At 38.7% G+C, this 121,845-nt stretch overlaps 1 protein-coding gene across 1 annotated transcript; it reads left to right on the forward strand.

Moving 5' to 3' along the window:
- The first annotated feature begins 6,376 nt into the window (after positions 1-6,376).
- Positions 6,377-120,520, forward strand: MYO3A (myosin IIIA). The gene is made up of 34 exons (XM_066199217.1): positions 6,377-6,387; positions 14,388-14,570; positions 19,441-19,575; positions 37,275-37,379; positions 38,125-38,224; positions 52,431-52,507; positions 53,753-53,898; positions 55,580-55,645; positions 56,020-56,175; positions 65,276-65,375; positions 67,673-67,789; positions 68,538-68,642; positions 68,729-68,812; positions 69,557-69,759; positions 70,888-70,986; positions 71,087-71,201; positions 74,610-74,736; positions 75,472-75,682; positions 77,535-77,682; positions 84,878-85,031; positions 86,253-86,341; positions 88,070-88,199; positions 90,610-90,689; positions 91,309-91,386; positions 94,203-94,408; positions 96,543-96,654; positions 97,278-97,440; positions 101,304-101,427; positions 102,228-103,146; positions 103,808-103,946; positions 112,658-112,767; positions 115,296-115,336; positions 117,056-117,196; positions 119,094-120,520. Exons 2-34 carry the CDS (start codon positions 14,403-14,405, stop codon positions 119,206-119,208), a joined length of 4,863 nt encoding a protein of 1,620 aa, XP_066055314.1. The 5' UTR covers positions 6,377-6,387; positions 14,388-14,402; the 3' UTR covers positions 119,209-120,520.
- The last annotated feature ends 1,325 nt before the right edge of the window (positions 120,521-121,845 follow it).

The raw sequence follows: 121,845 nt of genomic DNA on the forward strand, positions 1-121,845 counted from the left end.
GTGTCACTGTTTGCTATACTCCCTAACTGGATTAAAAAGAAAAAGAAGACAAATCCAAATCCTCCAAGGGCTATCTTTGGAACATCCTCAGAGATTAATGACAGGCTCACAAATGGGAAACTGTTTATAAAACTCATTTGTGGCGTGCCTCTGGATTAGGAGGCTGAGGAATCCAAAATAATATGGGTAGAATAATGGAGAAAAACTCCAGAACAAGCCATCCAGGTTATTCTCAGATTATGTTGTCATTCTCTTTTGGTGTCTATCTCTTCTTTCGCTTGAAAGAAAAAGAATTTTCTAGGTTTTACTTAATTTTTTGCAATTGTTTTGGATTAATGAAGCGTATACTTGTGAAGTGTGTGAAGTCTGGAAATGTGATTGTTACCTCTGGCTCCAAGGGAAGGAATAGACTGACAGCAAGCTCCTAGTATGTCTGAAACAGGGGAAAAAATGTGTAAAACAAAGAATGTTGGGCACATTCTGTTTATCCGTTGGAAGTGTTCTGGACATTATGTGATATTCCAAACTTCAAACTGTCCAAGAATAGTATTTTGAGCCTCAAATTCCCAAACCTCACAAGTAAGAAAGTTATTTTAAAAAAGGTCTAGCCAAATAAAGGTCATGAAATTGCTTAGGTTACCATTCTTTTCCATCTTGTTCCTGAATACTTAAATTACAGTTTACAGTTCCTTACAGATTATGAGCATTAGTAGTAAAATTTTTCCAAATGGTAACCTCAACATCCAATTAATCCACAGATTAAGGATCTGGTGCTTTCTGACTCTTGCCAGGACTACTGCAACTGATATAGTCTTGAGAGAAGTTGGTCTTAGATAAACAATAGTGTCTTTAGTACCTGTACAGAAATGTGTGTGCTCTGGCTACTGAACAAGCAAAATTTTCTCTCCATCTCATTTATACAATATGACATCTATCATTGCTGGCTGACACTTCCATTTGTGCGCTGTGACCCCTTCAGAGGCAGAAGAAAAAATACACTTGTTCAACACTGAGTCTTCTTGTATCACCTGATATGAAAAGACTTCTATTTGCCCCATTTAAAAAATGGTTAAATAGCAGGATCTGGAAGGCAATGAATTGAAGAGACTGAATGTTAGATGCTAATTAGATGCACATATCAAAAATCAATTCAACTTCTTCAGTTATCAATATTCTGATGCTGCTTATACTTCACTAGTTCACAGTCGTATTTATGTACCGAAGTACACTTGTGTTTAGTAGTGTCAATAGTGGTATTTGTTTAATAGGTATTTTACTTAATGTCTGACTGCTGATCACCTAAACCTTCAAGGGCTGGGAAGAAGAACAACAACTGTAAAGAAATACACAAAACACCTCATAAGGCAGGCATTGCGATTTCAGGATACAAGGGAGACCCTCCGAACAACTGATTCAAAAAGATGTTGCAAAAAGCTATGGAGTACCAAACCTTAAATCTCTAAGCAGTTAGTTTGGGAACTGCTGTATTAACAAGATGACCCACGTGACCAATATTACCATGTGACTGGTGTTGTTTATTGCTTTGTTTAGATTTTTAATCCCAGAATTCTTAAGACAGCTTCATGACTGAGGGATACGTTGTGCACACTTGGAAATGGCAGTACCACAACCCCAGATCTTTACCTGCACGTTTTCAAGATTGGCATTTTCCCTTACCCCCAGGTATGCAGAAAGTAGCAATCCTCAGATGTCCCAACACCTTCTTACTGGCTGACATCACTGCACGTAAGCGAAATCCTTTAATGTTATTTTAGTGATCAGTGTGTTCCAAGAAAAGGATAAGGGTACTCTCTAAGGAAGTGCTGACACCAGGCCAGGACACATTTTGCAGCATAGTTCTCTGCAGTTATCACTTGATCCCTGAGCTTCTCCACTGCAATTTTTTCGAACTGTAGAAGGTTTTATATCCCAAATTTTCCAATGCATCTTTTCCCTAATATTTTGTTTGAAAAAATTAGGAGCACTTTTTAAAAACTGAATTTGAGACATGAGTTCAAACTGTGTCTAACTTAGGACTTTCTTAGATGGGAAACAACACCTGCAAAATCCTAAAACTTTGCTACCTCAAGCCCAGTGAAATAGAAACAGCTGTGAAATTTCAATATGATGCCTTGCACATTTTACCTGTAATATTTTTTTACCTATTAAATATGAATCAATAAGCATGAGTTAGGCTATCACCATTCAAAGGTAATACTACTGTGCTAGATGTGCAGCTCCTGAGTCTAATGACAGGGACCTACAGAGGCACATTTTAGTGAAGAACTGTCAGCTTCCTGAACCACTCTTATTTTCTGGCAATTTCTGTGCTTAGGGGCATGTTGAGACTGTGGAGACAGTTTTAGAGCGGGAAATTTCAACATTCTTTTGATTGCAGATTTAATTGGATTCATTAGTTACCACTGAGCTTTTAAATTATTTTCCCGTTTGTCAAATGTTCTGTATTACATGTGCAGTTAAAAAAAAAGTCTGAAAAGCACATTCTGTAAATTTGAACGAATTCAAACATATCTCCCTTAGGAACTAAGGTCATGGGACATGAGAAAGTTGAATAGTCTCAGCTTTTCATATCCAATGATCTGGGTTGGATGTTAAAGGTTTTGTATCCTATCAACAATCTCCTGAGCTAAGCAGCCCCTTAAATGTGATTACAAGGATCACGCATCTAAGACATTCAAAAGGGGTTACGGAGCTCTTTTGATCAACTAAAGAAAATATCTGGCAAAGCTCAGGGTTGCTTTAGAGAAAACTATGCATTCAATAAATAACTTATGCTTTTGGAACATCCTTGATAATTCATTATGATAGATGGTATTTATGATCAAAAGAATACTGAGCTAGATGTAGACAAACTCAGTGGTGGTTTTCCTAGAGGATATTTACTCAGGTGCTGCAGGAAGTACTGCTTCTCTGTAATAAACACCAAAGGGGAGGAGTTCCTTATATTTGCTACAGACTGCGCTCAGTTAAGCAGCCAGGGAGGTCAAAAAGCACTTCCCCAGAGAGGTAAGTTCTTTGACTCTTACAGTGGTGGTCTTCTGATAGTTAAGCATGCTTGTTTATTTTCTTAACTTATCATTTATATTTCACCTGATCTTTTTGTGTGTCACTTGTTATTTGCATATGTACCTCATTAGCCATCAAAACAACTCCTATTGAGTAGAATACTATTAAAAGATCTATTATAAAGATAAAAAAAAAAAAGATTAAAAGCAGGAACATATGCCTTAGGACCCACAAACTCTCTGTTGCTGAGCTCTGCCCAGGATTTGGAGCCTAGCAGCCAAGGACCTCCTTTTGCAGGGACGGTTCACTGTGTCCTGCCTATCTCCATCCTGACTTTATTTGGATGTAGTATGATCTTTCATAATATAGAAAATATTATTTTAAGTAAATTACAGCCTTAATTTGGTGCCTTAGTCACAAGGACACCTTTCCCACACTTCCTACCCACCCCCTCCTTTTTGTTATTAGAAGCCTCTAAGAATGTAGAAGTCTGAATGTATCAGTTCTGGAGTAAAAGAGGTCTATTCTACTCATGTATGTTTCAGGTCCATTACATTTTAATAATGAAGAGTAAGACATTTTAAAAGCAACTACCTGATGTGATACAATCTTGAAGATGCTTTGAAATGTTGTCTGTTGATCCTGCTTTCATATTTGTCACATAGCAATTTAAAAATAGTTTTCAGACTTGCACCCACAATGCTTCTAATGAAGGTAAAAACTGTGTTGAAAGGCAAGGAGAAAGTCTGAAACTAATCTAATCACAATCTGTTAAAAAGATAGTGCAGTACAGATGCTGTCTTGTGGCATTAAGCACAACCTCATACCAGGTACAGATGGAGATGATCACACTTAATTTATCTTTTAATATATATATCTGGATATTTTCAATACATAATATTTGTCCTTAATATTTTCAAAATTATTTTGGGGCAGAGAAAGCATATACCCACATTTACTCTAGAACTTTGAAATCTCATCTGAAAGGCTTTCTAGATAAAAGCAAAGCAGTAATTTTTTAGGAAAATGACAGACAACAGCCAAGGCAGGTTGAGATGGAAAAAGAACATAAAGGAGTGAAAATAAAGGCAAAGGACAAATGTGTCAGCTGCATGACACTGAATGTCATGTAATCATGTCATGACTAAATTTTCCAGCACAGTCAGTGTCCATTTGACACATAGATTGTCATTCTCTAAGGGCATAAATTCCCTGCTTGTTTGAACAGTGCCTAGCTCAATAGGCCTTGGACAGTGGTTATGACTTTAACCAGTTTAAATTAGGACCCTTTCTGCAGCAACAGGCTGCCACTACTTATATATAGTTCATAATTACCTAAATGAAACAGATACGAGTTTTTTGGAGTTTCACAGACCAGTTTACCTGAAAAATTAATTCATGCAGAAGTCATAAGCGTTCAATACTCCAAGTGGTTTATCTGAGCCCTATCACAGGGTTTTGCCTTTGAGGTTCCTTTGACAGAGGGAGCACTCACAGAGAATTTTAGGTCTTCAGAGCTAAGGGATGGTAACGTTGGCACGCAGTGAGAGTCAGGTGAGGTGGGCAGCAGTGGTTTTACGACAGCACTGCTAGAAGTGGAAAGGGACATATCAGCCAACCACTGATGGTTCTGTCTTTTCTGGTTCCATGATTGTGTCTAAACACTTCCAAGCGTCTTGCTCCAGGTCTCAAATGCATGCAAGCTCTTCCTGGGAGAAGAGCCATGAGTACCCATCACTCCTTTTTGCACCTGAATTTCCACTGAGAAGCTTCTAGCTGTTTTCTGATGGTGCACTCTGGCCAAGCTTCTGCATGATCAGAGGATTATACTGTCATGCTTCTGCATGTGACCTGCCATCCACCAGACACACAGCCGAAAGGCAGTGAGGTGCCAGGCATTCTCAGGGAGGGGGAAGCTTTAACTGAGTGTTGCTTCTGTAGTGATTTGAACCTAAAAGATATGGATATTTTTACAAGTGAGGCCCTATTATGCTAGTGCTTCCAACTGTAATTAGTAAAATGGGATCATAAAACTAGGAAGCTCATTTTGTATTTTTATAGGGTCTCAACCAGGGAAAGAGGGACTGTTATGAAGGGACAGAGCAGTCAGCAACAGAAGGAGTTAATAAAGTCTATATGGGATGTTAAACTATCCCTCATAAATTTCTACATGCATAATGGAGTGCAGAGTCTAAAATTGTCAACAACTTTTATACAATAAAGTAATAGCACTTGGATGAAGGAAATCAAAAAGGCCTCTTGTCCTTGTATAGATCTGGTTTATGGCTGTTTAGCTTTGAGGTTGCAGAAGTTTCTGTTGATGATTTTTCCACAGGGAGGAATTACATAAGGTTTCTTGTCTGTGTGATTATTTTGATGGCTGGGATGGGTATAAGCAGCCATACCTGTTACAGATATATTCACTCAGAGAAGCCATCCATGAACTACCTGGTGTCTACTTTGCTTTTGAGAAAGATGTAGAACATAGCTCATGCCATGAGCCATGAAAACAAAACCCAGGTTCAAATATTACCAGAAAAATGAAAGGAGACAAACTCAACACAACAGAGAAATTCTCTGATGAATTTACATGGTCCCCAGTGCTGACTGAGTTTGGCTGCTTCTTTGCAGTGAATTTGTCTGGGATCATGCAAAGAAAACGTAACCAGCATAATTAAACCCTGGTTCATGTCCACACAGCAACTGTACTTACAAAATTCATCCATTTCCAACTTTTGAGTACTTTGTCTTGCAACTTCACCCTGCTATTAGTTATTACACTTAGCTTGCGCTGCTGTGGTGTAGTCACCTCTGCAACGGGTACTAATGGGAGCTCGGGGCGTGCACCACATATGAATTATTTTTTAGAGGGCCAGGTAGGTCCATTAGGTTTCCTCCGGGCAGCGCAGCCATGGGCGGCCACGAGCCGCAGCTGCCCCGTGCAGGCCAGCAGCCCCGCCGGGCGCTCGGCGCCGTGTAATCCCCGCGGGGCGGATCAGGGTGCGGGGGCTGTGACCCGGCTCCGGAGGCGGCCGGCCCGGGATCCCCAGTGGCCGTGGCCGGCCCGGCTGCGCGCTCAGCCGCCGCCGCTGTCCCGCCGGGAGGGAGCCCGGGCCGCTCCGGCGCCCCCGCCGCGCCCAGCCCGGGGCGGGCCGAGCCCTCCCGGCTTTGCCGGCGCCTGCGGGGGATTAGCGGGGCAAAGCGCTCATCCGCCGCTGACCCCGAGGCGGGACCGCAGCCGGGCCGGGGCCGTCCGCTGGAGGAGGAGGAGGGCGAAGCCGAGGCACGGCGGCCGGAGGCGGCGCGGCCCCTGCCCCCTCGGCGGGGCTGGTACTGCGGGGACCGGAGGTTTCGCTGCGGGTAATCCCCGGCCGGGAGCGGCACGCAGGGCACCAGGGCGAGTCCCGGCACCGGTGCCCGAGCGGGGGCTCATCGGCGACCTGCGCTGCCCGGCGGCCACGCCTCGCCGAGGGGCTTCGGGGCGGCCCCGCGGGATGGTGGCCCGGCCCCCGCGGGGGTGGTGCGGGCCGGGCCGGGCCGGGCCGGGCCGGTGCCTCCCGCCGCAGCCCCGGTCCTGACGGGACGGGCGCGCCCGGCAGCGGTGGGGCGGGCTGGCGCTGCGCGGAGCCGGGAGCTCCAGGCACCGGGGCATGTGCGGGTTGCTTCTTGCGGTCTCTCCTTCAGATGAATCCTGCTTGTTTGCACTTTTGCACTTCTTCTTTTTTTTTTTTTTCTTTTTTTTTCTTTTTTTTTTTTTTTTTTTTCTTTTTTTCTTTCGTGTGAGTTTCTGGATAAGAAACGCGTGCGGAGCAGTCGGGAGAGATGCATGGCCCGCGTCGTGCCCGCGGTGAGGCAGCCGGGCGCTCCCGGAGCCGGGCAAAGCGCTGCCCGCCCGCGGGACACGCGGGGCTGTGGCGTGACCGTGACCGTGGACGGTCACGGCAGGACGCGTGTGCGATCTTACCGTGCCCACTGTACGCTCGCACCCCGTAACTTCTTGTTAATTCTTTAACCTGTTGCTTTAAAAATCCCCTCCTCCGATGGAGTTACTTTAGAACTATAAACCTCAGCATGCAGTGTGACTTTGACTGTTGTGGGGAGTGGATGGAAACCAAGGTGGAACCTAGCACTGAAGTAGATCCCTAAGTGCTAGCAAGTTTGCTTGTTGTCTGCAATGCCTTCCTTATCTTGCTATCAAGTTACTGTATCGCCTTAATTTCAAGCCCTGACAAAGCTCATTGATACAGCAGCTAAATTAATTTTCAGTTGCCACTTTTCTATTGTTAGAAGTTCTGAGAAATGTGGAGTGAGTGATGTCACACCATACCGATTTTTTATGGCTTTAGAAAGGTTTACTGTGTTAAAATAGGAAAATTGAGTGATGCTTTAGCTTTGAAAACCAAGTTATTTGCTAATATATTGATCTAGTGTTTAGTCATTGAAAAATTATTCTCATCACTTGCAGTGCCTCTCTTCTGGGAGCCACAAAATTAGCTGGATATAATTCAGTTCATGGATTGCTAATGTCAGTTCATTACTTCTGGTGGCACAAAGTCCAAATACAATTTGATAATGAACCATTCCCCTTTCCATTATTAATCTTGTTTCATGATTGTAATGCTCCTGCAAAAATATTGTCTGTTGGACGACAATTGCCACAAAAATCTTTAGCTATCATTTGTGTTCAAAACATCAGAGCTTTTAAAATTGACGACAGTAATTAAATTTAGCATTTTGTTTCTTTGCTCTTTTCATACCCTCTTTCTTTAACTAGTGATTGGCTTTTTAAAAGGTTTGGGTTCTGTATTGGTATCGTATTTAAACTCTGAAGGATTGCAATCTAATGTGTGCGCCTGTGCATGAGAATAGATTGAATGCTTAGAGCCCTCGCTGATTCTTTAACCTGTTGCTTTAAAAATCCCCTCCCCTGATGGAGTTACCTTAGAACTGTAAACCTCAGCATGCAGTGTGACTTTGTCTGTTGTGGGGCATGGCAGGGAGTGGATGGAAACCAAGGTGGAACCTAGCACTGAAGTAGATCCCTTGCATCTGTGCCCTCTGAGAACATTCAGAGAGTGAAGAGCTGGAGCCTCCCATGGGCAGGGCTGGCCCATTCAGTCTGCACCAAGTCAAAATGTCAAGATCAACTGAATAATAACCCACAGATGAAATGTCAATGTGGACACCCAATATGCATTTATCAATAGAAGGAGATCAGGTACTGATACCACACAGTACTGCTTCTCTACAGCATGTAGAAGTTTTACAGAGGTCGAGGAGTGCAAAGGCATCAGATGTCTCTGAAAGCTGTCTTGCTTTGTTGGGAAAGTTGTCACTGGATAAGTCACTAAAGAAAAGAAGTGTTTTTAGAAACAGAAGATGCAGTTACCCAGCCTCAGAGAGTAAACATTAAACAGTGGCCTCAAAATCAGATCAATTTCCTCTGTGAACAGCCCTAAGATTGATGTATGTACTCTGAATTGTGCCCAGGAGATATTTTGTCTGATACTTGCCTAAATTGATCACCACTCCTTGCCTCCAAATGCTTTACATAATCATTTATTCCTGCACTTACATTAATTTAGGGTTGGTTGCTGGGTTCAAAGTTTGCTTGGCAATGTTATTGCATGGTGCTTGTGTCCTGTGTGCACCATCAGACAATGTCCAAGTTGCCTGACAGCTTTCAGGTGATGAGATGTGGCTGGCTTGCAGTTTTCCTGGCTGTAGTATAGAGCTGATACTCATTTTGTCAGTTGTCAAGCTAGAACTATTTATTTCCAGCATTTAAGTAGATAGAAATAATTTGTCTTAGCATGTCTGCATCTGAAGCAGTGTAACTGGGCTCCTGTTGTAGGCAATGGAAACTTAGCCAGTAGAATCAACAGTGTCTGGAGACTAAACTGTTTTATGCTAAGATAAATGCTAAACAGGTGAGGTGAATCAATTTTTTACTGCTTTGACTGAAATGGAATTATAGCATCTAACTTAGGTTCCAATAGGTGTATTCTACACATCAGCTTAGGTGAAGCCTCCCTAAATTGATGTCTTGTGTCTTTCTTACTCGTGTTAGCACACAACAGTGAAAGACTTGGACTGACTGTTAAAGAAGGTTGTTGATTTTTATTCTTTATCTACCATAGCTGGGACTAAAGAGATCTTTTTTCCCTCTGGAAGGTTTCTTGCGGACGGGAAGGACAATTGAAAGCAATGGGGAGTATATAGAGTAGAAAGTAGTAAGCAAATTGATATGCAATTGAAGAGGATAATTTGTCTAGACATATGGAGCATACAAAAATTATGTAATTATGCAATTTTTTGTTGTTTTAGAGAGAAATTATAATGCTGAGCACATTCAGCTTTTCACAAGTGAAGTAAAATATAAAGAAACAACAGCCTGCAAACCTACAGCACTTGTCTTTAACTAATGGTCAAACTAGATAACCTGCTCACACCGAGTTTAGATTTACGTATAGTTCCCATTCAGATATAGGTTGCATCACCATGGAAATCAGAGGCCAGATATTCTCACAGAATTGAATGGGGGTGATATTTGAATTTCCAGAGCAAAACTTACACTTTGAATGATGGCTAGGATAATATACTGCATAAGTGAGTCATTATAGCTCCAGCTGTGTATCTGAGCTGCAGTCCATGCTCTTAGTTGAATAATCAAATTATTTGGACATTTATCCAGAAATTGCTAGGTGTTAGTCTGATGAAGGGCATATTGCAGCCTCATGCTTTTTGGCTTGTTTTGAGAATTCCATGTGGCAGCCGTTAACTTTCTTATTAAGTACTTGTCAGAGTGGCATAACTCATGAAATAAGAAGAAATGTGGTTTGGGACTTGATTGTACCATTGCATTAAGTATTTGAAGGCCCCACTGCGCCTTGTGATCAGAGCCAGACCAAAGAACTTCCAAATTAGATATTGAATAAAGCAATAAAGGGGGTGAAGAAGAGAGGTGAAATGGAGTTTTTTATTTGATATAGCAAGCTGTCTATTTTTGTTTGTTTTGTTTTTGTTAGGGTGATTACTTTTTCTGGCTTCCATTAGGCAAGAGATTTAAGTTTCACAATCTGAAGGAATGCCTTGTGTCACCTTCAGAGAGGTAACAGATATTATATGCCATGTGTGCCAGTGTTCTTGGCACTGGACATCTGCCAGGCGCGGCATACAGGAGGATGTCTGCCACATTTCAGGGTAGGATGTGTGCAGGAGTTGTCTGGTTAAACAAAAGTAATGTTTGCAATGTGAAGGAGAGAGTGATGTGGACAAACAAAACAGAAGACAACCTCAGTAGGTGTGTTTTGAACTGAACCAACGAGGTTCTGGTTCCAGTTTTCAAGGCCAGAAAGTTGTGGTAGCCAGGAGACCATATGCTGATGGGAACCTAAAGGCTGCATTCATTGTAGTTAAATGTGAATAGATGTCTGCTTTGCTAATCCCGTAGGCTCCCTTTGTGTAAGAAGATGAACGACATGAGGCAAGGGGCTCTCATTTTATTAGCTCTTTATGGAGGGAATGGGTATGTTTTCACCCAAGTGAGATGAAGGTCCATTCTGAAACTATTGGGTGGGAAGTTTTATAAGAAAGTTGCACATTTAGGTGGTATGAAACAGTGGTGAATATACTGGGTTAACATATAATATTCTATGTGAAATTCAGGCTCCTTTGTGCTTTAAACCCAGCTGGCAGAAGCAAAACCAATTGCTTATCCCTAAGTAACTGCGTTTTCCCTAATGCTCTGTGACTTTCACTAAAAGCCCTCCACAGGGCAATTGGTTTGTGTCTGAAGCTTTGGGTGTGATAAATGTACTTCACTGAGTTGCCTTGGCAGCAAGATAGTCCAGAGGAGATATACTTTGTTCTTCAGCAGGCTTCCCCTTCCCTCTCCAAAGTGACTAGATACTGAAAATGATGGAGAATGCAGTGGTCTGTCAGCACAGCTGCTGAGCAGGGCATCTCTGGGTATCTTTAATATTTGGTCTGAAGTCTGCTGTGTAGGGTGCAAATGTTTGATGTGAAGCAAAAAGCCACATAGGAATGGCTCATAAGAATTCTCACCCAGTTTGTTCTTATAACTGGCACCAAATCCCCCTCTCAGATAAAGAAAAACCACCAACCAACAAAAAAAAAAACCCCAAACCTTGTTTTCTTGGAACTCCAAATATATTTTTTTCCTTGCCTTGAATTTAATTGCTGTGTCGATCTGTTTGGCTCTCTCAAACTTACAGGATGATGTAGTCTGGGATGTAAACTTTGTTTTATGAGCTCATTAAGAACTATAGCAAACACAACAAAGAGGGTCTCAATCCCCTTTTGCCTAGGTCAGTCTATCGCGTGAATTCATTTATTCACCATTCAAGCCATACGGTTTCGTAATTTATAACCTATAACTCTTAATTTGTACACCTCCCAGCAAAACCAAAATAATAAAACCTAGCTGGGGATAAGAGACTGCTTATCCCTTCTCTTCTGTCACAGTACAAGTGTTCCCTTTATCACACCAAGCAGCAGGAAGGCCTCAGCAGTCCAGCTCCTGTTAGATTTTCTTCTAAAGCTTTTTGGGCAAGCTGATATTTCATACCTTCCAGCACGGAGATTTGGCCTATACCATTTTTGGTAAGTGAGCAGATTCTGGGGAAACTGCAGCAGGAAAGATGACAGGAGACAGAGATTTGCGGGTGATAATGGTGCATAATGCTCATAATGGCTCTTGAGCTCTTTCAGGCTACCTCTCTGCCTACTTGGTGCTCTTGCTTTGACTTGCTAGCACTGTGCCTAGCATCCATCAGGCCTCACCAGCAGGTAAGCCAAAATCTGAGCAGCAGCCGAGTGAACTGTCACACTGAACACACCAGAGTATTTTAAAAAGTTCTTTTTTTCCCGGTGGTTCAAGGGTACATTCCCACCTTAGAGGTTTGGATCAAGTTATAAATTGTGGTGGCTTTTAAATAAATTTTTAATGGTGAAGGATATGATAAATTATCCAGTTGGTTGGGGATCCAGACATATTCCAGGAGCAATGCAATTTATTGCTGAAATATGAGGTTAAATCATTATCAACTTTCACAACTTCACTGGGATGTAATAAAACATTATCCATCATCCAGATTAGAACATTTGAAATCATTCTATTTAATATATTTTTAATAATAGAAGTGGAAACTAAACAAATTTATCTGCAGGGACTTGTTCTTAAACTTGGTGAAAGTGAGGAAACATGATATTCAGTATAATTTATTCAAGTTATGATTATGAAGCTGTAAATCGAAAGAACTAGAGTGAATTTTTTTTTTTCTGGAATAGCACTCTTAAATTATTGAACTCAGTATGACAGCTACTGAATGCAGATTTTTTGATGTGGTGACTTTTCTTAAGACTAGATGATGTACAGCTGGTGTGATTTTCAAAAGAAAACAAAAGCACATGGCAATTTCTCTAGCACTTTTTCTCTGGTAGCCAAATAGCACCTGCAGGATCATGTTTCCTTAGCCCTTTAACAGTTCTCATTGTACCAGTCTCTGCAGACAAAGAAGCAATTGATACTGGGAGTCAATGAATTTCAGCTTCATTCTGTCAATGTATAGGGAGTTAGTGAAGCCTTGGAGGCTCTCTGAAGCACCAGCTTGGAATGTGACTGCTTTGAGTGTTCTGCTTCATTTAAAACATCCCTGCAGCAGAGTGGACCTTTGCTTATTTGGAGATTCAAGGTATCAGAGTTCCCTGCTTGGCTCTGGCACAGCCTAAAAATGTAGAGCTGTTCTTTGAGTTCCTGAGTCAGAAGTGCTCATCTTGGAAAGGGAGGAGTTAAACCTTCCTTTCTTCAGCGCTGCATATCTCCTACTGCCTGGGTCAGAAGCTCCTGTGTTTTCTTGTAACGTGAGACATAGCAGGCTTTCCTCTTATAAAAAAAAATCACTAGTTGCAGGTTTAGTATGCAGTAAGATCTTAAACAAATAGTTAGCCTCATTTAAAAAACTAAAGCTTAGATAGAGAAATTTTGAAATTCTATCATTATTGAAACCCTCAAAGCAAGGGTTTGAGATTATGAATCCTCATCCCTTTATCATCCCAAATTTAGTTATTGTTTCATGTAGTCCCCTAATTACAGCAAAATGCAGAAGCTAATTACAAAGCATTTATATATGAAGTGATTAAAAAACCCAAACAGAATTATTGTATTTGAGCACTACTTTAAAGGCAAAGGAAAAGACAGTTGTGACTCATTTGTGGTTTTTTGGGGGAAGAAATGGCTTTGCCTGAAAGTGGTGAAGTTCCCAAGTCATGGATAAAGACTAGGCATATGGTGATGCCTTAGGAAGATACTACAGTCAGTGTCCTGACTGAATTGAGTCTTTGTGAATCCTGTGGGACAGAAGAAAGAAGAAAATTTTAAATCTGTAATTGAAAACTGAGAATATCCTTATTACAGCTGTATGTCTCTAGATTTTGATCTTTGACCTTAACCTGGAATAGTGTTAAGGGAGGTTTCATTGTATCAAGTAAAATTGAGTCAATTCATTCCCACAGTATTTGGAATAAAGGAGCTGGGCCAGTACTGGCTGCAGTACCAAGAACACAACAGACTGCTGCAGATTTTCTGGTGAATTGTATCCATCGTGGACCAGGGTGTTGGTGTAACCTGGTCTGTTGTGGATACAATTCAATCATTGTAAAAGCTGTTTCCTTTACAGGATGTAAACCAGTTTTTAAGGGATGTACATTGGTAAGCACATTTTCCATGACTGAGAGTGCTTGACTGTCAGAACACCATAGCATTGTGAAAAGCTCTGTCACTTTGATCTACTTGGCTTTTTGAGATCTATGTCATAATTCAAATCCTAAGAGTAGGCTTGTAAAAATGATTGTTTGCTCTAAGAATACGAATGAAACTAATGCTACTATTTAAGATGTTTTGTGTGGGTTTCTTTCCACTTCTTGCCTAATTCTTGGTAATGGACCCAAATTCTTTGGGATTTTATGAACTTGACTCTCATTCCCCTGCCCTTCTAAAGATCCCAGAGTGACAGTATATATTCATTGAAGTGCATGGGAAAGGTTCCGCTGGCTTCACTCAAACTTGAATTTCGCTCAAATTATCATTCGAATTTCCCTTCATTTGATCCTGTGTTGACTGCACGTACCTTCATTTGATATCGTGTATTCAACACAATATGAAATGAAGGGAAATTCAAGTGCAGCAGTTCTTGTTCATTATACTGTCTGTGCATGCACATTATATGCAAAAACATTTCTAGTGTTTGAGGCTGGAATGGGTATTTCTCTTTCCATTTCTAGGAAGCAAATTGCCATTAACCATTTGTTGAGTGTACACTGACATCTCTTTTTCCTAGGAGCCATCATTTGAGATGCTTCCACTGACTGGGAAAACAATAATATTTGATAGCTTTCCTGATCCTTCAGATACCTGGGAAATAATTGAGACTATTGGCAAAGGAACTTATGGAAAAGTTTTCAAGGTGTTAAATAAGAAAAATGGCAGCAAAGCAGCAGTCAAAATTTTGGACCCTGTTCATGTAAGTTACTTAAATTACTTGGTTAATTGTGAGTTTATATAGTCTTTCTTTTTCTCTTAATCTTTGTCTATAATTTGTATTGAAAGTGACAGGGAAATAAACTATTTCAGTATGCTACATTATCAGGCTAGCTCTCAATGCACTTTTCTTATCATAAGTGATCTTGGAAGTGGTTGCTTATGATAAAAGTAAGAAATATACCTAAACTTTGTTACTTTTACTTTGTTACCCCTTTTCTCTCATTTTCAGAAGCAGAGCTGATTATTTTCCTTTTCAGTACTAGGAGTCCGAGCTTATTCTATTTTTTCTGTTGTTCCCTTTCCTTTTTCCAAGTTTTTCCATACTGGCCAGTATGGAAGTTATGTACCTCTAAGTACTTAAGCTGTACCTTCAAGCACCTGAGTACATGCTTGTAGCTGAGTTATGTTCTGTGAGTGATACTTCAAAACTAAAATAGCATATTTTTTGTTATTGTTCATTCTGTGTTTTCAGAATGTGCCAAAATATGTAGAGAATTCATCTTTTCAAATGGAAAATGCAAAGGGATTAGCTCTACACACAAAGCACCAGGCAACTGGGAAGTGGAATTATGAAGTTTTAGAGCATGGTTTTGTTCTCAGTAACTCACATTTGTTGGCTGGCAGATTAATGCTCAAAGAGTAAGGAAGAGCAATAGTCTGGTTTGTAAAGGCACACCCCGCTGACTTCAATGGTGCTGCACGTGGCGTGGGACTTTTCTTGAGACTAAAACACGGGAAAGCAGCTGTTCCTATTTTGGAGGCCCTTTTAAGTTCATCTTCTGCACTCCCAGTGTAGGTTTGTGAGGTATGTGCTTCCATGGCATGACTTCTGGGTAGGAATGGGCAAGCATGCCATGCTGTCTGGACCCTACAGGTCTGGTGCTGCACAGCCACACAGGGCTCTTCTACCTCTGCACATTGCAATGTCAGATTATGATCCCATAGACACAAAAGTCTATGAAATATGTTGGTAAAAGCATAGTGTCTTCTATTATCTTTGCTGTCTTTCTTGCTCATCTGCTTTTTATTTCAGCATGCTTTCAAAGCAACAAAAGGGTGCTCATCTCAATTCAATACTACAACCTCTTCCAAAGTAAACATAACGTGCCAAGTGATAAGCATCTTGATGAGTTCAAATGTATTGAAGACTATTTTTGACTCTATTGCTTTCTGTAAACAAGGTTCTTATGCTTACAATTAATAGGCATGACTTCCTTGCCATTGGTGTTCATCTAAATACCTGTTTGGCAAGAAATACTTTTGCTTTCCTATGCTTCAGAAGTGTTCAGGAGTGATTCTTAAGTGGCAGCTGGCTATGGCCAGAATTCCTGAAGAAATCAGTGAAACTTTCAATGTTCTGTATGCTTTGGAGGTTATAGAAAAAGATTAAAGGATGATAATAGGAAGAAAAAAGAAATAGCAGAGCTGTTTCTAGAGGAAAGATAAATACATTAAGTAGGAGAAAGGAATAGAATGTAAAGGAGACAGAAGAAATCAAATGGATAAAGATGCAGCATAAGAAATTGAAGTTGGGCAAATGTATAACTGATGAAAACAGATTCCTTATTTTAATGAAAAAATGGAAGTAGTGCAGTCAACATCTTTCTTCCAAGACTTGACTCTTAACTAAATGTTTCACACTTTTTATTCAAAGAACACTGTTCTTCTTGGCCCTCTTATATTTAAAGGGTGTCTGGAGTAGCTGCTGTACCTCCATGTTACTGCTAAAGTGACAATCCGGTATTGGAAATAAAGTGAAAGCAATAAATGAGTTCTTTTTATTTAAACTGAAAGTATTAATAATGGCTGCAGAGGGAGCCATTGCAATGAAGAAAAAGATACTTTATGTATTTTCTTCTTTACATTTTACAATTCTCTTTCTTTGGACATCGTTTCAGAATTGTGCCTCTTGAGAGGTAGACTGGAAACAAAGCAGAAGAAATGTGGTTTGGTTTAACTGATATTTCAAAATTGAACTGGGAACCTACATTATCATGGGTGATATAGGATTGAAATGAGCATTTAATGTTTAATCCTTTAGAGCAGAGACTCTTTGCTGGATAACAGCTCAGCTTTTTGAAACTGAAACAGGAAAGCAAAGGTGTTGAAATGAGAATATATGAAGATGGAACTGAGAAGCCTTAGTCATGTCCTCAGGATTATAAGTAAATACCATTCTACTTTAGAACTCTTAGCCAAATTATCCTATATATAGGATGAAAATTTTCTGTCTGCTATTTCTAATGCAGTTCTTCTCTGAAGGTAAACATGCTAAATTCAACCAAATACTTCAAGTTTTTTCCTTCGTAAAGTGCCAAGGAATACTTTTCTTTTTAGTAGGCACAGAATGAATATTCTATTAATTTAATCTCTCCTCATAATTGTAAAAATTTCATAAAATCTGAGTACCCCTCAGGAGACAGAAACCTCTACTAATTCACAGTAGGACAGTGGGCTAATTCTCTTCCAATTTCCCCAAGGCACTAAAACTATTGTACGCTTTGTTTTTAGTTTCTTGGCTTTTGACTGTATATTTTTTCTTTCTTTTATTTTTTGCCAGATGCGTTTTCTGTCTTCATCCCTGCTTCCACTCTTTTTCTTTCCATTCTCTGCCACCTTCAGTACTTTGGTTCTTTCTTCCTTCCTTGTATTTTTTTTCTGTATTCCATGTTATTCTTACGGGAAAATTACCTTGAGTTCCTCCTTTTTTAGAGAGAGGAAAATTCCTGCGGTTTTTCAGTTGTTCCATAACAAGATCTCTAAAAACCTTCCTTGTGAAAAGACTTATCCTGGTAATCTTAATAAGAAAGTTTAATGGCCTGATTCACGAAGATACTGGTGACAGAGGAAGTTCTTGGAGACCAGTCAAGCTGGTCTCAAGACAAAAGACTTGTGTGAGGAACTTGAATAAGATATTGGAGAGACCTGTATAAGAAACAAGTGAGAAAAGTGCTCTTGGGGCAGGTGGGTTGAACAGAATGAGAAGGTGCATCATTCGTTGGATATACAAAACATTCCCTTTCTCTGCCACGGTCACTTCTATTTGGCTTTGCTGAGACAGGTTTTTGGCACTGAGCAGATGCTTTTCACTGATATGAAATCCATTCATATGGATAATGCAGTTCATAAGAGAGCCTTTTTCTAGCATGGATTTTTCACTTCTTTTTTGTGTAGTTGTAAATAGCAAATTATATTAAAAGTGTTTTAAATCTGACATGAGTATGTTAACTTTTTTTGGGGATCTAAACAATGAGGGGAAAATGGCTGCAGATATATTCCCTGTATCTGTTGTCAGGAGGGATTGAATATTTTGTCAGCATGACTCAAATGCAGTGTAATCATCACCCTCAATGAGCAATTCCAGTGCACAGGTGGGAAAGGTTTTCCTGAGTCATCCAATGCTTGCTAAAGTCTGCCAATGCCTGTGTCCCTTTTTGGTCTGAAGGGATTTGCCCAGCTCCCAGTGCATCTGTTGGCAAAACTCGTCCTCATATCTCACCTCCAAAAGGATTTTGCTTAATGTCTAAGAAACCGAAGGTCTGTAATGAGAGTGTGACAAAAAGCCACAATTATTATAGTTCAGTAGAAAACCCAGACAGACTGCAGATGTCACCAGCTTCTATGACAGTAGAAAATGAGAAGAATTCCCAGATAATTCTAGAAAGTGAGGTGGCAAATGAATAAGATATGGCTGCAGTCATACTTGTTCATGCACAAAGAGATAGAGAGGTAGTTTTAGCTGCACCATTTCTAGCTGGGGTTACTATTAAGACTAAGGCAGTCACGTGTAATTTCCCAAGGCATCTGCATACCTACCTACTTGTGGATTGCACTAGCTTTGCCTTGACATCACAGAATAGCTAAGGTTGGAAGGGACCAGTGGTGGGGTGATATGATCTAACCTCCCTGCTCAAGCAGGGTCTTTCTAGAGCACGTGGCACAGGATTTTATCTGGAGAGTCCTTGAATCTCTCCAGAATGGGACACTCGCACAGCCTCTCTGGGCAACCTGTTCCAGTGTTCTGTCACCAGTGCACTAAAGAATTTTTTCCTCGTATTCAGGTGGGAACTTCCTGCACATCAGTTTCTGCCTGTTGCCTCTCATCTTGTTGCTTAGCACTGCTGAGAAGTGCCTAAATCCATCTTCTTGACACCCTCCCTTCAGCCACTTGTAGGTGTTGTTGAGGCCCCCTCTCGGTTTTCTCTTCTCGAAGCTGATCAGGCCCAGCTCCCTCAGCCTTTCCTCCTAAGGGAGATGTTCCAATCCCTTAATCATCTTTGCAGCTCTCCTCTGGACCCAATCCATTATTTCCATGTCTTTCTTGTACTGAGGAGCCCAGAACTGGACACAGCACTCCTGATGTGCCCTCACCAGGGCTGAGTAGAGGGGCAGGATCACCTCCCTCATCCTGTTGGCAATGCTTTTCCTAATACAGCCGAGGATCCCGTCGGCCTTCTTGGACCCCAGGGCACTCTGCTGGCTCATGGACAACTTGTTGTCCTCCAGGACCCTTGCTCCTTCCCCAGTGCCCTCCTGAGGGCTGCTCTGTCATACCCTGTGTGTTCATTAGTTGAAATTGCTAAAGACAAAATAAAATTTAAAAAAATCATTGTTTTGTATTCACTAAACAGAACCAGGCTCTGTAGTTCTCTAAATGGTATATTCGTGTTCTACTTTTTTTCTTTGTATTGTTTCAAACTGCATTTGAATTGACAGAAAATACTTTGTGGAACTTGTTTTCTTTTTTTGTTTGTTTGTTTGTTTTGTTTTTGTTTTGGTTTTTTTTGTTTTATTAATGGCTATCATTATTTATTTGTTAACTGCTATGTATTTCTCATTTTTGACACTAGGATATTGATGAAGAAATTGAAGCCGAGTACAACATTTTGAAAGCTCTCTCTGATCATCCCAATGTAGTCAAATTCTATGGCATGTACTATAAGAAAGATGTGAAAAATGGAGACCAGCTTTGGCTAGTTCTTGAGGTAAATAGTAGAGAAAAACAGGAGGTTTATTCCAGTTGGTATTCCATTGTTGGGTATAAACTCAATGAGTGAAAGTCATTTGTGTAATGTTTTTCTTTAAGAGTGGTTGTATGCAAAGTGATAAATGCTGTTGTTAAGTCTTTTTACTGTTCTGATTAAATTGTTCAGTGTTCTTATCTTGATATTACACTGACAGTTTTTTGCCTTTAAAATTAGGATATAAATTCTAATAAACTCATAGGATTTGCTACCTAAAATCTTTCTTTGGTGAAAGGCTTGCCATAGGAATCTTCTTGTAGTAGCATTTCTTTAAATAGCACTAACATATGACAGAGCCGTTAAAGAACACAGGATGGTGATAGTTTTCCAAATGAAATTATAGAAATCATTTAACGGAATTGCTTTTTTTCTGTGGGAGGTAAATGCACAAGTAGATAAATAAGCCAATAAAAGCAGCTACTGCCCAAATGCTGTTGACAGCAGCAAGATTTCCTCAAATTAAGTTCAGAACAAGGTGTGTTTGTCTTTAGTTTTGAATAATTTGTGAGCAAGGAACTTGACCATTACAGTTTCTACAGATTCACCGCCTGTTCTGTAAAAACTTCCTCTTGTATCCAGAGGAAAATGAAGAATATCTCTGACAGGAATAGTGTGCTTTTCCTAACAATCAAGAGTTTGTTGTCATTTGATCAGGATTTGATAAGGTTGAGATTGAAGAATTGGTTGTATCTTATGATTTGTCTACTAAGTAAATGCGTATCTACCACCAAATATCTCAATGATACAATGGTATCAAATTCTAGAAACAAGCTAACAGTAATGCAGAAGATCTAAAAAAATCTATTCCCCTGTTCCATTGGAAGATGTTTTTAAGAATGGTTTGCATTGCAAATCATGACAAATTATTAGGTTAGACTGACATCAAAAGGTATCAGGTCTTTGTGAAGTGAGCATCTTGGAAAATCTGGCTTCTGTTGTGTCTGCTGGGCGTTGGAAACTCCCATCTGTGAAACTTCTGGTCTGTAAAGGATGGATGCCAAACAGGCAGGCTGAAACAGACTGGGAGGAAACAGTCAAGTGTTTATATTTCAACTTTTATATTTCATATGGAATGATGTTCTTTATGTGAAAAGCACGAGCCTGCATGTGGAGTGTGTTTTATATTTTACTCTTTTTATGCCAAGCTGTGCATGTACAAGTATGGAGCGTGTGGAACAGTCTTGGATGGTTTCTGTCGCTGCACATGTAGATCTGTGAATGCAATGGATTTCAGCTGGTATATGTAGATATGCATAAGTAGGAAAATAAATTTCAGTATTGACTTTGGTGAAGTTTTCCTATTAATAATAGTGTATGTGGAAGAAAATTGTCACAAAACAGATTTCTCTGTTCAAGTGGCACCTTCTTATCAGCTTGTGTGCAGCTTTACAGGGCCGTTGCAGTTTGCTTTTCACAGCAGCTATTAAGGTGTCCTGCAGTTTATAAGAATGAATATCTTTTCATCATCTCCATTTTGTGTTCGTTGATGGGATCCATGAGCAGGAGGATTTGGAGATAAAGTTTCTCAAATTCCACTAGGAATGGGTTGTGATAGATGGTAAAACTCAACATATAGTAATGCATTTAGAATCACCACTGCAGGTTACCAATAAAGTTATTCACTGGAGTGTTTTAATCCATATATTTAGATGTTTAGGTTTGGGTTTTTTTCCTAGAGGAAAAAATCTTCAGCTTTTTAAGATGTGTCCCATGCAATGTACTTTTAAGAAATCTGTGTATGGGAATGAAAGTGAAACAAGAAAACATCTGTGCAGAATGACAGTACTCTTGACTCTCAGTTCAGAAGAGCCTTTCTCTCTGTAGGCTGCACTCAGATAAGCTGAACATCTGCTCCTCTTTGGATGTTGTTGTCATCATGTCTATGTTACAGAAGGTTGCAGGAGGGAGGATTCCTGCCAGGTGCATTAAACTTTGCCACGTGTGTCCAGAGACACAGGCACGAGAAACTGTCCTACTGAGTCTGTTTCGGAAAGAAATCCCATCCTTGGAATGAATCAGCTTAGCAGTTTGATGTCAACAGACAGCAGCATGGTGACACAGCTGAGGCAGAGTGTGCTGTAGCCCATTTCTTTCTGCTCTGGATGTAAGTTCAGAAGGGAAAATATCTGAGATAGGGAAATCATCTGATGGAAGAGGAAGCAAAGACGAATCATATCAGGCCCCTACAGGTGAGCATGTAGGTCCAGGACAGGTGGGGAGAAAAATGACACAGGCCTTGCCTGGTGCAAAGAACAACCTAGGCAAGAAAGAGTGAAGGCTGAAAAGCCACAGCAAGGTAAGTACTAGGTACTACACAGCTTTTACTTGCTGCTGTAAACCAGAATCATAATGCAACATATTTCCATAGTTCACTTCCTACAGAGATCAGGTAGAACTTTAAGAAGCATCTCAGTCCATTTTCAAAAGATGTAAAGTTATGCATACTCTATTTGAGATGAATTTTTCTCTCTGAGAGTTTCATAAGTATGCTAGTGTATTTTATAGTAATGAATATATTTTTATAGGAAATAGAGGGAACATGCATTATTTTTACAGTAAAAAAACCTCCACCTTATTTAATGATTTAAAACTTATCTTAGTAGGGGAAAAATTTTGGAAGTAATGACTTTGCACCCAAAAATACAGTTTTGTAATATCAAAGCACATTGTAAAAACCTCTCATTTCTGGAGAGATAGAGGGAATTGCCAAGAAGTGTTACAGAAATACATCCCTTTCACTCTGCTGAATGTCAAGAAGAATGACAAAATATTCTTTTTAGGTGTTTTTTGGGGTTTGTTTGTTTGTTTGTTTGCTTGTTTTTTCCCCTGAAGAGTGTATGTGAACATTTCAAGAAAATTTGCAGTGTCCTGCTGAGTTAGGCCAATGGTCCATGTAGCTCAACTTTCTGTGTACTGTGGTGGCACTAGAAGATGCTGTTCAGGAAGAGTCAGTTGTCCAGTTTTTGCAGTCTATTTCCCTCATGCTATCCAGCAACCATGATTGCTGTATTACAGATGTCTCAGACTATTCCATTTGGTATCCATTTATGGGCACACTAAACCTGGTGATGATACAGGCATGCTCTACAGTCTCCCCTTATGAGCATACAAGTTGAATTTTTGCATCACTATTAGATGCAGATTTCCATTTGTATAATATTCCACATAGTAGAATATAACGTTTTCAACATTGTGAAAGTGTTTCTAAATCTGATTCTGTTTCAGTGTGAAGAAATTTAGACTCCTACTCATTTGAGAAGGAAGAATATGTTACAGTTTCCAGTGGATTGCAGGCTCTCTTTTCTAGCCTGCTCTGTTTTTAAAAAGTACCTGCAGTGTTGTTGACGCAATTTGTACAGATGCTGGTTATGCACAGTCCAGACTGAGTGAACCTGATTCCTTTTTGTTCTCATGTAGATGACCTAGTGTAATCTTCACCAGAGAAATCATGTGGGAGTGTAGAGTAGTTTATGCTTGGAATCTGCTTCTCTGAAGCGGTGTAGTTTTAGCCTTTCCCTTTCTCTCAACCCTTTAACATGGGAAAAATCATTAAATAAATCGGTAATTTGTGTAATTCTAGATTTTGCAGGCAAGGTGGTATGCTTTGAGTTTCATCTTCTGAATGTTTTTCATGATGTTAATTGAACCTGCTAACCAGACACTGATAAGTCTAAAGAATTACAGAAATACTGTCGTGATGGATTATTGTGATTCAGTTGGCAGCTATGTTTGCTGATTTAAAATTTGCCTGAAGTGATTCAGATTTTTTACTTACCTTTGATCATTTAAAGTTAACATTAAGAGGAAAAAAAAAGGAATGTACAAATGTCTAAATTCTCTTTTTAAGTCCTTGGCATGCTTTCTTTTGTGATGGTTTTTTTTTTTTTCAGAAACAATAAAAAATCTTAAACCCAGTAATTAGAAGCTCTCAGGAGTTTGAATTAAACTAGAATACAGAAAACTAGTGCATCAGTTCACCTGCCACTCTTTCTGCGGACACAGACAAAGTGAAAACCCATGGTTAATCAGAGTACAGACCTTGTAACAATTGTAAAGGTTGCACCAAATGGGGAAAAGAAACACAATGTCAGTATATCAAACTACCAGCCTGCTATACCAGGGTTATGTCAGTCCATTACTACTGGTTTACTTCCAGTGGCTTGCCAAAATGCTTGTAACAGGGTAGGAGCTGGGAGAGCACCAGTCAACAGACTGTTGCTGTGTTATGGGTGCAGAGTACCCCACCACTGCAGTTCCTGCCCAGTTACCAATCACAAGGGCAGTTGCCTTTGGTGAGGTGTTTAAATTAAATGAGACTGTAACAAGCTGAGATTCCTGATAGAACTCCTTTCTGGTTTTATGGAGATCCTTTAGAAGATCTACCATTCTTGAGTTTGCCTAGAGATGGAGAACCCAGCACAATGTGTAGAGTATCAATTATTCACTCCTTTCCTGTCAGAAAAGTGACTCGTCATAGCAGAAAGCTTTCTTTGCAGGTTTAAGCCACTAGAAGAAATGGCTTTGGAAAAGGAGAACTGAATGGATAACAGAAGTCAGTTGTGAAGCTAATCAGCAGTAAGCATTTGTCAGCATTGTAATACAGGAGGATTTGAAGGAGGATGGTGCTATGGTTTTCTGATTTGTTTTAGCTGCTCCTTCAAAGCAGAACAGAAAACATATTATGCCTACAGATACCCAGTAATGGATGCCAGCATTGTGAGGTGATCCAGGATAGAAGTAGATCTCTTGTTGCATAATAAATAGTATTAGAACCGCTGTGGGCTTTGACAGTAAAAGCATCCAGCCCATGTTTGATATGATTGAGAAAGGGCAGTCAGTGTGAGGGTTCAAAGGGATAATGCCATGGTTGGAGATGGCTGGTTAGGGATAAGTACTCACTAAAGCCAAGAGAAGAAAGTGTTGCAACATAAAATTAAGAATGCTGAACAAGACATGTACACTGCTGCGTCTGGCCTGGAGTGAGTCTGCTGTGCTGTTGCACTGTTGTATCTGCTCTTTGGAGAGAGAAATCTTGAAAATCAGATGCTTCCAGATGTTTGCAAATTTAACTGTGGTCACAAAGACAGCCTTAGAGTTCATGGAATATTTATAAACTTTCTTCACAGATTCATAAATGAACAATGGCAGCACAATTTACATGTGTGTCAGAGAAAAATGAGTATAATTAATGCCCAAATTTTGTGTGGTTAATAGTCTTGGATCCTTCACTGACCTAGTATGTGTGGAAGAGTTTCTGTTCGTATTGCCTTTTAAACATTGCTTGTAATTCTAATAGATGGGGAAACTCAGAGAAGTGCATCCTTCTTATTTAAACAACAACAACAGTCTTCTGCTTTGTTATATAATGTCCTATCTATGGAGTATGTTCATGTAAAGGAATAACAGTCTCAGCAAGTCCAGTTGCTGAGGGGATGGAATTTTTCTTTTTTCCCACTTCGAAGATGAGATGGTATTAGTGCAATTTTAGGTTGCAGTGTGGTTTCTACAAAAGAGGAGCAACAACTGTCCAAAGACCCAGTTATTGGTATTTTTCTTGAAAAAAAAAAGGAGGCTAGAAAAAAAAAGGAGGCTAAAATATTTCACTGCTGTTGTGTACCTTAACTTGAATGAGGCTTCAGCTATTTGAGAGCTGGAAGTCTGGGTCATGTAAATATAAAGAAAGACAAGAAATTATAAAAAAACAAATACCACCCTGCTCCCCACCCTCCCCCAAAAAACCCAATGAACCAAAACAAACCCAAACCAACCATGACAAATTATTTGATTTTTACAATCATCTCAATTTTTGCAGTAGGTGACAATATATTTACTCATTTAATTTTGACACAGTAATTTTGATTTTCTAGGCTGCATAGGGAGGCTAATAACTTCTGTGTCCTAGGTAAATAGATCAATAGTTTTTTAAAATCTGTTTGTCTAGATAATCTTCCTTCACCAAGCCTGTGATGCTTTCACTTCATTTCCATATACCAGTCTAAAAGGGCAAAGAGTCCTGAAACATGTATGGAGTAGTGGCTTGTGAAGGGTCTTGTTGTGTTGGCCGTGTGGGGGTGACAGCACACTCTCCCTGCCAGAACCATATCCATCCCCTGCTCCTTTTCCAGGCACAGGCTACCTCTTCAGGGGGCTGTTTATGCCCAAGCAGGCTGGGCAAAAAAAAAAAGCAAAGCTCAGAGCAGGATGCGTAGTTCTGCCCTTCTCTCTTGATGAGATTTCCAGCACTGTGTATGAGTCCTGATGGCCGGCAGCAAAGCACTTTCTGTCCATTTGCTTTCTCTGCTAATGGTGGTGTCACTCTTCGTGGCACCTCTCTGTGCATGGAAGAGGAAGAGAGGAGTGGCTGTCAGTGCTGTAAAGCAACTAATTCTTGTTCTAGATGCGCAAAGATACTTGCCTGAAAATATCTGCAGCCTCAGGTTCTGCAGCCTGCAGGGAAACCACAGAGACTGGGAAGTCACTGATCATGCAAAAGTTCAGCAAACAAATTCATGTAATTGAAGCTGTTGGGACTTCAGTTGTTGAATTCCATTTGACTGAAGATTTTGTCTTTAAAAATCATACAATTATGATGAATCAAGAAGCATTTGGACAACACTCTCAGACACATGGTGTCAGTCTTGGGGTTGTCCTGTGCAGGGCCAGGAGCTGGTCTCAATGATCCTAGTGGGGCCCTTCCAACACAGAATATTCTGTGTTTCTATAAGGAGTTGGTAGAAGTATGGAAACTGGAGTTGTTTTTGTTGCTGTGACAGTTTTAGCAAGAGTGGGAAAATCCAAATTCAATCACATGATTCTTTTTGTGAGGCCTCTCTGAGTAATGAGCAATGGCTGGGTTGAGCCCCACTGGAATTTGTGGGAGTGCCTTGAAGCAAGACCAAATAGTCTCACTTTGGCATTTAAAAAGATGAGCCTACCTGAGATAAACTAGAGACATCACTGTATCAGTTACTTCTCTTTTGCATGAAATAGAGAACCCTGTGGTATGGACAGTTTAATAATTTATTTAGGATTTTCCTTTGGCATGTTTACAGTATGCTTTTGTTAGATACAGGAGCTACTATATGCAGATGAGTTTCCATCTACAGGAATAAAGGCAAGTTTATGGAGTTCAAAAAAAGCTTTGAATGGAAGTTGTGTTGTTTAATGGAATATTTAATAAGAGTTATAATAAGAAAGTAGATATACAGCTTTCTCTGGTACGTGATATTTGCTGTAAAACAGTAATGTTTCGGGAAATTAGTATAGTGGAAAATAACAAGTCCATTTAGGTTTCATAAAAGGCTGAGTGAGGGGCAGGAAGCTGTCATTTGCCTGAATATTATTAGCTATTTTCAAATGGCATATATAGCAGAAAAATGAAACAATTGAAAATTGCTTTTTCGTATTTCTTAACACAGGTCATTTTTCAGAAATGTCTTTGGTTATAATTGCTCCATTCAAGCCAACACTGAATGTTTTGATCCATTACATGCCTGAATTGGGCTTGATTTCTCCATTTCTAATGTGTCCCTCTTTGCTTCCCAATTATAGCAATTTTTCATTCTTGAATCATATCCTATTTTCTCAAGACCAAAGATGTGTGGCTACAACTATCATTTGATGCTTCAAACTTTCACTAAATACCCATAATTTCTCTGCATAATGAATATTTCATATTACATTGTGGTTTGCACAGTTTGTATCTTTTAAAAAACTGGTTATGGCCTACCTTGCTGGAGAATACCCAGATGCAAAAATCTGGTTCTCAGTAACCTCTAACAATTTTTGCCACCAGGCAGTAAAGCAGAAGCCCAGAAAATAGTTTTACCATACCACTATTTAATCCAGTAGCATATGACAAATATGCCTCTCACATTCTAATGTTTAACATCACTTTGCTTTCTGTGCATTTTATTTTTGATCACAATTTTACCAAAGATGTAAGGTAATGTAAAACCAAAATAAAATAAACCACCAAAACCCACATTTGTGTAGTTTTTGATTAGATCTGAGACAATCAGACCTCCTTTAGCTGTGATGGGGAATAGCATCATTCATCAAAAGAATGCTTGGACTAAGACTTGTTTGTTCTTTGCTGGAGGGTTTGCTCTCTGACACCTGAGGGTTAAGTGCTTAAATTCAAGTGTGATAGACAGTACAATTTGGCTGGTTTTGTGCTCAGTTTACCTGCTGGATCTCTTTATAAAGGGAGTGACTGAAGGCATTCCAGTGGTAGGGAGAGGGGTCTCCTCCTCATTCTTTGTCAAGCAGAGGTGGCTGAAAGCTTCTGAGTAGAGGAGAAAAGTACTGTAGCAAGGAACAAGGAGCTGGGAGGTACAGAAACAAGACGGGTATCAGTGGTGATGAAAGGTTTCCTGGGCTCCAGAAGTAATGCCAGCATTTGTTGCAATTCAGGAAGCTGCTGACTTTGCTGAAATCAAACCCTGGAAGCAGGGAACTGCCTTACACCCACACAGTGAGCAGCGGGAGATTGGTTTACAAAACACTTTCATTTCAATTCTGTCCAATCTGGTCTCTCCCAGTTAATCATTCCAGTAGTTCATTAAAATAATAATAATGATAAGAAAAATATGGCTTTTGAATTTAGCATCCTTTTGTTCTTATAAAATTAGCTTTAAGAAAGTCCTTCACAATGTTCTTGCTTAGTAAGGTCCTGAGACAGAGTCCTGTAGCTCCTTCTGTGTCCCCACACACTCCCATGAGGAGACAAATTTCCTTAGGGATGAGTGGGTTTCAGCTTCACTCCTTTTGTAAAAGTGGCCTTTAGACAAGCCCCATTGTTTGGATCTGTGCTTCCCCAGCCATGATTTCAAACTCAACAGGGAAGATTTCTATTGCAGTAATTTAAATTACAGTGAATTAGACTAAATTACTGTCTTCGTGTAGAAACACACACATAAAATGGATTATGTATAGTGTGGACATGGCAGTATTTGGAACTACTGTCTGAAGCCTGAATAATATAGAAATGATGCTACAGAAAAGGAAGGTGCTTTGAAATATTTCTTAACTGGTGAAGAGTGAACAAAAGTAACGCAGTTCTGAGAAGGAAATAAAAGCTGTGAAGTGCTTGCTGTTACCACAGGCTGCCATATTTGCTTAGGGGGTTATGTGTGTTTTCTAGAGCCTCAGCTAAGGGTTGCAACAGTCAGTAGAAATACTTCTGTCATTATGGATCCCAGAGTTAGTCCCTGTGTTTTCTCCCTAGCCAAGGGAATGGTTTTATTCTCTAAATGTGGGGGGGGGGGGGGGGGGGGGTTGGTTGGTTGGTTGGTTGGTTGGTGTGGTTTTGTTTTTACCACTGCTCCTTGTGTACGATAAAATGATGAATTGCACTAAGTTTGCTCTCTCAAAATCTTATTTCTTGGTAAGCTGCCTCTTGTATTTGCTGAGAAATTCCTGTCTCTTTACTGACCAATGCCTCTCAGTTTTCTAGTTAGGTTAGCTCTTATTTTGCAAAACAACCTTTCCATTTATTTGATTCTTTAAAAAATATAGCTGTGCTATGATGTTGCCAGGTCATGAAGCTATAGTTGAAGCTCCTTTAAAATTTCTGGTTTAAATATATTTTTGCTCCCATTTGCTTCACAGAGAATTATTTGTAATAATAACTTGGTACCATTTCAGCTGTATTATCTTTTGAGAAGAAGTGGACAGGTGATACATTAATCTCTTCATTAGCAACCTGATGGGGATGTAAATGTTTTATAACATAAAGATTGTGAAATATGGGATGATGCAATGTAAAGTTTGCGTTGGGGTGAACTAGAAGAGTAATTGAGCTGGGCTCTGTCCATTAAACCTTTGTAACAGCACTGTCACCTTCCTGCTTTTTTTTCCACAATATTACAAATGCTTTAGAACAGAAAATTCCTTCTTTTGGGGATTAGGGTTTGTTTGTTTGTTTATGTGAAGTCTACTTGGCTTCATTCAATTATGGTGAGTTTGAAAGGAGAAATTCAGGCAATAATTGCATGGTTGCGGCTTTTCCATTTTGGCCATGATATGAGGATATCTACTGTCTGACAGAAACATAAGGGTTTGTGAAGGCCAGAATTGCATAAGATGAAACAGGCAAAAAACAGCTTTTCCTCTGGCTGGCTGTCTTGTCAGTGCATGTGCATGGCAAAGAAAATGAGAAGTGAAAAACCAGACTGAAAGGAAAGAAATCAGAAGAAACGAACACCCGTGAGGCTGTGACTAACACAGCCCTAGAGGTGCTAGATGATATAAGATAGAAAAATCATAAATACCCCATAGTTTTTGATTACTGAAGCAAAATAATTCAGGAAAGATGCCTGTTTCAGTGATACATTTTGTTCTCACTAAATTGAAAGCAATCAACTTTATCTAAAAGCATAGAGAAACCATTGCTGTGGTTTCTTTTGGATATGGGTTGTCTTGTCCAGTTGTGAGGAAAAACAGGAGCTACAGTGTACATCTTCACATTTCATTTGAGATGAAAATAAAACTGTGCTGCACAGACAGAAGCTGTGTACTGAACCACTTGGCCCATTGGAGAAACTGATTTAGCACCCTGTAAGTTTTCACAAGAACTTTCAAGTACGGGTGGTAGGTGTTAAGTACTGTTAGTGGAATGTGCTCTTTGGCAGTAATAATTATGAAGACGTGTCATGCTGTAGGCAGAGAATAAGAGTTACCTGGTCCCAGCTGAACTATAAGATGGACAGGCCATGGAGTTCTTGTTTGGAGACAGAAGGCAAAGAAAGTGACTCTAGAAATGGCTGTATTGGGTAGTTTCTGTTCTGTTCGGTAGGTTCTGTTCTGTTCTAATAGAGAAAATCTCTTTTGAAAAGACATGGAAAGAAATTTGAGTGAAAAAGGCCCCAAAATAGTTGCTTTCACTCACCTAAGAAAAGAAGGGATGGTAAAGATGGCAGCAGGGTAAAGGTAATGGGCTTAGGGAGAGTATGCTTTGGCTGGCTTCAGGAACTGGTGGGTACCTGTACTTAGGAAAAATAATGTAAAAATACAGGAAAGTACCAGCGTAGCTAGCAGTTCTTCAAACACATTAAAAACACAATAACAAATTCACTGGTGCAGAGAAAAATAGAAGCACAGTAAAAGGCTAGTAAGAATAAAATTTCAGAATGCCTTCAAATAGAAGAAACAAAAATGCTCAGCTAAAGTTAAAGTTCAGAGGGTCTAACGTGGTGAGTAGTAAAGACAAGGTTGCTAGAGAAATGAGATACAGGAATACTTAATACATGACTTTACAAAGTGAGGAAAAATACTGTCCTAGGGATACACAGAGCAATCTACTTTAATTCCCACAAAGGTTGCAGAACAAATTAATAGAAACCACTGTAGAACATGCAGAATCCAGTAACTTTATAAGTGGTCAACTTGGACTGGACCAGAACAAGTTATATTAATGCAACATCATCTTTTAACAGGATAATGTGTCTTTTGTAAGGATTTTATTTGGTCCCATGTGACATACTTGTGAGGAGAATATGGAAATACAGAAACTTCACAAAAACAATAAAACAAATTATCTCTTTTTCAAAAGACTGGACTTAGTTCACTTTCAGGTTGGGAGAATCTCAAGTGGGCATCTGCTTTTGGTCTGTTTCTGTTCAGTAATAACCTGAGTGATGAAAAAAAAGTCCACATAAAATGTTGAAGTAGATACCTAGTTGAATTACAGACAGACTGGGGAATAACATCAGATTCGCGGTTGTGAATAGCAGAGAAATTTTTTTCAATCACAGAAGAGAGATTCATGCAAAGTACTGCTATCCATAAGAAGAAAATATTGGATGTATCTGACCAGGCTGTGGTTCTGCAGAAAGCCATTCTCTGGAAATGGTTATGTTCTGTTCAGCTTTTCTCAGCTAAGACAAGACTTCCAAGGGAGTTCTGTATGCAGTTTGGGGTAAAATGTGAGACAAATATCAGTGGCAAATTGAAGGCAGTCCAGGTTGAGAAAATGTGGAGAATTTCAAAAGGTTACAACAATTAATGTTGTACAGCTAAAAAAAGGAAAAAATGGTGTATCATGACAGTAGTCTGACAGAGATGGAAATAGAAAATAATGATAATTTATTATCAGATACTGCTGAAAGGAAGGGCAAAAGTAATGCAGTTTTGTTGGAAGCAAAAAGGATTCAGGTTGGATAGCAGGGAAAGTGCCCTATGAGGCTAGAGAAACACAGAAACGGACTACAGAGAAAGACTGAAATCTTCCTCAATGGGAAATTTTTAGGAGCAAGTTAGAAATGTATCTGTCATATCTGAAAGTACCAGGGCTTTACACAGTGCATATGTGGTGGACTGAGTGATTCCCTGAGATCCCTTTTACTCCTCCACTTCTGTAATTTTATGATTACAAACCAGCAACACTAGGAATCTTCTGTCTTACAGCAGTCAGTCTTCAAAGGAAGGTGCAGTTAGCTCAGAGACTGGCAGTGCTGCTTAGGAGAGCAGGTCAGATTATTGATCTATTCTAAGAACAGGGAAAAAAACCCAGAGATTAGTGCCTGTGATGCTTTTAGCATTCCTATGTGTGATAACATTAAAGCAAGCTTGGACTTTAACATAACTATAATTCATGCATGGCATAAACTGTGCATATGTGATGTACTGCCCAGTCATTTATGTCTGAGCAGCCTGTAAAGATAGGGAAAGAAGCAATTTTAGTTGTCCCATTGTTTGCATCCAAGCTACTGAAGTAAGATGAAAGCACCTTGACAACTGCAGAATGGAAGCAAACAGTACCTGACAGCTTAGATGCATAAGCCAGGAGCAGTTGGATGATTAAAGGCTCTAATGGCCCTAGCAAAGGTAAACCTGATAGTTTTCTTAAAAGGGGAGCTGATACTGAATCTTCAATGGGCATCAGAATCGAGAGGAGCTGAAGAGGAAAAAATGTCTAACTGGGTCAGGTGAAGAGTGACTAAGACCTAAAAAGAACATCTGCATGACTGTGATGTGATGGCAATTTTAAGTGAAATTTCTTGTGTTAGGATCATGCTTTTCTATTATATTTTTTTTTTCTGAAGATAGCTTAGCATGCTAATAGCTCAATTACAGTAGCACATGTTTGTGGCAGATGGGTGGGTGGAGAACTGCATGTCATCCCAGTATGAGTCTTTGCCTTTTGGAGTGCCAGAAAATCATAAGGGAGGAGCCCTTTTCTAGCACTGTAAAAGATTCCTAAGCACCTCTTTTGATAGAGCTATGCATGGCTATCACAGCTACAGCTCTTTAAGGCAGATTTTTATGTGAATAAAGCTTTCTATTAAATTTTTCTTTCCCTTGGTTTAGGTATGCAAGATTTCCTTCATTCTTTGCCACTCTTTCTGCTGTCTGAAAATCCAGACTAAGAACTGAATATGTTAAAATTCATATATTCTGAATCATATGAAAGTACAGCATGGAGGGGACCTTTGGAAGTTATTTGGTCCAGCCCCTTGCTCAAAGAGTATTAACTGAAATGTTACAGGTTTGTCCTTTCAATTGAAGTTTGAATATCTCCAAGAATGGATGTAACAGACTCCCTGTGTAATCTCTCCCAGTGCTTAACTGAGTGGAAAAATTTTTCATTTATGTCCAGTAGGAATCTCCTGTCTTGCAGTGGGGGTTTTTTGCCTTTCATCCTTTGCTATGTGACACCAGGAAGATTCTGTCTCTGTCTTCTCCACCCCATTTTAGGTACCCTTAAGGCTTCAGTTTACCCTCCTTTTAGTTGCTTGTTTTTGTAGATAATATTTGCATTCTGTCAATGCAGACACTGGAAAAACTGCCAGTAAGGAAAATACCTTTAAGTCACAAGGGGACAATAGAAGAAGTGACTAATATTAATTTGATGAAAATTGCCCATGTGCAACGTTCTGACATTTCTAAATTATTCCCCTGTGGGACGATCACTAATATCTTCCTTTCTTGTGTCTCACAGTCTGAACATTCCAAAAGTCTGTCCCTTTAGGTTGACTATACTCAAAGCTAAATGGTGGCTTCCATCTGATACAAACCAGAAAAAATGCTTCCATGTATGCAAGAGAATGTGTGTGAATATGTGGAGAAAAAATAGAGAAAAAATAGTTATGATCCTCTCCTCCCAAAAGAGGTCATGTCTCATGACAGTGTAAGGTCATTTGAGTTGCTTTGACCTTCAGGGTCGGGAGCAGCCCTGGGGCAGAGCTCGGACACACATCTCCTGCTGTACAGCTGTCCCAAGTTCTCTGTGCGCTTGTTGTTTTGTGCTTATAGTGGCCCTCATCAAGGTTTCTGAGGAGATTTTACCAAATGCTGTTGAGCAAATGACACAGACTGATCAGCTATTTTGTCGTGTGAGTTCATAATGTTTGCAATAAAGTAAGAGCTACCAGCACCTCCCTTCTCTAGATGCTTCACTGGAAATTCGGAAGATATTTTAAAAAAATTTTCTCTGTTGCCTTCATGATTTCTTGTCATCCAAGCGTTTCAGTTGGCTTAACCTGAACTGAGCATCTTTGCTAAGAGGCTACACAGGTTTTTACTGTGGACAGCATGCTACTAAGAAGCAGCAGATATCATAATTATAAGCTGCAATATTTAACAACAGCCCAGGAAACTTTCTGTCTAGCAGTACTGCTAAATAACATTTATCCCATAATCTCTCATTAAAGGATTGTATAAATCAAGGTTATGAGATTTTTTTTAAAATTATTTAGGGTTTCTAACTCCTGTAAGTTTCTATAGACTAACATCCCCAAGGATAGTTTATTTCCTTTCTACTCAAATTCTCAAGCAAGCATGGTCAGCACTGTATTGGGCAGGAGTATTGTAGCTCTCTCTAGCCTCTTGTTTTGAGATGGAAGAGAAGAGCCTGACTCGTTAGGGGAGAGTGTTTTTGAGGTGTGTATTGAGCACTCTGGATTGAGTACACGTGCAGCTCATAACCTGAGTCAGGAGAAAGAATCACCATTTCAACTTTAGTCTTGTGCAGATTTTAGGGACATGTGGCAGCTTCACCTCCAAAAAATGCTCAGTAGAGACAGGAAATTAGAGCAGATACAACATTTTACCTATGATAGTAAAAATAGAACAAGGTTAATACTAACCTGTGTCATCGTTGTCGTCATCACTCCCCCTCTCACCCACACAGCGTAGAGCACACACATGCAGTGTCTGCCATAATCTCCTTTTCTAATTGTGGTTGTATTCCAATAATCCCTTTTCCTCCTTACAGCTGCTTGCATTCTAATACCCAGCCTTTTTTCCCCCTCTTCCTCCTATGCTGGAGGTCTCAGAAAAATATTTATTGTCCGATGTAAGTAAAAGTACAGCTCTTTCACGCAGAAGTAGCGAAAAATAGTTGTCCTGTGTGTGTGCAAGAACCTGTGTTTGTAACATCCTCACCTGAACTCTGTCTACACAGCCACCCCACCTTGGAAGTTGGTGGAGGGTTTCCATGGTGGTAGGGCTGATTTCTGGATTCTTTATTTCAAGACCTCTTTAGCTGACCTTTTACATACCCAGGTTCAGTTTTTGTTTGGTCAAAAATAACTACAGTTTTAGTATCTTACATTGCCTGATATTTTAAGTAAGTTTTATCTTACAATGCAGATATTTATCTCATAATAAGGATTTATTTCTTATGAGAGTAGTAGAAAAATTAGTTAGAGCAACATGTTAAAGAAAGCGAAAATTAACATTAATGACCCAGGCAAATAAATCCAGTATTGGCTTTCCTGCCAATAAAGAGGGTGATTTCTGAGGTGCAGTTCCTCCCTTCTTCTGCCTACAAAAAGAACATATTCCTTTCTGCATTGGTTTTCTTTACATTGAACGAGTTTACAGGTCTGTAAAGAAATAAGATCCGTCTATAAGAAGCAAAATGTAACATGAGATAATGAAGAAAAATTGTTTGAAGAATATAAGAATGTCATATGTGTAATGTATTTCACAATTGGTTTGCAGCTTGTCAGACAGTTTCAGTGCCCTGAATTCAAGAGCATTAAAAACAGAATTGTAATAATCCATTTGATTCGATTAAATATGTCAGTGATGTGCCAAAGTTAAAATGATAGAAACCCTGAAATGAAAATGTCATTGTAAAAAAACTAATTAGAAAAAGTCAGTGTAGAAGGCAGACCAGCATGGCTAATGACTGTAAATGAAATCCTGCTTGGGAATCTGATCCTTATCCAGCAAAGCATTTAATCCCATCATTTAAGCATATGAGTTCTTCCCTCTCTAAGCATCCATATCGTCCCACTTAGGTAAGGGTGAGGTTAAGTGAGTTCCAAGACTGTTGTCACAGAGCTCAGCCCTGTCAGACCAGAGCCCTTGCTGACCTGATGGGGGTCACATCTTGCAACAAGAGTTACATATTGGATGGCATTCCTGTAGGCATTCATCTGGTGCAAGTTCAGTGCAGCCTAGGGGTTTCAAAGGTAGTCAGAGAATTATTGTTATGTTTGGGTACAAAGGGATAGAAAATGCTTTTTACTGTAAAGTGCAAGTCTTTTTTTTTTTTTTTTTTTTTTTTTTTTTAATTGTAGCACAGAAAAAAAGTAAGGGTATAGAAGAACAGATGAAAAATATACGTATACAAAAGAATCTGATGTCTAGAATTCTGCAGTTGAAAGGTTTTACTGGTAAATTATGCCCTTGATTTGAATATACTTCAAATGTAGTGCAAAGGAATTACTGCCTTGTGCTGCATTGTTAAAATACCTTATATGGATATTTAGTTTCATGTGAAGAGCTACTGGATGATGATACTGCATAAGAATTAAAGTATATTTTACTGTTTTGTTGGGAGCAGCTACTCCTTTACAGGGGCAAATGGCTCTTCAATCAATGAGTATTGTCAGGTGCATTATGGATAGTTTCAGGGCTTCAGTGCCAATTTCATCTTTGCAGACATGTAACTCCTACAGTAGTAGGTACTCAGTACTCACTAAAGTTACATTGTTGCTTCTTACAGCAGAAAAATTGTAGCTCTGCATCTGGAACAAGGAGCTGATGGTTGATGCAACAAGGGCTATAATTAGTCTTACACCCACAGCACACCTTGTTTCAATGGGAGACCATTCTTTCCACAGTACTTTCGTCACATTCCACAATGCCTTGTGTCTCCCTATGCTAGGAATTAGGTACTGCTCAGCAAAAAGGGCAGCTTTACCCTTAGTAGGCTTCAATTTGGGGAAATTTCTCTGCTGCCTGTCTTCTGATCCATTTCTGTCTTTAAATCCATTTTTACTGTACATAGCTTTCATACCTGAGAATTGATGCTGTAATAATCCGCATTGGTGGTGAGTTCCACATGATGAATATAGGAAGCAATTAGTATGCCCCACAAAACATGCCTTCACAGCTAATTTATTGCACTGTAAACTACTTCTGTTAAGGTGAAAAGCAGTCATGTATATAGGAAAACAAAGAGATACACAACTATACTTGTGGTTGGACAAGAAGAATTAAATGCAGAAAGTAGTGGAAAATAATTGGCAGAAATTGCTGAGTTTGTTGTTTGTATACATGGTAGACTTAAGGACAAATTTGTGGTTTGTCAGCTTAGTAGAATCTCCTTTGGCTACAGATATAAAAAAAATACTGAAAATGAAAACCAGGTGGCTACTCCAACACTCCTTAATTCCTTTTTGTATTCCCCTTATGTTTTGTAGCTGTGTAATGGTGGATCTGTGACTGATCTTGTGAAAGGATTTCTGAAGAGAGGCGAAAGGATGAATGAACTTATAATTGCTTACATTTTACGTGAAGCTCTGATGGTAAGATAAGCTTTCAATGAAAGGACAGTCAATATTCTGCTCATACTTTTTTCTTTAAATGAATGAATACCATGTCCCCACTAATACAGCTCACTATCTTGTATTATAGCAGTGTTTAATGAAATCAAGGCAATGTGTAATTAGGATGGTTTCTTTTAAGCAAGCAAGATAAATAGCAGTTAATCTGTTCATTTCACTATTAAGAGAATGAAAATTGATTTCTGACCGTTGATCAGTTTTCTTAACTACAATTCACCCTTTTCTTTTAGCAGAAATATCAAAATACTGTTCAGCTTCCTATGTCTGGATCCAAATTATTTTTATGGTAAAATAATCCACATATCTGGCAAATTCAAACCCTGCTACAAGAATTTGGTTTTGCTCATTAGGATCAAGTGTCTTTATTTTCATTCTCTTATAACTGAAATTTTACATTCTCTGGTGGAGTTTAGGTCTTAGTAGTTTCCTTTGAGTTTATGCTCTAAAGGTATTATATGTAGGTTTATAGTGATATTTTTCTGCTTTCATCTTAAAATTTCTATTTGTCATAAAGTGGGGCAATTAAAGAATATTTTTCCTTGTTAGGAGGCAAGTGGTTTTGCAGTAAGAAGGACATCCCTGTGGTTTTGGATTAAAAAAAAGCTTCAACTATTTTTCATACTTTTCCACTACTTTGTTGTTTCTGCAAATGTGATACAGATGACAGAGCTGTTATTAAAGTTCATGTTCACGTCTCACCTTCTAGGGACTTCAGCACTTACATGAAAATAAAACTATCCACCGTGATATTAAGGGAAATAATATCCTTTTGACCACTGAAGGAGGAGTCAAGCTTGTGGATTTTGGTATGCTATGTTTACTTATATATACAATGTTTTACACCTGAAGTATGGAAAATAGAATAAATAAACCAGAAAATATTATGTCAATTTTTCTTTTAAGCTTTTAGGTTCTTCATTAAAAATCACTTGGATAACCAAAGTTACTTTTTTTACCTTGATAGAAATTTTAGTGATTTTGGTAATGCTGTTTCAATAGCATGGCTAAAAACCAGAAATTATGATATGGTGGTAGTAAGTGCCAAATACTTTGAGGCACAGAGTAAGTGAAATGGCAAAGTAAGTAAATAGGATTCAAAATAAGTTTGGAGTTTAGTCCCTCCAAGAACCATACACTGGTTCAGTGAAATTTGGAGCTGATAGGAAAAAGCTTAATGTTTTATAAGAGAGCATTTAAAACTTATTAGATATTGTGAAGAATGGGAGAGCTCCACCTCAGATGCATATACTTCCTTCATTTAATTTAAAACAAAACAAGAGATACTTGAAGGCAGTAGTGGGGGAAATATTATGTAGGTATTCCCCACTTTCTAAAGTCTGGGAGGACAGATTTTGGCAAATCTAAATCTAAGAATTGGCATTAAAAGGATCAGTTGAAGCCTGTTAGGCCTAAAAGGATTCTGAATGCTCCCATCTTTGGTGTCACCACCGAAAGGGAAGAGGTGAGCCATGGGTAAGTGGATGCAACCTGTTATTTATCAGCCATACCACAGTCATTTGCCTAAAAGGTTATTGACTCTTGTTTCATATGAGGGGTATAAAAACTTGCAGTGCTTGTTGTTTTAAACTATTATCTTCAGGTAGGACACTGCCTTCTTATGTTAAAAGTAAATTTATTGGTCACTATTTCACAGCACAGCAGACAACTGTAAGTATATTTAATTCAGCAGATGGAAAATCTCTGTTTTTCCTTTGCCCTCCTATTTTGTTAATGATACTGATTCAATTGACACATAACAATGCTTTAAACTAATAATGGGATTTTAACTCTCTTTAGTATAGTATCTTCCAGCCAGTAGATTGTGTTTATGGAACTCTCATGACTTGACACACAAATTCCCCCCAGTTGTTAGGGTTAGTAATTCTTCTGAAATGTCATGTATTTCTTTCATATTCCTCAGATAAAATCTTCCATTGAAAAATCTTCATATTTTCTAAATCATTTGCAATATACTTATTAGTATTTTCTGATAGTCTGGAAGTTTATTGAGAGGCAAAACCCAGTATTTTTGCCCACAGGTTTTTATTTTTTTTGTGGAAAAAAATTTAAGGTGCTGAAGGCAATTAGAGGATCAATGCTTCTGAAAATTAAATCACTTATGCAGATATCAAAACTTGCAAGCTGTAGGGATGAAGACCTGAATTCTTTATTCCCCAGCTACTGCAATATACTGATAAGACTGTAATTGAAAAATAATCTTAAATTCTTGGGGGAAAATTGTGATGCCAAAATACAGGTTAGTACATGTGCAAGAAACAAATATACACACACATTTTTGTGGGCTCAAAAGGGCCCTGTAATAGCTGCAGTCTGTCCCCTCAATGGAATATACAAATGACACTTTAACTTAGGTATAGATTGATATTTTCCCTGGGTTCCCCCCACCTCCCCAGGAAGAAAAACTATGTGAAGCCAATTAAGAATAGTTTCAGATGAAATAAATTAATAGTCTTTGTAAAATCATCATGGAAGATGTACCATTCACCATTCAGGCTGCTGCTTAAGGTATTCAGCTGAGATTTGTGGGATTTGTGTCTTCTACTTAAGGGGATTTAATCCCACATTAATCAGATTCCAAGATCATTTTTTTAGCCAGGAATGTGAGTTGATGAAAATCTCTCATGTTGGCATTGATACAGACTGTTGTACATAAACATTTATTGGATCAGGGACTTAAACTCAGCTATCTTTTATTATACAAGCCTCTAAAACTGACAGGCTACAGAGTAAGATAGACATGGAGGTACAGTGTCCTTTTCACCCAGTAAATACTCAGGGGAAGCAAAAATTTTGGTTTAGGCTGAATCAATTGTTACATGGGGCCAAACAAACACAGAAAATCCCAACCCAAATAATCACATCACCCTTTCTAGCATGCACACAACTTTTCTGTGTGGAGAGGGGAACAGAGGCAGGGAACCAAGGACTCCTTCAACCACTGAACATACATAACTAAGGAAGTGAGCCCTTCCCAAGATAACTTTATCTTCACCATCCTCCTGCATGCTGGATGCTGATGAGATGTTCCTGAGGAAGCCTTTGCTGTCCTCCCCCAGTGCTGTTTGTGGTGGTTTTCTTCAAAACATAAACCCTGTGTCTAAAAAATGGGTTTGTGAAGTGCCTTATGGAACACAAAACTAGAAAAAGACCTCTTCTCAGTCTGCATGTATTGTGCAATCATTTATCTTGTGCTTTTTTGTCCTTTTTTTAAAGTACATTTAGGAACATTTTAAGAGTCATAAGTGAAAAAACAGTTACTTCTAGTGAATTAAATCACGTTTGAAAATGGCTTTTTTTTCCCTTCATTGCATTTTTACTCTTTGAACTTGGTGTATAGTGTTCTGTTCTGCCATGGTGAGTCCTTCCTTGCACAGTGGTACAAACATTTCAGGAGCTTCATTTTGTGACACAATTTATACACGTTGCTTTGTGGTCATTGTATCATAGGTATTTATGTATGTTGGGTCCACAGTTTATGAACACTGCACAGTCTTCACAATGCCCTGATGGAGAAGTAAATTACTTTAATTCCCAGTTAACAGCTGGGTATCTGAAACTTTGAGAGACTGAGTTGCTTGAGGTGACACAGAAAAGGTAGGGAAAAGCTCTTCCAAAATCCAGGTTAACTCTCTGGACTGTTTGCCTTTTTAGAGGTACTGACAGTTAAAGAGGTAGAATACCACTGAGAGAATACCACAGTCCCACAGCCATGCCTCAGTCAGATTGCTTTGAAGAGTGAAATTTTTACTTTCCCTTAAAATTCTGCTGGAATATCGCTTAATCATCCCAGTAATATTCTCATGTCTAAGAAACACCCAATCCCAATATAGATTTATGATTAAATCAAGTCAAATACCTAAAGGAAGCCTAGTAGAAAGTTGAAGAGAAACTATTTACAAGAGCATGTAGGGACAGGACAGGGGGGTATGGCTTCAAACTGAAAAAGAATAAGTTTAGATTAGATATTAGCCAAAAAAAAAAAAATTCTTTGCAGTGAGGGTGTTGAGGCACTAGAGCAGTTTGCCCAGAGAAGCTGTGGATGCCACATCCCTGGAAATGTTCAGGGCCAGATTGGATGGGCCTCTGTGACACCTGGTCTAGTGATCAATGTCCATGCCCATGGCAAATGAGTTTGAACTAGATGATCTTTAAGGTCCCTTGCAACCCAGCCCATTGTATGATTCTGTAACATCCCAAAACAATGCTTCTGGAGCTCAATTGCTTATCAACAAGCTGTCAGATAAAGTTTTAGTTTAAACTGTCAAAGCCACAAAAATTTTGAAATACTGTTACCAGGGATGCATCCTCTGGCCTTGCACCCATCCAGTATTATAATTTAGATCAGCAGAAATAAAATAATTTTTATTTTCTACAGACAATGAGTAGCAGCCAAAGGGATCTACTGTTAGAATGTCCAGTGTTCAAAGATTCAGTCTAAGTAGTCATTCAACTTCTAAATACATTAATAGTCCGTATTTTCTTTGTAAAAGAGGGCTGACTGAAGGCAATTTCACTACCTGAACATTTGTGGGAATTAGCTGCTAAGATGTGCTGATAGAAAAGCTTTGGGGTAGGATGTTCTGCCTGAGAATTGCAGCAATTAGGCTTCAAGCAAGGAATGTCCTCTACCACATCATATAGTTGCATTATATTCACCTGTAGCTGCTATGTTTTCCACATAAAATACAGATTTGATAGAAAAATATACATTTACATTAAATTCCCTGTAGCACTTTAAAGAGTGACTGCTATGTAATCTGTTATATAAAAAGAACTGGAGGTAAGGTGTGAATTAAATTCCTTTCTGATAAATATTCCTAATTATAGTCACAGTTTCTTATAACTGTTCTATGGAGAAAGTCTTTTACATCTGTTTCAGAACTCTGATTGCACACAGTGGATTGATGTTAAAAAGACAGATTTCAAATGAAATTTTAGCCTCTAAAGATGCAGGAAATTAATGTAATGAAATTTAAAGAAATTAATTTAATGCCAGATACCTTTTGAAAGCCTTGTGACAAATTTATCTGCAGCATTTGCTGCCTAAATATCTTCCAGTGTCTGATCTTTTTTCATCAGTTAAAAAACTTGCCTGAAGTCACTTGAACACATAGCACACCTCATCTGTAGTAAAAATTCATATATTCATCTGCATCTTATAATGTGCAACCAATTTCATGGGATACTGAGGGTGTAACATCTGCTTCTGCTGACAAATACTTGCTTCTTTGAATAGTCCCTCAATTCAGTTTCTTTTCTTGAAATCAGGATGCTGCACAGCACCTTTTATGAATTAATATCAATCTAAGTTACAGTTCTATAATGTGCTGTTTCAAAATGAGAGAAAAGAAGTTTAGCTATATTATTATTATTATTACTGTTGTTATTACTTTAACTTTGGTCTGAAGAAGTCTGAGTGACATTTCATTTTGAAAGATTTGAAATTATTTCTGAAATCCCCTGCCATTTCAATGCTTCTGGGGGCTTGAAAGCCAGAGCTTTTCATGCTTATATTTTTTTTTTTTTAACAAAGAGGATCCTAGAGGACACAACTCCCTATTAGCAAACTAGACAAGTTGCTCATGTTTCCTCTTTTCTCATGGAGGAAAGAACCATTTTTCCACTAAAAGCTTTGAAACAGCTATGGTCACGTGGCAAAGTGATTCTTTTAGCGAAAAAGTGGAGACTGTAATGCTGATGGAAAATTTCTCTTTAGCTGTACTTTTGAGGGTTGACCTTTAGGCTGATAATCTTTACCAAGAGCACAGGTAGCTCATACTTCTTCAGAACTACTGAAGCCTGCTCTCCCAGACTAGAAATATCTCAGAATGAGCAGCTGTTGCCTTGGAAATGTCCAGAAAGAAATATAAATTATACTCCCCCACTAAAAAAATGCATATTTTTCCAGCAGCACTGTTTCTTTCTGAAGGCCAAGCCTGTCTGTGCCTCAAACATACTTTCATACCACATGTATTTAGACTGTTATTACCTGGAAAGGTCATTGGGAAAAAAAAGTCAGACATCTAGATGGATATTAGAAATATTCAAGTACCCATAAGGAAAATAAAATGTGGGGAGACTCAGTAAATCTTTAGAATTCAAGCCTACCTCTAGGTACAAGAGATCCCATCATTCCTCAGAGTTTGCCTAGTAATGTAACTGTGGGGAAGGGGGTATTGAAATGGGTTGGCACTGTCCATTTTCAGTTGCTTCTTGGGCATTTTGCTGGTAGTACCTAAAACTCTCCATCAGTAGAGGCTCTGGATAAGCAATACATGGGAAAGATCTGTGTTTTTTAATACGTAAACCAGGTTCCAGTGGAAAACATAGAAAAAAGGTAATGCAATCTCACTGCTGCTGGCAGATGATGGAAAAATACAAGCTGTGTTGCTGCAGTTAATAGAATAATGTCTTCAAGTGTTTCTTTCACTCTGTGGATAAATAGGTTGCATAATTAAAACACATATTGTAATAGTAATGGAATACATAGTGAAGGTAGGGTGATTTTTTGTACTTTAAACACACTTAGTTTGCATTTTTCTGCTTTTGTGTCAGTGTTGGATGTAAAAGTTGTGTGTGAGTATTTTATTGGAATTCCAAATGCAGTTTTAGATATCCCACTTCGCATATAGCTAGCACAGTTTTATCGTGGACAGTAGCCAGGGTCAGCCAGAGAGTTAACCTGAGTATAACTCATGGGGGAAAAAATGGATTGGGGAAGGGAATATGTATTTCTCTATTTAGACATACTGATATTTCTTAGTTTAAGTATTAAACTATTGCTTCTATGTAGTTTAGAAACTGCAGGTAGACAGAGGTCAGCTTTTGTGTTTGGAATGTAATTGGGTTATTATTTTGCTATGAAGAAAATGATCATTCTTCGTTTAGAACTATTTGAAGTCTTTCAAAGTTAAGACGAAAAGAAATCTTAATACTGGCATCCCTAGATGGTCTTATTATTATTATTCAAAACTGCAATTTGGTGAAATTAGTCAATGGCAAGACACTGTTTTCACAACATATTTTAAAATTAATTCTATATTTACTTTAAGATGTATACATAATTTCATTTGAGCAATACTAAATGCAAGTATTAATTTCATAATTCAATTGAGTCATTAAAATAAATTTATTGGGGTTTTTTTGCCTAGAAAGAGTAATTCTGCCAACATTCTGTCTTGTGTCTCAGTAGTGGTGTACCACTCTTCCTTACAAATTATGCATTGTTACTAGTGCTTTACCACCACTAGTGATCAATAACAATTGATCAACATGGGTTAGAATGCACAGATGTTTCTGTCAAATATTGTTCCATGATATTTATGCCGATTCTGATACAGAAATGCAGGCCAAAATGTTTAAAATTCTGTGAATGTGCTAAACAGGTTGAGTTTTTGAAGCGTGTCTGAGCCAGCAGCTGCTATAATGACAAAGCAAGAGAAGCAAAGTCAGTTACACTGTACAGTGTCCAAAACAACGGGGACAGTCTCCATGGAATAATGACTCCATGGTACAATTGCATCTTGATAATCCCATCTCTTTAGTTGGTCACCTCTCCTGGTTTTTTGATGCATGAGGGAGCTTTCTGCTGGTCTTATGGGGAAAAAAGCATATGAAATCTCTGGTCAGAGGTTGGGCAGGGAACCACAGCGCTGGGTGTCATCCTTTTGCCATGACACTTCACCAGCTCTCGTGTTGTCTTGCTGGGACACAGTGCTTCGGCCATGCCTGACATGACCTAAATGACCACAAATAGCCTTGTTAGATGCAGTTTGTTGGCTGATCAGAGCTCAGCCTGGCAAGAGCCTGGGCCATGTGGCACTGCAGAAGCCAAGAAGGCTCCCAAGGACTGTGCTCGGATTGCACGTGGCCCAGGTCAGGCTGCAGTAGAGGGAGTCTAGAGCCACCTTGTGCTCAGAGAGCAGGTTGGGAAGTCAGTTGTGAGTGATCCAAGTTTGAATGTTGTGGCATTTCAGCCTCTGTCCCTTTTAATATATATCATCATTCCCAGCTTTACATGTCCTCCTGACATTGAGGAGGAGCTCAGCATGACCTTGAGTAGTGTTCCTAACTTTTGTAGATTACTTATTCTGGAGTAGTCAGAATTTCCTAGTGTGTCCTTTGTGCTAGCCCTGCATTAGCTATTAATGCTGTCTGAATCATTCTGCAAAAATGAAGCAATTAATTAAAATAATGTAATTTGAAAGTATTCAAAAATAAAATATTTTTCTTTCTGCCCTTAACTTACTTTAAGCAATGAGTCATAGTAAGACTTGTATTTGTCTTAGTCATTCTAGCATGCATCCATAATAAAGCTGTCTGCTTCACTGGTTCAGATCAAACCCAGGCTGTTATTGTGTTGTCATTTCTGCATACTGTCTAGCATGACATTCACATGTTGCTGCTAAAATGCATCCACCAGGAGACATGGCAGAAGCCAATAAAAGTAAAAGACTTTGAGGAAAGCTTTCTTCATGAGCAGCTTGTCAAACTGCTTTGAACCCAATCAAAGTAATAATTCCAAATTTTTTAGCCCAGAGTTAGCAGGGATAAGATGGATTGCATTGACTTGGAACTGTGGAGCTTTTTCATTGTTGAATGTTTAATTCTTTGTTGAAGGCTTAGTCCTGAAAATTTTTGCGGGGGTGCATGTCTGAATGAAAACCTTTGTGCTGTCCAGTAACAAAAAAACAGAAATCATGTGGCCAAATGCTATATCCAGGATAAGCTGTTCACTTGGTTTTTCAAATATTTTCTTCTATTAATTCACATAAGGATGTCACTGGTGGCTTAAGTATTAAAGAAGCTTGATGCTGAAAGCTGGTGTCGGATGCCAGACACATGAAGTGAGAAAATAGCTCTTTCTGACCAGCAAAGACTTCCACTTAGTTTTGTCACAAAACAGTCATCTCTTGAGGTTATTAGAAACTCTCTGGTCTCATCTGTGTATGCTAAACCCCATTCATTTTTTACCTGAAAATTGAACCTAGTGACTTATTTATACTGGAGTATTCCAGTCCTGAGGTATTTTAAATACCGTGTTCCATCAGCATAGGTGTTGCCAGCATTATCATAACAGATTATCATAACAGGAAAACCATGTCATAGAACAATGAGAAAAATCTCTAGAGTTCTGCCAGTCATACAAGGGAAAAAAAAAACCAAAGCAAACCATCCTTTTTGGGTGTCAAAGCAGCAGTCAGTTTGAAATGTAACGTATAAGGAAGGCAGCAGCTGAGGAAGAATTTCCTCACCATCATACTGCACCAGATTGTGCATAGCTGTACAAGTCCCTGAGGCTCAGGAGAAGAGTAGTTCTCTTATCCAAGAACATCTGGCCAATTGTGTAACAGGACAACAAATGTTCCTGTGCATCCCTTTCAGGAAACCAACTGAAGCCCCGAAGCATGAGATTTGATTAGAATCATTGGTGGTGTGATGCACTGAACCGGCAGGAGCATGTGGAGGGGAGTCTGTGGTCACCTGCTCTACTGGAGTCTGTAAAATGAAAGATCTTCAATTTATTAAAGAAAGAAGTTCTATTAAACCCTTTTGTTTAAAAAAAGATTTCATACCTCACAAAGTTAGTGAACATTCTGCCTTCTTTTTAGGGCACTGTTTGTCATTTTATTATCAGTATGTACCTTTTAATGATTCTAGGATTTTAATTTTTCCCTTGCATGCTTAAACATATGTTTTCTTTGTCTTGAAGCCTCATGGTGAGCTTACCATGAAAGCCACTGGACTTTCATTTCTGTAATATCTATTTATATTTATATTTATATTTATATTTATATTTATATTTATATTTATATTTATATTTATATTTATATTTATATTTATATTTATATTTATATTTATATTTATATTTATATTTAATACACCCTGTATTTGATAGTACAGATTAACTTTTTTATCCCCTTTTACTCTATGTTCTGTAGTAAATGCCATGATTTTTAATCTCCCAGGCAGTTTATATGGTCTTCTTGGATACTAAGCTTTTGATCTTTTTGAGCCTTCTGGTTATCCATTGGATATGTCTATTTCAGTTAAAAATTTACATCTCAAGTGTGTGTTTTCCTGACGGTCTAGGAAACACTAGTTTTCAACACCAAAACACTATGTACATCAAAATAATACAGAAAGATAGAGAATTTAGCTAAAGGACATGGAAAAAGTAGAGGCACTGAATCTCTTCTTTTCCACTTTGTCTTCATTTATAATCCCTGAGACCAGTGGGGAGGTCTGGAGCAAGGCAACTGTACCTTCAGTAAAGGGGAATCAGGTTAAAGAGCATTTGAAAGAATTGGATGGACACAAGTCCATGGGGCCTGTTGGGATGCACCCAATAGTGCTCAGGAAACTGGCTGATGTCATTGCAAGATCACTGCCAATAATCTTTGAAACATCTTGGAGGTTGGAGAAGATTCCTGAAGCAATGAAGAAAATTACTTGCATTCCAGTCTCGAAGAAAGGCAAGAGGGCAGTTTCAGAGAACTACAGTCCGATCAGATCCACATATGATCTCCATCACAGAAGGTGATGGAGCCAATAATCCTGAAAATAATTTCTAAACATATGACAGATAAGAAGGTGATTGGGAGGAGGTAGCATGGATTTATGAAAAGCAAGTCATGCTTCCTCATAACTTATCACCTTTCAACATAAAATGCTGCTGAAAATTCTAATATTTTTGACTCATCATTTCAACTTTGTTTCCTATTTCTTTATTTCCATCTTATGGGTCAGAACCTGATTTTTGGTTCTTGACTTAATCTGAGCCCTTATCACTGAGCAGTTCCTCAAGCAGGCTTTTCTTACAATAGCTCATGCAAGAAAGCTGTATAGCCTCTGTGCTCTTTTCATTTAAAAGTTTACTTTTGCAGTCAGTTTATAATCCATAAGGAATCTTGAATGTTGACATTGTTTCAAAAAGGTTCTGAAACATCTCTTGTAAAGTCATCCAACCATCATTTTGTGTCCTTATGGTCTGGTAGTAACATTTTCTATTAAATGTATTTATGTTTTCTATTCATGATAAGTAATTAAACTTAAATTAAAATTAAATTAAGTGCGCATGCCACTATATGGTTACATGTAGTTACACTCCTGGTGTGTTGTGATGTTTGCCATTTGGACTACCAGAATTGCCTTGGTTTAATATTGTTCTTTCCCTGTTGCCTTTTGTCATTTTGTAGTATGAAGGAATTGCATGATTGAGGTTTTTCTTGGCATTTTGTATGCATTTCAGCTGATATGTCTGCAATATTCAGAATAGATATGTATCATTACACCAATACAACCTGAAATAAGCTAACAAAGAAATCAGTATCAAGGGTATCAGCAATTACAGAGGAATTAAATTATAACTCCACCACTGTTGTGAGGGAAGTAGCTACTTCCCAGTCTGCATCCTGATAGAAATAGTGGCTTCTTAAAGTGAAGCTTAAGGTGCTAAAGGAGCACCTGGGACCATTAAGATCTGTTGTCTCCAGATCTACTAAAAAAGGTGGAATTGAGTGATTTATAGTGAAGACTGACTTCCCACCTTTGGGCAAAGAGATGAGGAGGGAGAGGCCACTCTTTGCATCATACAACATGGAACAAGAATGGTAAAAAATACCTGCCGGAGAGCTTAAGGGGTATGCACTGTGAAACACTATTGCTGTTTTACGTCTGTTTCTCTCGGAGATTAAAAAAAAGACTGGGAAATAATTCAGAGCGTTTTGGCCTTTTTAGATCTGCAGGGTTAACAGTGTGAGCTGTTTTTGGTCCAGACACTACCTTGAAGAATGATGGAGTTACATGTCCTTATTCTACAGAAGGTCACAATGAGAGTGCTTTGACAGTGAAGTATACACAGAGGGCACAAATATAGAAGGAAGAAATAGCTAAAGGAGTGTAAACCCTTGGGGGTAAGGTCAAGGTCATTATATATGAATCCAGTCTCCCTGCTGTGTGTCAAATGTGAGATTAGTACAATTTATTAGGGCTCGCCATTCCCTCACTAGCATCAACCACTAAAATGGGCATTCTTCTGCCACCGGGCATCATCATAAAAGGATCTTGTACAGCCTCCCAGTTTAGATCAGAATGTTGTCTGCTCAGATCGGGCACTATCAGACAAGTCTTTCCTAATAATAGGGAACTAATTTCTGCGCTGTTTTTCTTTTATTGAGTGCTAAGGTCAGAAGTAGATGGTTTTACTTGCAAGGTTTTTTCAATATGCTTGTTTTCACAATGAAAACCTTGAATAATACTCGTAGTGTAAGTGTCCTGATTTTTAGTTATTGCTAGTAAAATGATGCCAGAAAAAAAAAAAAAAAGGAACTGCAGCTATATGCACAATATTTTCTTTTTGGTGTGCTTTGGTACTATTAATGCATGTATTTATAAAGGTCTTAATTTTCATAAGAAAAAATAATTAATATGTAATAAAATACCATTTTATGACATATTTTAGATTGTCTCAGGATAATATTTGGCTCATTTTGCAACAAAGCGGTAGTGACTGGGGAGAGGAGGAGCAAGATGGTTTTGTTTGAAAATATGTAAGTTTAAAAAAGTGGCCAGCTATTTGCTTGACTGGTTACTGAAATGCTGGAAGAAATGTTACTAAGTGTGGAATTACATCATCTTTCCTCTATACACAGAAAAAGCCCAAGGAAATATCATTTGTCATAAGACCTACGCTGCATAATCTAAAATGCCACTTTAATGCTGAGAGCAAAAGGATTAAAACAAACAAACAAAAAGCACATAAAACCCCCAAGAGCCTAAATAAAGTGGTGAACAATTCAAATTAAATCAGTTTCTTACTAAAATAAAAGAAGGGTGAGAAGAAAAAAATCTGCAGTTCATTTAATAATTACAGTTTGAAGAGGGAAAACACCCAATAGTGCACAGACAGAGAAGATTGAACACATTAATGTACCTTTTATGTTTTGTTCCTCATCTCTACAGAAAGTTAGGATTTTTAATAAAATCTGACACTGGAATCATAAAAATATAGTCAGCGCCTTTCTTTCCCTGTGGATCTGAATCTCATTTCCTTGTCCAAGACTGCAAAAAAAGAGCTTTGCACAGGGGACTCCCACAACACAGAGGAAGGGAGAGTATCCTCAGCTCCCTCTGAAACCAAGGATCTCATAATAATGTTTGTTGGCATCCCTGCAGTGGTCTCAGAGCTGAGGTGATGTGTGCTTACTAAATGACATGTTTTTCTGAGAGCTCAGAACAGCCCCAGACTCTGTGAGCCGGAAGCTGGACCTCAGACAACTCCTTGAGATGGCAAAAACAAAGCCCTTGCTTTGCTGAGTTGAAGTAGGATTGATGGACTTCGTGCTAAGACTCACATTGTCCTGCTTTTCATGATGCATAACACTGTGTATTGGACTTTCTGCAGACAAAAAGAGAGAAAAAGACAGAGCTTTCTCAAGGCTGGTTTAGACTAGAGAGAGGCAGCCACACTGGTTGCATTTATCTCAAATGAACAGGCAGGGTATTCCTTGCAGTCTTTATTTTCCGATGTTGCATATATTTCTGTGAGAGCCAAATGCAGATATTTAATGAATCAGAGCTGAACACGTAGCTTTAGAGGGAAAAAGCAGATCAAGCTCTCTATGGTTTCTTACCTACACTGAAAAAAACCCCAAAACAATCAAACCCTACCCAGACAGGGGTTTAGTTAATATTCCCATTGGATAGTTAATGTGAACTGCTCTTGTTATGAACTGTCTACAGGCTTTTCAGGAAGAGGAAGTCAAACATTTTCAGACCAGACAGTACAGTCTTGAAACTGGACAGTGGTGCTCACTGGAGCTCATGTGTTTCAGAACAATGAAATGGAACTCACAGAGTGAAGCAGAGTTGTTTTACATTTTAAAGAAAAAGCAGATGTATGTAGGAAGGCAAAATTAGTGAGCTCCAGTGTCAGTCAGACCGAGGCTGGATCATATATATTTGGAGCACAGGACCTTTCTGGCCATCCATGGCATCAGCTCTTCAGAATATGCCTCTGGTGGACCTCAGTGTTGGCTACTACTCAAATCCGTAATAGTTTAGGACTTGCTAGCTGAAGGGCTGTTTTTCTCCATGTGTGGACTTCACTGTTATTTGTGACTCATAAATCCATTATAGTTTAGGGCATGCTGGCTGAGGGGCTGGTTTTTTCCATGTGTTGTACTGTCCCCTTTGCATGCACTAGAGCTATTTCCAACCGGTACACTCTTGTTTTTTAAGGAAGAAAATTGGTGGCAGGCTGCTCAGAAGTGTGCTGGAGCCCACTTGAATTTCTAATATTTCAGTATTTTTTAACTCAGAACTGCAAGAAATCTTTGAACTTCAGAGTTCACTTTTCAACCCTTGGCCTGAAATAGTTAATTCTGTAAACTGCAGCTCAGATTGCAAAGCTGATTTACAGGATTGTTGCTTTGAGAATGTGCTTTGAGCATGGAGAGACTTCTACTTTTGTAAGAATTTTTGAGGTTTCACTGTTTTTGTTTCTTTTTTATGGCAGAGCAGTTAACAGACGAGAATAGGTATATTTTATAGTGTTAGCATGAAATATATATATGTGTGAATACAAATATATGTGTATATATATAAAAAGACAGAGAGGGTTAGTATCAGTACTGAGCATTAGAAGCTGTGGAAGGTACAGTACTTTTCCTCCCTCCCTAAGGTGTTTTACTGCTCTCTTGAAACAGGATATCGAAAACATTTAATTAACCAGTCAAAATATATGGAGTCAGATTACTAATCAAATGCTCATTTGGGACTAAGTCCTGGTCCTGCTGAAGCCATTGGAAACAAGGATGTGGAGAACCTTTCAGGACTGGGCCTCTCTTTCCAGAGAACTGGAAAGATGTATTTGAGATTCACCTGCGCAGGAAGTTGTAGCATGACAAGACGAGGATGTCACCCTTCAGAAGGGCTGTCTTGGATGGGAACAGCCACTGCTCTGATGATAGCTTCCCCTCCTTCTTCCAGGTGTGTCTGCTCAGCTGACCAGCACTCGCCTCCGTCGGAACACCTCCGTGGGCACCCCGTTCTGGATGGCTCCTGAGGTCTGATTTTAAAACATTTTGTCACTGGTACTCGAGCTGTTCTATTCTGCATTTCTGCTCTTTGTCTTTCTTCCTGGTCCTTTCACCAAATGAAACAGTAATATCCTTTAAAAAGTGTTTTAAACCTTTCTGTCTTACGTGTTTGCAAGAATTAAGTTAAAATTAAGTTCATTTTTGAAATTACAAGATTAGAGACGGGGCAATGCACTGAATCACTTACTAAAATGTTGAAGAATGTAGAATATAGGAAATCAACTACTGATACTTTCCAGCCTTTCAAGCTCTGAAACTATAGATACCTCACCATGGATGGAAGGAGTCCAGTGTCTATTTTTTGACTTCAACACCTGGAAAGTTTTTAATACTATATTTCCATACTTGCTGCAGCAGGAAATGGAAAAGGTTATTATGAATTAGGAAGATGCACTATGATTCTGTGGAGGTTTTTTAGGCTGAAATTGAAGTATATAAAGATGCATTTTAAGCTGAGACAGGAAAATTATTTCCTTATAAATAAGCTTATCTACTTAGAGTATCTGTGTGCACAATAACACATGCGAGTACATCTGTTTGTAGCACATGAAACTACTCTGTTTATACATATTTATTTTTATCAACACATTCTCTTCATACACATAGGTCTAGCCATATAACTAATGACATACATGTTGGTTTAGATCTGCAGCTAATGGGATGACAAATTCTAGATTTATCCAGCATTATGGATGAGCTGAAATGTAATGAAGGTAAATACTTTGCTTGATCTAATGAACGTTTTCCAGATCCACATGATCTGAATTGGCTGATTTTATTGAATAAGGACGCAGTAAGAGATGGTGAATTCAGCTTCTGCTTTCCTGATTGTTTCACTTCAGAGAGAGAGAGAGCAGTATAGTTACAGTAATTACTTAGCAGGAATAATCCATATAAAGAGTTGTAGGGTTGCTGAGTTTCCTTCTACTTCCTCTGTTGTGGGGTGCAGTTTATCACCTTCAGCTGAAAAAGCCATGGATTTGTACCCTTTCTTCAAATCAGAGAACATCTGGTCAGAGACTATGGTGTTCATGGACACCTGCTTTCTCTAGTTTAAACATTGGGGGTTTTTTGGCAATTGGATGGATGCTTTATCTTTCTAAATGTGTGCATATCTGTTTATTTCACTGAATATTCTGTAAGAGATTCCTCCAACTGTGGGTGTGCTCTTAAATGTGGACATTTAACTATCCCAGTCTTCTCTTCCAACAGGTGATTGCCTGTGAGCAGCAGCTAGACAGCTCCTATGATGCTAGATGTGATGCATGGTCACTGGGTATTACTGCAATAGAGTTGGGAGATGGAGATCCACCCCTTGCTGATTTGCACCCCATGAGGGCACTCTTCAAAATACCAAGGTAATATTTTGATGTATTTGTTTGTTGACGGGTTAGAATGAATCTTTTCCTAAACTGTTGCTTTCTTCAAACTTTGACCATATAAGTTTGTGGACTTTCTTTATATTATTTATACTAGGAGGTAGATTAAAAGTTTACTTTGCCCAGCTGTATTTTCTGCAGGCTCTGCTTTAACCATGTTTGCACATTGGGAAGTTCAGACTTGACTGTAGCTGCATTTGAGAAAAAATCATAGGGCCTTCTCCTGAGTGAGCTGCTGCCACATAAACACAGGACTGACTTGAGTCTCGTATATTGTGTTACAAAGAATGACATATGATAGGAATACAGAGTCTGAATATGCCACTGTGACGAACAGGTCCCATATTTGTCTTCAGGAGTTATCTTCTATCCTTTGAAGCAAAGGTGGTTCCTTCACTCACATACATTTAGGCTTCAGCTTCTCATTAGCTTGTGCTGCTACTGGCAGTTCCAATGTTGTTGTCCTTGGGCAGTACAAATAGCAACTTCTTTTGTGTTTTTTGCTTTGAAGCTGAAAATATAGGTACCCAAAGTGCCACTTATGGCATTTCAAAGAACATCAATCTCCAAGTCTGTAGGTAATAATCATACAGTAGTAGTTTGTGGATTTTACCCTAAGAACAGGAGCAGTACCACAGCAGTTGAGCACACATAGCATACGTAAGTGCTTAGAGTCCTTTTCAGCCAAGGCACCCAAATCAGTTTAAAATTACCTATAGGTTTAAGAAATCTTGGTTGACTTGGCACTGAAGCAGAGTATGAATGTTCTTCCTACCTTCGCTTGCTATGGAAAAAGCAGTTGCAAACTATTGTGGTCAGTCGCTGCAGCCAGGACTTCAAAAAAGCTTCTGGCTTATAGTCTTACAAGTACTGGGCACCTTTCTGCCCTGGAGCAAATATAAGATCAGTACCCTTGCATTCCGTTAAGTAAAACCTGAGAGTGATAACTATAAGCAGCACCTAAATAAAAGCAGTTATGTTTGATTGAAAAAGAGACAGCAAGTCACATCCTCTATTGGCTGGTCATTCCTTTCGTCTTCATGACCATATTCAGTGAAAATGGCATCTCTGAATGGAAGAAAACTGTCAAGCCCATTTCAACTAAACACCTAGAGTAAACAGCTCTAACATTAGAAAAGAAAGCAGTTATATCCATTTAGAGTAGATCTGTATTTAGACCTTCACTTCTGATTATCTTCTGATGAATGAAGAATAATTAGTAAAGAACCAATTCCTTTGGACACTTTATTCAGCAAGTTGATTAATTCAGTCCTTCTGAGAAAACTTTAAATGGAATTTCTTTTTAAAATTTCTCCTAAGAAATTTCTCCTAAGAAAGTATATTGAAAAAAGGACTTGCCATTACAAGTGAATAGTGATTAATGGGTTGTTAATTTAATTTCCTTTTATTGATTTGAATGAAAAAATCACAGTGATTTTTAGCTAATCTTGGTAGATCATCTCAATGCTATTTCTCCTTATTAGTTATGTATAGTAGGAGAACCAATGAGGCATTGCATCATCTACCCATGCTTCTTTTACCAGTGGAAATCAATATCTTTTTTCGGTGGCCTTCTAAAACTCATTACTCAGCCTGCTTTCACGCATTGTTTTTGTCAAGTGAGGAGCTTATTAACTTATCACCACCCTGACCTTTGCAGGAATCCTCCTCCAACACTACAGCAGCCTGAACTGTGGTCACCTGAATTCAATGACTTCATTAACAAGTGAGTAACAACTGAGCCCACTCCGGTTGAATATGGAATGTGTAAATGTCATATGTAAAATATATTTTGTGGAAATCTGTTGCAATTAATGCTCTTCCTTAAAAGGCTAGTTTATAAATCCAGTTTGACTTCCAAGTGAGGCTCTGTATTTAAAACATTTCAACAGCCTTGACATTTTTTAAGTTAAAGAATATTTAGTTTTAAAATGCAATAGTTTAGCTTTTTGGACTAATCAATTCTGTGAAGTCGTATCAGGTTTTTTTATTAAGATGGATGTATTTATTATGGAGGCATGAATGAATGAACTCCAGGCAAGAATTTCAATACTTAACTGAGAACCCTCAATGATCGTATGTTTTTTTCTGCCAGCACAGGTGCTTGACTAAAGATTATGAGAAGCGTCCAACAGTATCTACTCTTTTGCAGCATGATTTTATTAAGCAAATTGAAGGAAAAGAAAACGTGCTACAAAGGCAACTCATGGAATTTATTGATGTTCATCAACAAATGGGAGTCACTGAAAAGGCAAGGTAAAAGTAGCTAAAAAGTAGACAAGCTCATCAATCTTGATATTTCCACTGTTTCAGAATGACTAGCACTCGGAGTTATAGCATGTTATAACTTTAGCTGACAAAAAAATAGAGTGCTTAATATTTGGGATCCCCTGTACAACCAATGAAAGGAGGGAGACATCATGATTCACATGTGGGATGAAGCAATTTTTAGAAGTGTCTCCCCTTTCTTCTGTGACTCAAGACATAATCTTAGACCCCGGCTTTTAGAAAGCAAATGTTAGGTGAAATTATTGTTTGGCATTTTCTTACATTTGCATGGTCAGCTAATGTTTCGTTTGAGCAAGTATGCTAAAAATAGCTAGTTAGATTCCTGCAGGAATTGGATCTTTCTGGCTGGAATAAGTGATAGTCCTAGCAGACCATGTTTTGCAAACTTCAAATCTTACGCTTTCTTGAATAGATACTTTCTTTATTCCACTAGTATCTAAGTGATGTCAATTCTGACAAAATCACTTAGCACCTGATGGCTTTTATTTAAAATACTTGAAAATGTCTGGCTCAGTTTTACAATTGAAACTAACTCCGTACAGTGCACTCATGTATCAGATGTGAAATGTTGTAGATTGGTTTTGAAGTGCTACGGGTGTGACTGCTCCTGCTTTTAGGAAAAGCATAATGCTTTTTTTTTTTTTTTAAGGAACATGAAATTTGAAAGACATTTTGGCATTAACATCTATGTGGAATAAGCTTGTTAAAATCTGCCACATTTCCTTTCACACATTTATAGTAACAATATATACAGCAGTCTTCAGTTCTAGTTCTGAAGAATTTTCTATTTACTCTATGTTTGAAGATAATAGTAAAAATATATTACTAAATAATTATGATATTGAAGTTTTTTCCACTTTAACTGGATATGTGAAGAGTAGTACTTCCTCTTTTATGACATCTAAGTATAAAACTAGGCATTTGGCTTAAATTTAAGCTTCAGTCTGGATTTATATGCTCTATATTTTGCAGACTTGACATTTGCTTAATCCAGAAAGATTCTTGAATTCAAATAAGCTTATTAGATGGCTGCGCTGAGCACTAAACCAGCAACATAATCCAGACTTTAAATAGCATTTATTTATAAAACACAGGAAAATGATATGTGGTAAAATAAGTCCAAACCACTAGGTTATATTAATTGAAATCTTGTTAATACTTGTGATGTCAGTCCTTTTAAAGTCTAAATAATTTTGGAAAAAAAAAATCAACCTTCCAGTCAATTAGATATTGTGAGTTTTTAAATCCATTTCAGAGAACTCACTTTTGTATTAATATTCTATTTTTCCCAAATCCTTTCTTTTTTTCATGTAAATGCTGCCTAAAGCAAACCACATGAACTTTTTTTTGTTTTCTGTACAATACAAACATAAAGAAAGTGGCCCAATTTGCATGTGCATAGAGCAGTCAAGTGGCACAAGAACAGGATGATCTACTGGTATTTTCTCTGTCCTGTTTAGACTGTGTTTTATAAGCTGAGGGCTCTTCATGAGAACTAGAATTTAAAGGAATATATTACTATGTGATGAAGGTACCTATGCTTTTATAGTTGATCACTTGTAACTTTTATGTCAAATTTCTCAAAGGAAAACAGAATTTTTTATTTCAAAATAATAATAATGATGATAATAATAATAATAACAGTAATAATTTCTTATCTGAATCTGTGCAAAAATTGTACTTTTTAATTCAGAGAGTAATTTAAATGGCATGGTTAAACTGAGCATAGCCCATATTTCAATTTAGCAGTTTAAAATATAAACAAGTAGTATTTCCAACCTCAATGATTTTGTGATTGTGTAAATTTGTGAAATACACTGTAAGACTGACTACAGAACAGCATTTCTGTTTTTTTCTGCTGTGAAGGATAAGAGATTATACAAATATCTTTAAATTCAGTAGTCATGCTTTTTTAAAAGCCTTTTATTACTAATCATATGTATCTTCTGACCTTTAATCTGCACAAAGCAAATGGTGTTAGAAGCAGTGTCTGTGCAGAAGTACCATGTAAATCTGATTTAGAGTCAAGACATAGGCTGTATAGTGACAAGTCCCCTGGAAGAGCTGCTCTTTTCTTGTTCATGCTGTTCTGGCACTGTTTTTTCACTGATGTGTTAGGGTCCTACTGTGAAATTTCTGAACTTGCACCAGTTGCTGGCAACTTTCCTTGTAAAACTTCTTCCTGATCTTGAGTTCACACTCTCTCAGTCCCTAATTTGAAGGCATAACTCTCCTCCTTCTTGACAATGGGAGTGACAGTGGGAGGCAGGTAGTTTAAGGGATTAAAGATCTTTTTCTTCCACTGAGAGAAGAAATCCTGCTACCTGTATTGTGTTGTATAAAGGGGCATTGGAATATAAAGTCAATAAATTTGGTAATGTTGAGTTAAAGCTGAGAGTTAGAAATCCGGTTATTTTCTCTGTATGTGTTTACTCTCCTCATCAAATTTTACTTCATTAATTACAGTTTTGTATTTCAAAAGAAAAAAAAATTAATAGCTGAGGTCCAGCCACTAGGTTTTATTTCTGTTTTCACTCAAAATCAAGTCACCTTCTTAGCCCATTAGGTTGAGGTGTAACTTGGTTTTGACTGCTTTCTTCAGCAGCAGTCTGTTGATGTACTTGTGATCTTACCTCGCTGTTTGCTGAATGTGCAGTTGATGCAGTTCAAAAGAAAAGCTCCTAACGTTATTTCACATTCTCAGGGTTTATTTGCGGAGGGCCTTACCCTCAGATCTGATCTTTGTGCACTGTGTGTGCTCTGGAAGGATGTGTAATCTCTACGCACAGAGTGGAGCCACCCTGAAGTCTCTCTCATTGGCACCATTGTTCCTGAGGTTTTCATTTTCTAACACTGAGGAGTCACTGAGTCATGAGGGCCCTCAGAACCTTCCCAGTGTTGTTATTCTAGTGAAGAGGAGCCAACGTTTAGGTTCTGCATTGTACTGCATCCTCTCAAGAGATGGAAGGAAGAGAAACAAGAGGAAGAGAGCCTACCAACCACCTGACTAACCAGAAAAATCTTAATTAACACTGATAAAACTTTAAATGGCAATATGCCACAGCCTGGCTCCAGATTTAATCGAAGTGATAGAAGATAATAAAGGTTTTTCAGTAGCCTTTGAGCTGTTCTAACACTAGAATATCTTGTGCTACTGAAGACTCAAAAAAGCATGAATACTAGCAATGAGCTTCATTAAAAATGCCACTTTTTTACTTTGAGCAAATGCAGTATATTCTTCTCTAAAATCATATTTTTTTATGCTAAGAATATCTATATGCAACTTAACCTTTCCTAGCTCAGAACTCAGGCTGAAATGACAATGGGAATAGTAGGAGATAATATCCCTTTATACATTAACATTTTCCCATAGCATCCTGACTGTAACATCTTTAAAATTGGCTGCTGGGAATGATATACGAGCTATATATCAAATATGCTATATGAGATATACTAAATGGGATAAATTCATGTTAGAGAAAAGGTGAAGCAGGCAAAGTTGCATACTAAGTGCAATTAATTTTGGTGAGTTTTTTTGTGAGAAGAGTCATTTTCAGGACAGGGGCCCTGAGCTTGACAAAGGCTTTCAGTATAGCAGTATAGCTGTTAAAATTTATAATTAGTGATGAAAATAGTTATTAAAAATGAGCACTGCAGCATATACTCCAAAACATTTCTAAAAATACACTTCTTGCTAGGCCAAAAGAGGGAAAAATCCCTGCATTGTAAAGAATTTTACTCTGCAACAGAAATAGCTGTCTTTGAAACAACCTTCAGAACTGTCGCATCTACACCTGACAGTCAGGCTTGTAAGACTTTCATCTTGAATTGTTTGGCTGTCTTCTTCTTGACTGCTTTTACAATAATCTCTGTAGAAATGTGCAATGATTAGTACATTGTGTATTTCCCGGGAATTGTGAGTCATTCCAGAATGAGCTGTACACATGAGGGATATTCAGTGCACCTAGATTTCAGCAAATTACTCTGGTCCCAGATTAAGAGTCATCTTTATATAATCTCTGACTAATTATGGGAAAGAGACTATTCTACTGCAAAATGATGTAAAGTTTTGGGTGAGATGAATTATTTTCTTAGGAGTTTGTCGTATTGGCCATATAGGGTTGGCACTGAAATCGGTAACACAACACCAAACAGTTTTTCTATTTAACTGTTTGGAAAGGCCAGGGAGATAATTTCATAGAAGTTCATGTGCCACATGCAAAAAGGTAGTTGTTAATTTATTGACCCCTATTAAAAGCAAGGAATACCATAAAGTTTCCTTTCGTGACTTTCCCTGATTGCACAGACTTGTGTCACCCATTTTCTGGGTGCTCATTCTGTCCCAGCCTCTCTGACTCACCCTGCCAGTGGAAAGCAGCTGGCAGCAATCCTTGAAGCTCAGCTCTTCAGGGCAGGCTGGAGGAGAGGATGGGAGATCACCATGCTGTCTTGAGGAAGACAGTATGAGAAGCAATACAAGATAGTACAGAGTCCAGTGCTGTCTTGACCAAGGCCTCCAGATGACATCAGGATGGAAGTTGTGGCTTAAATGGGAGGCTTTGGAGTTCCAGTTCAATCTTTGATTCCTTTAGGCCAGTTCTTCCTCTCCTGGAACTCAGTCTGGACTTTGTTATACTGAGTGTGTGTTTCTACATTGAGGATGCTCCTACATAGGCTGGCTGTGCTGCAAACTTCTCTCAGGCTGTAGAAGCAGTAGGGAGTTCTGGGAGCAAAGACAGATTAGAATAAGCAGATCTCCAGTCCCATCACTAATACACATCTCTACATCTGAATAATGTTCTTCTGTATAACACAGTGGACAGCAGCAATGCCTGAATGAAGAAAAGAGGAGAGAAATGTTCTTCCTGCATTCAGAACTCCTCAGGAGAAATGCTCTGCAAGTGGCACTTTACTGTTGTGCCAGTCCACTTGCTCAGCAGCTCATTTCTCCTGAAGGTGGGACATTTCATACTCATGGAGCTTCTCCTTTATCATCTCGATATGGCTGTGAGAACAGTGTGTGAGCCTGACTCATGAGGAGCTAATCGCAAAGAGTCCTTTTGGAGGTCTCCTTTTGCTCAGTTAAGAACACATACTTCCCCCTGAAATTTGTCCGGGATACAGCTGCTTCTTGAGGCTGTTGTGAAGGAATAATAATCTGCTTTGTTTACAGGTCATGGAAAAGCAGCACAAGTTTTGTCAAACAGATTGTGCAGAGCTGGGCAAAGGCTGCTTCTGAATCAAAAACCTCATAGCTCTGCAGGGCAACAGTGTGCTCTCAGAAACATTGCACAAGCTGCAGCACAGCTCCCTGAGACTGCAGCCTGTAGTCTCAGTGCTGTCAATCATTTAAATGCAGAGGGGAGCACAGATTTGTCTGCTAAGCATTGTGCAGATGCAGCTGGAGGCTTCTTGCTGAAGTCTTACACTTTCTAAAGTCAGGTACAGATTTTTCATAGATAGCAGACTGTAGTTTTATTTAAGCAGATTTCACAAGATGTATCTGTAAAGAAAAAAAAATGATTTTAAGTGTGAATTAATATTGCTTTGTGCATTTGCCTTCAGAGAAATGGAATCACCAGTAATGACAGATCCTGTAGAGGTTTCTCTGTGTTGCTTCTTTGTCATTTTTACTGCTGTTTATAACTGCTGGGAGGTGTACAGCCATTTCCACCTTCACCTTACAAAAACTTCATTATTTTTAGTTTCTTCTTTACACTCAGACTAAGGCCAGCCCTTTGCCTGTCACTTCTTAGTCTGCAGATGATTCTCCAACCAGTTTAGGCAGAGAGTTCAGCAGGGCATCATGAGTCACACTTTCCTTTTCATAGTATTTTTGGAACTATCAGAAATCTTTAAAATACATTCTGACAATTTGAGGAAGAAAAGCTGTGGTTGCCTCATGTTGATTTAACTGAATCTTGAAAGATAAGTAGGGGGAGGGGAGCACTGGCGTGAAAGAGAATGCACAGAAACAATGCTGCCTTGACTCATTTTCTTGTCCTTGCTGCATTGATGTTTCTGGCCTTTAGCTGCCTGAATTGCTTGTTGGGCATGCTTGTAAAATCCAATGCCCTAAATATATTTTTGAGCAGAACAGAAATACATGGTTATTTCAGTTCACGGTGTCTGTGTGCATGATCTTAATGAAACTTCAGCACTGATGTCAACAGCACTGATGTGGGTGTTTTTCAAGTGGTTGGAATGAAGCAGTATAACTGCCCTTGAGGGGTCTATGCCCTTTGACAGCAAAGGGGAAAAATATTGTGTTCTGCAAATCTGCCATTCTTATGTACTCTGGAGAATGGAGAATATAATCTGGTCCAACAAGCACTACTGTTCTCATAATGTCAGCTGAAGTGGATTACAGGAGGATCGATTTTATGTAATTAAACTTCCCTGGCATACACAGAGATCTGTTTCCTTAAAAGAAAAAAAAAATAGAATAAGAAAAGTCCATGACTGGAGCATTCTCCTCCCTTCCTGCAAGACAATTGTTAGTTTCTTACATTAAATAAAAAATGGTACTGAAACTAATCCTGGGAAACACCACTTTCTCACTGATATGCAGTAACATTTAAGGATCTAACGTAATAAAAAAAAAAAGTGTTCAATGTGTAACAGTTCCACCAGAAATGGAGAGCAAAGCTTGACAGATGCTTTGTCTTGGGTCTTTCTTCAGCGATGGAAAAAAATAGAACAGTAGACTTGACATAGTCCTGTGATTCCCACATCTTTCCCTTGTGTACATATTGATAGCACACTCTCAAAGTCACACTGATATTAAATGCATCCTCTGGACACAAAATGACCTTCATACAAGCACAAAGGAGAAATTGTTTCAGCTGTCCAAATTTAAATTTTTTCAAATGAAACTTTTAAAAAAAGGTGTAAATATAGTATGAATTATAGAGGGTATGGATTTCTGTTGAGGGGGTAGGATATTGTCTGCACCTCTGACTTTGGATTCAGTAACGTCCTTTAGCTGACAAATGCAAATAAACAGCAGCAGATTATGCAAGGCTGAGGAGTTAATTTAAATCTGAACACTACCTCATTCTCTTCAATACAACCTGGGGGTACCTGCTACCAGAAATTGTCTCATACTGGTATTGCAAGGACAGTACTATCAGGACAGCTCTTGTGGTAAAACTGGATTCCAAAGGAAAGGAAAGAATAGGTCAAACCTAAGATAATTTACATCCTGTGAGTCCTTTGGTTCATTGTGCTTCCTGGTCCCTCACCCTCTTCATTGGATACTGTGCTGCAATTTTGGCAGAGAAACTGTGAAACTGTGGTAGCTCTTGCAAGGAAGTCTTGCATGTTTATGTCTTGATATTAAAGTTGATATTACTCAGCTATGGGTGTGAAGCTCCTACCTTTGCATTGTGGACCATTAAAAAATTCCAGTGGTAGCTGGCACCTGTGTAAAGAAGGAAGAAATTGGCACCAGGATGAGGACAGGCCATTCTGTCATCCTCAGGGAATGATTGTTACAGACAAGAGAAATTGAAAGTGATAGATGAAGTGCACTCCTGTCTGGATTTCCATCATCCAGATTGTGATTACACTTAGAGTTTGGGAGGACATCATTTGCCCATTACTTCCAGTCCCTTTTCAGTCCTGGCAGTTAGTTATTGCACCCAGCTGATGCCTGCTTGAGTTTCTGCACCTACATCCCTCATCAGTGCACGGCCAGCATGACCTGAAGCAGCACTCATGAACTAGGTGATGTTCATGGAACAGGTACGGCCCATTAAATACCAGTAAATCGGTGGGTGTTCAGGTTTCCCCATCAGTGTGATGTTCACTCACTCTAACTTTCCGTCTTGGTGTGACTACACTCTTTCTTCTGTCAACTGTTCACTGTATATCAAAATTCTTGCCCGTGTAGCAAACCCCTGTCTGCTTTTACCTATGCTATATATCCAAATATCAAAACGGCATAAAGAATTTCCCTGGTCTTGTCTGGGATCAAGGTAAAGAGTGAGTGCTTCACACAACAGTTTCCTGGCTGTCTCAGTGTACCAAGGTGAGTGTTCCTTGTGTTTGAGGGGTGCCTTCCCACCAGTGGCATCAGGGGGACTGAGGTCATATCAGGAGATCAGATTTATTTAATAGGTTTTCTCTTTGTGCCTTATTACACATCTGAGCTTGATTTAGTTTGTGAACTCTGCTGTTACTTATTCAGTTTCCCTCTCCCTGATTTTCCCCTCATCTCATAGAATGAGTATAACTGATATGAATTGTAAACCTTGCATTCTCTGCTCTGTTTGCTCTATTTAGCAATGCCTTTACTCTTGGATAAAGAATGATCCAAGTCTCTGGGAATTTTCTTGCTTATTAAAATAAGACTGCATGGAATTGGGTTTATGGTTTGATTGTAGGAGAAAAGAAATACAACTTTAAGACAAATTTAAAGTTAAACTTGAAGTTTAACCCTGAGAAGAAAGATATTTCAAATTTTTTTCCCTTCTCATGTATGACTTTTTTCCTAACGAGTCCAAGAGAATTTGGTCAAGATGTGTTTCACTTACCCCAGTGGTTCTGTAGCACTTTGCTCTATAGTGTGGTCATCTCAGCTAGACTTTAGAGCAGTCATTACTAACCTAGAAATGTTTCCATCCTGACTGCTTTGTCTGCATCGTCTTTACTGTACCATTTTATCATACACCCCTGGTTTTGTCCTATACATAACTTTCAGCAGGATTTTTTTGCACGTTGTTGTTAGAATTTCACTGTTACATGCTTTATAAATATGTTCTTTTTTAACTTGTATTGCCAAGCTCCAGTATTGAAGCTGATGTAGGGGTGTGATCTAAGCAGGGACCTATAAAGTTACAAAGTTCTTCATGGTAGCAGTTCTGGGATCAAATCATAGCTTTTGAACTGTCAGGTACAGGTGTGCTGGACCAAGAACTTGACTTCTGTCCTACTATTCAAACATTTGTGTGTTTAAATTCAGAACAATGGGAAGCTGGAATGTTTTGACCTTCAAGATGGTTGCAGATGTAAGACCTATTTTGTGTTTCCTTACATCAGGAGATTTTATCTCTTCGTTTTCTAGATTTGAACGTATTCACACAAAGAAAGGGAACTACAGTAAGTCACTAGTTTCAAACCAAGAAGAGGTAGATGATTTAGCAACTTTGGAGGTACTGGATGAGGTAAGAACCTCTTTTTTCATGTTTTCCTGAAGAGGAGTAGTCACATATTAAATTGCAATGGTGTGCTGCTGATTTTCAAATTCAACTATATTGTCACACTTCAGTTGTCTAAGTGTACAATGACATTTCACTACTTTATGCCAAATGTTTTGAACAACATTTACTGTTTCAGAAAGGTTCCAGCTCAAAGCTAATACAATCTCTGGAGTTACAGCTGTAGACCAAACAGTATTGTAATACCATTGACTAAACAGGATTTATATAACTGGATTTTATTACAGCTAAGTATCCAGTTTGCAGTGGTGTATTAACCTGAAATTGGTCGAGGTCCAATCCCTATGGCTTGAACACCAAGAGTTGTCTTAAACTATCCTCTCCCAGGTCACCATATACTCCCAGACTGGGTTCTCACTGACTTATTTTGGTGTGAAAACATATGAGGGTCAATTTATATCTGCTGGGCCTCTCATCTGTCAATACCTGCTGGTGAACCTTTGGACAAATACAAATTATACAAATACCACCGGTTTTTCAAAGTTCAAAAATTAGTCCATTAGTTGCAGGGAAACATGACATAAGGGAGGGAGGGAGGAAGTCTGCTGTGTTTATGCTTTAAGCTTCACAACCAGAAAGAAGAATCAGGCTGCAGCACATTTTCTGCAGGTCTTGGAGGCCATCAGTGGTTTTAAACAGACTGTCATTCTTCATCTTCTGAGCTGTGCATAGACTATAATTCACATTCTCTTATCTGTAAACCTTCTCTGGTATATTGTATCTTTGTCAGTCCAGAATACTCTTTGTGGCACTAGAGCTGGTAAACCATATAATGCTGACAGCTCACAGAACATCTTCCCAAGAGCTTTTTCATAGTAGCTTGATGTTCAGTTAATTGTAATTGAACTAACCCAAACTTCATCTGCTGAACAAAGTTCAGGTTTAAGCCTTTTTTTAGTATTGGGAAGAGTAAGACTGTTGTGGATTTTTTAAAATCTTTTACAATGATACATATAAACAATCCAAGCTAAAGAGATTTTCTTGCACAAAAGAAACAGACAAATTGGAATATATCTCATCTCCTCGGAGGTGGAGCATTCTCATGGAAGTCCTCAGGAAGCCTCTGTCTAAATGACTATGTAGTGTTACTAAGTCAAATCCAATTTTAGGCCACTTTCACATATGAATGGCAGCTTCTCAGAACTGTGTTCTTTCTCCCACTCAGATTTTTCTTCTGGTTTAGATAGCCCCATCATCAGAGCAAGACAAGAGACCTTCTATTGGTGCAAGAAGTAATTTCAAGAAGGGCAGAAGTTCCCCTAAAATAATTCTGTAATGTGAATCTGGTTTTGGCCAAAAGGAGAGAGCATTGAAAACCAAAAAGTTTGTCAAGGCAATGGAAAACTAAGATCTTCTCCTTATGTTTTCTCATGGAGGAAATATAACCTCTAAGCTGTTGAGAATTCAGCTTTTAAGTGTATTAAACAGGACACAGTGTACAACACTGTGAATAGATTAATGAGGAAGTAAAGCAATTCCTTCTGTAGTCCTCTGCTGCCAGTTGGTCTGTTCCAGTGAGTATGGGGCCTAAACATTTTCACATGTACCTCAGATTAGTCTCAAGGCTGGTTTGAATTTCTTCATTCGGCTCTGTGGCCTGTTTTGATTGGAAACCTAACCAGGCACTTTATTTACCCAGCTGTGTATACAGAAGAATCTGAGGGAAATTACATCAAGAAATTTGAATGCCACTAATGGGCCCTTCTTTTTTCGTGGTTCAGGGGAACTGGCTCTGCAACAGCAAAGACAATCACAGCAGAGACTGCATGTTAATAGGGAAAGATGCCTCATTGTTTACATTAATGGGAACCAAAGAGTTGAACATCTGTGTTGTATCATAACTGACAGTAATGTTAGAGCAGCTGTAATGGCAGTTGTTGACTCAATCAAATGGCTCTTGCTTGATAAGTTACATGAAACTGTAGTAGTAGAAATGTAGACAAGAATGTCTCATGGAAACCTCTGATGAACTGAAGGAAAGCAGCACTTGCTAACTCCTTTTTCTACAGCCTCTTGAGGATCTGTAAGTATATATTGTTCAAAGTGAGTTTGGACACAAAAAATTAGAAATGCCAGTGTGTTTGAAAATATTGCTTACTTTTGATCATGATCCATTGTACTCCTGACTATAAATACCTTCCCTCCCCATCCTCGCTCATTGAAACTATATAAATATTTTATACCTTTTCCTAATACTCTTTTTCCCCCCATGTGATTCATTGTTCCTGTTCCTTCTCCATCAGAATACAGTAACAGAACAGTTACAGAAGGGTTATGCCAAGGACCAGATCTACACATATGTTGGGGACATTCTCATCGCTGTCAACCCTTTTCGGAACATAGATATTTATTCTTCACAGGTGTGAAAATTTAGGTTTTGTAATTTTAAGCTAGCACCAATTTCCGCTAAAATATAAATATTTGTGTTAAGTATAAAGTAAGACCCTTCTTGAGATTTATTTTAGCTTGCCCTGAAAAACAAAATTACCAGAAGAGATGTTCTTTCAAGTGCATATTGACACACATTCTTAACACTTACTGCATTTCAGAACAGAAATGAGAAACTCCAAAAAAATTCATTTCTAATGTCTTTATGTCTATGGTGTATACCATGCACAAAGAAATCCTGTAAAATGTTAACTTCTGTGACTCTGTCTCTGTATTATACAAAAGGAGAAAGGTATTAAAGTCAGATCATACAAAAATTTGGGGTTATCAATTATCAGATACTAACAGTAACAGAAAAGATCTCAAGTTTTAACATCAATATTATACAGAGATACTAATAGGAAGGGAAGCACAAATAAATTTAAGTTGGAACTATGATGTCTGACAACAGTAAATTTTCTCCTAATAAATTGAGTTTCGTACTGTAATCAGGGCTAAAATTATAGAAAATTGCACTTCATTTCTTTAGCAGTTCTTATAGTCCTAAGTACATACAGATTCATGGTATAGTGAGTGCAGTAACAGCTCCCTCAGAAAACATCACTGCTGGAAACCTCAGCATACTATACACTAATCTAAAAATAAAATCAAACTTCAATTAAAAAATAAAAAAAAAAATTTAAAGGACAGTGATAATGTTTTCATTTTTCTTACGCTTAGCATTCCAAACTGTATATTGGAGCCAAACGGACTGCCAACCCTCCTCACATTTTTGCTGTTGCTGACATAGGCTATCAGTCCATGGTGACATACAACTCTGATCAGGTACAGATATGGTGTCTAATTACATCTTCTGTCAGGCTGAGAGGTATGTGATGAGCTCGAGCTCAGTCTTGCTCTGTTCTCTGCAGTGTATTGTTATTTCTGGAGAAAGTGGAGCTGGCAAGACACAGAGTGCCCATCTGCTGGTTCAGCAGCTCACTGTCCTAGGCAAGGTATGTAGCAGTGGGGATTTCTCTGTAAGGCTTTGCTCTCCTGGGCCTATGGGGCTGAACCTGTAGACAGGGATTTGGTTGTGGGATAAGACTGTTAAACATTTTCCAAAGAACATTGGAACATGATGCCAATCTATCGACTCCTTCCTCCCTCTTGAACTAGGGTCACTTGAAAATATGCTGGGGTTTCTACAAGGAAAAGTACCCACTTCAATGAGGGCCAGGACTTAGTCAGATCCCTGTTTAATTGAGTGCCTTCAAGTCACCCAAACAGTACCAAATAAAATCCTCTTCTAGCTTCTCATCCTTCCACAACCATGCCTTTTTTTGCATGCCCCAGGAAAGATGAAAGCAAAGTAATGGATTGGTAGTGTGCAGTGGAACAGTAACCAGATGCTAACAAGGATCCTAAAAGCAGATTGGCCATCTCAGAACCACAGAAATTCATTGGTGGCTTTGTTATCATTATGTGTGTTATCTCTTCCAGACAGCCTTAGTTCTGAAGATTGCTATATCCTGTCAGATTTCATATATATATATATATATATATATATATATATATATATATATATATATATATGTATATATGTATATATGCCTTTCTCTCCATATAATCCCCATGGGAATGGCTGCCCTGATTATGTCACATTTCACAATACCAATGAGAAGATTAAAGAAACACCTAAAAATGTAGGTATTTGAATAATTGCTCATAATTTGAAGCAATATCTTTTTCATATCCAGGCTAATAACAGGACTCTGCAGGAGAAGATTCTGCAGGTGAACAACCTTGTAGAAGCATTTGGGAATGCAGGCACCATCATCAATGATAACTCAAGCAGATTTGGAAAATATTTGGAAATGAAATTCACTTGTGGTGGCACTGTAGTAGGAGCTCAGATTTCAGAGTACCTCCTTGAAAAATCCAGAGTTGTCCACCAGGCAGTGTAAGTATGAAGATTGTATTTGCCCTAATTTGGAGGTTACAGAGTAGGCCTATGATGCAGGAAATCACTTTGGTTCAAAACACAAAATGAATAAGGTACCTGGAATTTTTTTTCTTAAAAGTTGTACATGAATAGTTTATAAATCTGTAAGCTAACTGAAAACTACTTCAGATTTTGTTTTTCCTTGCCCCCTGGGTTATTTAAACAAATCTTATAAAAATGCCCATGTGATATATAAAATAAGAATGTGCAAAGAGTTAAAAATTTTCTAATAGTTCAGGTATACATTTCTTTGTGGGATTTTGGAGTACTGTGTTAAGTGTGTCACTTGGATGATATACTTAACAGCCAGGCTGGATGGGGCTGAACAACTCAGTCTGGTCAAAGGTGTCCCTGCCATGATAGGGAAGTGAAACTAGATGATCTTTAAGGTCCCTCCCAGCCCAAGACATTCTATGGTTCTAATGGTGCCCCTGAGACATACACCTAAGCTCATGCACACAGCAGGGGTTTGAACACAATTCCTTTTTGCCATTCAGCAGTGACTGACTTGGGTATCTCAGGGCTCAGTCATGGTTGCAAATTTTCACCTAGTTCTTTCTCGTAAGGAGCACAGGAACCTTGAATTTGTAATAAACCTCTGTCCTAGGTTTGGGCATCTAACTTCTAGGCAAGGCATGCCAAGTCATAAGGCCTTTTTACTGTATGTCTGCTTCTTGGTTCAGGGCTAAAGGACGCATCAGAACTACTGCATTCAGTGAACAGAGAGTGTACACTTCTCTCACAGTCATAAGATTTTTTAAAATAACTGGAGTTAAGCAGCCCATTCAGTGTGGGTGGGTGAGCAATTTGCAAGATCTCACACAGCATCTAGCAATTGCATCAAGGGCAGAGCAGCACTGAGCTGCTTTAGCATTGAGCAGCCACCCCGGCAGTGTCAGGACAAACACACAATGGCATGAAAAGAGTGTTCATGGGAAGTTCTGTAATAAGGCTTCTTTCAGAGTCCTCTGTCAGTTTGCATGAGTCTTGCACATTATTAAAATAACATTATTAATAGTATGTGTGTCATCAGTAAACGTAGCATGGTTATATTATTAAATCAGTTTGTTGTTTCTGTTGTTTCAGAGGAGAGAAAAATTTCCATATTTTTTATTATATTTATGCTGGTCTCGCAGAAAAGAAAAAACTGGCACATTATAAACTGCCAGAATATAGACCTCCCAGGTAATGCAGTTTATTTTTGCATAAATTGATTACTAAGAAATGCAGTGTTGAATTCTCAGCCTCATTTACATTCTAACTCTGTATCCATCAACTTTTTCAGATATCTGCAAAATGATCATTTCAGAATAGTTCAAGATTTCATGAACAATAGCTTTTATAAGACTCAGTTTGAATTAATAGAACAGTGCTTCAAAGTCATAGGTTTTACACTGGAGGTGAGTGCTGATAACCCTTGTCCTTTGTTAGCTTTACCAACTACCTCAGAAAAAATGTATATAAAGCATTCAAATCTCCTTTGTTATTTTCTTCCCTGTGTTTATGTTTTAGGTTCTTGCACGGTCAACTTACTGTTGTATAATAGCATTTAAATTTTTAAGGTTTCAATGCATTGATAAACCAATAAAGTGGTGTTAGTCAACAAGACTTTGAAATTAGTGAACACAGCACAGCTGAGTAATTGGGTGGGGGGAAGATTTTAAAAAATTTACTGCATGGGAAATTATGTTGTAACTGTTTATTAGCCAATAATTCTAGGCCTGTGAATATGAGCCTCATCTCAGTTTTAAGAGGAAGTCCACGGTAATAGTTCTAAAAATTCGTTGATCTGAGTATTGATGAACTCAGTACATTTTCACAGCTCCAGGGATAAAGTTGAATGAAGTTCTTAAATTCTTTTGGAGATGAATCTCATCACTAAACATTAACTGAACCCGTTTTTTCTTTATGGTCTCATTATCATTTCTCAGCTAGCTGTTAAATGTGTCTCCTCAGTCTGTCTTTGGTAGAATTAAGATGAAAAAGGACTGGATTTATAAAGGAAAGAAATCCCATGCTATGGCCTATTTTTTAGGAGAAGTGGTGCATCACAGGTATCATTTATCTCTGACTTTACTTATAAAGAAAAAATACCTCTACAAATACCTCTACAAATAGTAGAGGTATGATCCATAGAATATCTGTGAAATATAGCACTAGAGCTGCAGAATGGATGAATGTTTTAATTTTTCTGACAAAACTGTATGTGGTAAGGAGCTTTTCACAAAAAATTGCTCACTTCAGCTGACTATTGCTGTCTTCCCTCAATATAAATATTTGAAATAGCTAGCAGAACAGATTTAATCACTTTTTTTGTTCCTCCATAGTCACTTCGCATTAGGTTGTAGTAGCAGTGGCATTCACAGTCTCTTTCTCCTCTACATGTGATTCACAACTGCATTTAGTAATATCACACCTGTACTACCACATCCTTTTACTTGTGCTTTCACCTTTCCAGAAGCAGCGTGAAAGGACATTCATGGTTCAGCACTGATAGCAGTTTCGTCACAGCACCAAAGACCTTGATAAGTCCTAATTTAAAGCATGAGAAGCTGCAAGTCTGTTTTTGTTTCCAGTTCTTTTGTTCACTTGGACGGGTGGAAACAATAATCCTGATCATCCAAAAGAGGCCTTCCATACACATTGAAGATGCAGTTAGAACCAGGTCACTGGCTGCATTGTGCAGCTCTAGCACAGATCTTCACTTGATTAACCCAGCAAGCCACCAGGAGCTGGATCTGTAAAGAATTATGTACCTGTAGAGCCCTGCAGTTTCAGAAGCAGACTGAGTGCCACGGGCAATCTGCTTGTGGCTACTGGTGAGCCTCAGCCATGTCAGCCTGCCTTGCATCCTCCCCAGGGTGAATTAGCCTCTCTGAGCCTGTGCTTGCAGCAGTGAAGGAAGAGTCTTCTTCCCCCAGCTGAGGTTCTGATATCAGATACATGTGCAAAGACAAATTTTTTCAGTGAAAAAAATATCCCATAGGACATTGAATTCCTTTCCTAAGTTCACTTTTTAGTAATGCAGCCTTAAGCTTTGACATTCATCCCAGTGCAGAGAGGAATTTCTATATAAGCATGTTCAGTGTTTTATTAGCAGAAAGCCATGGACATAAAAAAATCTTCAGTTAAAATTGAGACGTAAACAAAGCTTTATTTCTTTGAAATTTACTTTTAACTGACTGACAGGTTTTAAAAGTAACTACTGTTAGTACTCCCTGTCTTAAAATCACACTGTTTTATTTCAGGCTGCATGGCAAAATTAGTAAGAAAGGACTGCCTGAGGGGAACAATAATTATGCTGTATGAGACAGATCAAGCCAGATTTCAAACACACTGGAAAAGGGCAGAAAAATGTCAGCAGCAATACATATTGTACAGCATGATGGCAGAAGTTAAGCTATCCATTTCTTTGCATTTCAACTGTGTCCCTAAGCTTAAAATAAAAATTAGTGTTTAATCCTAAGTAAACTGTGTGCCAATTATCCTCAGCATAATTTTTTAGAGTGAGCTTATCCAGTTTGTCTTGCTGTCACTGGAATCACTATTTATTACCTGCTGGATTAACTTTGGAAAGTGTTGAAAACAAGCTCAAATATTCTAGAGCAATTAGAGATTTTATCTGAGTAAATGATGCCTGAAATGGTACCAGCAAACTATTGAATAATATAGATGATATCCTGTGCAATTATAAAAAGTTCATTGTTATAAAATACCAATCAGATTTGCAAAACTGCTTCTTATATAACTACTACAAAAGTTTTCAACCTGCAATTTATAAAACACACTATATTACACCATGCCTCAAAAAAATACAGTGTCACAGACTCCTAGTCTGCTTTACAGGTACACTTGGCATTTTCTGAGTAAAAAATACTCAGATCATCAGGTATAATGATAAACATTCACCATTCAGATGAAAATTTGCAGTTAAAATCTAAGTCCAACCTGCAATGAAAGCATTATTTTCCTAATCTCAAATATTATTTGGAATTTATGTATTCATGCATAGGTGCTTAATTTACTGTGTATATCACTTCACTGTCCAGAGTAGTAACAGCCTTTTTCAAGAAAGAGTCCCTTTCCACAGAATCACAGAATTAACTAGGTTGGAAAAGACCTTTGAGATCATCAAGTCCAACCTATGACCTAACACTGCCTTATCAACTAAACCATGGCAGAATCTCCTAAATAATTTGATATCCAGATTTGTTTAAGCGAAGTCCATATTAAGATGCTTTGGTGAGTTCCTAACTGAAATTTTGAAGGGCAAAGTGCTTTGCCAAATCAGAGACGTGAGGCCTCACTCTTCTCCCAGTGAAACGTTTTCTGATGTCATTGGTGGGAGATCATATAGACCTATTATTTGGAGTACCTTTGTTTCCGTGATGCAAGAAACATCAATGCAGGTTTTTTTATACTTCTGTTGATCTAGGTATTAAATCTTTAGACACTTTTGCACCTGCAGACACAGAGGAGGATAGATATAAATAACCTCTTAATTCTTTCTGTGTAAGAGGGTGTGCACACCACTGTTTTTGCTTTCCCTACTTTGTGTCACTCCTGTCCAGTCAACAACTACGGAAGAGAGGTTAGACTATGGTTCGTCTTGCCCACTTTGACTGTCTTACTCTTGAAAGACTCTGCTAAGTACAGAATAGGAATAATTGCTGAGAACAGGGCTCCTAAAACTAGTGGGCATGTGGCAGACAGCAGGAAACAGCACACATGCATATGCCCATCGCACAAACCACAGAGGCAAATTACCTGGCTATTAAGTATTGCATTTTTTTTAATATACTTTTCAGGAACTTGGAAGTGTGTACAGTGTCCTGGCTGCCATTTTAAATGTGGGTAACATTGAATTTTCTGCAGTAGTATCTGAACATATGATTGACAAGAGCAACATTTCCAATCCTGTAGCCCTTGAGAACTGTGAGTGGTTTTTTCTTGAATTAACACTGTTTTTCTTTAGTGTTTTCATAGCAAACTTATTTTATTGTAAGAGAGGTATCAATGGAAACTGTATTCACATGAAAATTTTGCAAGAATAGTAAAAAACTGAAGATAGATAAATTCTAAGCCCATCTGAATTCAAATGCCAAAAAGAAAAATAATTCCATGTTATGTATCTTGTTTGACTAACAAGTCCACTGGCATACAGGAAGCATGACTAATACTGCAGATGCCTGAAAAAATCTTTGGACTTTTTCCAAGGTTATATGAACATTTGACAGAGAACCTCATTAACACATTGAATAGTTTTTTCCCAGTTTCTTTCTCAGCTGCTCGTTTCTTGTTCCCCACATGTGCCTGTGGAAATACAGCTGACTAATTCTTTGCAAGGGATGCCATACATTATAAGCTGCTGGGAGGTAGAGGAGGCAAAGGGGCAAAGATTCTCCAGAAATTTTCTACACTTTCTCAATAGTTACAACTGGGGAGATAATGAAGTTTTCATGCTATCTTCTTGTATGTTTTCTTGCCATAGAAAAATATTGTGTAACAGGGAAAGAAGCACCCCTTTTTTGGAGCAAAAGGAGAACAGCAGTGACTTGTATGAGTGGGTTGTAGCAGAGAGGGGTATTCACACCTCACAACTTGGGTACTTCTTACATAGTCACCTTCCAAAATCTGTCTCTGAGCTATGCCTCTGACATTCCTTCCCAGGTGCATCCCTGCTGTGTATTCAGGCAGATGAACTGCAAGAGGCCCTCACCTCTCACTGTGTAGTGACTCGAGGAGAAACAATTATTCGTCCAAACACTGTGGAAAAAGCCACAGATGTCAGAGATGCCATGGCCAAAGCTCTGTATGGGCGCCTCTTCAGCTGGATAGTCAATCGCATCAACACTTTACTCAAACCTGACAAACACTTAAGGTAAAAGGAGATTTTGCAGAATAAAAAGATTCTTCTTCTGTGGGAATAATACTGTCTTACATGAGAGCATGTAGTGTAGTTGAGTTCTTTTTCTCTGCCTCTTTTTTGTTTGTGATCTCACCATGTCAAAAATGGTTTGTCCTGTTCATAGTATATAGTGAAAATATAGTAGATATGGTTGGCAAAAGCATCTGGTGTTTTCCTGTTGATCTTTACTCATTTAACCCTTTCTTTTTCTTTTGTATTTTTAACCCTTTTAACCCTTTTTCTTTTATATTTTTTTCAGAGTAAACTTTTGATATTCATTATACTGATTTTATAGGTCAAATTCTGCTCTTATTTACACTGATGTTGCTTTTGTCACTTTCGTTATGAGCATGGTTTTATGTATGTGTGGGAATAGTTTTCAAACACATTTACTGAAGGTATTGTCCATTTTACACTTACAAGGTGACATTTTAAATGCCACGTCAGTAACAAATAGCTTTGGCTTGCAGATCTGGATTTCCTGAATTTTTTTCTTCTTAAACATCAGAGGAGAGCCATGGTTGCAATCCTAAAATTTGTCTAAACTTTTAAGTGTTTTGTTACAGCAGGGCAACAATAAACAGAACTTTAATCAGTAAGTGATAGGATAAAATCCATGATAGATGGGGCAGCACTTCTAGCCTGTGTGCCTCTCTCACTTGTCTGTTACAGAGCCATTTTCAGACTGAATACTTACTTATTACGCTGGTGAGGAGGGAGAAAATTCAACCTGAAATGCTCACTGTAAAAAAAACCCAAACAACTTTTGCTTGATTTTGTGGTAGTAAAATAATTTGCATTTTCTATTTTTATGTAATTTGCTCTGAAAAAGGAATGGGGCAGATAAATTTTAGCAGTTTATTCATCGAAAATGTAATTTTGAGGCAGATGAAATAGTAACCAAATTCAGATCCCTCCGCAATAAAACACTTCCTTTTTTGAGATGGACTTCACAAAGAGGTTTAAGTACAATTCATGAATGTCTTGAGGTTGAGTCTTAATTTCTGATTTCCTAAATCTTTATTACAAAAATGGTTACAGATAGCCCCTCAAAGAGGTTTCATAGAAAGAGTGTGATTTATATTTTACTTGCCTAGAAAAGACACTAATGTCAGCCTCACTTTGTTATAAAATTATATCCTCTTATTTTTTTTGCTTCAGCAAATAAATATTAGAGCTTTTTTCCAGCTGCAGAAGTGATCACATATCTTCAGTATGCCCTACTTAAAATATCAAACCAAAGTTTTTCCAATGCTTCTCTAGAATTTAATTGGTAATTTAAATTCATATTACACCCCAGTGCATAAGTAGTTATTTAGCTGTGTAAAAGGTCTAGCTAGTCTTTTTTTTTTTTTACTTTAATGTTAAACTAAGCAATTTTGCTATGAGTAAATAATATGAAGAAATAGTACTTAATGACAACAGTCTTTAATTTTAGGATGCTGGTGAGTAAAGCCTGTGTTACTACAAAAGAAACAAAAAGAAGTGCATGTTCTTTCTGTACTGTAGTCAGCTTTTTAGAATAATTACTTACAAATATTAGTGTAAAAAATAAAATTGTAAATCCCCTATTCACTTATCAGTTGACTTGGTTGTTGTGATATTCAGTATATCTAGTCTGCATTGCAGTAATCTTTGAATTTATCTGAATTTATGTATTTCAAACTAAAATTATTGTCATTTTAAGAGATATCTGGTTCAGCAGAACTTATCCTGTGTAACTGGTGTACAGATTTGACCCATGATTTCCTTTTGTGAAAGAGTAATGAAGGTAGTTAATGTAAAATAAAGATACAACAACGAAAAGTATATTTCATCTTTGCAGTGAAAATGATGATGGCTTGAATATTGGAATTCTTGACATCTTTGGCTTTGAGAATTTCAAAAAAAATTCTTTTGAACAACTGTGTATCAACATTGCCAATGAACAGATTCAGTTCTACTTCAATCAACATGTCTTTGCCTGGGAACAGGTACGTGTTGGTTTTTTGATGAAGCTCTAGTATTACTGAACATATAAAACCTTCTCTCAAGAAACTACAATGTTCCTTCTCCATAATAGTTTGTAAATAGCAGATTATAAAAAATGTTTTTTAAGTATGTTTTCCATAAAGCAATGCTTGCTATTTGCAAGTAAAATGCCAACATAAAATGCATTAAACTTGAAATTTACAGTAACTAAGCAACATAACACTGTGATAATCTGATTGATGCAAATGCAATGTTGTTTTCTGGAGAAATAATGAGTGTTGTAACATATGCTTCTCTAGTAAAAAAGTAAATGAATGGTAACAAAATTTTGAAAGTGCAGTGTTCATAACAGTTTACTAATATGCTTAATGAACACTGAAATTTCATTATTAAAAACTGCAGATCTCACAATTATTTTGTTCTTCTTGAGAAACTAGACCATCTCAGCTAAATAATGATGGATTTAATTTAAATAATATATTGTAAAGCAAAGCAAAGGAGTAGCATTATAAATATAAAAGTTTATGAATTTGAAGAGGAGAGGGAAAACCTCAAAAAATAATCTCAGCTTTGTAAATAATTCCAGGAGAATTAAATTAACCACCTTTAAATCATTATTCAATATTGTTATTTGAAGAAATAAAATGTTGAGAGGGAAAAAATGATCTTACTGAAAATTGAAATATTTCAGAATTCTCTATGGCAGGACAGTCAGAATTCAAACCATAGGTGAAATTATACTTTCGCTGTTTTACTGAAATTATTGGTGTTTATGATACATGGATGAAAATTCTCCTGAATTTTAATTTTAATTGTTAATAGAAACAGATTCTTTTGTCAGTGTTAATCACTGTTTGTTTTAAGGATGGGATAGATACAAGTTTGGAATGTGTCCATGTATACAGATGTGTACATGGATGTGTCAGTCTAGAGGTGTGTATATTTATGTGTAATATGAATTTTTTTTTTATGGCTCAGTGTTTTATCTTCTTCCTGATTATTTCAGGAAGTGTTGCAGTCTTGTATCTTGTAGTTGTTTTTATAGATTTATGTGCAAGATCATTGACACAACTGTTTCTTTGGTTTTAATGTCATCTAAAAGCCAGAGAAAATTTAACTAGATCTACTGTAATTGCTTAGGCATCTTCTTTCCAAAGCACACATGTTCACAAAGAAAGAGTACTTGGCTATTGTTTATTCTAACAGTTGGGAGACGGAAATAGCACAGACTGCAGCAACAATATTTATTCCTGTCAAATCCAGGCACTGACCACATCCCATGGACTTGCATATGTCCACTTTGCTTAAATGTTCACTAACTTGATTGTCCTGTGCTAAGTTTAAGTCTTCCTTGCTCCAGACTTTTCCCCTGGTCTCAGGAACCTGGGATTACCAGTCAAGACCGATGCAAAGAAGGTGTTTAATATCTCAGCCTTTTCCATGTCATCTACAGACTTGTCCAGCAGCAGGACCGCATTCTCCCTAATTGCTTTTTGCTGCTGAGGGACCGGCCTTGGCTTTCCTAGCCCTATTCCTGTACACCTAAATACTGTCTTAATGTTCCTCCTCTTTTTAAATTAGACTCAAGTTCAGTGTAATCTGCCTTTACTTGTTTCTGTGTATCCTGTTACAAACTTTTTTAGCCAGACCAATATTCATGCAGAGGTTTGTGGTGTCACCATGTAGTAGGAACAGTTTGCTCTCTTGCATGTACCTTGCTGCACCATGGTCAGGGTGGTTATTCTGCTACTGAGCAGATGAGGGGAAAAATTACCTGCTTGTTTTGACAATATATAGTTTGCGCATTTTTCCCTGTAGGAAATTAGTACAACTACAGACTCCATGGAAGGGGAAGGTAACCTTTATTTACAGAATCTCTAAGTACATCAATTTTACCCATTTTCATTCATTCTCTCACAGACTTCATTGAGTCACATAGAATGCTCCATGGCATGTGTGGGTGTTTGGGGGGGGGGGGGGGGGGTGTGTTTAAACGGTCAGCCCAAGAAAATTTGGGAGTGACATATAGAAAAATGGACACCAGCTGGCAAGTCTTCATCATGTCTGTTAGGTTCTTCTTCCTGAAATAGCTCTTTGGACATATCTTTTACAGCCTTTAGCAATTGTTCTTTGCCTCACACTCTTATTCACTTCAGCGTCCATAATCTTTAGGCAAGGCCATTATCTGGCTTTACTTGTTTGGATTATATAGATGTTTATGCCTACCGTCCATTTCCTTGGTGAGCTTGTAAGAAAATTGTGTGTTGTGTGCCAGAACCTCACAGTCATGCTCCTGCTCTCAGGTTTAGGGGATGTTCCACTCGCTGACTCTCTGCACTGTCTTTTTATGTAAGTGAAGGCCTTCTGTTCTTGATGTAAGGAACTCTTGGCTCAGTTTTATTGTTATGAACAAATGTTCTTCATTCAAATCACAGGCTATCACATGGATATTCTTTTAAGACTACTTTTTCTGATGCTTATGTGCACATTCCCATTCCTATTTCATTTATACCAGTCCTAATATTTCTATTACAAGTGTCCACATCCAACCAGTAATACCGACCAAGTCCCTGTCTATCTTAATTTACATCAAACCACTGCATCAGATTATATCAAACTTCATTATAATTACCTTGTAGCAGTCTACAAAGATATTACTACGTAAGTGCAGAAGAAGCTATATAGATTAAGTTCATGCTAGTGTGGGTGTAAATCTCTCCCTTTCAGAGACAGGAAATGCATTACAACCCAATGGCACAGAGTGATTTGTGGTATGATTCATAGTCATTATAAGATATCACATTTATTACATGGTTGTCCCAGTTTTACATCACAAAAACAGCTTTTGAGAAAGCAGGTGGCTTCAGAATCTCTTCTGTTCACTGTAAGGACTCTCCCATGTTGACACCTGTAATGTACTTTAATTGTAAATTAAAATAAAAAATATCACTGATGTAAAAAACAAACATTAGGATGACCTCTGTGTTTTGCTGAAGTATCTGCCTGACTTTACAAATTACTTCATATGCAAGAGTTTGTGTCTTAGACTCTAAAAGACGGAAGTTACTTTTACAAGAAGGCTGATGGCAGAAGTCACCAACACTGACTTTCCATTAGCCCTGACTGTTGTGCTCTGGAGCTGTTCTGTCACTGGGGACCCAGGCTAGTGTCTCTTCACAGCCCTGTGCAGTGACTGACAGACATCCTCTACCTCAGAAATCTGCAACACAACACTGCATTGAGCCTTGTAGATCGACCCAAGGAAGACTGAAGAATTTAAATCCTTTTACACTTCTCTCAAGAGACATAAAATATACAGATACATTGCTTTTTCATTCCTCTCCCTGTTTTGCCCTGTTCAATATTGTATCACATGCAATTTGATGAAATTTCACATATCTAGTGGAAAGTTGAGGCCTAAATCAGTTGATTATAGTTTAGTTTGTCATTAACCCATGTTCGCCTAGTAAGCAGTGATTATGTAGTGAGAGAAGGTGAATCATATTTTGGCAACTTGACCAATGAAACCAAGTAGTAAAAACACTCATAAGGTTGAATTGTACTTTCAGTGTTGCAGGTGACGTTGTTTTGCCATTGTCAGTGGTCTTTTTTCTGCATCTGAATCTGAGGAGTGTTCACTGGTTTGCTTTCCTTGGAAGTATGGCCTACAAAAAAAAAAAAGGCCACAGTAGTGACAGGGGTAGAAAAAAGGAACGGTGGTACTGTCACAACCTGGGGCTCAGGGTGTCGGCTTGAGTAGAGTGTCTGTGGGCCAACATGGAGATCTCAAGTCAAAATTAAGATAATTTATTCTTTATTGGTGACTTAATGTTTGCATTTAAGAATAAAGGTTTTTAGGCCTGAATGCAATCTCCTATCACTAATTTAACAGAAAGACTGAAGTGGGTATACAATTTAAGATAAAGGTAGTGTAGATTCCCAGTAGTCAATGGAGACAAATACATATATCCCTATCTCTACTGGCTGGGGAGAGAATGTGACCTCTCAACTAAGTCACTGCTTTTAGTTTTGCTAGCACATAGAGGGTTTTTGGTTAATATAAAGCAAAGCAGGACTTTTGGTCCTTCAGTTCTGTCCTTCAAGGTGTTCCCCTTACAGATTAGATACTGATGTAAGTTAATTTCTGTCAGCTCCATGATCTGCAACTCACATTGTCCAGCAAGACAGCTTTCCCATCACTTTCTTATTTGTCATTCCCCCGTAAGAAGTAAAAGGTGTAAGGACAGATATCTAAAACATTTTGGAAAGTAACAAGTTTTCTGTCAGTTGGAAGGATGATACTTTTTGCATTAAATGTATGCAATGTTTATTTTACAGTCTCATGACAATTTAATCTTCTAGTTTCAGCTGGAAGAAGTTCCTTCTGAATAAAAGTCTCTGGTGTCCTCATTTAAACCAAAGTGTCATCATAAAATGTTCTCAGAAAAATGGCATTATTTTATTAAATATGAAGACCATTTCCTAATGCATTTAACAATTTTTTGTTACCATTGAAACCAGGTGGTACGAGCTAATGTTACATAGTTTTGATCAAAGGAAAGATATCATGTAATACTAAGATGAGATGGGATCCCAATTAATAGTGTAACTCAATTATTCCTTTTGACATCGCATCCACAGGAATACTTTCTAATGGATTATGCTTTAGAATTTCAAGAAGTAGCTATTTGGCAGAGCTTTCTTGTCACAAAACCTCAAGGGGGATTACAAAATCCTGTAGCTGATTCATCTTATTAATTCAAATCAGACCTCTTTCATTACAGTTTTATGATGTCCATCGTTAAAGCTTTTATACTTGCTGCTTGTATCCTAATGATGTGGTTGAAACCAGCACTGCATCAGAAAATGTAGTACAGTATAATTTCTGAGTCATCTGTCACACTGGTGCCTGGCTTGGTCCTCAGCTCTCCTTCAGGAGCCCGTGGGAAGTGATGGAGTGAACTCCTACTGGGCAGATGGCAGCATTACCAAACCTGTGTCAGGGCTGACACTTGTTCAGTTGACGAGACACAAAGGGGACAAACTGAGTGGTCACATACACTGCAGGCCCGGAGGTCAGGCCCTGTGTGCTGCTTGGGCAGGGAGGGGAGCAGATGTTGCTGTTATAGCATGGTACTACAGCTACTAAGAGTTCCTTTCTTTTTCAAGGAGAACACTTTTATAAGCTCTCTAAACCAGCCTCTCTCACAAACATTTGAAGTTGGAAAAAGTTTGTGATTAGACAGGTTGGTTGTGAGAGCTTGTTTGAGGATGTCTAAGTGTCACAGAAACAGTCTCCTCTGATAGATCCATCCTGAGCAGTCTCTTCCCCCTGCCCCCTTCATAACAGCACTCTAGATAATCCTAAGCAGTAACAGCTGGTTCTGTGAACATCTGTGTGTCAGTGCAGCTGTAGTCCTCAGTTAAACTGCCCCTACTCCCATGTTATCTCTGGGAGATAACACAGACTCATTCCCTTTCTGCCACCAGCTCCTACAGGTATATAATTAACTTCTCACCTATATCAGTGATACATTTATTACTCTCCTGTCTTGTCCCGCTACTCGGGTCATTGATTAAATAAAAAGCAAAACTCCACCTGTCCACTGCTTCAGGGGAGACACGAATGAGGTTAATGTTATGTGTCTCAAATGAGGAGCCCTCGTGGGGCTGTAGGCAAGATTCTTACTGATTACACACTTGTATGGCATATAAACTGAATTATAACCTATCATTAGAGTGAAGAGTGTCCTGGGAAATTACATCAATCTGGATACTGCAATGGTTTAGGTATATATTTTGTGTCCTCTTTCAAATGGATCAGCAGACTTTTTTTATGCCTGATATTTTAGACCAGTCTTATTGATTTTATGCTTTTTGCTGTTTCTCTGAGATTAAAAGATATGAAACAGGGACTTTCCTGTTGTATATGAAAGTGAACTTTTTTAAATGCTCAAAGTGTTGCCTACTTTACTCATTCAGACTCAAGTGAATGACACATAAGGAGAGGTCTTCCAAGGTTAGAGGTCTTTGAACTCATTAATGTTAGCCATCATTCATTTTGACACTCTTCTTACCATGAATTCAGGATGGCAAAACTGTAATGTTAACGCCATACATGAATACAACACTTAAAAAGTTCTATCCTTTGGCAGAGGGATGATCTTTAAGGTAGATCAAAAGCTCTGTGTTTCACAGTACAGCCTGCACAGGACTGAAGGAAGCCCTGGCACAAGCAGCAGCATTGTGTGGTAGATAACTGCTACTGCTCTGCCTAATGCAAGCAAAAACAATGGGGCATGGCAGTCCCTAGAGCAACCTTCTCTTGGTAAATCTACAGCTGTCCTCCACCTAGCTAAAGGATTAAGGAAGGTCATTCTTGTGTTCTCCAGCTATAATCTAAATTATATTCAAGATAAAACCATTGCAAAATACTGTGGACACATTTGATATTTGTTTTTTCTTAGTATGGGAGGATTCCAGAGATATTTGCAGTCTTCAGGAGAAAAACAGCCAGACCAAACAAAACAAAAAGCAAACAAAGAAGTCCATTCCACCAGCTTTTCTGTTGTTTTTAAATCTTGGGGAATACCTTTCCCTAGTTCCTTTAAAGAAGTGAAAATACGTTAGATGCAAACCTGAGGCAATTTATTTTATTCTTAGGAAGTATGTACACAATTCTTTAATTTTTAGAAAGTATGTGCACCTTTCTTCTCCACATAAGAATTTTTCCAGGTGTTTGAGGAGGGTGATCAAATGAGTAAAGCCACTGGAGTAAAGCCAAAGTAGTAATTTTTTTAAATTTTAGCCATCACTTAGATCTAAGCAATGAATTGGGAATGTAAATATAGCTCTAAATGGTTAAGAAATTTTCTACATTTCAGATCAGGGAAATAAATAGACCCTGAGGTCTCTATTTGCAAACAATATACTTTATCTTCTTCAACTCTGTTTCTTTAATTTTTGCTATTCCTGTAAAGTACCTTACTTTACCAAATATGCCATAGGAGTATTGAATTTATATATTCAAAACCAAAATCCCAGCTGACATTTATTTCTGCAAAACCTTGATGTCTTTAGTCCTGAGGCATACTTTCTCAATGTAGTTTTAATTTGCTACAATTGACAGTTAGTGAATTATTTTCTGTAGTGCTTCTGTATACACAGACAAAGCATGCCTTCTGTTTCTTGCTGCAGAATGAATACCTTTATGAAGGTGTTGATGCAAGAGTGATAGAATATGAGGACAACAGGCCTCTCCTGGATATGTTCTTGCAGAAACCAATGGGTTTATTGTCTCTGCTGGATGAGGAAAGTCGATTCCCACAAGCAACAGATCAGACACTTGTAGGTAAGTAAATGGTTCATTTCACAGTTTTACAGCTTGTCTTCTGTTCAGTTTCTGTTTGGCATGTACAGTTCCGACTACATGCTAGTTATGCTTTTAGTGAGCCCCCATGTCAGTGTCACTGTGTGTTTGAGGGAGACATACATGCTGGGATGGTTGTGTCCTTGGAGTTCATAGAGAAACATCAAGAGCGCAAATGAACCTAGGCTGCTGATCCAGGTTGCAAGTTCTCCTGCCTTCAGGAATTTTTTGCTGCAGAGCTTGTAAAGTAAAAATCAAACTGAGTTAAAACTCTAGGTTCATAGACCAAGAACACTGTTTGAAAGTTCAGTCGTGTTCAGTTCTGAGATTTTTGATGAGCAGTACCTGAGCAAGAAGTTTAATACTTTTTAAGAGTAATGACTGCAAACATGCTTCAGTGCCTTTCAGCAAATTATGCTTTCTGAGTGTTTTCTATTCACAAATTAAAATTAAAACACCTAAAGTCATTGTAATTCAGATCCTGAATATTTCAATGCTGTTGAGTAGCTGCAATTACCATTGACTTCATTATTTCAGTGGTATTTCTGTGCAGATAAATCCTGGTTTTACTCATTTTTGAATGTGCAAAGTGTCAAATTAGAGTTTTAGCCAATCAGAAAACCTAATAACATCCAGTAACAATGCTCATGTTAAAGCAATTCATATGAACTTGTTGTTTTTTTATCCTCATGCCTTTTAGTCTACAATACAGAAGCACTCAAGCAACCAGTAAATGTTTCCTCACAACTTCTCAAGGAATCCTTAGGAAAGATTTCTGCATTGTTTGATGTATTTAGATCAAAATCTTGGAAAGACAAGCCCTGGAAGTGTTCAAAACACATGTGGATGTGGCACCTGGGGATGTGGCTTAGTGGTGAACAGAGTGGTGTTGGGTTAAGGGTTGGACTCAATGATCTTAGACATCTTTTCCCATCTTAATGATTCTACGATTCCATGATTTTCTGAGGTCACACTTTAAAAAATTGGAACAAAGTAAGTAACTTGTCCAAGAGCTCCCATATTCTCTATCCAGTATCTTTTGTTACAAGACCATTATGGTATCTCTGTCCTTGAAAACATCAGTGGCTGTTTTGTGCCTCTGCAGTGGCTGAGAAGTCAGGAAATATCCTTGGAGGGTTACAGCTTCAGAAGAGAATGATTATACAGTAACTTCAGTAAGATAAGCTATGTGTTTCCTTTCAGAAAAATTTGAAGATAATTTGAAATCAAAATATTTTTGGAGACCCAAAAGAGTAGATCTAACCTTTGGAATTTATCATTATGCAGGAAAGGTAAGACACCTGATGATGTTAGCTGGGGTTTGTGGGATGGTAGGTCTGGAAGGAAGTAGAAGAGGTCACCAGGGTTGGTTCTCAGCAGTCATCTCTTCAGTCCAGACGTGGGAATGCTGGCAGTGCCTTACATATAAAAAGTAAATGGAAAAGTTATTATCCCTCATTTTAAAAGAAAGCAATAGCAGGAGTGTATTTTTCTTAAATGTCACCAGGTAAATGAACTGACTGCAGTATAGAAGACCCAAAACCTAACTGGTATGTAATGCAACTCAGTGCTCATCCCCTTAGTTCCTCAAAGTTCTGCACCATGCTTGTTCCCACTATTTCTAATCAGGATTCAGCTCCATTCTTTCTACTGCCTCCTACACGCCATCAGCCTGTCTTAGTTCTATACTTTGTCATCAGCCAGAGTGCAGGCTCTGCTTCCTGCTTCATTCAGTGATCAGCATCCTTCCTTCCCATGCAAGGTGACTGGCTGCATGTGCCCTGCAAACACAGGAGGAGCTGCTGTTACACTGCAGCAGGATGACTCTGGTCACCTGAACCTTGCCTTGGAAAAGCAGGAGCTCCCACCTCCTTCTGAGCTCTTTTAAAGGGTACAGAGTGAGGTCTCACATGGGAAACCATGTTGGGTCTGTGCAGTGCTGGAGCAGGCCTGGGAAGAGACAAATACTGCCCATCAGCTGATGGAAAATGCCTTACCCCTTATGTAAGACAGCCAGCTACAAAGAGCCTCTTGTAACTCCTCTGAACCTCATCTCCAGCTGAGTTGCACTTCACCAGCATAGCATAACTCACTGCAAGGAGTGGAGAGCTAGGTCTCCTTTTACCATTCCTGTTACCAGCCACTGAAAATGGGGAATTACACCAGAGCCCCATCAGTGTTCAACAAACTCCTTCATTAGGGAGTTTCTTCTGCTGTCTAACTTATGTCTCCATTCCTGCCATGTAAATTCATTACCCCTAGTGCAGTTTACTCTGGAACTGGAGAACAATTTATTTCCTCTTCCTTTACAACTCTTTTTAATCATTAAAGACTGTTGCTGAGTTGTATTTTGATGTGTTTTTCTAAATTATGTATCCCAGTTTCTTCTACCCTTCTTGGCAGGTCAAATTTTCCTGTGAATCCCTTAAACCATCAAGATAGAACACTGAAGTTACATTTTGAATTAGGTACACCATTCCTGGAATTTTAGAGAGATTTCAATTTTAGAGAGATTCAATATGCTGTTTGTGATTCTGCAAACTTCCTCTACAGTTAATGCAGAAATCCCTAAGAAGAGTTTTAAGTCCTGGGTCCAGTACAGCATAATATGAATAGCACAGAAAGATGGTACAGTCATATGGGTAATCCTGTGTGATGTGGTTGAAGTCAAGTGCATTGTTAATTGTGCATTACCACATATACAACTGTAAAGGAGGACTGCAATACACTTCTCCTGGTGATAAATCCACACAGGTTAAAACTACTACCTGCATTAGGAGAAATAAATATCTCAAGCTACTTTGGAATGATAGATTTGCTTTTAGTGATCTGCATCATATCTCATTATTGAAAATGTAGAACTTTCAGTGATCAAAAAAAAAGACTATAAGTGAGAGTGAGCCTGATGGGTGAAAAACTATTTGTGTGTCATGATATAGTAAAAGCCCTATTCCAGAAAGCTTAAATTTACAATCACTTTTCAAAACCCAAGAAGATTTATAAATGCACTTTTTAAACAGGTTCTGTATAATGCAAGTGGATTCCTAGCCAAAAATAGAGATACTCTGCCAGCTGATATTGTGCTGCTACTGCGATCATCTGAAAACAACCTGACACGACAGCTGGTAACTCACCCTCTCACAAAAACAGGTATTGCTATTGTGGTGGTCTTCCTAGTTTTCTCCAGCCTTCGTGATGACCACTTCCAGGTTTCATATGACTACTCATTGATGACATTATACACTTTGTGGCTTCACTTTCCAACCATGGAATCTATACTGAATGGAGCTGCAGCCATCTCAAGCTGCAGGGGAGGGATTGGTCTGGTCAAATGCCAAGGAAGTGGTAGAGACTTCTTTCAGGGTCCTGTCTTCAGGGTAGGGGATCAAGACAGGGAGTGGAGTGCATCTCTTGAGTTGAGGACTGAACAGGAAGGATGAGGTAAGTCACTGTCCTGTTTTGAACAGGGCATATATAATTTGCCTCAGTGCAATTTATCTCTAAGTGGTAGAGAACAAGGTTGGGGCTCCTAATATCTGCTGCGAAGACTGAGAAGACACACTTCTATTTTCAGTCATAGAGTTCGTTACAATAGGTGATTGATGTGGTCCTTGTAGTAAGCTCTTCCTCAAGAAATTCATAAGTAGAGGTGGAGGAATAAAACTAGCTCTGCAGAAATTACTCCTAAATTTCACCTTATTTGAACTATATCCTTGCAAAGTGTCCTACTTTCCACTGCAGGATGATGGGTAAGTCTCTTTACAATCAGTTGGTTATTGTGTTGTAGTACTCCCTGTGTGATGGCACTGATGCCATACAGTAAGTACTTTACAACATTACTTTCTTGTACAACTACATGGGAGACATATTTCTAGTGGAACAGAAAAGCTGAATTGGAAGAGCCTAACGGAAATGAAAATGTTATAACTTACAGAAGCTGGGGTTTTGGCAAGGCTTCTGTTCTTTACAAAGGGAGCTTTGCTAATAGAATGCAAAAATTGGTCTTGGAATTTTATTTTAAGTGAGTGTTCCTGGGAAAGCACAGAGCTCAATACCCTTGCCTGAACTTTTTGACTTTTTGATACCTGCTAATGTACTAAATGATAATTCCCATAGAGTCAAAGTAAGCATCCAAATGGTTCTGAGAACTGATCCCAAGTCTTAATGTTTTGCAAGATACTGGTGGACTAAAACAGACTCTGAAGGCTATTTTAGTCCTGTTAAATATTGTGAAACTCTGCATGTGGTATTTCAAAACTGACTCAAACCATCCAGCTATAGCCAACTAAAAGTGAGGGTTTTGATCCCTCTTCTTTATCTAGAATCAGAGTCATTGTGAACATTTACCCAAAGTCCAACCCATCTTGCCTATCTCAGGTGTTTCTCTTGGGATGGGAAAAATCTCCTCTGAAGGTGTCTCTCTCCACTGAATACAGCAGGGATCCTGTAGACACCTTATTTTCAGATAGCTAAAGTCAGCTGTAAGGAAACCTTTTTCTTTCCCACCCTGTGATATTCAGCTGAACTCCAGGGAGGTTTAGGCCTTGATATCATCACATAATACCAGATTCATTACCATGACGCATATTTGCAGCTGTTATTCCAACTCTTATCCACCTCTTCCTGATAGTAGCTGAGCACAGACAGATATAGGCTCTCCCAGTGAAGAGGGAGATCCCAGAGATGTTATGTTATTAGCAGAAGCAGTGGTAGCATGCAGCAATGGTTAGAGTTTATCAACACAGAGAGACATGATGGAAAGCTCAGCAGAATTTTCATTATTCCTTGAAAAGACCAGTGTCTTTGGAAAGCATGCCAATGCACCTAGTCCTTCAAAGTCATCATAATGAAGGTATTGCTTGACTTAGAATTCCAGAGTTAGAGCCTTAAGACTTTGTCTGTGCTAGTAAACCAAACAGAGGCAGTGAAGAGTAGCTGAAACATTCCCACAGGGCTGCTCATTCTGATTAATGGCTAGAATGCCTCCCTGGGGCATGGCAGCTCATAGCCATAGCTCATAGCCTCCCAGGAATACCCAGCCACACTTCAGAGAAAGGACAGGGTAGTGATGGTTTCCAGCTCTGTGGTAAGCTATAACCTTATTTTTACCAAGGGGTTGAAAGAGTAGTGAAGATTAGAGTTTAGGTGTATAATCATGAGTCATGCCACATCACTTTTCCTCAGGGCCAGAGAAGGGTATAAGCACATTTTTCTTTAGCTAATATGTAGCATTAGAGCTAGAATAGTTCAATAACATTCTTAGGGTAAAATCACATAGATGCTCTATCTTGTCTTCTACAGCAGTCTGTTTATTTTGTTATCTAGTAGATGACGTATGAGCTGAAGGAGAAAAATAATCTTGTTCTGTGTTCATGCAACTTCTTCAGAGTTCATTCCATCCCAAAGGTTAAAAGGGAAATGAGCACATGCTCTGAAAAAGTCAATGACATTTATAATCATATGGTTGCACTGGGAGCTTGAATAAGGTGGTTCAGGATTGTTCTTAGTTTAAATGAGATGTAAGCACTTTGGTAGATTGCTTTTTTTCATCTTCCCATAGGTAACCTGGCACACACCAAAAGCAAAACTACCATCAGTTATCAAATGTGGACCTCCCAAAAATCTATCAGTCATACAAAGGTAAGAAAACTGATTTTGCGATTCTGCATTGAAGCCTGATTTAAACTAGATAGGCAGTAGTTGTTTTGGTATTGAAAGTAAGCAAGTAACCCCTTCCTTGGTTTTTCTCCCTCTCCTATTTTCTTTTCTGTTTAGCTGGATATCTTTGTGTTGTGCAATTCATATTCCTTCCGTGAGGTAAAAACCTAACATTTCCCTTCTTTCTGGCTATAGTTTTATAACAACTTCCAGGGGAAAAAATTACTATTTCCCAGCTGTATTGTAGCAAAAAGAGAAATTAAAATATTGGTGTGGAGTATAGCCACATTCCTTAGAGAACTATAAAATTAACAGTGATTATGAAATAACAGGCAGGACCTCAGATGTTGTCCAGTTATTTGTGGCAGTTATTAGATGCTCTGTTACCAACTTGTGCCCTTTGTACGTGTGAATGTTTGTGTATTGTGTAGCAAAATATTGGTGTAATTGATTTGTGCTAGTGATTATGCTGTAACTTTTGCTGTTTAGAATACTTTTTAAATTATTTATGTTCTGTGAGGGGTGCTTTCTTGGGGCATTGGAAAGGGCACTACAGGCTAACTGGAGATAAAAAGTATAATTTTTTTCTTCCTCCTTCTAGAATGAAGCAGGAGATACTGGGCATCATCCAAGAGAAACAACCAGCATGAAAACACAGACAGTTGCTTCTTATTTTAGAGTAAGATATCAGATATTTTAATAAATATTTCTAGAGTACAACAAATGTTTATTCTTTTACTTTTTGAAATGCACCTGTTGAGTTAGTCAGTGGTGATCCATTCAGAGTTTGTGAACTGCATAAATGTTGCAGCAGTCTGTGCAGTACACATATCTCAAGAAGATTGTGATGTTTCATCTTTAACTGTACTTGATTACACAGCCACATTGCTGTCATGATGATGTATGATGATCAATATTAATGTTTCAAGGAAGATAAAGGGAGATTGGACAGTAGTGGTATAGAATTTCTTTAAGAGTTTAAGAAAGAGGGCAAAGTTAATTGGAAGCAGGAGCTCTAGAGAAAGCTCTTGATGGTCACTGCACAGAGGCTGCCTAGAGTTCATCCTTGTGGCTCCTTCAGCAGAGCTCTTCCCAAGCGCTGGCTGTGCTGCTGGTCCTAAAATAGAAAATAGCAGTGAAGAGCACTTTCCTCTGAAGTGGTGCAGGGTTTGTTCTCCTCTGAATTTCCAACTCTTGTTTAGTACTCTCTCCCAGCAAAGCATAAAGTGGCTGAGGGGATGTTCATGATGAATTGGACACACAGCTCAAAGGAATAACAAGTCTGCTGATGACACTAAACTGGGAGAAGCTGTCGACTCCCTTGAGGGCAGAGAGGGCCTGCAGAGAGACCTCAACAAATCAGACAGCTGGGCAATCACCAACCATATGACATTTCAGAAAGACAGTGGCCAAATTCTGCACCTGGGATGGGGCAGCCTGGTTATGTGTAGAGACTAGGCAATGAGAGGCTGGAGACCTGTGCCACAGAAAGGGAACTTGTGGTCCTGGTCCAGGGCAAGTTGAACCTGAGCCAGCAGTGCCCATGCAGCCAGGAGGGCCAACCCTGTCCTTGGGGGCATCAGGCACAGCCGGGCAAGGGAGGGGATTGTCCTGCTCTGCTCTGAGCTGGGGTGGCCTCACCTCAAATGCTGGGGGCAGTTCTGGGTGCCACAATATCAAAAAGGCATTACACCATGGAAGAACATTCAAAGGAGGGTCATGAGGATGGTGAAGGATCTGGAGGGAAGCCGTATGAGAAGCAGCTGAAGTCACTTGGTCTGTTCAGTCTGGAGGAGACTGAGGGGAGACCTCATTGTGACCTTCAACATCCTCACAAGGGGAAGCAGAGGGTCAGGCACTGATCTCACTCTCATGACCAGTGACAGGACATGAGGGAAAGGCACAAAGCTCAGTCAGGGGAGGTTTATGTTGGATATCAGGAAAAGGTTCTTCACCCAGAGGGTGAAGGCCCTGGAATTGGTTCTCCTGGGAATGGTCACAGCACCAAGCCTGTCAGAGTTCCAGGAGCATTTAGACAATACTCTCAGGCACATGATGTGATTCCTGGGGTGTCCTTCGCAGGGCCAGGAGTTGGACTTGATGATCCTGATGAGTTCTTCCAAGTCAGTACATTCTATGATTTTAAGGCCTGTAGAAGTTCACTTACATCTATGTCAGAACAATGAGGAGCCAGATCTCTTTTAGATACAGTTGCACAGCTTTGTGGATTGTGAGGGATAATTTCAGTTTAGGTATCAAGGTGGTCCAAAGCTATACACTGTTAGAATATTCTAGATGGAAAAAATATTGAATCTCATTCAACTTAATGTCTGTGATTCAGTGCATTCAACACTTCTAGCATCAGAGGCTGCAAATGAGTTAATTATGTTTACACTTTTCTGATACTATTTTCTGTAGTGGAAATCCTTGTTCAGATCATGATAGCTAATGCTCCTAAATGAAAATTCACTTTCAGCCCCACTGGTTTACTCATACACAGAAATCTATGGGTGACTGAGAAAAGCATATGCCATCTCAGACCGGATGGAAAAAAAGATATCCATTAGCATGTCCTACTTGTTTGTGTTCAGTTGGCACACTAGTGATGGAGCTAATTAAGCACTTTGCTGCATGGTGCAGCTTCTGTCCAGAATGGAATTGCACATTTTAATAGGAAACATATGGCTCTTGATGTCCTACACTGGTTTCATGTAACCAACCTACTGCTGAGCTGCATTACCTCCTGGCTGCTTCTTTCTGTTGAGTCAGGTTGAATCTTGAGGAATGAGCCTCTTCATTTGTGTTTTAATAATATCTTCCCATGAAGCAATTTTTCAAAACACCAGTCAAGGTTGTTTACAGTGAGATTTCCCTCAGCTGGCATGGGGAGCTACAGGCTGTATGCCCTCTGCTAGCCTGATATGCTGGTGAGGTGGGAAAAATGCAACTTTGGAATTGTGATCTTCTAGCTTTTCCCTCCTCAGAAGTTTCCTCTTGGCAGGGCAGTTATTGTATCACCATCAGTCTATACAATGAACAGGTTATCCAAAGATCTGAGCATTTCAACCAGCCCTTCTTCTGGGGTAGCCTTAGTTTCCTCCAGTCTAATGAAGGAATTGAAATATTTTCTGGCTTGTTCCGCTTCCCATCCATAGATGGATGATTTACTCTCTAGGTGAACAAGAGTTTTCAAATAGGTGACAACAATAAAAAGAAAAATGGCTGTAATTACCTAACAAAGCTCCAAGATAAGCAAATAAATGTAAGGAGTGTAAGTTGTTCTGTCAGATGTTGGACATCGTGGAAGTCTGTGAGAATGTCCTGGATGAAATTTAGTACGTTTATTTGGAATCAGCGTTTCTCTCAAGTAGTATACACAAGTAGCTTAGAAAAGCTAGAATTGTTTTTGGGTAATTTACTTCATCTACTCTTAAAGTATCAGCTTAAAGAAATGTAAATGGTTTTGAACAGGATTCTGATCTTTTGTTTTTTTAGTATTCTCTGATGGATTTGTTATCGAAAATGGTCGTTGGCCAGCCGCATTTTGTCAGGTGCATCAAGCCAAACAACGACCGGCAGGCAAACAAGTTTGACAAAGAAAAGGTGTTGGTCCAGCTGCGTTACACGGGAATTCTGGAGACAGCACGGATCCGAAGACAGGGCTACTCACATCGTATACTCTTTGCTAACTTCATAAAACGGTAACAACGAACGTGAAGAAGCTCTTTTATCTCCTACAATTGCTGTCCAGTGCTTGTTTAGCACCAGCAGAGTTTTTGGCATGGTCTTTGGAAAAAAAAATACAATGACATTTCCTGTGACAAAGAAGGTTGTAGACTGGATGACCAAGAGTAGTTCAGGCACAAGATTAGTGACCTGTTTTTGATGGGTAGGGAAAGATGATGAATCTCTGAATGATTTTTCAGGCTCTCTGAGCATTTGGGTAAAAATATACTTGCTTATTCTCTGCAAGTTTCTTTAAGGACTTGAGTTTTAGAAATTTATTACTTCAAATTAAAGCCAAGAATTTACAGCCACAATATCCAAGGAACACCAATGTTCCTCTAGCTCCCAACCTTCAGCACTTTGCATCATCTGCTTGTGCAGGGTAGATGATAGTTTGGGATTCCTAGTCTAGGGCTGAAAAGTTAATTGAGTGCATAGTGTTGTTTAAAATATAATTCCTAAATATTAGTCACTTGTTTAGAAGGAGAGTAATGAACTCTTTTAAGTACCCTCTTCCTCCACCCCAAAAATCTTTACTTCTCTCTTACAAATAAAGACCCTGAGTATTTGCCTCAATCAGAACAGAGATGTGTGGAATGGAGGTCAAAACTGGGAAGAAGCAAGCATCACCTATTCAGATAGAAGCACTTAAAAGAAATAGTGCACTAGAAACAGAGAGCTAGCAGCAGAGTGCTGCAGGGGCATGAGATGAAAGGGGAACAGCAAAGTAATGTTTTTGTAGCCCTGTTTCTTGACAAAATAATCCTGGAACTGTTGCTGTTTTGGAAGAATGCAACTTTTGGAAGAGTGCAGCATGGGAAAAGATAGTTATCACTACAAGATGTGCTGTAGCTTTTTGTGAGAGCTTTTAATATAAACAAAACCAAAAACAAACCCAAACTTAACTGTTCAGGTAAAATAGATAAAAGCAGTAAACATAATGGGGTAGCTCTCTAGAGAGCATGCCCCTGATTACAGTGAGGTTGTGCAGATCTCTGGCACTGAGAATGTGGCCCTCAAAGGAAAAAGGATTTTTATTAAATGTATGTCTTCTTTCGAATCTGGGTTTTTTTAGTAGTTGAGAGTTGCAGGTAGGCCTGAGACAATGGCACCATTATTTGGTTATAATAAAATAAGCCAATTCATTGTGTTTTACGAAAAGAAAAGGAAAAAAAATGAAAAAAAAATGAACTATAGGTGATTAGTAAGAAATCAACATTGTCTTTTTTTTTTATTATTCCATGAGCAAACTGTTATTATCATTTAAAGGTGGTAAACCCAGGCTTTGTGTTTAAAGGCTGAATAACAAGAAAAAAAAGCAGAATGTACTGTCAGGAAGCACACATAATTAATGTAATTTTCTTAAATTAAAAAACCCAAGATAGATATGGTTCATCTTGTTACAGAGCATTTTGGAAAGTCCTGGAACAAACAATCTTTTCTATCCAGCAGCTGAGGTGGTGTATCACAGGTAATTTTTATGAGTGAGCATCATGACCTCTTTTCCTAGTCAGAATTAATTCTGAGTAACGAGTTTGCCAGATTAAATGTTTACAGATGATGTGTCACAATGGCACTTACATATTCCAAAAGGATCTGCAAAACTGATTCCAAGGAGCTAACAAGAGCTGGGATGCATCTCAGATCAAATTAGTTATCTCAAAGGTAGATGGCCTAACACATGAGATAAGATAGGAAACTTTTGTGACATTTTTAAATATGAAATAATATAATTTAGGCAGAAAAGCTTTAAAAATAGTTTTATATTTATTTTTATATTGCCACTGAAATCACTTTCACAGAATGTAGTGAGCAGGAAAGAAATGGTGTGCTACTCTACTTGGGTTGAATTATTTTTTAAAAATCTTCTGGTGTTGGTATAGAATTAAAAAAACCTCCAGGGTGTGCAATATGTCACTCATCCACTTTTGTTTGAGTTTCTTAGTACTGCATATAAATAACTGCATTTTATTTCATATGCTGTTTTGGTTTTTTCAGTGCTATGTTTTCTTTCAGGCAATTGCTTTTATTACTTAAAAGAATGGTTTAAATGTATTTGCATGTATTACCCTCCATTAATCAAATAAAAAATCATGCATTTGTCTTTAGGTATTACCTCATCTGTTACAAAACAAATGATGATCCTCCAGTCAGCCCGGAGACCTGTGCTGCCATCTTGGAAAAAGCCCACCTTGACAACTGGGTTCTTGGAAAAACTAAAGTAATTTTTTAATATACTGTACCTTCATCATTCCAGTATGCCATTGTCTATGTATTAAACAATTTGTTTTCTCACTCATTTGGTTGGAGTAGCTCTTGGTCTCTACTCTTTTTAAAAAGCAAAGCCCTTAATATACACCAGGAATGTGTCAGTGACCCTTATCCTGCACTCATTTTTCAGGACTTACATGAGTTTCATGCTTGATAAAAGCAATTTAGTGAATAAACAATGCTTTAGGTTTAAAATTCGGAAACAGAGAAATTGAAGGTTTCAGATTTGGATCACGTTTATGTAACATACATTAGATTTGTGAAGTCAGCAAAACTGCCAAGCTTGTAGTTTTGAAAACAGATTTATAGTTACAGACTGAAGGTTTGCACTGAACTTTAAAAAATCTGTCCCTAAAAAAAATAATAAGCAGGGACTGACTAACGATGCTGAAGAGTAAAGTAAAGTAATATCCCAAACAATGAAAATGCACTCTCTAAGAATGGTGCAGCTACTACAGCTGAAGGGTCTGTTCATCATTGAAACCAGCTTGTAACTCTTCTTGATGTTAAATGGATCGAGAGAATAAAGGCCTGGAAAGGTAACTAAAATTTTTGTTTGTTTCTCTTTTTAAGGTATTCCTCAAATACTATCATGTGGAGCAGCTGAATTTAATGCGGAAGGAGACAGTTGATATGATTATTTTGATTCAAGCTTATGTCAGAGGGTGGCTGGGTTCGAGGAGATATAAAAAGATAAAGGAACAAAGGGAACAAAGTGCTATTAAAATACAGTCAGGTAATAGCTTTAAAACATTTAACATTTTGCTTAAAGCTAGTGCATGTGTACAGTTGATAGATGAATGTGCATGCTGGTTGTGGATTTTGCTCTTTTCCTGCTGCTACATTTGACAAAATGTCTTATACTTGGTCATATCTGTTCTTAGGAAGAAAAAAATTATTTTAACCAGGTTATGACAATCTCTTTACTGAAATTACATTTATCAGTGTTACATTTAAAAGGCAATTTTAAGAATGGAAGGGTGTGATTGCACAGATGATACTCTTATTAATAATATTCTGACATGCACTGACAAGGTTGTATAATGTAATAATGAAAATAAAATATATTAACTGTCCTAGATAATAAGGCCAATTACCCTGTTGATGGAGGCATCAACTGATTTTTTTAATACTTTCAAACATAATCTTATTTTGCATTCTGATTATCTTGTTTTATATTAATTTATTTCATAACAACTTTACTCACCAGAAAATGTATTTTTTATGTAGATTTACTATTTGTGCTTGTTTGCCATGTTTTTTGAAAGATAAAGCCTGCAAAATATTTGTGAATATCTTAATATAGGTCTGTAATTCCAGAATATTTTTATTCTTTCTTGTACCTAGTGGATTACCTAATTTTTAACATCTCTTTTCAGCTTACAGGGGGTTTGTTGCTCGTAAAGAATACAAAAATGCAAAACATAATAAAAAAGTGGAAGAATATATTACCAAATTTCAAGCAAGTAAGAAATATTTGCTTTCTTGGCTTTTAATGTACTGTCCATACACAATATGTTGACCCAGATTCTGACTACACTGATTGACTATGCTCATTTGCATGTTCTGAGGCATAGCTTATCTATTATATATCTATATACAGTGTTGAAATGAGTCAGTGTATTCTGTTACCTGTACCTCAGAGTGGTTTAGGCATTTTTGACTGATGTGAAGTGGGATGCTCAAATGCCGTAGCAAATCTTGTCACTCCTGGTCTGAGATATTGAAGTACACAGCTGCCCAGCTATGGGTATTGTTGAAACCCACACAACACTGTGTGCATACCATGTGTGTATGGGTGCTGCTCCATTAGGAAGAGGGTTTGTTATGTATCAGTAATGGTTATATTCAGGAAGACTGCAAGCTGTAAATTTGCTCATGTCTCTTTTTCGTTTTTGCCATTGCTTTGTTTCTGTTTTGCAGCCATAATGACCCTGGGCCCAGGTGTTGCTATGGGACATCTCTTTTTGCTCCCTGAACTTTGGTCTCCCCTGTCTCTGCAGAGACATCCCCAAGCTAGACACAGTCTAGGCAGCTCTGAAATCAGGAGCAGTACAGCTGGAGAGACATGGGACTGAAGGCCAGGTTGGATGGGGCTCTGAGAAACCTAGTCAAGTGGAAGGTGTCCCTGCCCGTGGCAGCAGGGTCGGAACTGGATAATCTTTAGTATCCCTTCCAACCCAAACCATTCTATGACTTTATGATTCTATAAAAACAGCTGGCACAAATCTGCACAGCATTTTCAGTAATTACAAAGGTGGCAACCCAAATATAAGCTAGTGTTGCCAGTACCCAGGCTATCTAGATTTAAACAACCTCAGATACACCTTCATGAGTATATACCACCACCAGTGTTGGTTTTAATCATTGTAAGATGTGTCTGTTGATTGCACTGGGCCAGTGTGTACTGAAGATCACTTCACTATAGCTGGTAGAACTTCATCAGTGTAGAAAACAATCTAAAACCAGCATAAATCCAGTAATGTGCCAAAAACGATTACATATCTGAACTTTGTCAATTTCATTAGGATATCATATGCAAAAGGATAAATTTACCTCTTCACTCTGTTGATGTCCCCAATGTTTCTTTTTGTCCACCTACTCTGTCATGTCTGCAGTTTCAACTTTTTCAGTGCAAAACAAACCAAAACTAAAATGAAGTCCATTTTTGCTTAGCTCTCTCCATTTCTGCCCATTTATTTCTAAAGCAATACATAACTCCTTTTCCAGTTTGAAAGCAAAGTTTAGAGAGCAACTGTCTCATAACAATTTTTCTTAGAAAACCTTAGAGGTGAACCAGAGTAGTCTAAAAAGACCAGATGCAGCTTATATTGGCATGTCCATTCATAACTTGATTTGCTTCAAAATAACTCCCGTTGAGTTCCTTTTATATAAAAATGGAAAGAGAATTGGCTCAGAAATCCAAGAAACTCAAGAAGTAGTCCAAGTGCTTTACAGTTTCCACTTTTCTAAGACCCTGTCAAACTGAATATAAAATCCAATTGTGCTGCTTCCAATAAGTATTTGTACTTCTTTATCCTTTATCCAGTTGTCAAGGTGTAATTTATTTCCATTTTATATGGTGCTTCTTACATTGATTGGCTACACCTAGTGGAGCCAAAGCTGGTGTAAGTTATGAGTGGGGAATGCTAAAGCACATAAAACTTAACACTAAGTTATATGAATGTGTTGGAACAGACTGCTCATGCTCCCTTCTTATTTTCAAGTGAGCTTGACCTTTTCACTGTGATGCAAAACACTCTCAGCAGAGTTGAAGAAAGAGTCCCATATCTACCATGTCCACAGGGTATTTAAAGCACCTGAATATACTATCCCCGGACTCTTGGTACTGTATTTGGAAGTAGAGTTCAACAGAAATATTTTGACAAAACACTATGTTCTTTTTATTTTGCTAGGGATTAGCATATTTGAGCTGAATCCCTAGAATTGCAGATTTGTCCAAATCACAGCACTCTGGAGACTGTGCCAATTCCCATTAGGAAATTATTTGCAAGTTCAAAAATTTTGAAGCAACATTCTGAATGGAATTCAGTTTCTGACTAGGACACTTCAGTGTAGATGTCCAAATATGATCTAGGTGTCTAAACTGCTGTTCTAGTCAGTAGAGCCTAGAATAATTTTATTCAAAATCAGTAAATGCTCGGCTTATTTGCCCTCATACTGGTATCTAGTGTCATTTGAGGTGCCCTGGTTATCTTGTCTGGCCTCCAGCTTTCTTTCACCTGGTATACCCAACTTTTCCTGTCCAGAAAGTCCCATCTGTCCTGTTCTTTCCGCCAGCTCCATGTGGATACCCTGCTATCCTGGAGCACTTCAGATGGCACCAGATACCAACGTGCTGGCAACTGCATCAGGGCCCCAGTGACCCATCAGTGCCTGCATGGCTCAGGGAGAAGGCCCATGTTTGAGTCCTTATTTCTGGTTCAGACCAGAAAATTAACCTTGTGCCTCCCACAAAGCACAAGTAGGGAGTTTCTCTGTCACAGTGAACCTGGTTACTGTGGAGCTTAGCACATCTTTCATGCTGAGCCTTTTCATTTTGAATAATGAGTCTGCAGAAGGAGCATGAGCTGAGTCTTCTGTAACTGCTGAGCTATAAAATTCTCAGTTTCTCTCTGATCTACTGAATGTTCAGCTAATTCCAAGCCTGTGCCAGTTGACAGCCTGGTAATCTCTATAGGCTGATAATCAGGCATTTCCCATAGAAATTAAAGACAGAGTCAAATCAATTGCCTGAATCAGGCAAAGCAGGTACATTAAGCTCAGAGTCATGTGTTCTAGAGGCACTTCTACAGCTCTGTACTTCTGTACTATTCTGCATCTTCCTATATTTTCTTTATTCCAACAAAATATGAAAAAAGATCTTGTTTGTATCCCCATGTAGAATAGGTACAGCTTTCTGAAATCTCAAAAAGGTTTTATGGGAATCATTTCAGATAAAACATAATCATAATAGGCACCCTGGTCTGTGTTTCCTTATTAGCTTTTGTTTAATGCTGTTAGCATTTGACTGTTTGAAATGTATGTGACACCCATTGCCTCTTGCCTAAGGTTGTTTTGCATTACAATTTGTATCAGTTGCCAGAGGATACTTACTCAGGAAGAAGAGAAAAGAACTAACTGAAACAAGAAACAAAGCAGCAACAACAATTCAGTCTCACTACCGGGGATATAAGGAGAGGAAGGTCTTCAGAAGCAGGAGGTAGTGTTATTTTCTCTTATGTCACTCAAATGTGTCCCTTTCCAGTAATTACAGCACTGAATAACAACATTATAAGATAAGAGTGAAGCAAATTAGGATTATTCTAGATATGTATGCAGAAGTAATGTATATTTATGTGAAGGTTTTTAATGGTAGTAACCAATTTTCTCATCTTTTCAAGCCCAAGGAATAAAGGCACATTTAGGAGAAAGATCAACAATACTGTACCTACCTGTAATGTTAATGTAATTTATAGATGAGTGTCTTTTTGAAATTAGCTCATAATAAAAAGTGTTCAGACAAGAGTGAGATAGATGTCTGCAAGGAACTGTTCTCATTTTAAGTCACTGTTTAAGATAAGAAAAGGTGATGACAGGAAACACAGAATACCTTTAGGACTGTGTGTATTTATACATTCTTGAGACACTAAAAGGTTTATGCCTTATGTTTTTGTTAACATTTAAATTAATTCTTTACTGTTTTATCAGCTCTCACACAACCTACTTTGACTTCCTGGCAATTTTCCGTGAAGTTTAACAGGGATGTCCCTTTTAACTTGAGAGATGATGATGTTGATGATAATAATATAATCCCTTTTCACTTTAAGAGATAACAACAACAACAACTACAACATAAACTGCTGTCTTTAATTCCAACTATATGCATTAAATCTTTCCCATGTTGCAATGTATCAAATTGCCAGTTAGTACACAAAGACCACCAAAGGTAAAGTTGTAAAGTTGTCTCTATTCTTCATCTCCTTCAGTTGTAATTTTTTCCAAAAACTCTGTCCCATTCAGGGAATCACTTAGAAAGCAAGAAACTGAAAATGTCACAACCATTAGCAAGAAGGAAAATGATGAAGAACTTGAAGATCCTGAGGAAAGTCCAACTGAAGTGGAGAGTGCCCTCCCTAAAACAGAAGAAGCAGGAGCTGCCATAGCAGAGGATGAATTATCTGCTGTGGAATTCCTTGAAGCACAACTGCAGCCAGCTCAGAATGATACACTGGAAGAAGTGGCAAGTGAGGAGACTCCAGATGAGCCTGATGCTGTCACTGACAGCAAATGCTCTGGGTGCAGTGACACGGGGAATGTAGAGGAGCAACAGCAAACATCTACTGAAGGAGAGGCAGCTTCTGTGAAGCAGAACCTGGCAGTAGAAGAGGTTAGTGAAGGTGAAGAACAGGACTCTTTGGAAGAGTTACCCAGCAAATCTTCTGTCAAAACCTCAGCTGAACCTAGACCTCAACAAGAACAAGACAATCAAGACACACTCAGTGCAGACTGGCAAAATCAAGAATCTGCTGTGGTGCAGCCAAGGACCGACAGGGACGTGGAAAGAAACCACCTAAAGTGTGAAGCAGCGATGCCTACAGGAGGTAAAGGAATCACAAGAAAAGAGTCACTAAGGAGAGGCTCGTGGAAGCAAGCTGAGGCAGAAAAACAAGGTTCAGAAGACAAAGAGAAGGCAGCTGTGGTAATTCAGAGCAATTACCGGGGTTACAGAAGGAGGGGACAACTCAGAAAAGAAGGGAAACTACCTTGCAAAAGTCAAGAGAAAACTATAAAGGAGCCAACAGAAGCAACACACGTTCAAAATAACAATCCCCAGACAACAAAAGGTAGGGAATGCACCAGTGCAGAGGCAGAAGACTCTAAGACACTGACGGGAGACTCAGAGAAAGAGGCCTGTGATTTGGCAGCCTTTTCACGACAGGTAAGAAGCTTCTAAGCGATGTATGTGGAGCATAATACTCTGAGTAGTGACAGAATGGCCAGGTTATTTTACTGACTTCTATGGCACCAAGGTTTTGCTCTCTAAACTAAGACAGAGATTTGTAATATGTGTTCTATAAAAATGCATATTTTGGTCTGCAAGAGAAAATAGCATTTTCTGGAAGGAGGAAAAGTCAAAAGAGTACTGGCAAAAATAATGTTAATCTGATTTAAGTTAAATGCAGAAGCTTTACCTTTTAAATGTTTGTTTACCCGTCAAGATCCCTAATTCAGTACACTTGCGAAATGTCCCTGTAAATGAAACTAAAGTTGCTGTATCAATGTCAGAGACTTGCACATGTGCAGAGAAGTATGCCTACAGGTCTAGAAGCAGTCTTGCATCAACAATGCACTATATGTGCACATATGTGAACCAGTAAGAAGTAGCTGTAGGACTGGACTGCAATGTTGAGTTTCCTATGTGTCTTTTTTTTCCCATCTTCATTTTTTTCAAGAGATGAGGAGGTAAATGTGGTAGGGGTATGCACTGCAGTTGGTGGAGCAATACCTTTTAAATGAATTCTCTAGTCTAATATTTTACCTTTGATTACCTTGGAATATGTATACTTATTTCTATAATAATGTAAAACTATATTTTTCAGATATCAAAATTATCTGAAGATTACTTAGCATTGCAGCAAAAACTGAATGAAATGATATTGTCCCATCAGCTGAGACCAGTGATGATGTCCAAAGATAAGCAAGCTAATGGCCGGCTTTCTTCTCATGTTTGTCAGTCAGGTAATGTTTAACCTTACTGTTGGCAGAATTTTCATTTGTAAAGAGGACTGACAAGAAGCTACTCCTGATCATTTCAGGGAATGAGTAAGATGAGTTAATTTCAGCTGCTCATATTATTCTGGCTGTATATTTTTGTACTAAGCCCCGTATCAGTACATCTCTGGAACACAGTTTCCAGAGAAATACCCAAACCTGGTTGGGATTTATGTACTTACTGTTTTTCTTGGTATTTTGTTTCAGTGCTGCTTAGGATTGCTGAATGAATCTTTGTGAGACCTAGACACACAATCCCTAGGAATACCTTTATTTGGTATAAATTCCATATTGGCTCTTGTTAACTCAGGTGTCAATCAACTGTGTGTGCTATTGGTAGGATATGGGACTGTGCTTCCTAAACAAAACAGTTTTTTAGGTAATATGTCAAAAAATTTACTAAAGTTTATGACATATATGCTGAATGAATTTTCAGCTATCCACAGATGTAACTGAAGTTATTCAAAACCTGTAACTCCTACCCATGTTGGTGGGTATGTCCTTAAAATTGCATGTAAAGTTTTATTAATATTCAGCATCCTCTAACTCACACACTTAAGACGGCATAAACTCTAGAAATACACTCCAGAGTTATTTACATTCTAGGTAACATGGGCAGTGAAGGTTCCCAAAATGCAAACATGGTTGGAGCAGCTTGGGTGGCAGTGGGGAAGTGTACTGGGAGAAGAAAGAGGACATGGGATTCTGAGCATTAAGACCTGTGCTCCACCAAAAGGATGCCAAAGAACTGACTGAGCTGCTCAGACTTCTGCTGGAATAGATGTAACAGGGAATTTTCTCAGCTCGTGTCCAGAGCTGCAGGTGGAGGAAGAGGAGGGCAGATGTGGCAGATAACAGGCTGTGTCTCCATATGTGTGGCAAGGCTTGTGTGAGTTCACTGCACTGCCTCTGAGGAAGAGCTGGGATAAAATCTAGGACTGTCTCTCACTGCCCAGAGCTAGTTGTGCTATTTTCATTTTAACATTGTAGATTCACTTGTCATGTGTGATGAAACTTCCTTCTGTTCCCATGACTACATTGAAAAGACCTTTAAAGTACTTTAATCCCACTTTGGAGTCCTCTCAAATGGGCAAGCTGCTAAAATGAGGGCTTGGTGTTTACACCTCTGTGTGTAAACTGGCTGCTGATGGGTAATCTGTGTAGTTCAGCCTGTTTCCAAGACCAAAGTCTGCAAGAGAAAAGAAACGGGAAGTGGAAAACTAAGTGCCGTGACCTTTCATTAGAGACAGAGCAAGGTTTGTGATTGTCAGTAATGGTCTTCTATTGAGTTCTCTACTAAATACTGCTGATTTTTACAAGATAAACCGGAGAAATTAAAAATGTATGCTTTGGAAAATACTCTTGGTTCTAATACATTTTCCAACAGAAGCTAGGGAAAAGAGGTAGATAGAGGAAAAGGGAATATACAAATCCCTGTTTTATCAGTTAAAGATCTCATCACTTGCATGAGTGCACCAGGTGCAAATGTACCAGTATGTTCCTACCATGTGCAAAATGCAGTGAAGTCTACCCTTCACACTGGTATTAATTGAAGTAGCTTTGCAGGAGACAAAATCTTGCCAGGGTTTGTCGCCTGTGTATCCAACCCTGCCTAAAGGGGTAACAAGTCAGTCTTTATCTCTGAAAATGTCGCGCTGCTGTAAAACCCTGTGGTGTCACAGTGCAGAAGTTTTCCAGTGGTAAAGTATGCTAACCTGTCCACTGAAAAACCTTTCTTGGTGTGGAATGTGAACTTTCTTTTTCTATACTTGAACGTAATTTATATGACAGGAAAGCTGGTTTTTTTTCCAGCTATGACCAATGCACAAAATAGTGAACACAAATACACTGCAATAATTCCACAGTTTGCCTTTAAGCCAGTTGGAAACTGGCTTTATCACAAAGTTGTATTGTCTTAAGTAGATGTTTATTATATCAAACATGATCTAATTAGATGCGGAGAATATTTAAGTAACAATATGCCTGTGTTCAGTTCATTTAAGTTGTACTGTCTAAAGCACAGGAGTTACCAACATTCTGGATATCATATTTTCTTCCTCTATAGTAAAATATCTACAAAATCCCCAAAGATTTGAGGTATGGCCCTGAAGATGGTCCTGCTAAAGTGGAGCAGGTAGACGAGGTGATCCCCTGCCTTATTAGCAGGGAGGAACCTTCCTGTCTACTGCCTACATTATGTGTTACAGTAGGATTTATACACACTCATTTACAGAAGGATATGCTTTTACTGCAGCTTTCCCTCTAGGGCTGCTTTTCCTGTCCTACTGTTATGAAGGCAGGGATTGTTGAACTTTAAGTGTTCTTTAAATCATGTGGTATTTACCTATTTGTAATTACGTCGGTCATTTACATTTATTTACATTTTTTCATCAGCTTCACTAGTTTTATATGTTGTTTCACAGCTATGGCACATGAATTGTATTTTATAGCTAGATAGGAGAGCTTGGCTGCCTTTGTCTGTGGGTAGGTGGGCATTGTGCAGTAACACAACTTACCACTTCCTCTGATAAAATATTATATTACATTTGCTACCCAGAGAAGCGGAGGAATTGATGGACAGCTGATGACATACTGTGACAAATGTTCACATTTTTAAAATGGTTTGCTTATTTGTTTGTTTTTAATAAAAATGCAAAGCTTGCAGTTCAAAGAACATCTGAGCAAAAGGTTAATTTAATCTTAAACCCACAAGGTTAAGTTGTTAAATGAGTTTCTTCATATTTATAAAATGCATAAAGCAAGCTGCATGAGGTTCCTGGAATAAACAAAATACCCTGTGGCTAGAATCCCTGAGCAGGTTATATTTGATTCTTACATGCTTTCAGCCAAATGTAATAGCTGCACCCCAGAACTGCACCCTTGGACTGCTAGTGAGCCTGGGGTTGCTGTGGTGTCAGAACAGATGCACAAATGGCTGCTGTCAAGTTTTTTGAGATCAAAGCCTGAAGTGAGGGGAATTTGATTATTATGGGAGGAATTTTTTTTTCTTTTTTTTTTCCAGATGAATCATAGAGCTCATCCCTCTACTTATTAAATGACAGTTCAAGTACAAAATCGGAGGAAGAGAATTTTCTATATTTAGAATGAAATTTACGTGGTATGAGGAACCCCGATGCAGCTGAGGATATTTTCAACTAAATGCAGCAATGAGACAAGCAGGGTTTTCATCCAGGATTCCTCCTGCTGTAGGCTGTCAAAGCACTATTTACAGGAATTTAATGGGCAGGCTTTGCAAGCAAAAGGGGGCCTGTGTAGCACTGGGTGAGCAGAGCAGAATTCACCAGCCAGACTTTCTTCTTTGCAGGTGAGTAGTCAGCCAGGGAGCACTGAGGCAAGGGACTGGAGAAAAACAGGGTAGACAAGCACTGCTGGCTGGTGGGTCTCAGCTACAGGAGTGGTCCTTTGGGCACCACACAGCCAGGATGTAGAAGATCTGTGTTGGGAGTTGCTCAGATCCGTGGAAGAACACAAGATCTGTGAGGTTGTGGAAGTGGAATTTTTCTTACATATCCTCTCTTAAAAAGCAGTAATCCCAGGTCACCAGACTCAGAGAAATGAGAGGTGCTGGAGCAAGTCCAGAGAAGGGCAACAAAGCTAGTGAAGGGTCTGGAGCACAAGTCCAGTCAGGAGCAGCTGAGGGAGCTGGAGTTGTTTCACCTGGAGAAGAGGAGGCTCATGGGTGACCCTGTCATTCTCTACAACTGCCTGAAAGCAGGGTGCAGCCAGGTGGGGGTTTGGCCTCGTCTCCAAGGCAACCAGGAAAAGAGGACATGGCCTCAAGCTCACCAGGGGAGACATTGGGAGGAATTTCTTCACCGAAAGAGTTGCTAAGCATTGGAATGAATTTCCCAAGGAAGTGGTAGAGTCACCATCCTTGGAGGTGTTTAAAAAACAGCTGGACATGGCACTTCATGCCATGGTGGCCAAGGCTGGACTTGATGATCTTAGAGGTCTTTTCCAAGGTCTATTATTCTGTGATTCTGTATTAGTGTCAGTCAGAGACTGAAACTGCTTACCTCAGTGGGGCTGTGGGACTTAGGCGTGAGAGATCAAACAACGTCAACCTCTGCTGTATGCAACCTGACAGTTCTCAGTCTCTTGCAGTTTCTACTTCTAGGTTTGCCAGAGTAATCCCTCTGAGTTTTTTCAGATTGCTAAGAATTTGCAGCCATCAGCCGTAATTTCCAAATCTGGCTGTGTTAAACATCCCATGAATTAAAAATACCTAAAATTTACTAACCAGAATGTTGAAGAGCAGTACTTTTCTTGGTCCAAATTACAAACTTGAGTAGTTACATCCTCATGCTGTATACAATGAGAACAGTAAAAAAGTATGCACATAAATGTTGTAAGCAGTAATACCTGTTAGCTTCTCATTACCAAGTCCTGGAATCCCAGTTGCTGTATTTCCATTCTTACTGATTACTTTCAACTCCCTCTAAAAAACCTATCCAATTACTGCTTTTCCTCTTGTTTTTCTTCCTTCTTGATTCTGAGCCTGGCTTTATACTTCTGTATCCATAAGATGTGGAACAGTTCTAAACCAAGCATGTAACATTTCACTTAAATGACCTGAAGATGGGTTTTTCTGTTTCTCCAGGTGGCTTAATAAGGAGACCTTTGGTCCCTTAGATTTTTATCACAGCTGTAACCACACTATTTCTCCAGTCTTCAGTATAAAATCTGTTGTAAGTCATAGTTAATTTACATTAGCCTCCACAGATGTTGATTCCTCGAGATTGCTGTCTTCCAAGCTTATCATTGTATGTCAGAATGTACAAACAGTTCAACCTAAAGGGCTGTTGATACTGACTCATCTTTATTCAAACATTTCTTGCTCATCCTTGGATGTTTCAAGCACATGCAGCTCTCCTCAGATCCTGGAGTTTCCGGTGGTGTTCAGGATACACATACATATTGAATACACTTTTCAGTGTATTTGGATCTTTCAGTGAGGGCTGACCATGAAAGTATTAATTCGTTGTAGAATTGAGTGTGTGTGGAACTTAGGTAGGAACCTTTGCAGTAGTGCTAACTGAGCTAGCTGAGATACTGATACAGATAAAGAATTTTTCTTAGATTTACTAAATGTTCTTGAATGTTATTTGGCAGCCACACTATTCACATCCCTTTCCTGACCCTTAACTCTGCATTTCATTTTTTCTCATGGAGAAGAACTTCAACTTTTATTATCATCACTGTTTAACTTCTCAATTTTTTTTTTTTGACTAACCGAGTACTGACTGGATACACTTGGGAAGTCTGAGGAGGAAAATCCCCCATTTCAACCTGTTATTCAATCTGTCTTCCTCCTGGTAAACCCTTTAGGGAATGTCTGTGTTGCATCAAAGTTTCCAGTTTCTCTTACACATTGCTCCTAAGGCATGTGTCCCAGCACTGACAGCACCTCTTCAGGTAGATCCAACAGCAAGGTGTGGGCTGGCAGCAGAGATGGGGGTCTCAGGACAGCCCTCCAGTCCTTAACTCTGCTAATGACTTACTAGGATGTAACCTTAAACAAGTTTCTATGTGTCTTTCTGCATCTTATTTACCCTTTTAGAAGGATAGGGATGGTAGTGCCAAGCTAGCAATTCCAAAGCACTTTAACAGCTACTGGGTGAATGGGTTTTGTACCAGTGTTGTAAAATATCCATTTAAATGACTGTTAGAGGGGAAACATTGGTTTTCTTTTTACATAGAAAGCACATGGCCAGATCTTGCTAGAGATACTTTAAGTCTTAAGTAAAAATAAGCTACAATAGACTTTACAATGGAGAGACTGGACTTCAATAAAAACCTTTTCTTTGTACTGGAATACAGAAGCAACATAGTTGCCCTGTTAATAAGTGAATTATTTCACTTCTTTCTGCTTCATTGCCTGCTGCAGAAAAGTACAGGCCATCTGGAAAACAAGCACATCAAACTCACCATTTATCAGACTTGTGTATTTAATTTGCACCCTCAACCTTTGATTTTACTAAATAAATTATTTCTGTATTTATTAGAAATTAATAAAAAAGCAAATTTTACTTTGTATTATCCAATACAAGTAACTACCACATCTGCTAACTTTTGGTAGCAGTGAACATGCAAATCTAAGTGCAAAAGGAAATAATAGCTTCACTTTCTGGTGAAACAAAGAAAGCAAAACCTTACTGTGTGATTTGGAGGCAAAATTCAGAAAATGAATTTTCAGCCCTATATTCAATTTTAAAAAGGAATGATGAAGGTCCAAGCTTAGAAGGCTGCCTGCCCTAACATGGTATTTCTTTCCCCTCAGTTCTTTTGCACAGCTTACACATATGTATAACACAAGAGCCAAGATGAAAAGCTTTTTTTTTTTTTACTGAAACCTTTATCATTGTCAAAATGGTATTTTTTGAATGAGTAAAGCAGTCTTCTTTGCAGAGCACACACACAAGAAGTATACAAGTAATTTCAGTTGGAATAACTGTAATCTAGAATACAATAATGCTTTATCTGTTTGACATTGATGAATTAAATACTGTAACAGCATACAAAGTGGTGAATTCTTAGGGTTCAGTAAAAGATCTTTAGGCATAATGAGAGCCTTTTCATTGGGATTTTCCTGGAACCCCCCAAATTGGCTTCATTTTTTTTTTCAGATTTTCATGCAGTCATGATCTCTGACAAAATTTTTGAAAATGTCCTATGGACAGGGAATTAGGTGTTTCTATTCAACAGCATTGAATTTTGAGGGATTTTTTTAAGGTAGTATTTCCACTTTGGACTCCTGATGTGTTTAAAAAAAAAATAGGGAAGATATGCCTCTTCCCTCAAACAAATGGAAAGTCAGATAATTCCAGGCGGCCCACTTGAAATGCAGCAAGGTAGCAACAGCCCACATTAAGAGCCAAGTCAAGCCTGCTTGAAATCAAGAAATGTCACCTATATTTAATACAGGTTACTGAAATGAATTTATTGCATTTAAAATTCATTGTTTAGCATGAATTATCTGTAACTTGGCTTAGAGAACCATTGTTCTCTTAGGTGCAAAATGTTCAAAAGATACTTGTTCATTCATTACAGAAGAAGCAGTCTGCATTTCAGATAAGAAACAAAAACAGTAAATGTAATCATTATCCAACTACGATTTAAATTAACATTATTCATTCTGGCTCCTCTGTATACCCATGACCTTTACAAGCCTTTATTTATCACACATAACAAAAAACTTAAACAGCTAATTTTGCAGGAGTCAACACTGATGTATTACTGATCATTTCTCATTTTAAATTATTGTGCTACCTGCTTAATTAAAAAGATGTCTGCAGTATATGGGAGAGTTTTTATTTTTATCATGTAAAAAGGTTTCTGATGGTCATAGGGAAACAAAATGGTAAAGTCACTTCATGTGGAAGTGGATTATATAAGCAGAACACACTTTAGTAATTCACTGGGATCTAGATCCCCATTCCAACCTCACACTATATTCGTTTATGAGTAAGGAGATGTTTTTTCTCATGGACTGTCCTTAGTATATCTGTGATGGGACAAGGGCAAGATCAAACCTCACTGGATAACACAAGATTCCTTAGACACTCAGATCACTGCACAGGGACTTCATTCACCACCCTGTGTGTGTCTATGACCCATGTCTGCCATTGGTGTTCTGCTGCTGTGCAACCCCCTTCTCCTTCATTATGAAGGAACTGTTGTGACCATTACCTTTTGCTATAGCTGAAGCTGAAGGGAAGGAGACCAGGCTCACCAGGCTGTACATTTGTGGTCTCTTGTCCTCCAGAGCTAGTTTTGTGGTCTTCCTAGGCACTAGGAACCATGTGTTGTCTCTGTGACGAACAACCTATAAAGCCAAGCAGCCCTGTATCTTAGCACTGAATTGCATTTTTTTCAACAAGCAAATACCCAAGATATGTTTCTAGTTCTCTGTGTGCCGGCCAATGTAATGTGCAAGTCAGTCTCTGAACTGGGAGACTGCCAGGGGACAGTAGTTCCATCTTGTGTTAAAATCTTGATTTAACTTCTATTAGAGTGAAGGCATTTTTCACGTTTGTAGAAAATTTTTGTAGAAATAGAGACCAGAATCTGAGTAGACTAACACAGACTACATTGGATGTGATGGACATGGTCATGCTGTGTTGTCCAGTGACACACAATTTGGCTTGAAATGAAAAGCCTCAGCAGGACACCTGGAGGAAAATCTTCACTGTGATAATGTAAAGGACAACCTCTGAAACAGAGGCCTGATGCTAATTCCCTCATTCAGTACCTTTAAGATTGACTTGAGTCTGAAAAAAAATCGCCCCTGCCACACAAGTCCCCATTACGAGGCAGTGGCCTCACAGTAGCCATTTACCGTTCAGAGCCCTTTTTTGAACGTGGAGCATCAGCCTTTTTCAAAAGGAGAGGCCTGTGCCAGGCAGACCTTCGGGCTGTTCCAGCCTGGCATTCATTATGTAGCATTTGTCCCTGTGGGCAGTCAGGACTCAAGTGGATAAACCCATTCTCTGCTGATGAGAATGTCCAAACCAGATGCTTACTTGAATTACTGCAAGCAGTTAAAGTGGCTAAAGTGGATTTTTTTTTTCTCTCTTTGCTGAAATTCTCTCCTGTTTTTCCCAAAAACCTCCAGTTCTGTGAAGAAATAAGCATTGCTACCTTCTGCTTTTCTACAGTTGTGGCCAAAGGAGAAGACTCTCGCCCAATGCAGAGACCTCCCAGAAGGCCACGGAAGCCCAAGACATTAAATAATCCAGAAGACTCTACCTACTACACTCTAATACATGTGAGTTTAAGAAGCTTTTCTGGGCTAAAACTGTCAGATAACTCTCCCCTAAACTATCTTTCTAATTGCCCAATTCCCATTATTCTTTTCTAATGCAGCATAAAACCTTTGTTCTGCTGAAAGGAGACAGACCACAAACTTCACATTTCAAATGAGACTTGAAATGGAAGTACAGAGCTACCCAGACTGGGGAGCTAGGTCAGACCGGTATTTACTTTTGTACCTAAACAAATGTACTTTTGTTATGTGCATAAGTAGCATTTGCATTTTCAATACCCAAATCAAGTGTCCTGTCTCCATAGTTTCTTTGTAAGTCACAGGAGAGAAGCAGGAGAGGCACAGGTTTGTTTGGTGCTATTCTGAGCATCTAAATTAGTGCTTGATCTTGCAGAGAGAGCAAATACTAAAATAAGTTGTATTAGTATGCACACTGTAACTTCCTTTACAAATGTGTCAGATTGTGATTATGAAGGCACTGGCAAATACCAACAGCTCAGGAGACTAATGGATTTGAGTGTCACTATATATAGCCTTTGGTCCAAGTTCAGATACCGAGTGCTGCTTTCCCCTCTTGACTTCAGCGCCCTTAAATATAGGAAAAGAGGCAAGAAAGCAAGCAGAAAGAGTGAAAATGTAAAAGCAGCTCAGAAAGCACTTCCAACAAAAAAAGCAATTAAACTGATTTGCTCGAGGTGCCTGTTTCTTAGTGACCTATTTTAACAGCCGGTGAGAACCCAGCTAATAAACTAACCGTAGCAATTGCTTCTCCTTTCAACAGAAGGTGTCATCAGGGCCTGTAGGGACGGTTGTGTCTGGCATACCAAAAAAGACAAATACAGCTATGTTTTATTCTGGGAGTTTGAAATAACACAGCTTTGAAACGGTGATATTCTGAAAAGAAATTGCATTCTTAAAAATAAATTTGCATGAAAGAATAAAATGTTTTGTGAAAGCAAAATTGGTTAGATAAAGGACAGAAATGAAAGGCATGACACAGAATCTGTATTCAGAAATTTCTGAGAAGGGCAATTCTGAAATAAATGCCTGTTTAGGAAATTAAGACTATATGGTCAGGAACATAGTATTTTCTGAGAGTTAATTTGTTACATGGCCAGCTCCATACCAGAAAACAGCCATGGCATCAGTGCAAACAAAAACTGCAGTGGTGCCAGGAGATTTTTAATCAATTTTTTAGCAGCAGCTTTTCAATGTATTAATATTACACACAAATATTACCTTCAATGAGTTGTATTCTCAAGACAGGGTGAAAAAGAGAAACCTGTCTTCCTCACACAAAGTTCACTGGTTAGGGAAAGGTTCAACATAAATATCTATACACTGAAGCTTAGAAACGAGACCTACTAGTTGTTAAATTCTTAGACCCTGGGTAAGTTGTTAAGCTCTAACTTTAGATGGTAGTCAGCTTCAGAGGGCAGTCCACTTTCCCAGCTATTAAGGATTTTTCTACCTTATTAAAAATCTCTGTGACCTTCAGGCATTCACAGATTATTATCAAGCCCAGATCATATGAAAGTGAAGAAACACAATATGAGTGCATTTTTTAAAAAAAATTCTCTATCTTTTGCAAAATCAGATATTTCTCTCACATCATGCTACAGACATTAATTAGACACCTTACATTCTCACACATCTCCTTGCATATCAGATGACCTGAAAGGGTATACAGGTAAAAATGAAGCCTGACAATAGCCCATTGTTCATATAAGGCATGAGAATTTTATTTTGGGGCATATTTCTTTAAATCAGCCTATCATTTTGGAATTATATGTCATGTTCATTTGCCTGCATACTGAAGTCCATCAGGATTTCTGATTCTCAGGGACTTTGCAGTCCCTAGTTCTAATACATTTGCACCCATTTGCAAGAAGCAAAATTAAGACCACAATCTGCACTAAAAAATACTGCCTTTGAAGTGTGATGCATTAGGTGCTGCAACATAGTATTGTTTTTGCTGTAGGGATAGAATTCTAATAGAGATAAGAAATTATTCACATTCCGTATGAATCTTCTCTCCTCTGAATTTTTAGAAATCTTGTATCCTAAAGGTTCGTTTGTCACCTATTATACTGTTTTTAAATGGGGTTTTTGTCCATTTCATTCTGCTAAACCTGTGTGAAGACTACATTGGCGTTAATGAGAATAGGATTATGCCTCTTCCCACTGCATTGCTTCTGTTCATGGAGATTCTCATGGCATCCCAGTAAATTTGCCTCCGTGAGATAGTGTTATCAACTTCATTAAAACAGCTATAGATAGCTATTTGAAAGTTTTAGATCTCCTTTTTTCTGTTCTGATCATCATTACTTTGGCTTTTTTTTTTCACAGTACGGCAACAAATTTGGGAGCAACTCAAAGGTTCTTAAAAGAGGTTTTTCTGGGACATTTGCTCATTTTCTATAATTTCTGTTACTGAAAAAATATACAACACTCTTCTACCTAACACTAATGAATTGTATGTTTGCATAAACTTTCCTTTTAGCATTTTTAATTACTTTTTATTTTCTTAGAAATCAATACAAGATGAAAAACGGAAACCAAGAAAAGAAAGGTAATTTTTTTCATTATCTCACTATTGTTGCTCCAGTACTCTAGAACAGTTTTTAGCAGTAGTTCAACCAGGAGAATAAAGCATTGAAAAAGAACGGTAATTTGGTGATTCACAGGGGGACATGTATACAAAGTTAAAATGCAATTTTCATTGACTAAAATCCATTATAGAATTCAGCCTTTCAGTTTTCCTAAAACATGGTCTTTTACCATGGTAACACAGGCATTATAATAAGATAAGGTCCACATCAAAGATAGTTCTGGCACAGAAAATAATTGAAGATGCTTAAAATTCTAGTCAAAGCAAATGGGCAACCAGTTCTTTTTTGTCAGCAAAAATACAAAGACTCTCAAAATTTTCTCCTTAAAATATATGAGTGTCTGGAAATAGGTAATAAAAATTAAAACAATAACTATGAATAACAGCTAAAGAAGAGTAGCCCCTGAAATTTGAACCAGAAGTGTTTTCTTCACAGTGTAGCTAATCTATTCTGATGGATCTCTGCAAAAAAGAAGGAAGCAATAGGTATATTCAGTCCTTCCATATCTTAGATCCTTATGTGTGCTGCAGACCTGGTTCACAGCTCCTGACATACATCATAGCTTTAATTTATTTGTGTTTCTATATGGAGGCTTTTCTGCTGCCCCCTCAGTGGCACTGCTGTGGCACCGTGTGCGATGGCAGCCTGCTCATAGCTGCCAGATGAATGGGCTCTCTGCACTGTCCTCGGCTGAGGCTGCAGAATACAAACTCTGTGACTAAAATATGGATCTTAGAGGATGTTGCATGACATTACATCTATATAAAATGTGCTTACAGCTTTGAACTTCATTCAACCACAGTTTAAATTGCACTTGATTATGCGGCAGCTTAAAGGATTGACCTTATGTCCATGTCCCCCATGTTAGGTCTTTTTTTCTCATGTCATTTGGATCCTAAAAAAATTTCATACCTGTTGACTCCAGACTAGGAGGAAAAAATAACTAACACACCAAAAATCTAATGTTTACACCAAAATCTAGTCTTTTTTCTCATTGGCCTCAGTTAGGTTTCATTCATTTTAAATCTAGTTAACCAGTTCCCTGACTGCATCTTATTTCATGTGATGACTCTGTATTAGTGGAACATAGCAAGTTAAACAAATTAATTACTTCTGGTTCCTAACAATGTGAGGATTGAATTCTGAACTTCTCTATTCAGTTTCCTTTTTAAGATATTGTTTCTTTCCTTAGCCATACTAAAATGGATGTTGGGATTGATTTTTTTCTGTATGTATAATACCCTGGATAGCATTCACCTAACAAAATAAGAGATACCTGTGTTATTGACACCCATATCTGAACTAGTTGCTTTAGACTCTCTTCTTATACTCAGAGAAAAAAAATAGTAATCTTTAGGAAAATGATTCATCTCTTGCTCGAAGAGATATCTAAAATAGACCAGATGAATTATACCATAAAAATGCCTCTCCACTGAGTCTAATGGCAAACCCAAACAATTTCAATAATCTGTCTCCTTTATGAATATATAAAAGTGTTTAGCATTTCAAAATTCAGCAGTCATACTTCAGAGACTGATTTTTTATGCCAATATATATTTCTCCTTAGATCCTCGACACATAAACAGAACTAATAATGTTATTGGGCTCCCTTGGGTTTGTATGTTAAAAATAAAATTAAAAAGTTAAACTGTTAATTTAGTGTTCTTATTTATTGACAGTCTGAGCAAAGTGCTAGATTTAGATATCTACTACCAAGAAATTTCATCTACTGACTCCAGCTCCAAGGACAGCAGTACTACCACAAGAAGGAAGAGATACCCGATTGAGCGCAGGACTTCCATTTTACGAGCTACCGAGCGGTAATTCATACAAAATAATAATAGGAAAAATAAGTAGTATCTTTGTAGATATATTCAAAATATTTATAAAAAAAAAGAAATGCACTTTCAAATTACACATAAATTTATTATTTTACACAAAATTTGACATTTTGCTAAATATCTTGCAAAACATATAGCTAAAATTTCCCATCGGAAAATTCCAATTCCCAATGGGAATATCTGAAATATTCCCCATGCAAGAGGGATAAATGCCATTGTGATTGGTGTTCAGCCTAACTGCCAGTTTTGGTCTCCCGAGGGCCAGATGCACACACATTCTGCATCTCTGATATAAAATTATACTGAAGCAGAACCTAAAAACTGTATTTCTGATTAGTTAGGTTTTAAATAGGGTGGACATGTGCCAGACTTTCTGCAGGTTTTCTGCAGGTAAGACTCCAGGGTGACTGCCTCCTTTTCCTGCTGTCCTGTAGCAGCACAGGTGTCTGTAGCCTGCATGCACCTCGCCAAGGTGGACAGCCAGGAGAAAAACCACAAAGGGAGGGTTCACTCGACCTCCTCTCTTCCCATGTAGACTTTATAGAGGGTGACCAATGCCAGGCTAAGGAAATTCATATTCTCACTCTTGCCAATGCACTCATACACACTGCACATGCAAACACACATGTCTGTATCTAAATATAGTTGTATCTTCTTGCATGTTGCTAAATCTAAGAAAAGATTGAAAAACTATCTAGGTCAAAGTCTTAAGGGAAATGATAAGCCTGGGATGAGCACTGAATTTGAAAATGTATCTGTAGTAATACAGGAAATGTTTGTAGAACATTTAGAATGTAGAATGTTTTGTGCCCCTTCCATATTTCATTTCTGGCCTTTTTTTCATGTAGGATCTCAATTAGTTTCAGGAAAGTGAAGATGTGTAATTATAAGTAATAATGTCAGGGAATTACCATGTAGTTCACAACCATCAGAAAATGTTGCATTTCTAAGGTGGTTAATTACACCAAATCTGTCACCCTGAGGTCTGGTTTAGGTAAGTGAAAGTTTTGCTACTGAACTTACTAAAGGGCATTTCTTACCCTTTACTGTTTGCCGCTCTGATTGCAGCCTAAGTAGCCATAGTGAAACAAAATATGTGTAACTTCTAAATTTGCAGTTACCTCAGAGGGCAGATGAATGTAATTACTAAACATTTCTGCACTTCAGTATCTCTTGAATAGGTTCACCACGGTATAAAGACTGTACAGGCATTTCAATCTACAGAAGTGAAGCATTGTGTACTTTTTATTTAGCAATTTACCTGTGACATGAGTATAGGACCAGTGGTGGGGGCACCTTAAGTGTAGAAGTGTAGAACACTACAAATTTTTGTAATTATTTCAGAGTAATTTACTTTTTAAATAACTGTCTTTTAGTTTTAATCTTGCTCCATGGTAACAGCTGATGCCACATCACTATTCCAGCCTGTCAGAGGTGGCATCCAAAATGCTTCTTGCCATCTGAAAATAAAATAAAATGAGATGGAAGCTTACAGTGAACTCCACAGGCAGGTTAAATACAGAGCAAACAAATTTATGCCAAATGATTTATGAAAATCTGGTGCAGTAACCATCAGGCAAATGCTACTGCAAAGCATCCCCATGCTCTCAACGTTTTTATGTCCTTTTATAATGTCGCCTTCATAGAAGAACATGTTGTCCTTCTGTGTTCATCTGCTTCTAGCATATAATGTGTTTGTTCCGAGGTGCCTGTTTTGTGCAGCACAGGAAGAGGCCTAGCAAAGTCAGCTGATTTTTTTTCTTTCTCCTTTTGTTTTTCCCCTACAAGGGTGGAGGTTAAGCAGTCGATTAGGAGTGTTTGCCAAGGTAAATGTTTTGACTTTAATTTCTAAAACACTTCTGTGCTTAATCCCTAGGTCGAGGGTTGCAGAAAGACCCCTGGAAGAGAGCAAAGCTGAAGATAATCCCTATGACTACAGACGACTGCTGCGGAAGACCTCACAGCGCCGGCGCCTTATCCAGCAGTTCTAGCTGCTGCTGCTGTTCCTGCTGCCATTTGGCTTTTATTAGCATAAATTTTTTTATCATTTTATACCATGTGTTTCCTTTTTTTTTTTTTAATCTTCAATGTTTCAAGTTTATGTGTGTGTTCATGTGAATATGAATTACTGTGGTTTACAGCCCAACACCATTGCAAAGGGACACCTGTCAGTCACATACCGTATTCTTCCCTAATACAAAAATCAGCTTTCTTTTGTGTACCATTGCTACATCCTAAAATTATTAAACAGCTTAAATCTAGTTTACTTTCCTCAGTGCATATTTCTTTTTTTCCATTTCATCAGTCTCATCCAATCAAAATAATAATTTACTTTATAGTTCCCTAGTTAAGCTTTCAAATTTCCATATGCACCTTCAGAAAACCTTAGTTATTGTTTCTAATAAATTCTTTTACAGGAAAAAAATTTACAAGAGCACCGTGGGGGAATTTATGCTTAATTTGGTTTACATTGCCTAAATTTTGGGAGGACCCGTTTGTGGCAAGTGTCCCTCTCATGAAAATTAACGTATACGATTAATTGGATAGCATACTATGGCAGTTTATTTCATTATTGACTTTACAGTAAAGCTAGTAGCCAGTTTTAAAGGTCAATATTGTGTGTATAATCTTTATATTGGAGATGTCCATTTATGAGAATTATATCCAGCCCTCTCCTCTGCCTCTGAGCTTTGTGACTAAGTGATGAACTTTTAAATCATGTTTGCTTTGTTCTCATTTGCATTAGATTTTTAGGAATCCTAATCTCTGGGGTACCAAGAAAGGAATAGAAATACACTCTCTGGTTGATTGCTGCTGAAATGTAACGATCATTCTCAATCAGTTCCACTAGAAATTAAATGAAAATAAAAGCAATAGCCACAGTGTTCAGATTTCCCCGATTCCTTGTTCAAAAGACCTTATTTCACAGAAACCACACAGATAATTGCAGTGCTTCCTTTCAGGACTCATAATTGCATGTTCCCAGCTGCAAAGCAAGGGAAGGCAAATTTCATGATGCCAGCATAAAGGCCTGTTCCTACTCTGTTCCTCAGCTCTCCGAAATGTGACAATTGGCGGCAGCAGTCAGCCACAGGGGCTGGGTTTTGTCCATTCCCCACACACATTTGGCCTTTTCCCCAGAGACAGATAATCATTGCTTCCTGATCTGTAACTAGTTATAAGGCTGTGCACCAGATTAAAATGTACTGCAATGTAAAATTTCCTATAAATTGTTAAAATTTTGAAATCTGTTTTAAAGTTGCTTTGTCATGTATTATTAAAACAGTAAATAAAAATGTACAATCCAGTGATACAGTTGGTTGTGTCTGAATTACACCCAGAACCGACAAAACACTGTGGACTGGGGCATGAGTGAGCAAGGCAGGGAAGGGCTCACAGCAGCCTCTGGCCGTGGAAAGCTTGAGTTATTGTCTACGTGCAAGCCAGTGTGATGCGGCAACTGGAACAGACTGTAATTTCACACAAAGAGATGCCTGGACATCTTTTCTTCTGCTTTCCCACCACAGCAGTGTTCTAAAACATTGAGACATTTCCGTGAGGTCTCATGGCGGGGCACTCCTCCTAACCATGTGGGTGCCTGCAGAAAGCAAAGATGCCCCGGGCTGAACACAGGATCTGGCTGCGAGCAGCGTGGGGGCCCTGCGTGATTAGCGGTCTCGGCAGAGCCACATCCTGACCTGGCGTGGCCCCCCTGCCTCCCTCCAAGGCCAGGGCCTGAAATCCCTCCTGTGACAGAGGTGAGGCAGCCGCGCCAGGGAAAGGCTGTCGCGGAGACCCGGCTGAGTGGAAAAAGGAGGTTTGGTTGGCTTCAGAGACATCGTGAAGGGAATGGGATTGGGAACAGTTGTTCTCGTTCTCTTCCCGTCTGGCCGCCAGGCCCTCTGCTTCCTCGGGGCTGGAGCGAGGATGGCGGTTCCACCAGGGTCCCCCAACTCGGAATGTTGCGGAAAGCGCCCGGGGGCGCCCCGGGGCTCCAGGGACACGCGGGGGCAGCCACGGCGTCGCGCAAGGCTCCTCCCGCACGTCCGTGCGAGCCAGGACGCTCCTGTCTGCCCGGGAGCAGCAGGGACAGCGGGAGCCCAGCCCCGTGCGGGTCCCTCCACCTGCGTCTTCTCCGCGGCGGCCCGACCCGACGGGGCGTCCGTCGGTGGCTGTGGCCGGGCCGGTGGGACGGCGGGGGCTCGGGGGCTGTCTATTCCCCACTCCGGGGCCGCCGGCGGCACGGGTTGTCCCCGGCCTCGGCGCCGCCGCCCGGGAGTGCCCTGCTCGCACCTGCAGAGGTGCCCCCGTGAAAAAGTGGGAGGTGTGGTCGGGGGATTCCCCCTCGCTTTGCATCTTAAAGGACTGATGACACTTCCCCGTAGTCCCAACCTTCCCTTCGAGGTACCAGGCTGGACCACCGCGGCCGCCCGCCAAGACTTGGAAAACTACCATTCCACTCCGCTCAGTGGTACCGGGCGGCTCAGCCCTCTCCTCCGTCCCCGCCGGGCTGCGGCCGCATGGAAGGGTGAAGACGCCACCAGGCACCCTCGCTTGCCTTCGCCCCGCAAAGCAGCTGCAGCCCCAGCTCAAGCAGCGCCTGTAGCTCGGGTCTGTCCCGAGCGCTG

The sequence above is a fragment of the Chamaea fasciata genome, unplaced genomic scaffold (genome assembly GCF_029207755.1).
Source record: "Chamaea fasciata isolate MVZ Bird 193981 ecotype frontalis unplaced genomic scaffold, bChaFas1.0.hap1 SCAF_1, whole genome shotgun sequence".
In the NCBI taxonomy this organism is placed as follows: domain Eukaryota; kingdom Metazoa; phylum Chordata; class Aves; order Passeriformes; family Sylviidae; genus Chamaea; species Chamaea fasciata.

Excerpts from the sequence above, each read along its gene's own strand:
- MYO3A (XM_066199217.1), top strand. The coding sequence starts at position 14,403 with ATGCTTCCACTGACTGGGAAAACAATAATATTTGATAGCTTTCCTGAT. Across the intron at positions 53,899-55,579 it reads GCACTCTTCAAAATACCAAG|GAATCCTCCTCCAACACTAC; the intron begins GTAATATTTTGA and ends TGACCTTTGCAG. Across the intron at positions 103,147-103,807 it reads TGGCAGCCTTTTCACGACAG|ATATCAAAATTATCTGAAGA; the intron begins GTAAGAAGCTTC and ends TATATTTTTCAG.